At 40.7% G+C, this 144,179-nt stretch overlaps 2 protein-coding genes and 1 long non-coding RNA gene across 3 annotated transcripts in view; all 3 read right to left on the bottom strand.

The window, feature by feature from the left end:
- Positions 1 to 2,989: 2,989 nt before the first annotated feature.
- Positions 2,990 to 100,503, bottom strand: FREM3 (FRAS1 related extracellular matrix 3). Its single transcript, XM_043900744.1, has 8 exons — positions 95,322 to 100,503; positions 93,620 to 93,709; positions 41,064 to 41,210; positions 33,584 to 33,814; positions 30,386 to 30,511; positions 16,278 to 16,529; positions 7,500 to 7,649; positions 2,990 to 3,231 (listed from the first exon to the last, which is right to left on the bottom strand). Exons 1-8 carry the CDS (start codon positions 100,501 to 100,503, stop codon positions 2,990 to 2,992), a joined length of 6,420 nt encoding a protein of 2,139 aa, XP_043756679.1.
- On the bottom strand, positions 62,223 to 62,937 carry LOC122693325 (malignant T-cell-amplified sequence 1-like). The gene has a single exon (XM_043900844.1). It carries the CDS (start codon positions 62,814 to 62,816, stop codon positions 62,310 to 62,312), a length of 507 nt encoding a protein of 168 aa, XP_043756779.1. The 5' UTR covers positions 62,817 to 62,937; the 3' UTR covers positions 62,223 to 62,309.
- A 30,234-nt stretch (positions 100,504 to 130,737) lies between the features above and the next one.
- LOC122693326 overlaps positions 130,738 to 144,179 on the bottom strand; it is a 16,954-nt gene continuing 3,512 nt past the window's right edge. Inside the window, exon 2 of the long non-coding RNA XR_006340871.1 lies at positions 130,738 to 131,201. This is a non-coding gene — a long non-coding RNA (uncharacterized LOC122693326). The remainder of the gene's footprint in view (positions 131,202 to 144,179) is intronic.

Genomic DNA, 144,179 nt, shown 5'->3' on the forward strand with positions numbered 1-144,179 from the left:
TTGGAGGAAAAAATGGAAAATTTTCCAGTAGCAAACTTTTTTCTAATCTAGGGTATTTCAAATTCATATAGTAGACTTAAAGTATGTGCTTTAATTTTATTGCAGGGCTTACATATCCTCATTATAATGTGTTAATCTGAACTCAATACCCTAATTTAGGGTAAGTGGCATTTATGGATACCTAAATGTTGGTCTTTGTAGAACATTCAGTATCAAGTGTGACAGATACATGATAGACAGTAAAAAGGGTCAATATGTTAATATTAAACCAGCTAATACCAATTTGTTGGTTTTAAGTAATTATTTCAAATGTGATTACACTTTATAATATTTGACTCTGTGAACATGTGATTTTAAAAAATGGTTAAAGACGTCTTAGTGTTGTGGATAAGTTCAGTTGTAGTGACATTTTAAGGAACATACATAAAACTCATTTCTGAGAAACCACCAGTCCTTAACACTGGACACTGTTCCTGTCAGTTTCTCTGGGGGAATTAACTCTGGACAGGCAGGTTCAAATTGGGAAAAGTAGGAAGAGACAATCAAGTCCAAGATAATGCACTTGTTTCAGGCATAGAACAGTTATCCTGGTTCCTGTAGCCATTTTAAAGGCAGGGACAGCTCTTCGTAAAAATAATAGCATAACCTATCTCTGTCTGTCTGAAGCCAGAATACAGCATAGCCCTCACACGTGGATTTGTGCGCGTTTAACGTTACTGCGTGTGTTTAGGCAGTCACTCACTGAACATTGGCAGAACTCGACAGCAGAAGCCATCAGGGTAGGTTTCTGCTATCCTCACCATGTATACCTCTCTCTGAAGCCACTTTTCTGCTTGTGTCTCAGGTGTCACTCAGTACTGCAAGTTTCACTTGGAAAAATGTATCACCCTGAATCTGATGTATTTTGAAAACGAAGAACATGGTCATCTTTGTACTTGCAGTGATAGACTAAAACCTTCACATGGGAGCTTGTTAGAAATGTAGAATCTAAGGCCTCCTGTCAGACCTGCTGCACTAGAATCTGCATTTTAATAAGATGCTCAAAGGTGACTCATGCACAGGAAAATTTGAAAAGTACTGCTTTAAACTCACTTTACCAAAGCAAAATAATGAAACCTTAATAGTTGTTTAATCCAAGTGTCTTCATATTAATGTGAAGATTAACATATAACAACAGGGTAACATTTTTTAGTTTAGGTGAGGAAGATCCAGTATTTCAGAGTGAAAGACTTGACTTCAGTCATGTTCAACCCTGCCACCCTCTGAACTGTAGCTTGCCAGGCTCCTCTGTCTGGGATTCTCTAGGCATGAATACTGGAGTGGGTTGCCATGCCCTTCTTCAGGGGATCTTCCTGACCCAGGGATAGAACCCACATCTCACGTCTCCTGCAACGGCAGGGTGGGTTCTTTAGCACCACCTGGGAAACCCGAAAATGCTTTGATGTTGAATTTTGGATCTGCAGATAATTTTAGATAATTTTAGAAGAGATTTTTCTGGTGAGTTGTAATGGTACTAGCATCAAAGTCATTACCTCTCAGTTACCTTGGGACAGTTATGTGGTTGGAGGAACAGCAGCAGTGGCAACACCTGGGAGCTTGTTAAAATTACAGATGCTCACTCAGATCGTCCTCCATTTTGCTGAACTGAAATCTGGTGGAGAGGCTTTGCATTTCTGTCTCAAGCCCTCCCGGTGATGCTTACTGAAGTTGGAGATACACCGAGTTAGCACCTCTCACTACACTTGTTGGTTTCCCTTTCCTTTACGTGGGACAAATGTTACATAACTTTGGATTGTGACTTGCTTTTTTCTACTCAATTTTGTAAATCCAGTTATGAAACTATAAAAGGCAGCATGCTGAGTCTGTGGGTCATTAAATAAATGATAGCTGAGTCATCTCATTTTTATAGCGAAGATGAGATGTTCATTGGCAGAGCGATAAGAACCTCTCCTTATAGGGATGATGTGATGGATAGACAGTGGTCAACTGGACTTGGTGACAGAATGCTTTTGGTTGATTGTGTCATCTTTCACAGAAAGGACTTTTTTTTTTTTTTTTTTTTTACCATTTTTACCATTCTCAGCACGTTTTCCCTGTGTATTGTCACTTTGGAGACATGATTGATCTGGTCTGAAGTCAGAAACATGTCTCCGTGTTGATGCACAGACAACAATATCTCCTTCTAGGGATGGCCAAGGTCAACTTGGAGAGAAGACCTTTCACCCTGCAGCGCAGAGTGTGCGCTGACTTCTCGGGAGTAACTCCAAGCGGAGTTACTGTCTGGTTGCTGTTAAAGCAGCTTACAGATAGGTCATTTTCCTCATCTGTGGCATCAGCCTAGCCTTAGGTCTGAGGAGAAGGGAGGCTGGTGACACGAGGCAGCTCAAGAGCAGGAGCCCAGATGCACCCCACAAATGGACATGGTGCTGCCTGAAGGGTCCCAACCGACAGCTTCCATTCCTGTTTGCTGATGAGCCGCGCCACCTGGGAACCAGTCTGGAAGGAAGTCTGGCTTTTTTAGAATGGTTCAGGGTGATATGCTGAGTATAGTGCCCTTGTTTTTATCAGCTCCTGTATCTGGAGAGTCAGGAACGAGTGCTAAAGGCACTCTCAGCACTATAACCTGAAAAGCTGGAAGAGGCTGAGGGCATCACTGTAGTTGAAATGTGCTTTTTGTCCAGCATCAGTGGACAAAGAAAGGTTCAGCCTTTTGTTCTTAACTGTTGATTTAATTGATGACAATGGGTTTCACTGGCCTTGGTGACAAAAGAAAAAAGGAAAAAACAGAGCCCAGTCTAATAATGCTTTGTAGGCTTATTCTTCCTCTTTATGTTTTCATATAGTCACATAAACTACACTTGCACACATCACCAGAATATATGTAACACCAAGGACAGTACAATACCAATGATATCCCAATGATATTCCAATGATCTGGAAACTGTTGTTTGGAGAACTGTTCTGGCTGCTTCCTCTCGTTTGAAGTCTTTCAACCAAAAGGAGGACAAGCACTCTGCTTACAGTCAGCGATGGTGTCATTGATGAAAATGGTGGTTTTACTGGGTTCTCCAAGTGCTGCACCCAGCGGCATCTGAAGAAGTAATTCAAACCGCTCTGAACCCTCAAAGATGGGCTGTCCCAGGTCAGCAAGGATTGTCACTCGGAACATCTGAACACGCACTCCTGGAGCGAAGTTCAGTTTTTGGCTGACGCCAATATAATCTAATCCAGCTAGTGGGAAAGGAAAAGCCAAGAGTAAGATGCAGGAGTCACCACCCGAAGTTTTCCTTCAGAGAAAGATGGGTGGTCCTTAGCATTGTCCTATGTATATGGCACCGTCAAACTCATATTTTTTGGCTTGATCCTCAGAAAGGGGCAATTTCCACATTCTACAAAATGCCACAACAACCACACATCCGTCACCACGTGCGATCCCCACCAATGCTCTCCATCAGCTTCCAAGCACTTCCACAAAAATCCCACTGATACACTGAAGGCTCTCAAGGCAACTTCAGTTTTAATGAAGGCATTTCCCTTTTCTATTTGGAACCCTTAAGATAACGATTGTGACTTTCGTTTTGACCAGGTTTCACTCATTCACCTTTCCCAGACATCTAGTTTAAACTTAACAATATTCTGCTCAGTTTTATTGGGCCATGAAGTTCCTGCCATTTTCTCAATTATTAATCATTTTGTAAGCTGGCTCACCTCATTGTATCACTTATTTGCTATTTATTTAAAAAGTCATCCAATGTCATGACAAATTATAGTCAAAGAGAATAGAATAAGAAACCCTGAGTAATATACATGGATAAATGGAAGAATAGAATATTTACATTGTCTCAAATTATCTCCCATAAAAGACTTCTTGGGGGCTACCCTTGTGGCCCAGATGGTAAAGAATCTGCCTGCAATGTGGGAGACCTGGGTTTGACCCCTGGGTTGGGAAGATCCCCTGGAGAAGGGGATGGCAACCCACTCCAGTATTCTTGCCCAGAGAATCCCCATGGACAGAGGAGCCTGGCAGGTCCATGGGGCTGCAAAGAGTCGGATGTGACTGAGCGACTAACACAAAAAGACTTCTCAATTACAAAGGAAGAAAAGTAACTTCATAGTAAAGAAACCTGGCACATACCACCTTAACCACCTTAGCCAAGTGATCAAAGTTAATATCACCAATGGCGGGATAAATGGCAATTGTGTCCCACTGGCTAGAAGGCAGTGAAAAGGCAGTACCATTTCTGTGATATTCCTTCTGAAGATGCAGAGCCTGAATCTAATGATGAGGAAAATCAGACACGCCCAACCTGCTGGGTATTTTACAAAACGAATTTGTAATATTTCTTTTAGATTTTTATTTTATATTAGAGTATGGTATAGTTGTGTCTGACTCTGTGACCCCATGCACAGAGGAGCCGGGTGGGTTACAGCAGCCCACCCGACTCCTCTGTCCATGGGATTCCCAGGCAAGAATACTGGAGTGGTCGCCATTCCTTACGCCAGGGGATCTTCCTGACCCAAGCCTCGAACCCAGGTCTCCCACAATGCAGGCAGACTCCTTACTGTCTGAGCCCCCAGGGAAGCCCCGTAGTTGGTTCACAATGCTGTTAGTTTCAGGTGTATAGCAGGACATTTCAGTTACACATACATGCGTATCTATTCTCTCCCAAAGTCTTTTCCCACTTAGGTCATTACAAGACTATTAAATACAATTCTTTGTGCTATACAGTAGGTCCTTGTCGATCATCTATTTTTATATATAGTAGTGTCCATCTGTTAATGCCAAACTCCTAATTTATCCCTCCCGCTGGTTTATAATCTTGAAACATATAAAAGTCGTGAAAGTCAAAGAAAGGCAAGAAACTGTCCAGATGGTATACAAAACTAAACGACATGGTACTAAATACAATGTGATTTTGAACTGAACTTTTTTGCTTTACGGATGATTTGGGGGACAACTGGTACAATTTGAATGAGGTCTGAAGATGAGGGTGTAGTCATGTATCAATATCCTGATTTTAAGCTTGTATTGTGGGTACACAGGAGAATGTCTCTATAGGAGTTGACCTCCACATTTTTGAAGAGATGGTTCCAGATTTATTGGCAACCTGCTCTCAATGGTTCAAGAAAAATAAAGTTTTTTTTTTTTTTTTTTTTTACTGTACTTATTTCTTTTCTGTAAGTTTGAGATAAGAAAAGAATAAGACAAGATGATGGTGAAAAGCACCAAGGCAGGAGAGTAAAGGAAAGGGGATTTGGGATCTTATGAGTTTTGGTTCACATGTTAATTCTGCTGTTTACTTGTATAAGCTATTTCATTGTTTGAGTCTCAATTTCTTCAACATCAAAATGGGGAAGATTATTGCTATTTTCTAAAGTTGTTGTGAAGACTAGAGATAATACAGCAAGGATGCTAGCACAGAGTCTGTCAAATAGCAAGCATTCAGTACATAGAAATTATAATTATTATTTATGTCATAAATAATAATGATATATGTATGCATCATTATTATTGCTAATTCACCAGCCTGAGCAGATGTCATTTTCTAGACTCTAGAGATTATCAAGTCTAAACTGTTACCTTTGCATAGCTCCGGTTCAAACCCATGAGTCATGATCTCAAGCATAGATCACTTCTGTCTGTCCATCCCTCTCTGAGGGCTAGCAGAGAGTCATTACTGGTATAAAAAGGAATTCACCTAAATAAATTTTTAATTTTTTTTCCAACCATAAAAACAGTCCAAGGAGCCCACTGGTCTATTCACTTTTGGTTTCACAAATATATATAGAGTGAGAAAGAGCCTGGCCTGAAAATTAAGCAAAGAAGGAAGGAAGAAAGAAAAGCCAAAAAAAAAAAAAAAAAAGCAAGACAACAACAAAAGAACTCAACAGAAGCCCCATCACTGGCGTCATGTACAGTATGATGTGATATATTCACTGGCGTGTTATAATATGGTAATTCCCCAAGAGCAAGTTGTCTTCCACTCCCTTAACAGTTTCTTGGGTACATGTTGAAACCGGGCGGACATTTTCATAGGCACATTTTCTCTTCATGTCCTGTTCCTGCAGGTTTTTAGATTGCTGGGTTTTATTTGCAAGATTTGTGCGTTGACTTAGTTTTTATCTTAACGTATCCTCATGTGTCTTGGATTGTATGATACTAATCCTATGCTGCCTGTCACATCCCAGGAGATTAAGGTCCCTGGTAGCAATGAAAAAAATGTGGATTTCAACGCAGATGGAAATTTCCCTTTCTCTTCCTGAATCCCACTGTGTGTGTTTTTTTTTTGTCTTTGTTTATTTGTTTTGGTTGGTAAAGCAGCTGACAGCCTCAACACAGGGAAAGTGATGTTCAGAACCATTTAACTCTACTGCCAGCCAGGCTTTGATTGTCCACATCAGGAAAGGCAAAGGGGAGTGGGGTGTGAGAACATGCTGTTTGAAGCCAAGGAAAATGCTGGAGAGTCAGACGTGAGAGCCTCCTACCCTCCCGGGGGGCCAATAGGTGCCTGGAGGCTCCCAGGAGCTGGCATACCTGCTCAGTCATCACAGGGACACCTTGGTATGACATAGTGTTTCTGAGCAGCTTCTAGTATCTACAGGTACTCTTTTTTAAATTAGTTAATTTTGGGCTGTGCTGGTCCTTGTTCCTCCGCGCGTGCATTCCCTAGTTGCGGAGAACGGGCTCCTCGCTGTGTGGCTTCTCTCGCTGGGGGTACAGGCTCCAGGGCACGTGGTCTCAGCCGTCTTGGTGCGCGGGCTTAGCTGCCCCGCGGTGCATGCAATCCCCCCGGCCCAGCGAGGGACCCATGTCCCCTGCTTTGGCAGGTGCAGTCTTACCTGCTGGGTCACCAGGGAAATCCTACAAATATTCCTTTTTCAAAAATTTATTTATTTTTAATTGGAGCATAATTGCTTCACAATATTGTGCTGTTTTATGCGAATAAATCAACAAGGATATACTTATGTCCCCTCCCTCTTGAGTCTCCCTCCACTTCCCACCCCATTCTACCTACGCCTCTAGGTTGTCACAGCAAATAGTTCCGGAAGTCCCAAGCAAGTAGTTAATGGGACTTCCCTCGTGGCTCAGACGGTAAAGCGTCTGCCTACAATGCAGGAGACCTGGGTTCAATCCCTGGGTGGGAAAGATCTCCTGGAGAAAGAAGTGGCAACCCACTCCAGTATTCTTGTCTGGAAAATTCCAAACTCCCACGGACGGAGGAGCCTGGTGGGCTACAGTCCATGGGGTCGTAGAGTCAGACACGACTGAGCTACTTCACTTTTCTAAGTAGTTAATGAATGAATCAGCAAGTCATAAGGCTGCTACTTGAATATTCTGTTTCTTCCGTAAACAACAGAAGTCATTCTATATGCCCAGGGAAGAGAAAATTTAAATCAGAGCCTCTCCACAAAGACTTGGCATGCTACACTTGAACAGACTAGACCTCACCCTATATGAATGTCGGGATGATGACACATTTTAAAAATGGGCTGCTCACCTTCTGCTGAGGCCGGCTCTGTTCTCTTGGAACGCACGGTGACAGAGGACGCTTGGGAAAGGTCCGTGCCTGTCCTCCGGACGCAAACCTCCACGGAGCCAGCACTTTCATCAACGTGATATTCAGCGTCCCCAAAGTGCAAGGCAGGCTCTGGGGAGACATGAAGGGACGAGTAAGAATGCTGCAGCCTCCCAGGACCCTCGTCTCCTCTGGCCCTGCGTGAGCCTGGGCGTTTCTCACAATCACCAGACTTGACAGGTCCCACAGGCTTGAGAGGAAACAGGCAAAGCACACAAAAGACCACATCAAGGAGTCTCATGCCATGATGGCTTAGATTCCAGGAAGTGCAGTGAGAGAAAATCACAATTCTATTCATTTTCCTCCTTTAAGAGAGATCTGTCGTGCAAAGAAGTTTCCCAGTTGGGGGAAACTGGTCAACTAGCTGTTAACTCCAGCAAGCCAGCTATCATTTGGGAAGAGATGGTGGGGAATTAGGGAGGCTTTTTTTCTCAAGGGAGAAGGGCCCTTCATGTTGAGGCACAGTCCAGCCAGGGGTCTGAACTCGGAGTCTGCTGCTGCACCTTATCCCATATGTTTGTTTATCACAAAGACAGACAGAAATTCTATTCCTGAACTGCTACCCGCAGAGGCAGGGAAGGGGTCCCCGAGGGCAGCCAGGGTGGGCATCATGCTCTGAGAGCAGGTGAAAGTGAATGTGTTAGTTGCTGAGTCATGTCCGGCTCTGTGTGACCCATGGTCTGTAGTCCACCAGGCTTCTCTGTCCCTGGAAATTCTCCAGGCAAGAATACTGGAGTGGGTAGCCATTGCTGTCTCCAGGGGATCTTCCCCACCCAGGGATCGAACCCGGGTCTCCTGCATTGCAGGCAGCCGCTTTACCGTCTGAGGCATCAGGGAAGCCCAAGAGTAGGTGGAAGAGAGGAAAGCATCTAATGGGGGGAAAAGTTTGACAAGCCAAGACTTGGCCAAGCAGATGTACTCATCCACTGCCAGCTCTCTCGGTTCTAAAACGCAGCCTATGAGCTTAGCTGACTCTTCAAAGCTTACACAAGGTCCAGCTGTTACATTTGACATGATAAAGGTCAGAAACGAATGCTTTTCCTCAGACTGTGAAATTCAGAGGCAAAAAGATATCAACACCAGGCAGCAGCTTCACCACAGAGGCATGACCACTGAGATGATAAATGGAAAATCAACACGACAGAGACGAAACCTCAGCAAGCATGATACAACACAGAAGCATGTCAGAATGGAATTTGGATTTTGGAAGGTAGAAATCCACTGTAACAAGCAGTATTTGCCCAAGATATATTTTAGCAGATCTCTTCGTGCTGCAGAGAGTTTTACCAAACGTCTGATGGTAGTACGCAAGATCTCTCATAATCTGACTAGCGTCTGTTCTTTCTGGAGTCTTCATGTAACATTCCTGACCCTGTTACACAGAATAGCTCTCCAGGCAGCCAGCACCGCATGTGGTCAGGGCCTCCACCTTCACTGGTGATGTCCTCTGAGCTGAAATTCCCTTCTCAACATGTTAATTTCACACACTCCTTTTGTAAGACTTTGAATGAGTAACCTGCTCTGGGAGGTCATGTGCGTGCGTGCGTGTGTGCGTGCATGCTAAGTCGTTCAGTTGTGTCCGACTCTTTGCGATCCTATGGACTGTGTAGCCTGCCAGGCTCCTCAATCCATGGGATTCTCCAGGCAAGACTACTGGATTGGGTTGCCATGCTCTCTTCCTGACCCAAGGATCGAACCCATGTCTCTTGTGTCTCCTGCATTGGCAATCAGGTTCTTTACCCCTGGTGTCACCTGGGAAGCCCCTGGGAGGCCGTATATGCCCTTAACGGGGGAGTTGTTCCTTATCCCGTGCTCCCCTGACACTCTGCACAGCTCACTAGTTGCAGTGATGGGTCACTCTGGCTATTTGCTGTCCTCAGCTGCATCGCAGGTGGGGGTCTGCACTCAGAAAAGGGTGTGGGGGAGGTAATTCTCTCTTAAGACTTTTTGTTTCTTTTTTTGGCTGCACCGGGTCTTGGTTGCGGCATGCAGGATCTTCAGTTGCTGCAGGTGGGGTCTAGTTCCCTGACCACGGATGGAAGCCAGACCCCCAGCATTGGAAACACGCCAAGTCTTAGCTTCTGGATCACCAGCAAAGTCCCCATCCTCTCTTTTTGACTCAGAAGTTTCATCCACCTCCCCATTGTTGCTGGCGGATGTTTTGGAGACCTCTAAGCTTGGACAGGAAACAGGGTGGAGAAGCAAGAGAAGCAGACAAGATCTTGATGGGTTTTATTATGGTGACCACACTCTTGGGTATTAGAAGATGGAAGAAAGCAGATTCTGTTTTTCATGGGCACTTTGGTGTGTTCTTTGGAGATCTCTCATTCCCATGGTTGAGTACTTCTCATCTGCCATCCCCTTGATAAGGATGTGTGCGTGCTAAGCCCCTTCAGTCTGCATCCCTATCCTGGCTGATCACTAAACCTTCCTCATATATTAGGATTTGGCGGTGCTTCTGTGGGGATTGTTCATCCCTCTAGATGGCGCTGTTGGACAAGGCCTAAGACGGGTCCATTCTGGATCTCGGCTGCGAGCGTGGCTCACAGCTGGTCCAGGACAAGCTTCCTGCATCCTTTGCTTGATACACCCTAGGGATGCTGCCTTATCTTAATGCATCTCTTGTTTGCTCATCTATCAGAGCAGCTAATCAGCATATCTCCTACACTGAGATTTTCCAGATAGAGCCAGTTTCCTCCACACTGCAGGTGACACACATCACCCTTATCACCGTCTCGTGACTCAGCACCTCTTTAAAAAGTTAAAATGTTAAAGCCGCCATTCTCACACACTGTTCTGGGTTATCAGAGCCTTACCAATACCTCAAGACCAGGGACCACATTCCACATCCCCTTAGAAACAGTTCGGTTGCTGTGTTATAAGTATTAAAGAATTTGTCGAGTGGCTAATTTTAACTCAGTTCTGATATACTTTGAACTTACTACAAATAATATTTTTTAAAGTTGAGACTAATGGATCTGCTTATTTAGCAGAGAATTTACTGTGTGTGGTACTAGGGAAGGAAGAAAGGTAAGAAAGATAAAAAAAATTGAGTTATGTCACTGTTCAGAAAAAAAAAGTAAGAATCAAGCCTCTCTGAATACCTTAAGATACAGAATGTAAGAGGAGGACAGCGTGACTTAGAAGAGAAATCACGAAATTCTTCTGAGATGCTCTGTATACTGAGCATAAGGAGATTTGTTCAAACAGAGGAAAGAGATGCCCTGTGCAGCCCGCAGCATCTCTAAGTAGTTATCACTCAAGGTCTGTTTAAAAATCTGAGATGCTGGCAATGATTCTTACGGGTGGGCAGTTATGAGAGTAGAATGTGTTGACCACTTATGTTAAGTGGATTCCACAGCCATAGCGGTGTTTTTCTCTCCTTTAAAAGAAAATGTCCCTTAAATGGAAATAAGTAAAAGAAATTTTGACCAAGTGGAAAGGGAAACTTTCAAAAGAGATATGACCATCATTTTAAAATGAGCTCACTGTGCAGATTCAGAGAAATTTCATACCAAGATCCAAAGAGGACTTACAGGTGAAGGCACAGACATGCTGCTATTAAACTTTGACAAACCACCCTGAACAGAATAGATGCCGAGAGATGAAAGATTGCAAAACGTTTTTTAAGGTACCTTGGAAGACAAAATAGATTCTGGAAACAAGAAGGTAAGCTTACTCACTAGAAAAATTCTGGAAGTTTATTTCAACAGTTTCCGGATCTTTAGAAATGGAAGAGGCAATGCCGATGAGTCAGTATCGATTTTTTAACATCTGGTTTCAAGAAGTTAAGTTTAGTGTTTTTTAGTTCAGCTAAACAGACACCTTTTGAGCATCCTGTATGTGTTCTAACTATGGGGATGTAAAGAGATGTGTGTTCTTCCTGTTAAAGTGTTTCTGGTATAACAGGGCAGCCACACTGATGCCCATCAGCTAACCCTGAGTGCTCTGACAAAAGAAGCAACCACCTCAAGGCTCAGAAGGAGGAGTCTTGGAAGAAAATAACTGTGCTAGACTCAAAAAATGAATGAGAATTGATCCAGGAGAAAGGTGGGAAGAATGTCCCCGACAGAGTGGCTCATATGAAAAAGAAAAGCCCAGAAGCACGACAAAGCCTAGTGTTTGGGAAGGAATAGAAGAGGGCGTTTCTTGGAAATGTTTAAGGTGACAGTGGATGAATGAGGGGATGAGTTTTGAGAGGAAGGGAGAAATCAGATCCTACAGAAACTTGGATCCACTTTAAGTAGATAGGACTTCACTTTCTAGACTCTCCTTAGAATATAGGGGCCAATTTGAAGTAGTGGAAAGGTGGTTGGTTTTTTTGTTTTCTGTAAATCTGTCCAACTTTGGTTTGGGTCACAGATTTAAGGAAGAGCTAGGGCTACTGATTAGGAAGCTATTGCAATTATCCAGGTGAGACATGAGGATGGTTTGAAGTGTTCACTGGTGTGTATACTAGTGATGGAGTGGGAGAGATGGATGTAGTTAGTGTCCTGAGCAGCATCCAGTGATTGGATGTAGGTGGCTTCTAGGATGCCCTGCCAGTGTGCGGATGGGATCATCATAAACTCAGTTGGGAAGATAGGCGGGGAAACAGTCTTGGCTAGGGGTGGAAAGGCTTTAATGTGTGAATCTGGAGTTCGAGAATCAAGTCAGGCTGGAGATTTAGGAGTCGCTAGTGTACAAGTTGTGGACAATCTTGTACTGTTTTAGAGGGTATGATCATCCAATGTGAATGAGTAAAGAGAACAGTTGTAGGGGTGTCAACCACTGGGGAGACTGGCAGAGGGGAAGGAACTCAAAAAAAGAGACAGAGGAAGAGTGATGGAGACAAGAGTGGATCCAGGAAAATCGAGAGAGTAGGAAAAATTGAGAAATATAAGTGACCACAATGTTAAATTCAGCAAGTATAGGCAGAAAGATGTGTGTAAACCAACAGCGGTAATCATTGGCACAACAACCAAAATACACCTTATTAAACTTAAAACTGTGTCAACTGAACTATAATGCCTAAATTTAAAAATTAGAAACGAAGTAAAATTTTTTCTGCATTTAAAACCTTTAACAACTGTATTATAATATGACTAACCTTCTAAAGCATAGTGTTACTCTTTCTTCCAAACAGTTTTCTGGGTTTTACAGTACAGCAATCTGTCTTTCTAGTTTTAAAAACATTTTGTGTTGAAGTTTATCTTGGCCCATAGCAAAAGTATTAACCACACCGAAAAAAAAACTGGATGTAATTTCACCAAAATAGCACTTTGTTTCTGTGCAAGTTTTCCTTGCAGCGTTTTCTTAAATCTGTCATTATTCTGTTAAATGCCCATTACTGACAAAGACACTAATCTAGCTGGCAATCTTTACAGGCAAATTTAAACTTATTTTTTTTTGTATTGGGGTATAGCCAATTAACAGCGTTGTGATAGTTTCAGGTGAAGAGCAGAGGAACTCAGCCATATATATGCATGTATCTATTCTTCGCCAAACTCCCCTCCCATATAGGCAAATTTTATGCATGTTTATACAAATCTTATTACCTCAGGACAAAACTAAGAGCCATCTGAAATTGGACATCAATTCTTTTTTGTGGCAGATACAAGAATTTTCAAATTGCATGTTAAAAGTACAATGTCTTCAGCAGTTAGGTGGAGACCTGCTATAACGTGTTTACAAACAGAACAGACACATTGTGCTAATTAACCAGGGTCTTTAGTTTCATCTTGACCTTGTGAAGTGCAAGTGGAAGCTAAGGTCTTTAGTAGGTGAATGCACAGGAAGCTCACTATGCATTGGTTCAGTTAACACTTACTGGCCATATTCTGTGGCCTCTGTCTGCATGGAGCTGACGTATCATGACTTTCCTGTCAGTGCAGGGCCATGGTCTTGAGCTGTTAGATCATCTCTGCTCCTGTGCAGTTTCTTTGCTTAGCATCACTCCACAGTAGTTGCCTTTACAAATACATTCCTGCAGGTGACCCATTTGACGAGGGGATAGTTGATCTCTGTTTAAGGAAGCTAAACATTTCCCAGAGTCTAGCTAAAGAGAATAAAAACATTTCATCCCAGTTCTAACTCTTGAGCTGCTTGGCTGCATCTTTATGTTGCTAGATAGCATGTCATCACTTGGCCTAAAGGAAAACAAGCTTTTGCTATAACTGATGGACTTAATACTTCTGAATAAAGGAAGCATTGCTGGTATTTAACATGTGCTCAGACTGACCTTCTAGACACAAATACTTAGTCAGAAAATGAGTGTGGACTTTTCCCAATTTCCTTCAAGTAGTCGGTTTTGTAGAACACATGTTTTCATTCCTGGCTGAAAGGGCAATGGAACTACTTCCTGAGCTATGATAGAATTTGATGAATGTTTTTGCTTAAACGCTGAATTAGGGGACTTGTCATTTCACAAAAGTCGTCCAAAAGATGATAATCATGTAGTAGGTGTGCTAGTAACCACTGTGGTTGTTTCCTCAAGGCCAAAATACAATGGCACCATTCAAAGGAACCATTAGTGTCATGAATAGCAAAATTTGTTCTTAGTAGTCAGCCCCTAATATCTCTTTGGTTTCACAGAGAATATAATAGAAATTCTAAATTTCTGTTGAGTATACTGAAAATTGAGTACACTGAGCAATATTCCGTGGTATGTGTATACACACCACATCTTTATCCATTCATTGGCTGATGGACGTTCAGGTTGCTTCCATGTCTTGCCTATTGTAATCAGTGCTGCGTTCAACACTGGGAAGCATGTATCTTTTCAAATTACAATTTTCTCCGGATACGCAGCCAGAAATAGGAATGCAGGATCCTATGACAACTGTGTTTTTTATTTCTTCAGGGACCGCCATACTGTTCTCCGTAGCGGCTACACCAATTTACATTCCCACCAACAGTGTAGGGGGGCTTTTTCTCCACACCCTCTCCAGCATTTGTTAGTTGTAGGCTTTTTGATGGTGGTCATTCTGACTGGAGTGAGGTGATGTCTCATTGCAGTTTTGACTTGCCATTTCTAATAGTTAGCGACATTGAGCAATTTTTCATGTATTTATTGGCCATCTGTATGTCTTCTTTGGCTACTGCTGCTAGGTCACTTCAGTCATGTCTGACTCTGTGCGACCCAACGGACAGCAGCCCACCAGGCTCCTCTGTCCACAGGATTCTCTAGGCAAGAATACTGGAGTGAGTTGCTACTTCCTTCTCCATGTCTTCTTCGGAGAAATGTCTATTTAGATCTTCTGCTTATTTTTTGATTGAGTTGTTAGCATCTTTTATATTGAACTGTCATATGTGTTATTTTAAGAAAAACGACAGTTATCTTAATTCTAAGGGGGCAACTTTTAAAAAGAAATTACACAATGAAGAATGCATAGACATGAGAGTCTATACTTACTCTTAGCTCTTGAGACTTGTGAAAATATATTTGGGAATTGAACTTAGTCCCTGGCAATTTTTTTTTAAGTAGAGCAAAATTGGCCTTTCACAGCATTCTGAGATCTTGTCCACAGGATGTAATATCAACAAACAAAATTTAGGAGACCAAACAAACAAAAACCAAACCAATTTTAATCTCACTCATATTTTCCTTTGTCCTAGAACAACAGAACCCTTGGATTGTAGTGCTCCAGGCTCCACTGTCTGTGGGATTTCCCAAGCAAAAATACTGTAGTGGGCTGCCATTTCCTTTTCCAGGGGATCTTCCTGACCCAGGGATCAAACCTGGGTCTCCTGCTTTGCAGGCAGATTCTTTACCATCTGAGCCACCAGGGAAGCCCCAGAATGATATAATACATGATAAATTTTCATCCTCAACTAAAGAGCACATATGCTTTTCAACCTCTGCTCCATCTGGTTTATCTCTTGACATGGCTCTCAGTTTCATGGAAGCTCTGCACTGTATCTACACATTCACACAAATTTCGGGTCTGTGATAGCTGCCCAGTCTGATCCTATCTAGATCTGAACACAGCAACTCACAGCCACTCAAATCCTGACAGAAGTATATTTGAGAGATGAAGTGGTCAATCGAATTTGAGACTCATAATAAAATAGTCAGATCCTGGCCTTGTCTTTATCAATATTTTCTCTTAAAAGTGCCTCTTATAGAAAGGGCAATTAATAAGAAAGTAATACTGGGCTTAGTATTGGGAGCCAGGGGTTGGGAGGGGTTGGTTTCGAGGCGTGAAGAGCATCCTATTCTTTTCTGGTTCTGTGCTTCAGCTGGGACTAAAGTCAAACTCCCAGCCGGGTAGGACTAGGAAAAGAGATCTGGATGCCTGCACACGGGAGCTTCATGGTACCCTGTACCACTTGTAGACTCCTGTTGCTGTTGTTGGAGGGAGGGTCCTTGGATGGCTAGGATGAGTGTCCTGTGGGGCAGTCCTGGTTGGGTGATCAGACATTTAACCTAGGTCCTCTTCTTGGCTTCCTTAAAGGCTTAGGTCACTTCCTTGGGATGTTCTTTTTAAAAATAATTTAACACACTCACACACAAATATTTAATCTTTCTTCATCGCTACATTGTCCTCGGTATTGGTGAAAACTATGTATCTGACAAGCCACTCAGAGATGTTAGAGAAGGAGCAACATCCACAATTCCTTTCATAGGTCATTTAAGCTTGATTTATCTTTCAACTGTTGAGGGAATGGATGAGAAGAAAGCAGCTATTACCAAGAGTGGAAAACAGGAAATAGGCTTACCATCATCACGATCAGCCAGGATAATCACCTTGGCGGTGGGGAATTGGGCCCCCAGTTGCCCTCCCATTGGCAGGCTCAGTGAAACGCTGAAGGATTCCTCCTCTTCATAAAGAGAGTCATTGATGATCAGGACCCGGCAGGTGTTCTCAGCCTCATCCTTGTCAAAGCGGAGGATGCTGGTGTGGTCTTTCGGACGTGAGATGTAGTCAGAGAAAGATAACCCTGCAGAAGAAATGGTGCCTATGGCAGAACCTATGGAGACAGGAGATAGAACAGAGGAAGTAAGAAGAAACAATTCTGAACAGGAAACCTGTTCCTCATGGGGTTTTCAAACTATTTTTAGATAATAGAGAATGAGAATAGTTGCTCAACCGTGTTTGACTTGTGTTCAACTGTAGCTGCCAGACTCCTTCGTCCATGGAATTCTCTAGGCGAGAATACTGGGGTGGGTTGCCACTCCCTTCTCCAGGGGATCTTCCTGACCCAGGGATTGAATCCAGCACTCCTGCATTGCATGCAGATTCTTTATTGTCTGAACCAGCAGGAAATGGCATTTTTAAAATAACAGTTCTCTGAATTATAAGGCACACTTATCCCTTACAGTCATGAATATTAATATGGTAATTAGAAGACTTTTACAACAGACCCAGGTATTTTGGCATGATTCACAGTGGTCTTTGAACTGTTGTTATTCAATCGCTCAGTCTTGTCTGACTCTGTGCGACCCCATGGACTGCAGCACGTCAGGCCTCCCTGTCCTTCACCATCTCCCGGAGTTTGCTCAAACTCATGTCCATTGAGTCGGTGATCCCATCCAACCATCTCATCCTTTGTCTCTCCTTTCTCCTCCTGCCCTCAGCCTTTCCCAGCATCAGGATCTTTGAATAGGGTATATACTGAATAAGCGTTGTTTAGATTAGGGGCTAAGTAAACTGAAGGATCAGAGGGTGGTTTAGCTTAATTTGTTCATATTATAGACTGGAAAACTGAAGTACAGATAAATTATGACCAGAGAATCTATACCATGATAATGTGTAGATTTGCTCCCGCCCCTGCCCTTCCCACGGCAGCAGAGCTGTAAGTTGTCATTCTTGTTCAGTCTCTAAGTTGTGTCTGACTTTGCGACTCCATGAACTGTAGCATGCCAGGCTACCCTGTCCTTCACTATCTCCCTGAGTTTGCTCAAACTCATATCCATTGAGTCAGTGATGCCATCCAACCATCTCGTTCTCTGTTGCCTCCCTCTTCTCTTGCCCTCAATTTTTCCCAGGATCAGGGTCTTTTCCAATGTATTGCATCTCAGTAATCTGACTCTCACACCCTGATGGAGTTCTTTGTGTGATACTAGAAGATAGTATCACACTATAATAATTATATAATAATTCCATGGAACTATTTGTTATTTTATAAAGAATACAAGATTGACTGACTTTCAGTTTAGAGACAGTGCATTGAAAATTTTACTATAGTAATTTACATACATCAGGATTCCCTAATTTAAATGCACTATTTGATGAGTTTTAACAAATACATATAATCATGCACCCATTACCACAAGCATAGTATAGAATATTTTTTATCCACCAACACATGTACCCCTTGTAATCCATCTTCTTCCCTGTCTCCAAGCCCTGGAAACCACTCATCCATCTTCTTTCTCTCTAACCCTAACCCCAACCTTAACCCTAATTTTTTCTGGCGCTATAGATTTTTTCTGTCACTATAGATTTATTGGCTTGATGAGAATTCCGTGTAAATAAAATCATGCATTTTTTAGTCTTTTGATTCTGATTTGTTTCATTCAGCATAATGCATTTAAGATTCATCAATGTGTCAGGATTTTATTCCTTCTTACTCTTGAATAGGGTTCTCCATTGTGTGGTTATATCACAATTTGTTTTTCCATTTACCAGTTGATAATTCAGGTTGTTCCCAGTTTTTTTAGCTATTCTGAATAATAGCTAAGACATAATGCCACAGATATTCAAGTTCAGGTCTTTGAGGCAGTATATCATCTTTATTTCTCTTGAGTAAATACTTAGGAGTGGGATTTCTGGGATCTAGTGCATTATTTTCCTTGTGATAAAATAAACATACCCTAAATGTACCATCTTAGCTATTTTTAAGCGTATAGTTCGGTAGGGTTGTCTGTTCATGTTATTTAACAGATCTTCATATCTTTTTTCATCTTACAAAAATACTGAAAGTACATGCCCATTAAACACCTTGCCACTCCCTCCTGCCGCCATCTCTGGCAGCCATCTTTCTACTTTTGTGTCTATGAATTTGTCTACTCCGGGTACTTCAGTTAAGTGGAATCTTACAGTCCTTGTCTTTGTGTTACTGGCTTATTTCACTTAGTGTAATGTCCTCAAGTTTCACCTATGTTGCAAGAATTTTCCTTCTTTCTTAAGGTTGAACAATGTTTCATTGTATGGATATACCACATTTTGTTTATCTATTCATCCGGTCATGGATACTTGGGTGGTTTCACCTCTTGGTTATTACGAATAATGTTGCTACAAACACAGGTGTGCAAATATATTGAGACCTTGCTTTTATTTTTCTGGATATATACCTAGATGTATAGGTATATGTATTGGGCTTCCCTGGTGGCTCAGCTGGTAAAGAATCCTCCTGCAGTGTGGGAGACCTGGGTTCAATCCCTGGGTTGGGAAGATCCCCTGGAGAAGGGAATAGCTATTGCCTCCAGTATTCTGGCCTGAAGAACTCCATGGACTGTATAGTATAGTCCATGGGGTTGCAAAGAGTCAGACATGACTGAGCAATTTTCACTCACCTAGATGTAGAATTGCTGGACCATGAAAGTGAAAGTCGCTCAATCGTGTCTGACTCTTTGGGACCCCATGGATTATACAGCCCACGGATTCTCCAGGCCAGAATACTGGAGTGGGTAGCCTTTCCCTTCTCCAGGGTATCTCCCGAACCCAGGGATCAAACCTCAGTCTCCTGCATTGCAGGTGGATTTCTTTACCAGCTGAGCCACAAGGGAAGCCCAGGAATACTGGAGTGGGTAGCCTGTCCCTTCTCCAGCAGATCTTCCTGACCCAGGAATCGAACTGGGGTCTCCTGAATTGCAGGCAGATTTTTTTACCTACTGAGTTATCAGGGAAGCCATATGGTAGGTCTATGTTTAATTTTTTGAGGTCCCTTTGTACTGTTTTCCATAGCAATTAGATACCATGTTACAATCCCACCAACAGTGCAATTTAATGCATTTTTTTCGGTATTAAAAACATAGTAACACACAAGTATAGAGCTAAAAGACTAGAGAGTAGTCACAGTAATTGAAATGTTTTACAACAGTTTTAGGAGACAAAGACTGTTTAAAATAATTCCACAGGGACTTCTTTGGTGGTCCAGTGGTTAAGACTCCATACTTCCACTGCAGGGGACACAGTTTTGAATTCTTGCTGGGAAATTAAGATCCCACATGCTGTGTGTGGGGAGCGGGGTGAGGGGGGAGACTCTGACTCCAGAATATACAATGAACTCCTACAAATCCAATATCAAAACTGGAAACACCCATTTAAGAAAAAAATAACTCAATATATCAAATAAGCGATTTTTGTAAAGCACAGTTATTTCCCACCACACTTCTTAACAAGAAGCAATGGGGATATGACAGTGAGCTTCTAGATGGGACATTCTAGGTCCTGCAAGGGTCTGTCTTGCTTATAGTTAAGGTAAGTGCATATATGCATGCTGACACCAATATCCACCTTCTTCTTGCTAATATGAATCAACACACGTGCAAGTTGACGTCTATGAGTGTGCACTACACATATCAATATGGCTTGCTAAAAAATAAGAATTGTTTCCAAATTGACTTCAGAGGACGTGCCCAGAAGGGCACTGACTCACAGAGCGTCTCAGGATGATTTTTCGATGGAACAAGTTTTGGAATTAACAGGAAACAACAAATTAACTGTTTTGTCATCCCAGGAACCTAGAAAAGACTAGCGCTGGAAAAATCAATGAGCGTAAAACACATTGGCTAGGGCAGAGAGAGAAACTGTTTGAAATGGACGGCTTACAAGGGGGATTATCACGTGGTGAGGAAATCAGCCACATTCCAGGGCCAGCCTGTACTTTGAAATTTTATTCCTGTATGACATTTCCACCCTGCTCAGTCCTGGGATATCTACTTATGAAAGCGCTCTCTAAGCTCAAGTAAGGAAGGAAAAGCTGGTTCTTAGGATGTCAGAGGCAAGAGCTATCGAGTACTAGAGACAGGCAGCCCCCAAGTAAATAAGAAAGTAAGTGGCTGCCAATCTAGAAAGCCCATAGGAAGTGATGAGAGGCTCTATCAAGGAGACTTTTTATGTTCCAAGGTATACACACAAAAAGGAAAAAAGTCATAACTTTTTATAACAATCTGATTAAGTGACAAGCAATAGTTGATATGTTTTTTACAAGCCTGAAATTTAAAAAGACACATACATTGGAGAGTATACTTTTTTATTTTCCCCTAGTCATCTAGAATGCAGAATGTTGGTAAGAAAGGCGGTGTAAAAAAAATCCCTGTCAGAAACTACACATTTAGCCATTTTGAATAAATATTAAAAGCAGATACACACTAGACTTGCAGAGTAAGTACCCAATACTATTTCTATAAATCTTTATTAAATATATTTCTCAATATATTTCACCTAATGAATAGTCAAATATTGATTTATCACAATTCATGAAACAAAAGTGATTGGTATTTTTCCCATTCCTGTTTAACTTTCTTTCAGCTGACAGCTCCACTGGTTGAAATACAGATGCATTTAAGTAGGTAGATTTCTGGGTTAAATAATAAGACTGAAATATAACTCTTATTGAAAATCATTTGACTTGAGGAATTCTGCTAAAACAGAAAGCAAAACAATCCATACAGGCTTTTAACAACGAGAGTTGACAGGGGAAAAAAGATAGTTTAATTATGTCTCGTGTAATCAAAATATTCAGTTTGCCTAAATGGCCCATTCTTCCTAGGATTCTGGAAATTTTACTTTGGGAAACCATTTGATCAGTTATATGGAACAGTCAAGAACATGGAATACTGGTATTTATTTTAGTTATAAAAAAGGCTCTATTTTATGGATAGCAAGTTAAGAATCCCCAAGAGCTAGAGGAGAAAGTTTTGTTCCCAAAATATCAAATGTAACTTGAGATATAAACTGAGGTCTCTGGTTATGATCTGGACAAATCCCTTATTTAACAGAGTCTCCAAGGAGTGCTGCTGTGTCATTTCCAGGCTGTTTTCATAAAGACACGTTAGCAGCTGGGTCTCAAGCTGTGAGGGAAGCTTCTCAGGTGGCGCTGTTGGTAAAGAATCCACCTGCCAATGCAGGACATGCAGGAGACACGGGTTCGGTCCCTGGGTCAGGAAGATCCCCTGGAGGAGGAAATGGCAACCCACTCCAGTATTCTTGCCTGGAGAATCTCACGGACAGGGAAGCCTGGTGGGCTACAGTCTGAAGGGTCCTAAAGAGTTGGACATGACTGAGCGACTAAGCATGCAGGGTATTTTATCAGTGAAGAAACTGAGGCAGAGAACACCCCAGTGTCTTGTCCAGGAGTCAAAGCTTCATCTTTTGATTAGAGTATTTTTTAACTTCCCCACTTTGTCTTACTATATTACTTGATTATACAATCTTGATTATACATTATACATTCTTTTAAGCACACAAAATTCCTTTAATATGTATTTTTAATAGAGCAGTGAGACAAGAAATCACCTTTCTTTTAAAGCACAGCATCTAATTCCTGATTAAATCAGACAGTGTTAGAAGCCCCCGGCACAGTTCATTTCATGTCTAGAAAAGTCCATGACTTGGGGGAGACAGGGGACAGGGTTGGAGCAGCATGGGACTGTCTGTCTGGAGGAGTCTTTGAGACTTCTGTTCCCAGCAATTTGGCTTGGCTAGGTATGCTGAGATGCTCTTCCACTACAAAATATCTAGAAGAACTAATTATTCCACCTTTTCTGTGCTCATAGGAAGTAAGAGAAATTATCAAGGGGGCAAAACAAAACAAAAACAATACCCTAAAACCACAGAGCCCTAACCCCTCTATAGCTAGAGAAGCAAACCCCACTCTAGCTGGAATTCAGAGTTGACACTGAAGGGAGATTGTGCTGTGGCCCATCAGGGAGCTGAGCCTGAAACTCTGGGATCTGGTCCGGGATGCAGGGGAGCAGGAGTGTTTCTGGGTCAGCATTGTTCTCAGATGCCAGATGAAGCAATGCAAATCCTCCTTGGAGAAAAACTTTCTCAAGGAAAGCCCCCAGATCTTTCATAGATTCAGATCAAATCATGTGAGAAATATCTTAAATGCATAAAAAAGACAATTCATTACAAGGATGACTTTTAGACTAAAAGCAGACTTCTTGACAAGACAGTGGAAGCTGGAAGACAATGGAATAATAACTTCAAAGTGGTTTGAGATAGTAACTGTCAATCTAGAGTTTCAAGAATGAGGTTGAAATAAAGACATGTTTTGATATCCAAGAGCATTTACCCTCAGTAGACCTAGAGTCAAGGAGCTTTTAAATCATCCAAAGAACTCCTCTGAGGTGCAAGGTATAACTTCTATAACTTAACATACACAACTATGACTAAATAAATAAACAGATTTTTTTTAAAGGAAAGAAAACAGAAAGTCTTTTGCTGAATGTGCTTGGAAACTGCTGTTCACTTCCTCCTTAACTTTACCCAGAGACACAGCCAACATCAGAGAAGTGGGGTGACACAAGACTGTGGCTGACCACACCACCCCTTCCCGCTGGATAAAGCTGATTATCTAAAAGCCTCAGCATGTTTGCCTTGGGGCTGACCAAAACCACAGGATGATTCAACACTGTTCCTGTTCTCTCGGTTTTACATCCTGTGGTTTGCTCTTCACTGGCTGTCTTTCCAATAAGAGCAATCTCCTAATGAGAAAGTGACTAATGAGAAGAAACAGACAGATGACATTTATCTTGAGAATAAGACAGGGCTAAGAAGTGTCTAATTTGCATGTCCTTTTCCAACATAGCCAATGAGGGGGAATTTATTCCTCTAGCTCTTTTCCTCTCCCAAACAGATTTTTTTTTTTTTTTTTTAACAATACCTCTACATCATTGTCTGAGAACACTGACAACATTTTGGGACCTTGAGGTTCCCATGAAATCACAGCATAAAACTAGTTACTTCTTTCACCTCTTGTAAGTATAATACATGTTTAGCATCTGTAAATTATTATTAATGTACAAAGAATAAGTCTGTTTTCCATTCAACTGTTTATACATCAGCTCATGCTTATTTTAGTCATGAAAATAAGTAATTGGTAAGGATTTATTTTAGCAAGACTTTCAGAAAGGTTTAAATCGCCAAATTAAACTTTTATGTATTGAGATACTTAAGTATCTATGGAGAGTAGGTGACGATGACTACCACAATGCTACTTGAATGTGCATGCAAACTGTACAAGTCTTGCTGTCTTATAATCTCACAGAGGGGTAGAAGAATCAGGATGCGACTATGCATGTCCTGATTTCACACTCTAGGTGAGGACCCTGGCTCTGTTATACTGTCTCTCTTTGAACTTCTTGCTGCAAGCATGAGAACAGTCCTTAGTGTGAGGAGTCAAAGGGTAAAGCTCCGGTGCCAAGCGGTCTGAGTTATGTGTCAGCTATGCAGGGAGTTTTCTGGGAACACCAGCTCTTTTGAACCTAATGCCCTTGCAGGGAGGTGAGTTTGTGTGTAACTTTTCCCACTTGAGGTGGAGACATCTCCATATCACACTGTCAGGCCCTCTGAGCTCTCTATTTCCTCTGCTTGTCATCCCACAGGGTAGCTCTTTCCAGAGGCAGAGGGGTGGCCTCTCCCATTTTAGCAATTATATACAATCTTCCAAATTGGATTGTTTATCACTTTATTTCTCCCATGCATAGAATCATTGTCCTCCAGACACTCTGCTTGTGGACTCAAAATATGCCGCTGGTACCGGAAGTAGCCCAGCGGGAATCCTGAGCAGAGGATGAGGGCTCTTCCTCCATCAGCGGCTCCGCCCACCTGCAGCCACTGTCCCAAAGACCCAGGCTCTTGTTCCTCTGCAAAGACTCCGACTGAAGCTCTGTGTGGACTTGGGAGAGAGGGCTGGCACATCCTTCTGAGGATCAACTAGCCAAGAAGTCCTCAAGGACTACCTCACCTTGTTTTTCTTGCTGCCTTTCCCACATGGGGTAATATCAGGGAAAAAGTTGAGTCATCCTGGAGTGTGAAGTCAAGTGGGCCTTAGGAAGCATTACTACAAACAAAGCTAGTGGAAGTAATGGAATTCCAGCTGAGCTATTTAAAATCCTAAACGATGATGCTGTTAAAGTGCTGCATTCAATACATCAGCAAATTTGGAAAACTCAGCAGTAGCTACAGGACTGGAAAAGGTCAGTTTTCATTCAAGTCTCAAAGGAATGCCAAGGAACATGCCAAGCAATGTTCAAACTACTGCACAATTGCACTCATTTCACATGCTAGCAAGGTTATGCTCAAAATTCTTCAGGATAGGCTTTAACAGTGCATTACTGAGAACTTCCAGATGTACAAGCTGGGTTTCAAAGAGGCAGAGGAACCAGAGATGAAATTGCCAGCATTCGTTGGATCATGGGGAAAGCAAGGGAGTTGCAGAAAAACACCTACTTCTGCTTCATTGATTACACTAAAGCTTTGACAGTGTGGATCACAACAAACTGGAAAATTCTTACAGAGATAGGAGTACCAGACCACCTTACTATCTCTTGAGAAACCTGTATGGAGGCCAAGAAAGAACAGTTAGAACAGGACATGGAACAATTGACTGGTTCCAAATTGGGAAAGTAGTATGACAAGGCTGTATAGTGTCAACCTGTTTTTTTAACTTCTGTGCAGAGTACATCATGAGAAATGCCAGGCTGCATGATTCACAAGCTGGAATCAAGACTGCTGGGAGATTTATCAACAATCTCAGATATGCAGATGATAACACTTTAATGGCAGAAAGTGAAGAAGAACTAAAGAGTCTCTTGATAAGGGTGAAAGAGAAGAATGTAAAAGCTGCCTAAAAACTCAACTTAAGAAAACTAAGATCCTGGCATCCAATCCCATCAATTCATAGGGGCAAATAGATGGGGAAACAATGGTAACAGTGACAGATTTCATTTTCTTGGGCTCCAAAATCACTATGGATTGTGATTGCAGCCATAAAATTAAAAGACACTTGCTTTTTGCAAGGAAAGCTATGACAAACCTAAACAGCATATTAAAAAGTAGAGACATTACTTGGCCAATAAAGATCCGTACAGTCAAGCTATGGGTTTTCCAGTAGTCATGTATGGACGTGAGAGTTGAACCATAAAAAAAGCTGAGCACCAAAGAATTGATGCTTTTGAACTGTGGTGCTAGAGAAGACTCTTGAGAGTCCCTTGGATAGCAAGGAGATCAAACCAGTAAATCCTAAAATAAAGCAACCCTGTATATTCATTGGAAGGACTGATGCTAAAGCTTCAATACTTTAGCCACCTGATGTGAAGAGCCAACTCATTGAAAAAGACTCTGGATGCTGGGAAAGATTGAGGACAAGAGGAAAATCGGTGGCAGAGGATGAGATGCTTGGATGGCATCACTGACTCAATGGACATGCATTTGAGCAAACTCTGGGAGATAGTGAAGGACAGGGAAGCCTGGCACACTGCAGTCCATGGGGTTGCAGAGAGTTGGACACAACTTAGCAACTGAACAACAGCAGCAAAACTTGAGTTGCTGAAGTTACAGGTAGTTGGCATATCTGGTGCATTTGTGAGGGGAGCAGACTATAGGGTTACCCCTCTAAACATAGCCAAACACAAACATGAAGATCCTGAAGATCTTGTCCTTGTCCTTGTATTTGGTTATGTCCTATGTAATAAGGTAGTAGTCATGAAACAGTGCAGGACCCTATGGTCCTTACCTCCCCACTGTGTCCTTTACCTGCTTTTTGTCTGTGAAAACCTTTAGTCAAAAATAATAAATTTAATCAGAGAAGTGAAAAATGCAGAAACAAAGGAAAACAGTCAAAGGAGACAAAATAAGAATAATGTAGTCATGAAGCAAAGTCAGGGACCTTTGGTTCTTTCTCAAGGGCTATAGATAATACTTTGAGCCATATCCTATCAATGGTCTTATGCATATTAGAACACCAGGGTGAAGAAGCTAATACATGATGACCAGACCATACCCACGGCATAAGCTGCCACAATTCTGAGAACTGGCCTCAAAGTAATGGGAACAAACAGATCCTGGAACTGAAGATTAACTGTGCCTCAAACAATCAAGATGATGCTGGTCAGACCACCGACAACCAATTTGAAGATGACTGTCAGAGCTAACTGTGCTATTTCTGCAGGTAGCCCCCTCCCTCTGTCTATAAAAGCTCTTGCCACTCTGGATGCCAGTTGGGGGGAGAGTAGGCCTTTGGACAGATGCCTGCCATCCACCCACCCCAGTTGCCGGCGTCTGAAATAAAGTAAACTTTCTTTTCTACCAACCTGACTTGTCTCGTGGCTTTTGAGTGGCAAGCAGCTGGACCCTACCTCACTCTTTCAGTAATAGCTGATATTTCAAAATAAATTCCTGACTTACTGCCAAATCCCCTGCCCCCTGGGGCAGAGGAGAATTTATTCCTATTTCTCTGCTCAACTTGGGCACTACTGATATTTTAGACAGTAGTCGTGTTAGTTTCTCAGTTGTGTCTGACTCTTTGTGACCCCATGGACTGTAGCCCATCAGGCTCCTCTGTCCATGGGATTCTCCAGGCCAGAATACTGGAGTGGGTAGCCTTTCCCTTCTCCAGGGGGTCTTCCCAACCCAGGGATTGAACCCGGGTCTCCTGCATTGCAGGCAGATTCTTTACAGTATGAGCTACCAGGAAGTCCCTGTATTTTAGATAGATAATTGTTTATTGCTGTGGCTATGCTGTGTGTTGTCAAATGTTTAGCAAGCGTAAGCATAGATTCTGGCAGAATGGACACATGGAAGGTCGGATCATGTATAAAAATAGAACTCTGACACACAATCTGCAGCAGCTAGCATAGGACGTCAAACCACAGCCTCTATTAATCATCTGCCCCGAGCTGTCAGAACCTAATCAATAACCCCAGCTTTCCTGATTCACGCCTGGCTTCCAATTTGGGAGCAACCAGAGAAAGCCAAATGTGCTCCCCTGTCCATCCACAGGCTGCCTCCAGTTTACCCACGATGACAGCATCTAATCAGGGCATACCCTTTCTTCACTACGAAGCTTCCCACTCCTCTGCCTACCTTTGTCATTATTGTCATTCAACCACTAAGACTCCTCTGTCCTTCACCATCTCCCGGAACTTGTTCAAACTCATGTCCATTGAGTCGGTGATTCCATCCCACCATCTCATCCTCTGTCACCCGCTTCTCCTCCTGCCCTCAGTCTTTCCCAGCATTAGGATCTTTTCCAATGAGTCAGCTCTTCCCAATAGGTGGTCAAAGTATTTGAGCTTCAGCTTCAGCATCAGTCCTTCCAATGAATATTCAGAGTTGATTTCCTTTAGGATTCTCTGATTTGATCTCCTTGCTGTCCAGGAGATTATCAAGAGTCTTCTCTAGCACCACAATTCAAAAGCATCAGTTCTTCAGCACTCAGTCTTCTTTATGGTCCAACTCACATCCGTGCATGACTACTGGAAAAACTGTAGCTTTCACTTATATGGACTTTGTTGGCAAAGTGATGTCTCTGCTTTTTAATACATTGTCTAGGCTTGTCATAGCTTTTCTTGCAAGGAACAAGTGTCTTTTAATTTGATGGCTATGGTCACTGTCCGCATTGATTTTGAAATTCAAGAAAATGAAATCTGTCACTGTTTCTACTTTTCCCAGTCTATTTGCCTGAAGTGATGCCTGTCTTTGAGTCTCTGCCAAGTGCAGTGATGGTGTTTGATCCTCTTGCTATAGTGAACTCTGAATAAATTAGCCTGTGATGTAATAAAGTTTTGGTTTTTGTCCCCATTTCCTGACACACAGTTCATAAGTCTTTGAAGCCAGGTACCTTTTGTATTCTAATGAAATGATGGGCTTACCTTGTGGCTTAGGAGTAAAGAATCTGCCTGCCAATGAAGGAGACATTGGTTCAGTCCCTGGGTCAGGAAGATCCCCTGGAGAAGGAAATAGCAACTCGCTCCAGCGTATTCTGGCCTAGGAAATCCCGTGGACAGAGGAGCCTAGCAGGCTACAGTCCATGGAGTGGCAAAAGAGTCACGACTTAGCGACTGAAAACAATGAAATGACTGGTAGCTGGCGCTCTCAGGGAGCCACTGGATGGGGACTGGTTGCCAGGGAAACCAACCAGGTGATCATTGTAGCTTTCAGTCCCGCTCCCTGACCTCCAGGGAGAGGAAGGGCTGGAGGTTGAGTTAATCACCAACCATGCCTAAGTAACGAAGCCTCCATAAAATAGTCCTAGTGAACGAGTTCAGAGAGCTTCTAGGTTGCTGGGAGGGTGACTTACTCAGAGGGCATGAAAGTTCTGTGTCCCTTCCACCCACCTTATGTATCTCTTCCTTCTGCCAATACTGAGGCTCCTCTGTTCATGGGATTCTCCAGGCAAGAATACTGGAGTGGATAGCCATTCCCTTCTCCAGGGCATCTTCCTGACCCAGGAACCGAACCCAGGTCTCCTGAACTGTCGGCAGATTCTTTACCGTCTGAGCCACCAGGGAAGCCCAACCTTTCTATAAACCTGTAATCTAATAAGTGATCTGTTTTCCCAGGTTATGTTAGCTGTTCTAGAAAATCACTGGACCCAAAGAAGAGGTGGTGGGAACCTCCAATTTATACCCCATCAATTAGAACACAGGTGAGAACTTGGACTTGCTTTTGGCATCTGAAGTGGGAGCAGTCTTGTGGGACTGAGTCTTTAAACTGTGGGTTCTCTCTTGTCTCTGGGGAGATAGTGTCAGAATTGAATAGAATTTTAAGATACTCACTTGGAGTCTGCATAAACTGGAGAATTACTTGGTGTGGGAAAAACCTGCACACATCTGGTGTCAGAAGTGAAATGAGTACAGGAAAGTGTAGCTAACTTTTACAGAATTTGCATGTGGTTCCATCATTTTTACCCATCACATAATTCTAATGAGCTAGAAAACATGACCTTTAGGGAGTGGACACAGAATAGCTAAATTTTGACTGTACAGTAGTGGTGAGGTCAGAAAGAACAGGGCGTTGTGGCCTATAATTGGGGGGCATTTTTAGTTGTTGGGGGGCTGGAGGGAGGAGAAGAAAGAGAATGAGTATATAGAGACTATTTCACATTGTTTCCAAGATGCAAACATGACTATTAAAAACAAGAATCCTTATTATATTTTCCACCAGCATATATAAACTAGTTTACATAAAATGTCTCATTTGACCCTCACAAAATTTTGTGGGTAGTCACAATTGAAGTTTTTTTTATTACTGTTATTATTACTGGCTGCACTGGGTCTTTGCTGTGATAAGCGGGCTTCTATACTTGTGGCCCATGGGCTTAGTTGCTCTACAGCACGTGGGATCTTATTAATAGTTTCCTGACCAGGAATCGAACCTGCATCCCTGGCATTACAAGCTCAGAGTCTTAATGACTAGACCACCATGGAAATCTCACAACAGAGGTGCTTATATTTTAAATTATTTTGCTTTGCAATATTGTGATGGTTTTTGCCATACATCAATATGGATTGACCATAGGTACACATGTGTCCCCCACATCCTGAATCCCTCCCTTCCCATCTCCCTCTTCACCCAATCCCTCCAGGTTGTCACAGAGCACCTGCTTTGGGTGCCCTGCATCCTACATCTCACTTCCACTGGCTATCTATCTCACCTATGGTAATGTAATGTAATTCTGATTTTGAATACAGTTTTATCCCTGATCTCGGAGACCAGGTATCTTAGGATACCTTCACGGGCTTGCATGGGAGTCACCGTGAATGGCCCAGGCTTCCCTGTCCTCCCCAGCATCTGACTCACCACCCAGCCACCCCCAGCATCACCGCCGGGACCCTATTCCTGGATATCAGTACCAGCAAAGTCTCATACCTTGATGTGTAGCGCAAATGACCGTGAGTTCCTGGCTTATGTCTCCAGACCGTCTTACAGGAATCAAAAGCTCCCCAGCATCCTCCTCTATTTTGTATTCTGCCTCTGGAATATAAACTGTTGATTCTAGAAAAGAGGATAGATAGCTTTTTAGCAAGACTTAAGTTTGACTGGTGATATTGGTGATATTTCAACCTGAGTGGAAATGTACATGATCTTGACCTCTATATATTCCAACTCTATGGAATATAGTAAGAATAGGAAATATCTGTCATTAAGTGGAGCTGGAGAGGTAGTGAAATTAAGTTTAGGAAGTTCCCTTTGAAATGTTAAAAGGGTTATTGAGCACTGAAATGGGAAGGAATATCAGCAATTTGGTTTCTTTTTTGGAGGTCACATTTTAGGTTTTCTAAATAAAGATCACAGATTTCCGTGTTTTACTTTTAATGTTTATTTTTTTAAGTGCTTTTGAACAATCAGGTCATCTATTCATGAGTATAAAGAAATGTTTTCTGCTTTATTCAACAAACATTTGATTCAACACTTATCAAGCAGACACCATGGGTAAGACACAAGGCTGAGAAAAATAAGCTACTCATTCTGCTCTTAATTCTTAAGATAATATTCCCATTGAAATTTTCTGAGCTGGATGTGTGTGTGTGAACACCTGTTACATTACTGTTCTCTGTCATTCAGTTTGGGATGTAAAAACATACACATAGGCATCATTAGAACAGTTGCTGCAATATGAGTATGAATACTGGTCATTTCTTGATGCGTACTATTTTTCTTGGGGTTTTTCAATGTTTTCCAAGGCTTTACATTAAGAATGCAATGCATAGTTAAAATACCTGTGTTTGTTTTTTAAAAAAAAATAAAAATTTGAAGTGGATTGTTTCTACTCATAGAATCAAGTGGCAAACTGAAGTGACTTTCTGAGTCAAACCACATTTAATAGACTGAAATATCTCCTCTGTATATATACATATATTTATTTATATTATATATATACATATACACAAACAGTGCCCAGTCTGCTCAGTCATCTCTGACTCTTAGCGACCCGAGGCTCCTCTGTCCATAGGATTCTCCAGGCAAGAATACTGGAGAGGGTTGCCATGACCTCCTCCAGGGGATCTTCCTGACTCAGGGATAGAACCTGCGTCTCTTGGCAGGCAGATTCTTTACCACTGCACCATATGCACATACACAAATTCTTCCTCTTGACAATGGAAGCATGAAGGAAAAATACTGTAGTACACCATCTGTTCTTCTTTTGGAACTGAGTTTGGGCTTCCCTGTGGCTCAGTTGGTAAAGAATCTGCCTGCAATGCAGGAGACCTGAGTTCAGTCCCTGGGTTGGGAAGACCCCTTGGAGAAGGGAAAGGCTACCCACTCGAGTATTCTGGCCTGGAGAATTCCATGCACTGTATAGTCCTGGGGTTGCAAAGAGTCAGATAGGACTGAGTGACTTTCATTTTGCTTCACTACAAGTTTACCCAGAATTCAATGTTGAATTATCTAGTTATCATATGTTACTTTTTTTCTCCTTTATTTTCCTGCCTAAAATGATCTCAACAGACGCTGGTATCAGTTTTTAGAAAACACTGGTCCTGATTACAGAGGGAAAAGACCGGTGATCATTTTCATTCTGCCATTTTACCCCCCTGTGGTATTCTACTGTCTGGACATCTCTTGATTCAAAAGATTGTCACCATGGAAGAAGCTAAAAGTAATGTTATTAATGTTAAGTGAAAAAAACCGATACGTTGGGACTCAGTTATCCAGCCACGTTCTCTATTTTCCCATTGTGAAAAGCTGCTCTTATCCATCTATGAATCCAAATCCCTTTTTATTCTTCAAGATTCAGCTGGAATCCTGCCTACTACAAAAAGCTTAATAGTTTGAAATGATGGTGATCTTTCCAGTTTCTTAGCTCAGAACACTGTTTTTGCCATGTTCCCTCACACGCAGCTTTCTTAATTGATTAATGTGTTTAAGCATTGTTATCAATAAAACTCATGAAATACCTTCATTGGGTGGTGAGGGCCGTGATTTCTATTTTTGTCTACTGGAGTGCCAAGCATGTGAAAAACAGTGTTTCTCAAATTGTGTTTCAAGAAAACTAGAACTTAAAGATTTTAAAAGATATTCCTTGGGTACAACAAATTAAAAAAAAATCTATATTCTAATTTGAGAAAACTGGTTAAACAAAGTCAAACAGATTTCTTTTTTTTTTTAAATTGAGATATAATTGATTTACAATGTTGCCTTAGTTTAAACAGGTTTCTTTGTAGAAGAGTTTTCTCAGGAATCTAATAACCTAGTGTGAATTATGATGCTTCAAAGGAGATATTTGAAAAGTTTCCTAGACTTCTTTGGTCCATGGAAAGTTTACTGACCATACTGTATAAATTGTATTATATTTTCTGCTCTGCAGTTTGGGACATGCTGATACAGGGGATTCTTCAACGATTCTTACGGCATTTAACTAAGACTTCCTTTCTGATAGTTAAGTCACCCACTTCTGGGGGGGTATGCAAATTCTTTTAGTTCTCATGATAATCGATATATCTAACATTCAGATGTGAATACTGAAATCCTCTTTTAGGACCTATTCTTCTACTTTCACAAAAAGGAGCAGGAAAAAAAGTCACAATCACTGGCTAATTACTTTTCTTTTTTAATTTCTCTGGGGAGATATTTGCTGAATGAATGAACCGATAATGAACTGATGAATTCAAGAGTGTTATGCAGAGCTATAACAGAACTTTGTGGAGCGCATGCTAAAGTGAATCAGTTGGCTGGTTCCCAGCAGCCGCATCTAGGGTGAGGGATATGTGAGGTCCCCACCTGATCTGGTGGGGAGCTCCCAGAAAATTGTGAGAAGATGGAGCAAGCCCTGATGCTTAGCCATCTGGGGTCAAAGCTCTGCCATACTGAGTGTGCGGATACTGGGAGGGAGGATTGGGCATTTGCTAGAGTAAGCTTGGCAAAGTCTTGTCTGTTTCACTCTCCTACATCCCTATTCAAAGATCCTAAAAACAAAGAAAAATGACTGCGTTGAGGTGCTTTACTTAATTTGAAATCCTAAGTGATATGAATGTGTCCAGTGGCTTATGGAGCTTGGTGGAGATACAAATACCTGAAATGAACCCAAGAACCCATTAATAGATTGTACCAATAGGAATCACATACCGTCTTCAGGGTCCACAATTTCAACAATTGCCATTTCTGGAAACTCCAGTACAGCCCTGACAGGGTTTGTCAGAATGATCTGGAAGGTCTCTGAAGCCTCGTATTCATTGTCTGATAGAATTCTCACTTTCCACGTGGCTGTAGTCTGTCCGGGATTGAACTGGACTTCTTTCTGGGCCTTTCCTTTAAAATCTTTATCTTTTTTTGCAGTTTCATCTTTTGTTACAATGCCTGAACAAAAATCAGGAAACTATGAATATAAAGCCAAGTAACTGAAGGGAGGTTTTCACAGTGGGTTCTACTGTTGATGAAATGCTAACAGCACAGAAATTGCTTCTTTTAATGTTCTCAGCAAACACTTATAAGCTAAATATATATTTTGGCTGTGTGGCATGTGAAATCCCAGATCTCTAACCAGGGACCGAACCCAGGTCACAGCAGTGAAAGTCTGGAATCCTAACCACAAAGCCACCAGAAGCTACCATTTTTGTGATTTTCTTGGATTGAAATATAGTTGATTTACAATATTGTGTTAGTTTCCCATGTATAGCAAAATGGTTCAGTTATATATATATATATATATTTCAGATTATTTCTGATTATATGTTATCATGAGATATGGAATATAGTTTCCTGTGATATACAGTAACTCCTTGTTGCTAATCTAGTTTATGTATAGTTGTTTGTTAATCCCATACTCCTAACTTATCCCTCCTCATTCCCTTTCTCCTTTGCTAACTATAAAGTTACTTTCTGTGTCTGTGAGCCTGCTTCTATTTTATATATAGTTTCATTATTTTTTAGATTTAGTATTTACTATTTATATATATATTTCATTATTTTTTAGATTCTATACATAAATGATATAACACAGTATTTGTCTTTCTCTGTCTGATTTACTCAACCAAGTACAATATTCTCTAGGTTCATTCACGTGGCTGAAAATGGCATTGTTTCATTCTTTTTTAGTGGCTGAGTAATATTGTATATACATGTACTCACATATATATACATATGTACTACATCCTCTTAATCCAATTGTCTTTTGATAGGCACTTGGGATGTTTCCACATCTTGGCTATTGTAAATGGTGCTGCTAGGAACACTGGGATACCTGTATCTTTTCGAATTAGAGTTATAAACTACTTTTGGCTAAGAGAGTGTGTCTAAGCAGAGATGGAGACAAAAAGAGGAGTGACAGAAAAAGGGAACAGGCATTCACTTCCTTATTTTATCAAATGTCTACTGAGAGCATCTGATGTGCTACACTCTGCTGGGTGCTTGGGATTTAGAAATGAGTATGAAAATGCCCCAGCTCCAGAAAGCTCAGAGTCTCTGTGAGCGAGGAGAGGAACAGGCTCAGCTCACTCCATCTTGAAAGAGAAGGAAACTCGATCTTGCCCTTTCAGTGAGCTTTGGACTATGTGCCTGGTAGCCATGGGGATAACATACGTACAGCCGAACTGGCCTCCCAGACTGATAAACACCAGATTCCATACCCAGGTTTCCCGTTGCCAAAAAGAATGTAATAACCCCCTGTGCAGTCAGTCAGCTTTGTAATCTTCAGGGTGTAGGCTACAATGCATAACCAGCTGACCCTTCTGATTGTGAATCACGGCTATAACCTGACTGTGTCTCCCTTTAACTCTTTCCAGGCTAGGTTTAAGGAATCTGGGGATGTGGGCTTGAGCAGTACACTTAAGGTATATAAGGTTTTCACAAAAGTCGGTCGGGGTCCTTGGCTAAGAGGAGACTCTGCCTTGGGCCCACCGGTGTAATTAACTGCACTCCACTATCTGCATTGTCCTTCTGAGTGAGTTGTTTCCCGGAACGCGTGGCTACAACATCTGGACTCTAGAATGTGAGCCCCATGGAGGTAGAGACCTTGGGCTGTTTGTTTCAGTGGAGGACTCCTGGTGACTACAACAGTGCTGGGCATTTTCGAGTTAATATTTTGTATCCGATCATTTCTGCAATCCCTGAGAGTATTTATTGTTTAGTCTCTAAGTCAAGTCTAACTGTGACTCCATGGACCATATCCCGCCAGACACCTCAGTCCATGGGATTTCCCAGGCAAGAATACTGGAGTGGGTTGCCATTTCCTTCTGTAGGGGATCTTCTGACCCAGGGATTGAATGCACATCTCCTGCATTGCAGGCAAATTCTTTACCACTGAGCCACTTGGGAAGCCCTTCTGGGAGGATAACTATAGGTTATTTTCTCAGACAGACATTTAGTCATGGTGGCTTAATTTTTCATGCATTTACTGATTTTTTTTGTCTTAATCTACTGATGTGTTTCTTTTGTGTGTGATTTAAAAAAAAAAAACCTTTGTAGTCATATTTTTTTAAAGAAAAACTTTATTTTTACTTATTTATTTATTTGGGATCTTAGTTCCCTGACCAGGGATCGAACTCCTATCCCTGCAGAGGAAGAGCAGAGCCCCTATCACACTCACTAGACTGCCAAAGATTTCCCCTATGTGTGATTTTTTTAACCATTTAAAAAATTGAAGCATAGTTACTTTACAGTGTTGTGTGCTTACTGATTTTTGATGGTGAGAAAATTGTTAGTAATTTTCCAGACAATTAGGGCACCGTTGGTGGAGATGGAGAGTTGGGAATAGATTTCAGCAGTGTTAGGAAATAGGAACTAACAAATTACTGAAGCAAATGAACAACAACACAGTAGTGTTAAAATGACCACTGTGAGTGGTTAAGACTCCACCTTTCAATGCAGGGAACATGGGTTCTATCCTTGTTTAGGGAATTAAGATCCAACATGCGGCACAAGGCAGCCAAAAATAAATAAATACATTAAAAAAAAATCAAGGGGCTTCCCTGGTGGCTCAGTGGTAAAGAATCTGCGTGCGGATGCAGGAGACGTGGGTTCGATCCCTGGTCCGGGAAGATGCCCCATGACGCAGAGCAGCCAGGGTAGTTAGTACACCACAACTATTGAGCCTGTGGTCTAGAGCCTAGCACACCCAAATACTGAGGCCATGTGCTGTATCTACAGAAGCCCAGCACCCTTGAGCCTGTGCCCCACAAAAAGAGAAGCTGTGCTCCCCGCAATGAGAAGCTGGCATACAGCAGCTAGAAAGTAGCCCTCCCTCGCCACAGCTAAAGAAAGGCCTGAGCAGCAATGAAGACCCAACACAGCCAAAAATAAGTAGTTTTTTAAAAATCAAGAAAAATACTCAGTGTGAGATACAAGGGTGGCAGGTGGTAGCCCCTCAAGCCTGAATTGATCCTCCCCTCTCCACAGAATGTTCAAGAAGTATTCTAGTATCATTTGGCTTTGATTTGACACCCCAGTGAATGCCCAGTGGAGCACAAACACCCATGTCTCATCACTTCAGACCTCATTATAAGGTTTAGATTCTGCAGTTGTTTGGATGTGTGAAATCAGATATCATGACCTGACACCAGTTATCATGAGAAAAGCTTTACATAAAATGAGCCTCATAACCCCTTTGCCATTCACTCTGTCTCATTCTCAGAGAATCTGATCTCATGTAAAAGATACCCAAAGCTCTAATGTGTGAAAATAATTTCCAGGATAGAAGAGCTGGTGATGACTTTTCAAAAGTGTTGAAGAAAGTCTGCATTAATCCTGGTTTGGTAACTGAGAATGGATGTCCAGTTTTGAAGCGCCTCCTTTGGTCCCATGTTGAGGTGAAGAAGATATGGAAGAGGGGTGTATCCTCAGCTATACTTTATTTTACTCATTTTTAAAAATTGGAGGACAGTTGTTGTACAATATTATATAGGTTACAGATGTACAGTGAGGTACATGTACAAAATAGTCACAATTTTTAAAGGTAATTCTCCATTTATAGTTGTTATGAAATATTTGCTATATTCCTCATGTTGTACAGTATAACCTTTTAGCTATTTTACATGTAATAGTTTATATCTCTTACTCCTCTATCCCTATACTGCTCCAACCCCTACAGATAACCTACTAATTTGTTCTCTGTATCTGAATGGTTTCTCTTTTGTTATATTCACTAGCTTGTCTATATATATAGTGTCTATATATATATCAGTTCAGTTCAGTAACTCAGTCGTGTCCAACTCTTTGCGACCCCATGAATCGCAGCACGCCAGGCCTCCCTGTCCATCACAAACTCCTGGAGTTTACTCAAACTCATGTCCATTGAGTCGGTGATGCCATCCAGCCATCTCATCCTCTGTTGTCCCCTTCTCCTCCTGCCCCCAATCCCTCCCAGCATCAGCGTCTTTTCAAATGAGTCAACTCTTAGAATCAGGCGGCCAAAGTATTGGAGTTTCAGCTTCAGCATCAGTCCTTCCAATGAACACCCAGGACTGATCTCCTTTATATATATCTATACACACACACACATATGTACACACAACACATCTTTATCCATTCATCTTTTGATGGACACTTTGCTTGTTTCCATGACTGGCAATTGTAAATAATGCTGCTAAGAACATTGGGGTGCATGTATCTTTTTGAATTAGAGTTTTTGTTTTTTCTAGGTACATACTCAAAAGTGGAATTGCTAGGTCATATGATAGCTGTATTTTTAGCTTCCTGAGAAACTTCCATACTGTTTTCTTCAGTGTCCAGCCAGAGTTTAAACAGAGCTAGTGAGCACTGCTATATAAATTGTGTGGACAGGTGGCTGCTTACTTAATTTTTGGTGGGTACTGGCTACCAGGTGCTAAGGATGTAACATTGAATCAGGTCCGGCCACCACTACCACTGAGGGGTTTGCAAGTCTGTGGGGGAGATAAAGAGGTGATATCAATCTGATGTATGACCATGAAAGAATAACGCAAGGTAACATTACTGAGTATTCCATGTGTGCCAGGGACCATGCAAAGTCAAGGACCTTTAGTTCCTTCTCAAGGGCTATAGATAATATTCTAAGCCATATCCTGGGAGCTGCCTTATAGATGCTGCCAGATGGAAGAAGTTAACTACAAGATGACCAGACAGTAGCCATGGCGTAAGCTGCCACAATTCTGAGAACTGGCCTCAAGAAATGGGAACAAAGCCACTCTGGAACTGACGATTAACTGTACCTAAAACAATCAAGATGATGCTGGTCAGACCACTGATGGCCAATTTCAAGAAGACTATCAGAGCCGACTGGGCTGTTCCCTCCCTCTATCTATAAAAGCTCTTGTCCCCAGATTGTCAGGGGGCAGTTGGCCTTCGGACAGGCATCAGCACCTCCTCCTACCTCCTCTATTGCTGGCATCGAAAAGAAAGCGAACCTTCCTTTTCACCCACCTGGCTTCTTTATTGACTTTTGAGTGGTAAGCAGCCAGACCCTGTGTTCAGTAACAGATTTTGGCACTCTGCTAACATTTAGACTACTAACCCCAGCATCAGGTACGGTGAGGGGATTAGGAGGGCTTCCTAGAGCCCTGAGTAAGGTATTTTATAGATTCTCTTATGTGGTTTGACATGTTTGTTTGTTTTTTTAATATTTATTTACATACTTTTTTGGCTGCATCAGGTCTTAGATACATGTGGACTCTAGTTACTTGACCAGGCATCAAACCCAGGTCCCCTACGTTGGGAGTGTGAAATCTAAGCCACTGGAGCACCAGGGAAGTCCCTGATGCCATTTTAAGTGGCATTTTAGAGAACAAAAGAGCTGACTGTAGTTCGCATAGCAACAAATACTGGGTGACTACCATATGTCCCAGGCTGTTTTGAGGGTTGGCCATCACCCAAGATGTAGTTCCTGCCCTTTTGGAGCTGGAAATCTGCTGAGGGAAACAGTGGACAGTTGGACCTGAGATGCCTGTCAGGGATGGTTAGTGCTCTGAAGAAGCAATGAAGCAGGGCACGGAGATAGTGTATAAGGAGATGCTGAATCAGATAGGAAGACCTTTGCACCCCTCTGAAGAGTTTAGTGAAAGTTGGACAGTGAAGAAAGCTGAGCATCAAAGAATTGATGCTTTTGAACTGTGGTGTTGGAGAAGACTCTTGAGAGTCCCTCGGACTGCAAGGAGATCCAACCAGTCCATCCTAAAGGAGATCAGTCCTGGGTGTTCATTGGAGGGACTCATGCTGAAACTGAAACTCCAATGTTTTGGTGACCTCATGCAAAGAGTTGACTCATTGGAAAAGACCCTGAGGCTGGGAAAGATTGAGGGCAGGAGGAGAAGGGGACGACAGAGGATGAGATGGTTGGATGGCATCACTGACTTGATGGACATGGGTTTGGGTGAACTCTGGGTGTTGGTGACGGACAGGGAGGCCTGGTGTGCTGCGATTCATGGGGTCACAAAGAGTCGGACACAACTGAACAACTGAACTGAACTGAACTGAGGAGTTTAGTTCCTCTACAAATATTCAAATGACTCTGGGAAGATGGACAGTTTTTCCCCCTGAGTCAGACAGGATATAAAGATTCCTCTTGACATAAAAACCCAAATCTTTGCCTATGAGACATCCCCAAAATAAAGAACTGTGGAGACAGAACCCTACAAGAGAAGGGATGTGTGTTTCAGCTGAAGTTCTTGGCAGAAAGTTCCCCTGTGTGTTGATGAAGTAACCTCTGGGAAGTAACTGAGACCAAGGGCCATGCAGACATCATGGTGCTCTCTGGCTGACCTTGTCTCCTAGGAGAACGGTCCTAACTCAGACACCCTGAGCCTGGAGAATAGATCTGGGAAAAGCTTGCCTTTCCTTGATTGCCTGTTCCCAGCCGTCTCCCTCTTGGCTTCTCTCCAGTGGTTTTGGCAGGACTCTAATTAGACTCCAAAGGTCTCGGAAATTCACAACGCACACTTGTGAAATGAAGGCATTTTATTGTCTTCTATTTGTCTTCACAACAGATTGTGAAAAAGATAAAATGATCTCTGAAATTTCTGGCAGATAGAGATGGTATAAAAACGTAATGCATCTTTAGCACAATTACTGCTGATTATTAGTGATGATAATGGGAGGTATTATGTAGGCATTATACATCCATTTACCCCAAAGAGGCATAGATCTTTATAGAACACAGAAAAATTTCACACTGTACACATATTGGAGGAATTTATAACCTGATAGCAGGGTGGAAACAATTATACATAATCAAAAGAAATAGCTACAACTAAACACAATAATGTGTAATGTACCCATAAATAATTTTTTAAAAGAAATAGCTAGAATTGAGCATAATAATGTATTCTATGCTTAAAAAGAATTTTGAAATAAACAGTGATTTGAGGATTGTGGTATACGGTTATGAAATGTCTTAATTTTCCTAGAGTCCTTCAACTTGAAAGAGAAAGGGGGAAAATAGAAGAAGAAAAAATTGCCATATATAAACCTGTAACTCACATGGAGTGAAAACCATGGCATAATTTCACACATTAATTTTTTAGAGGTTCCCCCAGATCTGTTACTGATTCTCTTCCAATATATTCTCTTATACTTAGTTTTAAGCCTTAGTTTCATGTTTCTGTTACCTTTGGCCAATAAGCAACTCAAAGTTACTTACTGATAAAGGATGTTTCTTCAAGGGATCCTCTGCGTGTCAGGGTCACTTCTAAGAACATGGAGTCTTCATCCACAATGTAATACTCTTTCTCTAACGCAATGCAAGCCCAGGAGAGGTGGAAAGGCTGATTTGTTAGCTTATTTCCTCCTGTAATTGACAGGGGTCAAAGAGATGTTAGATGAGCTATTGGATGAAAAAATATGAATGACCGAAGTTTGCATTTTGCTTCTGAAGTCGAGTTTTTAAAAATAAGTGCTCACTTTTATATAGAGAGGAAAAGGGCTTTGCTTTTTTTAGAGTGCTATGAGCATCATTTAGAGCCCTGTTTACCCTGCTTGATGTGGGATTATTACTGTGGGTCTGTTCCTGAAAGGCCTAAGGCACCAGAATTCTAAAGGGCTTCCCTGTTGGCTCAATTTGTAAAGAATCTGCCTGCAGTGCAGGAGACCTGGGTTCAATCCCTGGGTTGGGAAGATCCCCTGGAGAAGGGAATGGCAACCCACTCCAGTACTCTTGCCTGGAGAATCCCAAGGACAGAGGATCCTGGCAGGCTACACAGTCTATGTGGTCACCGGAGTCTGACACGACTTAGCGACTAAACTACTACTAAAACTAGGCAGCTTAATTTTATTTTTTAAAATATTTTTTTGGTGTGGACCATTTTTAAAGTCTTCATTGAATTTGTTACAATATTGCCTCTGTTTTATGTCTTGGCATTTTGGCTGTGAGGCATGTGGGATTGACCTGTGCCTCCTGCATTGGACTGACCAAGGATTGAACCTGTGCCTCCTGCATTGGAAGGTAAGGTCTAAACCACTGGACCGCCAGGGAAGTCCCAAGCTTGGTTGTTTAAATTCAGTTCATTTAACGTCTCCATCCTTCCCTTGGTCTCCATCCTTCCCTTGCTGCCTCCCTTGTTTGCTTCCTTTCTCCATGCCTCTTTGCTTGGCTTTCTTCCTCTGCCCTCTGATTTAATACTTTGTATTATTTGTGTATCCATTTGCTCCCGCATTGGTCTAGAGGTTCCCTGAAGACAGTGCCCACTATATATTTTCTTATTTTATCACTATAGAATCCTAGTACTGTGTCTTGAACTCGGATGTGTAAAAGTCTAAAACTTATGCAAGTAGAGGGCAGCAGACAAGGCTATAAGGTCTCTACCTGATTTTGTCTCACCCACACTAGGTCACAGGTTTCTGTTGATGGTCAGCCTTATTGGCGATGTGCAATGTGTACATTATACAACATTCAAAAAAACTAAGATCATGGCCTCCGGTCCCATCACTTCATGGCAAATAGATGGGAAAACAATGGAAACAGTTACTTTATTTTCTTGGGCTCCAAAATCACTGCAGATGGTGGCTGCAGCCATGAAATAAGAAGATACTTGCCCCTTGGAAGAAAAGTTATGACAAACCTAGACAGCATTTTAAAAAGTAGAGACATCACTTTGCCGACAAAGGCCCATATTAGTCAAAGTTATGGTTTTTCCAGTAGTCATGTATGGATGTGAGAGTTGGGCCATAAAGAAGGTTGAGTGACAAAAAATTAATGCTTTTGAATTGTGGTGTTGGAGAAGACTCTTGAGAGTCCCTCGGACCTCAAGGAGATTCAACCAGTCCATCCTAAAGGAAATCAGTTCTGAATATTCATTGGAAGGACTGATGCTGAAGCTGAAAGTTCAATACTTTGGCCACCTGATGCGAAGAACTGACTCATTTGAAAAGACCCTGATGCTGGGACAGATTGAAGGCGGGAGGAGAAGGGGACAACAGAGGATGAGACTGTTGGATGGCAACGCTGACTCGATGGACATGAGTTTGAGCAACCTCCGGGAATTGGTGATGGACAGGGAAGCCTGGTGTGCTGCAGTCCATGGGGTTGCAGAGTTGAACATGACTGAGCGACTGAACTGAACTGAACTGAACTGAATGTTCTAAAAAGAGAATGTAAAAAAATAAAAATAAAAAGAGAATGTAAGCTCATAATAGGCGATGGATGTAAACAGGGAGCAACATGCACCCTCCATGTGCCAGGCACTGAGCTAGGCAGTATAGTTTGCAAGCAAAAAAGAAAAGGTGGAGGCAAACAAGATGAAGGAGACAGGAGTCAGTGAGCAGGCCCTGACCAGACCCACTAGGACAAGGAAAGCGCCTGAGTGAACAAAAGGTGAACTTTGGAAAAGGAATGATTTAAAAAGCAATAATTAAAATAATAATGGAGAAAAACAACCAAATGTGGAATTTATAGTTTGCTGAGTTTGAAAGGCATAATGCATTTATGTTTCACAGTTATATCCTATTAGGTTAAAAAAAAGGAATCATATAAAAAGTATTTTATTTAAATACTGTATTCAGGAATATTTCATTTTGATATAAATGATTTACTAATTCTTTCAAAAATGCAATGATTTAAAAATTAAAACTAAGTTTTAAAACCCAAAAGAAGAGATTATACATGCCTGAAGACAACTGTGAAAATGAATTTAATGAATGCAGATGCTCAAATAGGCAAAATCAAATCCTGAAGGATAAAGTAGCAGCCATTGTCAAATGTTAGTGGTTTATGACCCTGAACTTGGAAAAAGACTTAACTGAATAGGATATTTGATCTTAAATATTTAATAATTACCCAATAAAAATGTAATGTTGTGTATACTTTTGTTTCTACTACTCCATGCCATTTTCAAATAGCTTCATTGTCATAAGCATTTAGCTTCTATGGCTACCTGCATAATATAACTTGATAATGTATTTGAACTCCATAAGCACCTATTCGTCATGTATTTGGAAATAATACCTATAACTAACGATTGTCGCAAAGTGTCAGTTTATGTCATTAGTCATTTGGAAAATGCTTTGTGGTGCCTCCTTGGGGGAAAACATGCTCCCGTGGATTGTGACTTGATATATACAACTCCATATATGCATGTCCACAGATTATAAATAGAGTGGGTTTTAAAAATAGACGTATACATTCAGGGAAAAGTGAGTAACTTGAGATAAAAGAATTAGAAAATTGGGTAAGAGAAAAAGTCAAATTGCATATCAGACAGATCACCATTTTCAACCCCCGTCTGTCTCCCTTTGATCTTGGAGCTGTAGGTGGTAATTTAAGAAATGTGCTTTGTTAGCTGAAATATGCCACGTCCCCTTCCTGCACAAGAATATTGATTATTCCATTCCTATTTCTTTTGTGTAATTCACTTCTATTCGGTGATTCCTTGGCCTGCCTGCTTTTCTTCCTTTAGTGGGTGCAAATACTCATGTTCTGGGACTGGGAAGGATAACTGTCTCCTCTTGAAATTTCCAGCTGCAAAGGGTCATGCCCATTCTCTTTTTGAGAAATGACTGGCTGTTTTGTGTATGCTCACATCAGGTTTTTCAGGAAAGAGTTGGCAGGGGTAATCCAGAGCAGACAGATAAGCTACCAGCCGCCATGGCTCTCGCTGGGTTCTCCTAAGGTACAGCAAGCTTCCTTCCATGCAGTGCTTCTAAATCCCCTCCTTCAGTCTTTGGAAATCTGGGGGCAGGTGGTGGAGGGAGAGATCTTTGTGGTCACCTACTGGGCAGGTGTGAGCCACAGAGGGTGGCAGGTTTAATGTGTTTTAAAAAGAGGTATTTGGTATATTCTTTTTGGAGATATCCCCAAACTGTTTTGATGATATATTTGGCTCTCCATTTCAAAGACTATGAACTCAACATGTTACTGCTATGGATAACAATACAAGTTTTCTGTGCCCTTTGAGTCCTTCTTAGAGTTTTTCAATATAAACTCAGTGGAAGCAGGGTAAAAAAATAGGCCACGAGCTTTTCTTAGATTCTTTTGTATGCCTCAGTAGGGGCATCACCATATGTTGCTTTTGGCACAAAATAAAATCACCCCCCAAATTCTCACAGCAAGACTTTAGATAATAATAGTAGTAAAGTTTAAAAAGTTTCTGTTTGTTAATTATATGATTACACAAATCTACATTTGTGATAAAAAGATACAGACCCAATATATCAATGTCAATTTCCTATTTTCCAACTATTAATAGTAGGAAAGTAGAAATACACTGATTGCATGACCAGTTGCAAGCCATTTCTGTCTGGGATTTGGGGTTCCATATGGCTTAACTGGAAGACAGAAAACATTGTGCCTTCCTTCTCTAGAGTGTACAGGATTCAAGGAAGATAGGAAACATATTGTTCATTCCAGAGAATGTAATGTAATGTAGTATAGTATAGTATAGTACAGTAGTGTAGTGTAATGTAATATAATACAATGTAATGTAATATAGCAACTTCCTATTTGGTGATCAGAGTAATCATTCTTATATTTGGATACAATCTAGATAGATCCATACAAAGTGTCAGGCTAACCTCCTGTATTGAACTAAAAAATCTTTTCTTCTAAATTAATCTCACGCTATTTTCTTTTCCCTCCCCGTTGGAGGTGAACACTATATTTGATTACTATGCTTTAAGTCAGGGATGTTAGGGGTCTTTGTTCCCTCAACAATCTAGCAATTTAAATAAGTTGCCCTCGCCAGAGTTCTGATTTATCATTATCAAGGAGACACATGTGACAAATTCCAGTTCCACCCACCAGACTAATGGGGGTGTGGAGGCAGCAAGAGGGGTCATGGCCCTCAGTATCCTGGAGAGCCAGTTGGTGCCTGACTAGGTAAGTACCACATCCAGGCACATCATCTGTGTATCACACTTCATTTTCATGTTTCTGATTACTGAAACATTGTGTGAAACAAGCAATTTACTCTTATTTCTAAAATGTTTATTTGGCAATATCTTAACACAACTTTTCTTTCAGAGATTCTTCCCTCTGTGTTGAGATTGTTATGAAGATCAAGTGTAATAATGGATGCGGAAGCTTTGGAAAAGTTTGAATTTCCCTCAACACAGCCTGGCAGGAGTCTGAGTGGGCAGAGAGCCTCCTCCATGGGCAGAGGTCACGGAGGAAGAGGAATTCGTAGGCAGGTGGTCCTATTAGATCAAACCACAGGAAATGCTTGTTTTCTTCAGATCAAAAATGTTAGCAATTTTGTGTAGCTCAACTTGACACGTAGCGAGGTGTCAGGATGTAGTAAGAAGACAGATGGACTCAGGAGAAGGAGACAGAGGCTGTGGTTTTAGGGGCACCACAAACTAGAGGTGTAGCCCTGGAGGAGATGCTTCCTTCTCAAGACCTCATTTTTCCTTCTCTCAAATGAGCATGTGGAATTAGAACCTTTCCTGTCCAGTTTTAATGTTTCATGATTTTTCTGCTTTAACTTGTTAGCTGGTACCATCACGGCTATAGAGAAAACATATTAACTTATTCTGTCCCAGTTTGGACGAACAATAATATTACTAGTCTAAGCTGGTGTACGGAGAAGGCAATGGCACCCCACTCCAGTACTCTTGCCTGGAAAATCCCATGGATGGAGGAGCCTGGTGGGCTGCAGTCCATGGGGTCGCTAAGAGTCAGACACGACTGAGCTACTTCACTTTCACTTTTCACTTTCCTGCATTGGAGAGGGAAATGGCAACCCACTCCAGTGTTCTTGCCTGGAGAACCCCAGGGACGGGGGAGCCTGGTGGGCTGCCGTCTATGGGGTCGCACAGAGTTGGACACGACTGAAGTGACTTAGCAGCAGCAGCAGCAAGCTGGTGTAACTTGATACACTAAATGTGAGTGGTGAGCTCTCCTGAGCCCTAAGACAGGCAAGGAGAAGGAAATCTCTGAAGGCACACAAACTATCTGGACACAGAAGTGCACTGGCTTATCTAGAGGCATGATCATCACCCCAGCTGCATATTATAACCTGGTCCTTTCACATCCATTACCTCACATGAAAATCCAATTAGCACAGCAACCTTGAGGAGCAAGCCCACTTGACATTATACAAATGATATCACCTGCTTGACAAATGAAGTACTTATGGTTCAGTAACTATACCTCACTCGAGGTAACAGAGCAAGTCAATAAACTAAAAAATCTGAAAAGTTCTCTGCAATCTGGATCCTCTCCACCTCTCCATTATCTCCTACTCTCTTGCTGCCTTGGAATGTATAAGCTAACTATACTAAGCTATGTGCAGTTTGCCAAACTCATGGTGCTGTTCTGAGTTCAGCTCTGAAAACTCTTATTCACCCTTCAAAGCCCAGATTGGGCATTACTTCTTGATGAAACTTCCCTGGGCGATCTCTCATCTCTGCCCCTTATATACATACTTCCTTGGTAGTGCCTCTCGTGGTACTGCAGTTAATTGTCTCCATGTCTGATTCTCTTTCTATTGTATATTTGGAGTTGACAGCTTGTGGCTTTTCATAATGCAGTCCCTACCACATAGCATGGTGGTTTGAAGGTTTAGTCACTAAGTTGTGTCCGACTCTTGTGACCCCATGAACTGTAGCCTGCCAGGCTCCTCTGTCCATGGGATTCTCTAGGCGAGAATACTGGGGTGGGTTGCCATTTCCTTCTCCAAGTACATAGTACATAGCATAGTTCCCAGCAATTAATTGGGACTTAATAAATACTTATTGAATGACTAAATGACCAAACTAATCAAAAGGATCACATGGGCCACAGCCTTGTCTAACTCAATGAAACTATGAGCCATGCCGTGTAGGGCCACCCAAGACGGAAGGGTCATGGTGAAGAGTTCTGACAAAACGAGGTCCACTGGAGAAGGGACTGACAAACCACTTCAGTATTCCTGCCTTGAAAACCCCATGAACAGTATGAAAAGGCAAAAAGACAGGACACTGAAAGATGAACTCCCCAGGTCGGCAGGTGCCCAATATGCTACTGGAGAAGAGTGGAGAAATAACTCCAGAAAGAATGAAGACATGGAGCCAAAGTGAAAACAATGCCCAGTTGTGGATGTGACTGGTATAGAAATAAAGTCTGATGCTGTAAAGAACAATAGTGCATAGGAACCTGGAATGTTAGGTACATGAATCAAGGTAAATTGGAAGTGGTCAAACAGGAGATGGCAAGAGTGAACATCGACATTTTAGAAATCAGTGAACTAAAATGGACTGGAATGGGCAAATTTAATTCAGGTGACCATTATATCTACTGCTGTGGGCAAAGAAACCCTGAGAAGAAATGGAGTAGCCATCATAGTTGGCAAAAGAGTTTGAAATGCAGTACTTGGGAGCAACCTCAAAAATGACAGAATGATCTTCGTTCATTTCCAAAGCAAACCATTCAATATCACAGTAATCCAAGTCTATGCCCCAACCAGTAATGCTGAAGAAGCTGAAGTTGAACGGTTCTATGAAGACCTACAAGACCTTCTACAACTAACACCCCAAAAAGATGTCCTTTTCATTATAGGGGACTGGAATGCAAAATTAGGAAGTCAAGAGATACCCAGAGTAACAGGCAAATTTGGCCTTGGAATACCAAACGAAGCAGGGCAAATGCTAACAGAGTTTTGCCAAGAGAACGCACTGGGCATAGCAAACACCCTCTTCTAACAACACAAGAGAAGACTCTACACATGGATATCACCAGACGGTCAATACTGAAATCAGAATGATTATATTCTTTGCAGCTGAAGATGGAGAAGCTCTATACAGTAGCAAAAACAAGACTGGGAGCTGACTGTGGCTCAGACCATGAACTCCTTATTGGAAAATTCAGACTTAAATTGAAGAAAGTAGGGGAAACCGCTAGACCATTCAGGTATGACCTAAGTCAAATCTCTTACAATTATACAGTGGAAGTGACATAAAGATTCAAGAGATTAGATCTGATAGACAGAGTGCCTGAAGAACTATGGATGGAGGTTTATGACATCATATAGGAGGCAGTGATCAAGACCATCCCCAAGAAAAAGAGATGCAAAAAGGCAAAATGGTTGTCTGAGGAGGTTTTACAAATAGCTGAGAGACGAAGAGAAGTGAAAGGCAAAGGAGAAAAGGAAATATATAACCACTTGAATGCAGAGTTCCAAAGAATAGCAAGGAGAGATGAGAAAGCCTTCCTGAGTGATAAATGCAAAGAGACAGAGGAAAACAATAGAATAGGAAAGACTAGAGATCTTGTCAAGGAAATTAGTGATACCAAGGGAACATTTCATGCAAAGATGGGACAATAAAGGACAGAAATGGTATGGACCTAACAACAGAAGCAGAAGATATTAAGAGGTGGCAAGGATACACAGAAGAACTGTACAAAAAACCTCTTCATGACCCAGATAATCATGATGGTGTGATCACTCACCTAGAGCCAGACATCCTGGAATGCAAAGTCAAGAGGGTGATAGGAAGCATCACTATGAACAAAGCTACTGGAGGTGATGGAATTCCAGCTGAACTATTTCAAATCCTAAAAGATGATGCTGTGAAAGTGCTGCACTCAATATGCCAGCAAATTTGGAAAATTCAGCAGTGCCCACAGGACTGGAATTCCAATCCCAAAGAAAGGCAATGCCAAAGAATGTTCAAACTACTGCACATTTGCACTCATCTCACACAGTAGCAAAGTATTGCTCAAAATTCTCCAAGCTAGGCTTCAACATATGAACTGAGAGCTTCCAGATGTTCAAGATGGATTTAGAAAAGGCAGAGGAACCAGAGATCAAATTGCCAACTTCTGCTGGATCATAGAAAAAGCAAGAGTTAAAAAAAACAAAAAAACAAAAAACTACTTCTGCTTTATTGACTGCACCAAAACCCTTGACTGTGTAGATCACAACAAACTGGAAAATTCTTTGAGAGATGGGAATATCAGATCACTTTACCAGCCTCTTGAGATATCTGTATGTAGGTCAAGAAGCAACAGTTAGAACTGGACATGGAACATCAGACTGTTTCCAAATAGGGAAAGGAGGATGTGAAGGTTATATATTGTCACCCTGCTTATTTAACTTGTATGCAGAGTATATTATGTGAAATACTGGACTGAATGAAGCACAGTTGGAATCAAGATTGCCAGGAGAAATATCAATAACTTCAGATACACAGATGACAGCACCCTTATGGCAGAAAGTAAAGAAGAACTAAAGAGCCTCCTGATGAAAGTGAGAGGAGAGTGAAAAAGCTAGCTTAAAACTCAACATTCAAAAAATGAAGATCCAGTCCCAGCCCTTCATTGGAAATAGATGGGGAAACAGTGACAGACTTTATTTTGGGGGGCTCCAAAATTACTGTAGATGGTGACTGCAGCCATGAAATTAAAAGACACTTGCTCTTTGAGGGAAAAGCTATGTCCAACCTAGTCAGCATATTAAAAAGCAGAGACATTACTTTGCCCACAAGGGTCCATCTAATCAAAGCTATGGTTTTTCCAGTGGTCATGTATGGATGTGAGAGTTGGACTATAAAGAAAGCTGAGCCCCGAAGAATTGATGCTTTTGAACTGTGGTGTTGGAGAAGCCTCTTGAGAGTCCTTTAGACTGCAAGGAGATCAAACCCCAGTCAATGCTGAAGGAAATCAGTCCTGAATATTCGTCGGAAGGATTGATGCTGAAGTTGAAACGTCAATACTTCGGCCACTTGATGTGAAGAACTGACTCATTGGAAAAGACCCTGATCCTTGGTGAGATTGTAGGCAGGAGAAGAAGGGGCCGACAGAGGATGAGGTGATTGGATGGCATCACTGACTCAATGGACATGAGTTTGAGCAAGTTTTGTGAGTTGGTGATGGACAATGAAGCCTGGCGTGCTGGAGTCCACGGGGTCACAAAGTGTCAGACATGACTGAGCAATTGAACTGAGCTGAACTGGAATGCCTCCTGGAGGAAAACTGACATAAATGTAGATTTGAAGAATAGGATGAGAACTGCTAATAATTTAACCTGTGTACAATCTGTGAATGTATTACTCTATTGCCTTTCTTTGTGAGAATGTAGATAATGATTTAAAAAATCTATTACTATCATAGTATAAAGCTGTAGTTTTATTCTGCATGCCTGCATGCCAGGCTTTTAGATTCTTAACTTTGAGCTTTTTTTTCTACAAAATACTATGGACATAGAGTATGAAATAATCTTTAAGTTTGATTGTTCTGTAAGTTTGATTGTTCTACAGAAATCTTTAAAATGATTTAAAAAAATGCTTTACATTTCCAGAGTACCTATTATTTAAACTTCTCATAGTCAGAATTCTTCTCATGTTCTAGAAATTGATCCCATGACACTGGTCACATAAATTTGTCCTTGACTGGCATTAGAAATGAGATAGCATAAGGAAAGAAGGAGGGAAGGAAGGAAGGGAGGAATGAAGAAAAGAAAGAAAAAGACCATTTTCTGAGAAGCCCTAATGCACTATATGCTTTAGGAAGATGTAATCCCTTACTAAACCAAGTCGCTCAGCTCCTTATAAGTGTCCAATGACACACACAGGCACCAGTGTGACTATGCTAAGGTCAGTGACAAGTGACTCAAATAGTGGACATGGCACCCAGAATCACCTATTCTCCTAAGAAGAAAGAGATCATTTTCACATCCCAACCCAGTTTATGAACATTTTATGCTCCAAAGAGATACAAGACTGTTCCAAGAGCAATTTGATTCATACATATTATCACAGGAAAGGAGAAACCACATGAAGTTTCACATGAAGAAAAAGGAGATCAAAAGGAAGCCTCACGGAGGTGTAAAAATAAACTTCTACTGTTCACAGACCAGACTTTAGAGCCAAGTGCATGGACATGCTATGGTAAGTGGGTTTGGTCAAAACTTAGAACCCTCCAACAAATCTCTAAATGAATGGAGGATGACCTCTGGATGAGAGCTCTTCTTGAGGTTTGACAAAACAATAATTAGGGAGGAAAGATTGAGAGTTAAAGTAAACCACAGATACAACTCTGTAGCAGTCACCTCCATTGTTAGTCAGCTTTTTACAGAAGTGGTCAAGCCAGAGAGCCAACAGATGTCATTAGCCTCTTTCTTGGCAAACACTTATCAGGCGAAGCATATAAGCTGAACTTTTCCTTCCAAGGGAAGTCTTCCATTTGTCAGCAAATCTTTTTTGCCAGACCACCAATCAACAATTGCTAGATAAATGAAAAGCTTCCACTCAACTTACAAACTCTTGGGTAGAATATTCATTTTCTAGAAAGTAAAAGTCCTTTTTAAAATAGCACAAGCTATAAACAATCCCAGTGGTTTCCACTAAAGCGATCAAATGTCAAATCCATAAATCTTGTGGGCCCTTAAGGAAAATAGGAAGGAAATGACTAGCAAGAATAAAAGATAGCAGAGTGGGTCATAGCTCATAGGTCTGTGACAATCCAGACTGAATCCCTGATACTTGTCTATATTAATGGTAAAGGAAAATTCAGTTTAAAAAATCATTTACAGCATATTCTGAAACTGGAAGTGTTAATTGCTCAATTGTGTCTGACTCCTTGCCACCCCATGGGCTGTAGCCCACCAGGCTCCTCTGTCCATGTGATTCTCCAGGCAAGAATACTGGAGTGGGTTGCCATTCCCTTCTCCAGGTGCTTTTCCTGACCCAGGGAAAGAGCCCAGGTCTTTCACATGGCAAGAGGATTCTTTACCATCCGAGCCACCAGGGAAAAATTATTTTGATGACTGTGGATTATATGTATTATTGTTTGAATTATGTTGCTGTGTAATTGGATATGGGGATACTATTATATAATGATCAGGGGACACTTAAAATGGAAAGAAATGTTGTAACTGGGGCCAAACACGCACAGAATAGTCTAGGCTTTCTGTCTTCTGTGTCTTTCTTTCTCTTTTATTCCCTTTCTGATTGTGTGTGGTTGTGACTGTGTGTGTGTGACATGTATTTTTTTTTTAAATTTTTTTGCCAAAGCCCCTTCTCCTGTCTCTTTTATTTCACCCTGCTCGCATGTATCTGCCTCTCCTTCTATAGTTCTATTTCTTTGTATAAACATGAACTCTTCCCAACTCTAGAACACTGGTTAGTATTTCTATACACTCTCTTTTTAAAATTTAAAACATAAGAAATTATTTAATAAGCAGCGTCTGCAAAGAAGTCTCTTACTTTATTCTTTGCCTTTATCCTACCACTGGAATCAAACTTAGTATTTCCCTTGAAGTTTGTGATAAGATATCAAGGTAAATCTCCCTTATCTTTCGTTGAACAAAGAAACAGAAATGGGTATAATCTGTGATGTCATTTCCAGTCTTTAGGTCTATGATTTTAAGTGAACATAATAATAACAATAATAGTTTCTATAATTTTGCTCTTTTTTAAATAAAAAATGAAAGAAAAGCACATGATTTCTTTGGAAAAGTATGTCTTGGAGTCTGTAAGGAAAAGAAACATTTTTCCACTAAAAGTGTATTACTTTTTTATCATATGACTGCCCCTTAAGCCAAGGTCATTTCTTTGCCCAGCATGGAGCTTCCATTGTTATAGTAGAGTAGTTCTATGGTTATACACAGTAGGTGGATTTTGGGTTTCTCCAGGCAAGCCCATGAAGAACTCATGAATCAAGAATTAAAATATAATGGGGACTTCCCTGGTGGTCCAGTGGTTAAGACTTCACCTTCCAATACTTGTCTATATTTATCCCTGGTTGAGGAGCCACATGCCTTGCCACCAGAAAAAAAAAAAAAAAAAAAACACCAAAAAAAAAAAGTTGAGACAGAAACAATATTGTGACAAATTGAATAAAGAACTTTAAAAATGTTCCACATTAAAAAATCTTAAAAATAAGAACTAAAATATGCTATTTCTGTCAAGACTACCCTTCCTACAATGATTATTTTCATCATTGCCCAGAGACTAGCCCACTCCCTTCATATCAGTAATGGGTGACATGACAAGCTGGGAATAAGTATCACTGGGGAAAAGAGGAGAAATACTTCTTTTATTTTTCAGTTTTGTTTATTTATTTACTTTACAATATTGTATTTGTTTTGCCATACATTGACATGAATCCGCCATGGGTGTATGAGCCATGTGCATGGGTGCTAAGTCGCTCAGTTGTGTCTGACTCTTTGCGACCCCATGGACCTTAGCCCACCAGACTCCTCTGTCCATATGAGGCTGCTTTTCTCAAGCAGCCTGTGTGCATGGGATCGCAGCTGGGCTGACATTTGACGTGTCACCTGACTTGAGATCAGGGAAACACCGCTTTGGGTGGATGGTGAGATGATCAGGGAAAGCACTGGGATTTTGCTGGGGTGAGTGAAGAGTTCAGCGGTTTCTGAACTTGCTTATCAGTTCTTTTGAACTCCCCTAGCAGTGAAGCTTGAGAAAAAGAGACACTGATTGGCCCTGATTGTCTTTTCATCAAGTGAAGGTACTTCTATTTGCTTCAGAAACGGTTAGAACTTTTTGACAGAATTTGTCACTGTGATGGTTAATTTCGTGTTAACCTGGTGAGGCTATTGTGCCCAGGTGTTTGGTTAAGCAATAGTCTAGACGTTACTGTGATTTTGTAGATGTGATTAACACAGAAGTTGACTTTAAAAAAAAATTATTTAGTTATTGATTGAAGTATAGTTGATTTAAAATGTAGTGCTAGTTTCTAATGAATAGCAAAGTGATTCAGTTATAAATATACATATACATACATATATATATCCTTTTCAAGTTCTTTTCCATTATGGGCTATTACAAGATATTGAATATAGTTCCCTGTGCTATACAGTGGGTCCTTGTTGGCAATCTATTTTATATATAGTAGTATGTATCTGTTAATCCCAAACTCCTTATTTATCCCTCCCCCCTTCCCATTCAGTAACCATAAGTTTATTTCCTATGTCTGTGAGTCTGTTTCTGTTTTGTAAAGAAGTTCATTTGTATCATTTTTTTAGATTCCACATAAAAATGATATGATATTTGTCTTTGTCTGACTTACTTAATACAATCATTTCTAGCTCCAAACATGTTGCTGGAAAAGATATTATTTTGTTCTATTTTATGACTGGGTAATATTCCTCTGTGTGTGTGTGTGTGTGTATACACACACACGTGTATATATATCACTCAGTCATGTCTAACTCTTTGCGACCCATGGACTGTAGTCCACCAGGCTCCTCTGTCCATGGGAGAATTCTCCAGGCAAGAATACTGGAGTGGGTAGCCATTTCCTTCTCCTATATATAGATAAGTGCCTATCAACAGATGAGTGATAAAGAAGGTATAAGAGATATAATAAACTGATAGACACTTGAGTTGCTTCCATGTCTTGGTCATTATAAATAGTGCTGCTATTGAGTTGACCTTAAGTAAAGCGCAGTGTGGGTGGATTTCATCCAACTAGTTGACGGCCAAAAAAGGACGGACTGAGGTTTCCTCAAGAAGCAATTCTGGAAGAGTTTGAGTAGGATAGGTGTTAACTCTTCTCTAAATTTTTGGTTGAATTCAGATGTGAAGCCATCTTGTCCTGGGGTTTTGTTTGCTGGAAGATTTCTGATTACAGTTTCAATCTCCATGCTTGTGATGGGTCTGTTAAGATTTTCTGTTTCTTCCTGGTTCAGTTTTGGAATGTTATACTTTTCTAAGAATTCATCCATTTCTTCCAAGTTGTCCATTTTATTGGCATATAGTTGCTGATAGCAGTCTCTTATGACCCTTTGTATTTCTGTGTTGTCTGTTGTTGATTTCTCCATTTTCATTTCTAATTTTGCTGATTTGATTCTTCTCCCTTTTTTTCCTGATGAGTCTGGCTAATGGTTTGTCTCTTTTATTTATCTTCTCAAAAAACCAGCTTTTAGCTTTGTTGATTTTTGCTATGGTCTCCTTTGTTTCTTTTCCATTTATTTCTGCTCTAATTTTTATGATTTCTTTCCTTCTGCTAACCCTGGAGTTCTTCATTTCTTCCTTTTCTAGTTGCTTTAGGTATAGAGTTAGGTTATGTATTTGATTTTTCTCTTGTTTCTTGAGGTAAGCTTGTATTGCTATGAACCTTCCCCTTAGCACTGCTTTTACTGAGTCCCATAGGTTTGGGGTTGTTGTGTTTTCATTTTCATTTGTTTCTATGCATATTTGATTTCTTTTTTGATTTCTTCAGTGATTTGTTGGTTATTCAGAAGTGTGTTGTTTAGCCTCCATATGTCTATATTTTTAATAATTTTTTTTTTCCTGTTCAGTTCAGTTCAGTTCAGTCGCTCAGTCGTGTCCGACTCTTTGCGACCCCATGAATCGCAGCACACCAGGCCTCCCTGTCCATCACAAGCTCCCGGAGTTTACACAAACTCATGCCCATTGAGTCGGTGATGCCATCCAACCATCTCATCCTCTGTCATCCCCTTCTCCTCCTGCCCTCAATCCCTCCAAGCATCAGGGTCTTTTCCAATGAGTCAACTCTTCGCATGAGGTGGCCAAAGTATTGGAGTTTCAGCTTCAGCATCAGTCCTTCCAATGAACACCCAGGACGGATCTTCTTCAGGATGAACTGGTTGGATCTCCTTGCAGTCCAGGGGACTCTCAAGAGTCTTCTCCAACACCACAGTTCAAAAGCATCAATTTTTTGGCACTCAGCTTTCTTCAGAGTCCAACTCTCACATCCATACATGACCACTGGAAAAACCATAGCCTTGATCAGATGGACCTTTGTTGAAAAAGTAATGTCTCTGCTTTTTAATATGCTATCTAGGTTGGTCATAACTTTCCTTCCAAGGAGTGAGTGTCTTTTAATTTCATGGCTGCAATCACCATCTGCAGTGATTTTGGAGTCCAAAAAAATAAAGTCTGACACTGTTTCCACTCTCTCCCCATCTATTTCCCATGAGGTGATGGGACCAGATGCCATGATCTTAGTTTTCTGAATGTTGAACTTTAAGCCAACTTTTTCACTCTCCTCTTTCACTTTCATCAAGAGGCTTTTTAGTTCCTCTTCACTTTCTGCCATAAGGGTGGTGTCATCTGCATATCTGAGGTTATTGATATTTCTCCCGGCAATCTTAATTTCAGCTTGTGCTTCTTCCAGCCCAGCGTTTCTCATGATGTACTCTGCATATACATTACATAAGCAGGGTGTCAGTATACAGTCTTGATGTACTCCTTTTCCTATTTGGAACCAGTCTGTTGTTCCATGTCCAGTTCTAACTGTTGCTTCCTGACCTGCATACAGGTTTCTCAAGAGGCAGGTCAGGTAGTCTGGTATTCCCATCTCCTTCAGAATTTTCCACAGTTTATTGTGATCAGAATTTTCCACAGTTTATTGTGATCCACACAGTCAAAGACTTTGGCATACTCAATAAAGCAGAAATAGATGTTTTTCTGGAACTCTCTTGCTTTTTTGATGATCCAGTGGATATTGGCAATTTGATCTCTGGTTCCTCTGCCTTTTCTAAAACCAGCTTGAACATCTGGAAGTTCTCGGTTCACGTATTGCTGAAGCCTGGCTTGGAGAATTTTGAGCATTACTTTACTAGCGTGTGAGATGAGTGCAACTGTGCAGTAGTTTGAGCATTCTTTGGGATTGCCTTTCTTAGGGATTGGAATGAAAACGGACCTGTAGTTGACATCTAATCTTACTGCATTGTGGTCAGAAAAGATGTTTGGAATGATTTCATTTTTTTTAAATTTTACCAAAACTAGATTTATGGCCCAGGATATGATCTATCCTGGAGAAGGTTCCGTGTGCAGTTGAGAAAAAGGTGAAATTCATTGTTTTGGGGTGAAATGTCCTATAGATATCAATTAGGTCTAATTGGTCCATTGTATCATTTAAAGTTTGTGTTTCTTTGCTAATTTTCTGTATAGTTGATCTATCCATAGGTGTGAGTGGGGTATTAACGTCTCCCACTATTATTGCGTTACTGTTAATTTCCCTTTTCATACTTGTTAGCATTTGCCTTACATATTGCCACCACACCCTGTGTTGGGTGCATATATATTTATAATTGTTATATCTTCTTATTGGATTGATCCTTTGATCGTTATATAGTGTCCTTCTTTGTCTCTTTTCACAGCCTTTATTTCAAAGTCTATTTTATCTGATATGAGTATTGCTAATCCTGCTTTCTTTTGGTCTCCATTTGCATGAAATATCTTTTTCCATTCCTTCACTTTCATTCTGTATGTGTCCCTTGTTTTGAGGTGGGTCTCCTGTAGACAGCATATATGGGAGCCTATTTTACAGAGTGAAGTAAGTCAGAAAGAAAAACACCAATACAGTATACTAATGCATATGTATGGAACTTAGAAAGACGGTAACAATGACCCTATATGTGAGACAGCAAAAGAGATAGAGATGTATAGAACAGTCTTTTGGACTCTGCAGGAGAAGGTGAGGGTGGGATGATTTGAGAGAACAGCATTGAAACCTATATATTATCATATGTGAAATAGATCACCAGTCCATGTTCGATGCATGAGACAGGATGCTTGGGGCTGGTGCACTGGGATGACCCTGAGGGATGGGATGGGGAGGGAGGTAGGAAGGGGGTTCAGGATGGGGGACACATGTACACCTATGGCGGATTCATGTCAATGTATGGCAAAACCAATACAATATTGTAAAGTAATCAGCCTCCGATTAAAATAAATAAATAAATTAAAAAAGAAAAAAAGAAGCAATTCTGCTTCAAGACTGCAACACAGAAAGCCTGCCGGAGTTTCTTGCCTGCTGGAAATGTCAGATTCACCAGTCCTGCAGCTATGTGAGTCAATAAACCTATGTCTCTGTCACACACACACCCCTCTTACCATTCTGTTTCTCTGTAGAACCCTGACTAATACAGTCACCACAATATTCTCTTCCAGCTCTTTTTTTCTGATACATTACACTTTTCTGGAACTTTTCTAGATGCAAGCGCCTCCCGACATGTCTTGCCCTAGTTAATTTTCATCATATTTACATGTTCAGATTCTGTCTTCTTGTTCTATTTGCTTATTTTAATCCAGTCAGAAGTATTTAGCATATAGGCTTTGTAGCAGAAACTCTCTGTAGGGAGAATTCTTGCCCTTCCCCAATGAGAGAGAGAAAACACTTTAATGCTACTCAGTTAGCCGTGAGCTATCAAGATGCTTTAAACCCAGATCAATCATAAAAGAAAACATAATGGGTGGAAAGAAAAAGAAATCTATATTTCTAAAACCAATGAACATTTAGTATGGCTTGAAAATACTATGAAAGATTAAAAATATAACACAAAGGCTTGAGTGTTTTTATATAAAATATACCTAATATATATAAAATACATCTAATATCCCTTCAAAGATCCTACAGAGGAAAACTTGAGTTGTGAAAGTGATGCATTAACAAGTTTATTTAAACTGTTGTGTGGGATGTGTCCCAGTGTATTTTCTGGAGCTAAGGGTTGGTTTTTTATAAACTTAAATTCTGGGGCTTATGATCTTAATAAGGATAGTTCAGTTAGGTTCCTGGCTGCAATTGTAACACATGTGTGGGAGGACTTTCCACAAAACATCAAGGTGTGCAAAAGTCCAACTCAGTTCTGACACTGTCTACCCAGAGACGGCACCGGGTTTCAAACAGCTATCAACTCCTCATGGTAACTAGATTCTCTCTAGTCACCCCATGTTTCACATCCTATGATCCTCTGCTCATCTTGTCCCTCAGGCAACCTTCTGATCAGCACTTCAGTTTTCTGGAAACCTCTGCCTTTCTCCTGACACCATACATGGCTGTATAGACTCTTGTTTATTTTTCCTTGTAAAATTAAATACAGTTGACCCTTGATATGGAGGTTAGGAGTGCTGACCCTTGTTCAGTCAAAAACCCATGTATAACTTTTGACTCCCTCAGAATATAATCATTAATAGCCTATTGTTGACTGAAGACTTCCCTGGTGGCTCAGATGGTAAAGAATCTGCAGACCCAGGTTCGATCCCTGGGTTGGGAAGATCCCCTGGAGAAGGGAATGGCTACCCACTCCAGTATTCTTGCCTTGACAATTCCACGAGAGAGACGAGTCTGGTGGGCTACAGTCCATGGGGTTGCAAAGAATCAGACGCGGCTGATTGACTAAGCCTACACTGTTGACTGAAAGCCTTATCAATAACATAGTCAATCAACACACATTTTATACATTATATGTATTATATACTGTATTCTTACAATAAAATAAAGAAAAATGTTACTAAGAAAATCATAAGGAAGAGAAAGTACATTTATATACTGTACTATATCAATATCATAAGTTAAAAAATTTTTTTTAATTATTTATTTCTTTGGCTGCACCAGGTCTTAGTTGTGGCATGAGGGATCTTTAGTTGAGACATGTAAAATCTGAGGGCATGTGGGATCTAGTTCCCTGACCAGGGATCAAATACAGGCCCGCTGCACTGGGAGTATGGGGTCTTAACTGCTGGACTACCAGGAAGTCTCAGTATCACAAGTTTGTCATCCATTTACAAGATGAATTGTCTTTTGGGATCTACATCAATATTATACAAAACACTGTAGATGTTATATGTATTTTTAACATCAGATACGAAAATAAAAAGATAATGTGAAAAAGAAGTTCACATTTATTTACAGGTATAACAGTTCATGCATTGATAACAAAGAAGCAGCAAAATGATAGCTTTATGGAAGTTGAGTGTAATCAATACAAGTGGAACTGCATAATTCAAACCAATGTTGTTCAAAGGTCAGCTGTGTATTCATGCCAACCCAGAAATAAGGAATGTCAGCCTGGAAATGTTAATAAGCCCTTTCACAAGATTTAAATTTCCCATTGCCCTGAGGTACCAATAATTCATGCTGATCACAATTTAGTCACTTTACTTTAACCCTTCCTGGAAGAGTTTGACATTCGACACTTGGAATGAAGCTTTCTTCCTTGGCTTTGGGTAGTTGAGTTAGAAAGCTGTGTACACACCATTCTCTCACCTTGCCTGTCAAACGGAACTCTATTTGCAGTCCAGGCATGACCAAGGCGCCTCCATACTCTTGCTATAATGTACTAGACAAGAGAATTGCTCCACACAACTTACTGGCAAATCAAGGCTTGCTTCCACACTGGTTAATAGCTTCTGTTGCTTCTGGATGAGTGTTTCAGGACCAGTTGAGGGGAATTTGCATAAAATTTAAAATTTAAGAACAAACCAATTGGTTGTTCAAATTGAGCGAATTATCAATGAAAAAATGTTGTCTGCCATATTAGTAAATAAAGGCTGTTGCAGCCATCAGTTCATCACACTGCAGACACCCTCAGTGATGTACCCTGAGGAGAGTCTGGATGAGAAGGCAGAGGATATTTGCCTCACGTAGCTGAGGTGCATATCAAAGGAATAATTTCAGTAAGCCCAGACTCTTGCATCTTCCCATGCATGGAAAAGCACTAAATTCTTTAACTTGAGATGCCTGGTTTTCTTTAATTAAAAGTACTCTTTGATGTTCTGACAATCTGGTCTTTGCTGCAAAAACTTCTTTATATATACTCTGGCTCCTCCCTTACTTCTTTGGTGCAGTCCCTTAGAGGTATATGAAAGGCTACGTGTTAGACTTAAGCGGCCAGTTTTGTCCACTGAATAAAACATGACTCTCAACTTTTAGGTTGTGATTATTATTTTTTTTAAGTTGACAAAACCAAACCATGACATCTACATTCATGGCTTGGACTTGGCACATCAGAAGTTAATTGGGAGTATTCTATCCAGATGAATTATACAGCTTCTATTCCTGTTCCTCATTATTGTTATGGTCAGGTTAGGTCAGTTCAGTTCAATCGCTCAGTCATGTTCAACTCTTTGCCACCCTATGGACAACAGGCTTCCCTGTCCATCACCAACTCCCAGAGCTTATTCAGATTCATGTCTATCAAGTTGGTGATGCCATCTAACCATCTCACCCTCTGTTGTCCCCTTCTCCTCCTGCCTTCAATCTTTCCCAACATCAGGGTCTTTTCCAATGAGTCAGTTCTTCACAGCAGGTGGCCAAAGTATTGGAACTTCAGCTTTAGCATCAGTCTTTCCAGTGAATATTCAGGACTGAAAATATTCAGGACTGATATCCTTTAGGATTGACTGGTTTGATCGCCTTGCAGTCTCTCAAGACTCTCAAGAGTCTTCTCCAACACCACAGTTCAAAAGCATCAATTCTTCAGCACTCAGCCTTTTTTGTTGTCCAACTCTCACATCCATATATGACTACTGGAAAAACCATAGCTTTGACTAGATGGACCTTTGTGGGCAAAGTATTGTCTCTGCTTTTTATTTTTTTTTTTAATTTTAGCATCTGTTGAATTTATTCAGCATAACCACAGAGGTATTGTATTCATGCCGTCACACATAACACAAACACAGATACAGCACAATATCCATTTTTAGCCCAAGTGCATTTCTTCTGAGGCTCATTTATATGTCTTCATATGCCACAGCCCATCATTTAATAATGGATGTTTTCAATGCCAATTCCTTTGTTGACTTTCTCAATATCTTCTGCAGACATCTTCATGACTCCAACACATACAGCATGCTGTTTTCCTTCTGCCATGATTGCAAAAATCGTATCTACTGCAGCAGGGTAAAGTTTAGCTCCAGAAGAAGTTAAGCCTGGACACATATTTGCTCCACTGAGTACAAATTTGATGGCTCCTTTGTCAACCTGCTGATGTGGCAGGATAAAAGGATATTTGTGAAGTAATCTCAGGGTTGGATAAAAAGGCCCTTCTCTTTGTCTAAAAAATAATAACTCTCCATTTACTGTAAGGATTTCTGTATGTTCATGGCATCGCACTATTTTGATAGGATCTTTCTTAGGCATGATTTGATTAAGCCATGGTTCAATACCTGGAAATTGTTCTATCAATTGATTCTTAATACCCTTTATAATTGAGGTTTTCAACTGGATGCAATTGGACACATTTTCTTTTTCATCAAATTTCTTGAACATGATCCAAGGTGAAGGGGGCGACGATAGGGAAGGGCCAGGAATGGGGAAGAAAAACTGAATTAGCAAGGGTCCGGCAGATCCCCTTACAGGAGGAAGGCCGGCACTGACAGTCGGAGCTGCTGTCTTTATCTGGAAAGGGAGACAGCCAGCTGCACTTTACGGTGTTCAGAGACATTTGACTACTTCCGATCCTCTAAACACGTCAAAGCTTTTGCTGGCCCTTTCTGGGTTACCGATCCCCATCCAGAGCCGGTAGCTGAAAGGGCGGGATTAGAGAAGGAAGACAGATAGAGCCATCATTCTAGTAGCAGAAAGAGGAGAACGGAGCACACCCGGCAATCAATCAAAGCCCTTGTCTCTGCTTTTTAATATGCTGTCTAATTTGTCATAACTTTTCTTTCAAGGAGCAAGCATCTTTTAATTTCATGGCTGCAGTCACCATTTGCAGTGATTTTGGAGCCCCCCAAAATAAAGTCTGTCACTGTTTCCATTGTTTCCCTATTTTCCATGAAGCGATGGGACCAGGTGCCATGATCTTAGTTTTTTGAATGTTGAATGTTAAGCCAGCTTTTCACTTTCCTCTTTCACTTTCAAGAGGCTCTTTAGTTCTTTTTTGCTTTCTGCCACAAGGGTGGTGTCACCTGCGTATCTGAGGTTATTGATATTTCTCCCAGAAATCTTGATTCTGACTTGTGCTTCATCCAGCCTGGCATTTCGCATGATATACTCTGCATATACATTAAACAAACAGGGTGACAATATACAGCCTTGATGTACTTCTTCCCCAATTTGGAACCAGTCCATTGTTCCATGTCCGGCTCTAACTGTTGCTTCTTGACCTGTATACAGATTTCTCAGGAGGCAAGTAAGGTGGTCTGGTATTTCCATCTCTTGAAGAATTTTCCACAGTTCATTGTGATCCACACAGTCTTCCCCACCAGGACTTCCCTGGTGGCTCAGACGGTAAAGTGTTTGCCTACAATGTGGGAGACCTGGGTTCAATCCCTGGGTCAGGAAGATCCTCTGGAGAAGGAAATGGCAATTCACTCCAGTACTCTTGCCTGGAAAATCCTGTGGACTGAGGAGCCTGGTAGGCTATAGTCCATGGTGTGGAAAAGAGTCGGACATGACTGAGTGACTAAACTTTCACTTTCACACAGTCAAAGGCTTTGGTGTAGTCAATAAAGCAGAAATTGATGTTTTTCTGGAATTCTCTTGCTTTTCCTATGATACAATGGATGTTGGCAATTTGATCTCTGGTTCCTCTGCCTTTTCTAAATCCATCTTGAACATCTGCAAGTTCTCAGTTCATGTACTGTTGAAGCCTAACTTGGAGAATTTTGAGCATTAATTTATTAGCATGTGAGATGAGTGCAATTGTGCAGGAGTTTGAGCATTCCTTGGCATTGCCTTTCTTTGGGATTGGAATGAAAACTGACCTTTTCCAGTCCTGTGGGCACTGCTGAATTTTCCAAATTTGCTGGCATATTAAGTGCAACACTTTCACAGCATCATCTATTAGGATTTGAAATAGTTCAGCTGGAATTCCATCATCTCCACTAGCTTTGTTCATAGTGATGCTTCCTAAGGTCCACTTGCCTTCACTTTCCAGGATATCTGACTCTAGGTGAGTGATCACACCATCATGGTTATCTGGGTCATTAAGATTATTTTTTTGTATAGCTCTTTTGTGTATTCTTGCCACCTCTTCTTAATATCTTCTGCTTCTGTTGTTAGGTCCATACCATTTCTGTCCTTTTTTGTGCTCATGTTTGCATGAAATGTTCCCTTGGTATCACTAATTTCCTTGACGAGATCTCTAGTCTTTTCCATTCTATTGTTATCCTCCATCTCTTTGCATTGATCACTGAGGAAGGCTTTCTTATCTCTCCTTGCTATTCTTTGGAACTCTGTGTTCAAATGGTTATATCTTTCCTTTTCTCCTTTGCTTTTCACTTCTTTTCTTCCCTCAGCTATTTGTAAGGCCTCCTACGACAATCATTTTGCCTTTGTGCATTTCTTTTCTTGGGGATGGTCTTGATCACTGCTTCCTGTATGATGTCATAAACCTCCATCTATAGTTATTCAGGCACTCTATCTGATCTAATCTCTTGAATCTATATGTCACTTCCACTTTTTAATCATAAGGGATTTGATTTAGGTCATACCTGAATGGTCTAGTGGTTTTCCCTACTTTCTTCAATTTAAGTCTGAATTTGGCAATAAGGAGTTCATGATCTGAGCCAAAGTCAGCTCCTGGTCTTGTTTTTGCTGACTGTATAGAGCTTCTCCATCTTCAGCTGCAAGGAATATAATCAATCTGATTTCGGTATTGACCATCTGGTGATGTCCATGTGTAGCGTCTTCTCTTGTGTTGTTGGAAGAGGGTGTTTGCTATGACCAGTGTGTTCTCTTGGCAAAACTCTGTTAGCCTTTGTTCTGTTTTGTTTTGTACTCCAAGGCCAAATTTGCCTGTTACTCCACGTATCTCTTGACTTCCTACTTTTGCATTCCAGTTCCCTATAATGAAACGGACATCTTTTTTGGGTGTTAGTTCTAGAAGGTCTTGTAGGTCTTCATAGAACCGTTCAACTTCAGCTCCTTTGGCATTAATGGTTTGGGCATAGACTTCAATTACTGTGATACTGAATGATTTGCCTTGGAAATGAACAGAGATCCTTCTCTCATTTCTGAGATTGCTCCCAAGTAGTGCATTTCGAACTCTTCTGCTGACTATGATGGCTGCTCCATTTCTTCCAAGGGATTCTTGCCCACCGTATTAGATATAATGGTCATCTGAATTAAATTTGCCCATTCCGGTCCATTTTAGTTCACTGATTCTTAAAATGTCGATGTTTACTCTTGCTATTTCCTGTTTGATTACTTCCAATTTACCTTGATTCTTGGATCTAACATTCCAGGTTCCTATGCAATATTGTTCTTTACAGCATCAGACTTTACTCCATCGCCAGTCACAATCACAACTGAGAGTTGTTTTTGGTTTGGCTCCATGTCTTCATTCTTTCTGGAGTTATTTCTCCACTCTTCTCCAATAGCATGTTGGGCACCTACCGACCTGGGGAGTTCATCTTTCAGTGTCTTATCTTTTTGCCTTTTCATGCTGTTCATGGGGTTCTCAAGGCAAGAATACTGAAGTGGTTTGCCATTGCCATCTCCAGTGGACTATGTTTTGTCAGACCTCTACACCATGACTCCTCCGTCTTGGGTGGTCCTACATGGCATGGCTCATAGTTTCATTGGTCAGGTCAATTGCTAACAAAGTCACAAATGCTATAGCGCAGTCACTATTCCATCCATTAATACAACTAATGAATCTACAATAAAGGAAATCTGGAGTTATGCTGATAAAGACAATTATATTGCATGAATTTAGCCCCTACCCCCCATCAGAATCCCTGGAGAAGGAAATGACTGCCAACTCTAGTATTCTTTCCTGGAGAATACCATTGAGAGGGTAACAGGCAGGAAGGCCAGGGGTCTCCAAACAGAGGAAATAGGCTGCAAGTGCCAGACATTTTTATCTCTCTTAAGCGGCAGGAGGAAACAAACCAGCGATATTTTTTCTTCTCTATACAAATTTAAAAGGAGGTTTCTCTTAAAATGCTGTGTTGCCATGACACCTGGTTTCACCTGAAGCTAACTACTCTCAAACCTTGAGTTAATCAATACATTTCTTTTTGTTATGGAAATGTTGTCTTAAGCTATGACTCTATCTTCAAGTTGGTTCTGCCAAATGGCCCAACCTACTTACTCAGGTATTGTTCCCCTAATCTATGTAAATGAAACTATTTGTTGGTAATCTGCCCTTCTACAAGATTCAAGTCAATTGTTTTATGGCCAGGGAGGAATTATCTGGTGCCTTTTTAAGTTTTATGACATTCCTTTCTTTTCATTAGCAGATTGTGAGTGACTATATAACAATAATGTATCCTGCCTGAGGACAGTCTTTGGATTAAACCCTCTGGCTAATTCTGTTATTTTAAAACATAAATTATGGGAGTAGGTCTGGTCTTTACAAGGATGTATCCTGCCTGAGGACAATCTTTGGATTAAACCTTCTGGCCAACTTTGTTATCTTAAAATGTAAATTATGGGAGTAGGTCTGGTGAGGTCTTTACAACCTCCAGACATTCTTTGGATTCACTGGAGAGTATATAACTCCATTGCTAATACTAGCAAAGGGGTACTCTTTTGCCCCCTTTTGATGCCTATGTCAGAAGCTTTCTCTATCTCCTTTATACTTTAATAAAACTTTATTACACAAAAGCTCTGAGTGATCCAGCCTTGTCTCTGGCCCCAGATTGAATTCGTCTCCTCTGGAGGCCAAGAATCCTGGCATCTTATCATTCAGCAACAACCTTTCACCATGGACAGAAGAGCCTTGTGGGGTATAGTCTATGCAGTTGCAAGATTCAGCCACGACTTAGCAATTAAACCACCAGCATCCCATCAGAATAGTGTTGTAGAGTTAAAAATTTGATGATTTTCCTATCCTGTAGTCACTTGGTTTTGTCAGGGATGAAAATCAGGAGAAGGGCCTGCAGAAGAATTTCCCAGTTGCAGCAGCTCTTGCCTAAGAAATATCAGAATTGGATACTGTACCACTCACAGTTTTTTCTAGCCAGCCAGAGAAAATAAATGACTATGAACTTAAACCTCCCAGCAGCTGAAGACCACCGATGACTTTGGTATGCTAGACCCTCACCAGACCCAGCTGAAGAGTCTTTCTGGTTGTTGAACAATGGTATTTGTTTCATCTATGATATCCATGCTATGGAATCATTGCACCGGCTCCTGTGTCCCATCCTTAAATAGCACCATCACAATGAGCTGCCTCATTCTGGGGTACATGGGCCCCGTCATCTCTTCTCAGTGAACCTCTCTGAACCTCTTCATTTCCTTTCTTGGCAAGTCAGTGAACTCAGTGCTCACTGTTGTGCTGTTGTCTTGATTTCTGCTGTGGTCTGAATACTTCTTTTACTAATATTTGTATGCTTTCCTGTTACTCACTATTAAACAGGAGATAATGCTCTCTGGTTTTTGCCAGAAGCACTAATAAGGTAAGTCCACACTGGTAAACCTGGACTGGAGAAACAACGGAGGCTTGAGGGGTTTAAAACTCATCCCATTTCCCTATTCTGAACTGTCACTTGTTTTACTCTAAATCGTCACAGACTCCACGACCCAATAGTAAATGCTCACCGAGTAGACGGCTTCTGTAGTTACTGCTTTGCTACATCTCTTTAAGCATTTGGCTTACATGAATCAAGCAAGACATAGACCTTTGATTTCCAATGCATTCAATGGGCGCTCAGAGGATGGGTGGAAGTACCTGACAAGAGACCAACATTTCAGTTCTCAAATACTCAGTGACGATGGGCGAACAATCCCATCGCCCTTGATGGGGATGTGGAGGCACACAGTAGCACAGAACTGGATGCTCTAGGGGGTGGGAAAGGGCTTGGAATTCATTTGCCGCCAGAGGGTAATTTGGCTTTCATTTCAGGGGTTACTGGTTAGTAAAGTGGTCAAATAAGATGCTATAAATCTGTTTCTTTATTAACAAGTTGGTCAGACCCTACAAAAGATCTAGTTTCTACATAATTAGAACTATGCGCGCTCAAGGAGAATATCAGAAAGTATTCTGACCCGTGAGAAAGCAGTTTCTCTTTGTACCTCTTGGAGGATGAGGGGAACCAGGGAGGTAAAGACAGCATACATTTGCTTTTATACAGAAGAATCAATTGAGGGCCGAATGAAACTGTATTTTAATTTAATAGTATTAATATTTTCATTTCAATGATCCAATTCTTGGAGCTACATTTTTTCAGTCTCTGAGAAACAAACAATTTACATTTTTTCCATGTTTTATATTTCTGTGTAAGTCTACAGCTGTGCATAGCATCTCACCATTTTGTGCTTAATTTTAACTGTTGCCAATTTCTTCCTTGTTTATTCTTTTTTTTTTTCCTGGTGTTACGTAAAGACATGATTTTAAAAATAATTAAGCGATTCATTCAAAAGTGCTTTTATCTGCCTTGAAGAGAAAATAGTAAAACATGAGAGTTCTAAAAGCCATGATGAACAATAGAAAATGAAGCTGGCAGATGAAATGGAATATAGAAAAAAAGCCCATTCAGCCCCTCAGTCCCTTCGGATATTGGATCTTGTGAGGTGGGTAGACTGAGGCAAAGACCATGCTTGTTATGATTCTGACACCAACTCCAGTGTGTGTTCCTCCCAACACCATCCAACAGTTCCTCGACGCTAGCTGGGTGTCCAACCGTTTAACACAGCTCTGATAACTGCTGGGCTGTGTGCTAAGTCACTTCAGCCGTGCCTGACTCTTTGCGACCCTGTGGGCTCGAGCCCGACGGGCTCCTCTGTCCATGGGATTCTCCAGGTGAGGATACTGGAGCAGGCGGCTGTGCCTTCCTCCAGGGGATCTTCTTGACCTAGGATCGATCCCGTGTCTCTTACGTCTCCTGCACTGGCAGGTGGGTTCTTGGCCACTCGCCCTACCTGGGAGGCCCAGTTCTGACACTGTCTACCTGGAAATAGCACCAGAGCGCTCAGGTTAAGGACTCAGTCCTACAACACTGCACCCCCCTCCCCACCTATGCCATCTTTAGAAGTTAGTCACTGTTGTCACCTCTGCATCTGATCAGTGACTACAGATTGACGGTCCCGATGAACCCCTTCCTCGTCTTCAATTAACTTGATGGAGAGGCCCGCAGAACTCAGAGAAACATTTTCCTAGATCATCAGTTTGTAACAAGAGAAGGTGACCCAGGACAATCAGATGGAAGAGATGTGTGGGCAACGTATATGAGAAAGGGCAGGAGCTCATGATCTCTGGATGTGCCATTCTCCCCGAATCTCTGTGTTCACCAACCTGGAAACTCTTCAAACCCTGTCCTTAGGGCTTTACGGAAGCTTCATTCCACAGGCACGGATGGCCCAGTCACTGACCATTGCTGATGGACCCAGTCACTCTCCCTTCTGTGGAAGTTAGGAGGGTGGTTCTGAAGGTTCCAGCCCTGTAATCACATGGTTGGCTCTCTATGTGTGTTAGTCACTCGGTCATGTCCGACTCTTTGCGACCCCGTGGACACAAGCTCCACTGTCTGTGGGGTTTCCCAGGCAAGAATACTGGAGTGGGTAGCCATTCCCTTCTCCAGGGCATCTTCCCAACCAGGGATCGAGCCCACATCGCCTGCACTGCAGGCAGATTCTTTACCGTCTGAGCCACCAGGGAAGCCCAGTTGGCCCTCTACTGCCATGTAAAAATTGCCACAAACTAAGGAGTTGAATCAAACACATATTCATTATCTCATAGCTTCTGTGGTTCAGGAGTCCAGACTAGGCTTCGATGAGTCCTCTGCTCAGGGTCTCACAAAATAGCAATCAGAATGTTAGCAGCAGTACTGCATTCTCATCCAAATTCCTGACTAGGAAGAATCTGCTTCCAAGCTCTCTCTAGTTCCTGGCAGAATTCATCTTCTTCTGGCTGTAGGACTGAGAGTCCCAGCTTCTTACTGTTTATTGGTTGGAGGCTGCTCTTACTTCCTAGAGGCCTCCAAAAGTCCCCTGTCATATGGATCTTTTAGCAGGTAGCTTACTTGTAACATGGCAGTTTGTTTTTTCAAGGCCAATGGAGAATCTCTCCAGCATGTGCTAGTAAGGTGGAGATTTCATATATATGTATATATACATACACACACATATATATAAATATATAGGCTTCCCAGGTGGCTCAGTGGTAAAGAATCTGTCTGTCAATGCAGGAGATCCAGGATACATGGGGTTGATCCCTGGATCAGGAAGATCCCCTGGAGGGGGAAATGGAAACCCATTCCAGTATTCTTGCCTGGAGAATTCCTTGGACAGAGGAGCCTGGCGGGCTGCAGTCCACGGGGTCGCAAAGAGTCAGACACAACTGAGTGACTGAGTACATGAGTGCACACACACACACACACACACTTCAAGAAACAAATGGATCCCACCTACACTCAAGGGAGAAAAGTTATATAGGAAGTGCACACTTGGGTTATTTCAAAATTTTGCCTACCACAGTTTCCAACTTGACTACACATCACATTTGCCTATGGAGTTGCTAACAAACATTGATGTGTAGGATTTACTTCAGACAAATTAGTGTATTTGGAGGGCTGGGAACAGACTTCAGTTTCTATAAAACTTTCCAGGTAATTTAATTAGACAAACAAATATTGTCACAAGGATAATGTATGTCTATTAAGTAATTCTGGAAGTAGGGACCCTCCTCTTTTGCTTGCCAGAATGATTGAAACATCAAAAATTTTTTAAAAAAGCTCTTTTCAGTAGGTGGTACATACAGTAGGAATTTTTATACAAGCTAAACAATGGCTAGCAGTGCGCTAATATCCTTAGGAGGACTACTGGTTTAAATATATTTAGTATGACACATTTTTGTCTACAAATTAACATTAGCAACTTGGAGTGCAATGGAAAAATAATAAAATGATTGTTGGTAGATGTAAAAGGAAGAGATAATCAGAGTGAACCCAATTCTTTCCAGTCTTCTAGCTTTACTTGCTTCCCATCAAATGTGGCTTATAGATTTTGGCATGTGATGTATATACCATGTTCTTCCTAAACAACTATGACTAAGGTAGTGCCAACCACTAATCTGGACTGGCCTCATTTTCCTTGACATTTGGAATTCCTCCTTAAAGAAAAGGAAGACTCATCCATCCTGAACTTGCCCAATGGTAACTTGTGAAACAGTTTTTCCAAACCTGTGTTTTTTCCATTATGCCATGCTACTTTGCAATAAACTGTGCAGAGTACGTTGGGCCAGGTCAGGAACTGGGTTGGAATTAAAGAGAGAATACAAGGAGCAAATGGCTGGTGGCAATGGTCGTAGTAGAGCTGTTCTCTTCACTCCCACATCAGGTGGTTCTTTCAGGTCAGTGAGTCCTAGAACTGTGAGGCTGTGGCTAGGACCTTCAGTCTCTGTAGAAATGTCACAGATCCCCTCCAGATAACCCTATCATTCACACACCAGCAATCCCCTACTTGGGACTCTTTTTCCTAACAAATGAATTCATGGGAGAGAAAAATCAAAGCTACAAAGGAAAATCAATTTAAAGCAAGAAAGATGAAATTATGTAGAAAAATATCACCCCTTCATGCTTAATGAATCAAAGAAAATGTGTTTGCCAGCATGAAGCAATTTTATCAGAAAATAGCCCAGGTGAAACAGTGAGAGGAAAGGGCATTACCAAGTCCAACTCTGTCACATGTGACAAGTTGACAGAAGAGAAACATTGCAGACAAACTAAACTGTGTTCAGAGCTTCGTAAAGTTGGAGGGTTTTACATATAGAGAGTACTTTTTCATGAATCTCTTCTCAGTGCACCAAAATTAACATTTGGATGATTTCTAATTAACTGTTCCAGTCAACTTAATTTTTGAAATGAAGAGCAAGGGTGTAAACTCAGAAAACAACCCCATTTACAATGGCAAAAAAGAAGAAAGAAGAAAATACCTAGGAATAAATTTAACCAAGAAGGTGAAAGGCCTGTACACTGGAAACTGCAAGACACTGTTGAAAGAAACTGAAGATGACACAAAGAAATGGGAAGATATTCTGTGCTTGTAAGAATGAATGGAAGAACTGACATTGTTAAAATGGCTAGAGCAATCTACATTACCCACAGCAATCTACAGATTCAACATAAGCTCCATCAACATCTCAATGACATTATTCACAGAAATAGAACCAAAAAAAAAAAAAAAAAAACCCACCCTAATTTACATGGAACCACAGAAGACCCTGAGCCAAAACAATCCTGAGAAAAAAGAACAAAGAGGTTTCACAATGTTATATATTTACATTATATTAGAAAGCTATGGTAATCAAAGCAGCATGGTATTTGGCCAAAAAAAAAAAAAAACAAGAAAAACAAAACAGACACACAGACAAATGGACCAGAACTGACAGCCCTAAAATAAATCCAGATGTACCTGGACAATTAATTTACAACAAAAGGGAAAAGAACATGCAATGGAGAAAGGATAGTCTCTTCAATAAAGGGTGTTGGGAAGATTGGACAGCCACACGTAAAAAAGTGAAACTAGACCACTGTCTCATACCATACACAGAATTCAACTCAAAAAGATTAAAGACTTGAATGTAAGACCTGAAAGCATAAAACTCCGAAAGGAAACATAGGCAGTATGTTTGTTTCTGTCTTTCTGGATGTCTCCTCAGGCAGGGGAACAAAAGCAAAAACAAACAAATGGAACTACATCTTAAACTAAAAAGCTTCTGTAGAGCAAATTATCAATAAATTAAAAAAAACTTAATGGGAGAAGAGATTTGCAAATCATCTATCTGATAAGGTGTTAATATCCAAAATATATTTAAAAACTCATACAACTTAACAAGAGTAAGAGAAACAATCTAATTAATAAAAAAAAAACTGGGAAAAGGAGCTGGAATCTGGTTCCATCACTTCATGGCAAATAGATGGGGGAAAAATGGAAACAGTGACAGACTTTATTTTCATATGCTCCAAAATCACTGCAGATAGTGACTGCCATGAAATTAAAAGATGCTTGCTCCTTGGAAGAAAAGTTATGACAAATCTAGACAGCGTATTAAAAAGGAGAGACAATACTTTGCCCACAAAGGTCCATCTAGTCAAAGTTATGGTTTTTCCAGTAGTCATGTATGGATGTGAGAGTGGGACAACAAAAAAGGCTGAGGGCTGAAGAATGGATGCCTTTGAACTGTGGTGTTGGAGAAGACTCTTAGTATTCCCTTGGACTGCAAGGGGATCTAATCAGTCAACCTAAAGGAAATCAATCCTGAATATTCATTGGAAGGGCTGATGCTGAAGCTGAAGCTCCAGTACTCTGGCCACCTGATGTGATGAGCTGACTCATTGGAAAAGACCCTGATGCTGGGAAAGATTGAGGGCAAGAGGAGAAGCGAGTGATGCAGTGGATGAGATGGTTGGGTGGCATCACTGACTCAGTGGACATGAGTCTGAGCAAGCTCCAGGAGATGGTGAAGGACAGGGAAGCCTGGCGTGCTGTGGTCCATGGGGTTGCAGAGAGTCAGACACGACTTAGTGACTGAACAACAACAAGGACGAGGACTTTCCTGGTGGTCCGATGGCTAATACTCAGTGCTTCTACTACGAGGGGTAGGGGTGTGATCGCTGGTCAGGAACTAAATCCCACATGCCACACAGTGCAAACAAAAAAAAAAAAAAGAAAAAGAGAAGATTACAAATACTATATGATTTCATTCATATGTGAAATATAAGAAAATAAATTCTTAAAAAAATGAACAAACCAAACAACAGCAAAGATATAAATACAGAGAACAGAGCAGTGATTACCAGAGGAGTGACTGGAGTGGGATGGCAGGTGAGGGTGAAACAGGTAAAGGGGATCAACTATATGGTGATGGATGGAAAATAAGCTTTTAGTGGTGAGCACCCTGTAGTGTATACAGAAGCAGAAACATAATATTGCACACACAAAACTTACATAATGTTAATCCTCACCCCCCCAAAAGGCAAAGTGGTAATTTTGGCAAAATATCTACAGGTTTGTGGGCCACTGACAGTGGTCACAGTTTAAAGATCATACCAGGTGGTTCTAGACTTTCATTTTGATCAAGAGCTAAGAGAACTCTCTCCACCATCTGAGGAGTTTTAAATTAAAGAAAAAACAAACAAACACCTATTTGATAAACCCATTATTTCTTAAATAAACTTAAACACAGGATTTTTTTTTTCCTTTAATGCAAACTCCTTTTAACAACTAGTTCTACAGGACTCCATTCAGTAAATAACATTTAAATTATTTTGAAGTCTTTGAAGTTTTAACTACCTGAAGAAAATAGATTCATTCCATCAGGGTTTCTCAAAACCAGAATAACTCTTGGGGCATAAGAAAGTGAACCAGTTCTGAGGAGGGGAAGGGAGAAGGACCTGGGGCATAGCTACAGGCTGTGAGTTTTGAAGTCTCAGAGATACTTTTAAAAATTCCCTATGAATTTTGTACTCTGCTTCAGAAGGAAATGGCAACCCACTCCAGTATTCTTGCCTGGAAAATCCCATGGACTGAGGATCCTGGTAGGCTACAGTCCATGGGGTCACAAAGAGTCAGACACAGCTGAGCGACTTCACTTCATTTCACTTCATGACATGTGAAAGTGAAAGTCACTCAGTCGTGTCCAACTCTTTGCAAACCCATGGACTATACAGTCCATGGAATTCTCCAGACCAGAATACTGGAGTCGGTAGCCTATCCCTTCTCCAGCAGATCTTCCTGACCCAGGAATCGAACAGGGCCTCCTGCATTGCAGGCAGCTTCTTTACCAACTGAGCTATCAGGAAATATAAGCACTTGTATTCAAAGAAAAGTAAAATTCTGCTTGCTGGATTTGTGCCAAATTTACTGAGTCTTCCCACACCCTCTTGCTCATGGACACAACTTTTATTAAAGACCAATAAAGGGCTTCCCTCGTGGCTCATCCTCTGTCATCCCCATTTCCTCCTGCCGTCAACCTTTCCCAGCATCAGGGTCTTTTTCAATGAGTTTGTTCTTTGCATCAGGTGGCCAAAGTATTGGAGTTTCAGCTTCAGCATCAGTCCTTCCAATGAATATTCAGGACTGATTTCCTTGAGGATTGACTGGTTGGATCTCCTTGCAGTCCAAGGGACTCTCAAGAGTCTTCTCCAACACCACAGTTCAAAAGCATCAATTCTTTGGTGCTTAACTTTATAGTCCAACTCTCACATCCATACATGACTACTGGAAAAACCATAGCTTTGACTAGATGGACTTTTCTGAGCAAAGTAATGTCTCTGCTTTTAAATATGCTGTCTAGGTTGGTCATAGCTTTTCTTCCAAGGAGCAGGATGAGAAGGTTGGATGTCATCACTGACTCGATGGACATGAATTTGAGCAAGCTCCAGGAGCTGGTGATGGACAGGAAAGCCTGGCGTGCTGCAGTCCATGGGGTTGCAAAGAGTCGGACATGACTTAGTAACTAAACAACAACATCAATCACTTGCAACAAGTATTGTTGAAGCTTTGAAGTCTCTTAAGAAAAAAAGATCACTATATATATATATGTATATGTATCAGTTCAGTTCAGTTCAGTTCAGTCACTCAGTCATGTCAGAATCTTTGTGACCCCATGAATCGCAGCACTCCAGGCCTCCCTGTCCATCACCAACTCCTGGAGTTTACTCAAACTTATGCCCATCGAGTTGGTGATGCCAACCAGCCATCTCATCCTCTGTCGTCCCCTTCTCTTCCTATCCCCAATCCCTCCCAGCATCAGGGTCTTTTCCAGTGAGTCAACTCTTTGCATGAGGTGGCCAAAGTATTGGAGTTTCAGCTTCAGCATCAGTCCTTCCAATGAATATTCAGGACTGATATATATATAAATACACACAGACACAGACACAGACATAGACACAGACACAGACACACACACACACACACACACACACATATATAATGTATGTGTGTTTATGTATAATGAGTAATATTCCTATACAAACACACTCTCTCTCTCATACACACACACATCACATCTTGTTAAACCAATCATTTGTTGATGGGCATGTGGGTTTTTTCCCATGTCTAGGTTATTATAAACAGTCCAAGCTCACTCTTATTCAATAATATAGCATTTCCACAGCCTTTTAACTTATCCCCAGTTAAACTGCAAGTTCCTTGAAAGCAGAGGAAACTGTCTTTTCTTATTTCCTGTCATATCCCATGTGTCTGGAGTAGGACAGGCACTCAATAAATATTTGTTAATTGGATGAATGATGCTACAGTCAAGTCAGAACAGGACCATGCCTATTCTAAAATTCGAGCTGTGTGTCTCTTTCTACACTTGATGATAATCATATTCTGAATCCTGGGCAGTGAAATTAAGTGGTTAAAGAAGTTTTCTCATTTAAAACAGAAGTTAGAGGAAGCCCATAGCGATGGCAGAGTAAGATACTATGTAATGGTTACAGGGTGTTGGTTGCACATTGTGAATGAACGTGCTTCATGATGTTTTACACTGACTACAGCTCTACACAAGAGATGCAAATTGTTGAAACACTGTATTTTTCACTTTTTTTGTTATTCATTCACTAAGTTGTGTCCAACTCTCTGTGACCCATGGACTGCAGTATGCCAGTCTTTCCTGTCCTCCACTATCTCCCAGAGTTTGTTCAAACTAATGTCCCTTGAGTCACATGCCATCCAACCATTTCATCCTCTCTTTTGAGAACTCCAGTAGAATGATTAAATAGATGATTAAATGATTAAATCAATGATTAAATAGATGATTAAATCAACCACATTTTAGGAACTGTCTCACTTCTCAAAGTGTATTCACCTAACTGGCCCTTAGGTTCTGGTATATTTAAAGGCCTGAACTTCTACTTATTCATTGAATTGCATGTTTTGTTTTCTCAGAATATGTTTATTGGTAAAGATGTTTATTATGTTACCAATCAGGAAAACTTGGCTCTGAAAGCATTTTTAAAATGTTATTAGTATAGCCCACTTGTACTGTACTTCTAAGATAATGCAACATCATTATTTTTGTAATGACTATACATTTTAGTTCCTGAGACCAAACACCTGACAGGATTTTACAGATTTAAATTATTTTGCCTTAGATGAAAGAGAAGGCAATGTGCAGAGGTTCTGGACATTTTTGGGCCACGGAAGCCCTTTTGCAGTCTCCATTCTTAGAACAACATCTCTAAACGCATAGGATCATGTAAATGCATAGATTATAGAAAATGCATAGGATTATGTAAAAACCAATTATATTGTAACACAATTATCAGAACATTAAAAGAGAAATTTCTACAGCTGCTGTGGGAAGCAGTTTGACAGTTGTTTAAAAAAAGGAAATATAAAATAAGCATGAGACCCAGCAATTCCACTTTAAGGTGTATACCCAAAGGAACAGAAAGCAGGGACTTGAATAGACATTTGTACATCAGTGTTTATTACAGCATTATTCACAACAGCTAAAAGGAAGAAACAGCCGAAATATCCATCAACAGGATGGATAAATAAAACATGGCATATGCAGGTACAGTGGAATACTAATGGCAATCTATTACAAGTCTTTCCCCAAATAGTCATTGAATTCCAATAGTTATATCCAGTCACTTAAAAAAAAAAAAAAAAAGACAAAACTAGACTGCCATTGTCTCAAGAAACCCATTTTCTTTTCTCCTAATTCCTTGCCAACTAGTGCATATTCCACATTTCTTTCATCACAGGAAGCAGAGATCAAAGGCCATTTTCAGTCTACCTAAACTTTTTCAACTGAGTCACTGCCAGCCAGAGACTCTTCCAGATGCAACACTGCCAGTCTCCAGAGGCTCCGCCCTAAGGATGGCTTAGTGCCTTCCCTGGTTGCTAAACAGAAGATGGGAGCTCCTTGAAGCTCACTGAACAAGTGAAACGTCTTATGTACCAATCTCAAAGCGAATTCAGCTTCCCTCTCTTCCCTAGGACTTTATTTTCTAGTAGAGTTTTCTAATGTTCTTGGCTTTTTTAAACACCATCACAACACATTCTGTTTCAGAGAATGTTTACTTCTAAAAATAGTAAATTAGGGACTTCCTGGGTGGTCTGGTGGTTAAGAATCCACTTTGATTTGTAGGGGACTCGAGTTCAGTCCCTGGCTGGGGAACTAAGATCCACATGCCACGAAGAAATGAAGCCCATGCCCGGCAACTAGAGAGTCTGCATGCCGCAGGAGAGATCCCACAAGATGCAAAGAGGATCCTGCATGCTTCGTCTAGCACCTCAGAGCCAAATAAATGAATAGTAAAAAAAATACCCTGCACACCTTCCTCAGCACATTTATTAGATATGACTGAGGTCAGAGAGTTGTTATGTCAGGATTATTTTAATAGCAGAATTGTTAGCTTTCTGCACTCTTTAATAAATTAATCAGAGGATGCTATAGCTCCTGAAAACTATTTTGCCAAATGAAAAATTGGGTGTAAGTAGGATTGAGTAATGTGAACAAAACCACAGGTGAAGCATAGGCGGGGCTGGAAAGGGAACCAAGAACAGCGGAATAAGAGAAACACAATGTACATCCAGAGCTCATTCCACACACTGGGCTGAAGAAATGAAAAATGAGGGAGAAAATGAGAATAGAGAATAGCAGGAGAGTCAGGAAAACCATGACAGTAAGGGCCAAGAATTGGAACACTGATGATGTCACTAACCACGATCTGGACCCCTAACGCTCCCTCTGCTATGCCACGCCGTGTGCCAATAACTTCTGTATTCACCGTCTCAAAAGACTGGCAAGAAACATAAGCAAAAACAGAACATTCGACTTGCATGCCAATGACAAAATACTGTGATGCTTGATCACCTAATCAGTTATTCCTTACCTCTAATGTTGGCTTGAGATTTTATCAGGGGGCTGATACATATTGCTACTGACCTTCTAGTTTTGTGCTATTTCTAGGAAATTCAACTGGGTTAAAATATCAGCCCTATTTTACATGTTTTACTATATGTTAAATGTTTTACTACATGTACAGGGTTTGATATCCATTCTGCACTTCTTACATATATTTTGTTTCTCTGCCAGCGTCTCATCAATTTAGGCTGAGATAAACTGTATAGATGGATACACACATATTCATTCCTATTTTTTTTATAAATCACTTTAGAAGAGCCTGAGTCATTGTCATACAGGGAGACAACCCAGTGTGTCTGGGTCCTGGTGAAGAAAGACAAGCAAAATGCCCAGCAGCTTGATTAATTTTAAGGTTAGTCAGAATGCAATCTGCAGATAATTTTTCTTTTAAAAATATTGTCTTCAATGGCTCCAGTCATTCAAAACTATGGATGGGTCATCCAACCCGCTGTGATTTCTGATTCCTGAAAGTGGAAATGGCATCATTCAGGCATTCATGCCCCTTGTCACCCCCTTACAAAGGATCTGTTTTATGTCTGTGTTGTATATAAACATCTGCCTCCAGATGTTAGCCTGTAATTTTTCTTATAAATTAAATGTCTTCTGCCTTCCAGAGAAACATGTAATTTTTGAACAAAAACCAGATCAGTGCATTAAGGATAATTTTTATAGTGACTTAGTTTTAGAAGGATTAAGATTTTGTGATTTTCTTATCTTTCCATATGACTCCCTTAGAATGTTCAAGTGCTAATAACTTTAGTAATAATAATCATTTTACTCAATGCCATCAAGGTTTACCTTCTTTATGCATAAAATGGGGAAAAATATCTATCTCATGATTTTTGGAGATGAAATGAGAAGGCTTCCCTGGTGGCTCAGATGGTAAAGAATCCTCCTGCAATGTAGGTGATCCAAGTTCAATCCCTGGGTCAGGAAGATTCCCTGAAGAAGGGAATGGAAACCCAATCCAACATTCTCGCCTGGGAAATCCTATGGACAGAGGAGCCTGACAGGCTACAGTCCATGGGGTTGCAAAGAGTGGGACACAGCTGAGCGACTAACACTTCCTTCCTTCCTTACTAAGGTATTTAAATGTCTAGCATGATACCTGGGACAAGAGTTGTTTAATTGCTACATCATGTTCTGCTCTTTGTGACCCCCCTGGACTATAGCCTGCCAGGCTCCTCTGTCCATGGGATTCTCCAGTCAAGAATATTGGAGTGGGTTGCCACTTCCTCATTCCTTCTCTAGCAGATCTTCCCGACCCAGGGACTGGGCCGGTGTCTCTTGTGTCTCCTGCCTTGGCAGGTGGACTCTTTACCAGTAGTGCCACCTGGGAAGCTACATATGTATGCAGGTGGAATTTAAGACTTAATCTTGAGGTTGTAAACTTTTATTTTAAATTTATTCCTAAAGTGACTACTCAAGGGCCCAGATAATGCAAGACAAGACCAGTCGTGATTCTTTCAAGCAATAAATTCTCTTTTCAAGCAATAGAATGTTTCTTAAATCAATCTGAGTGCAGATCAGGATATTTAGCAACTGAAAAAGGAAGAGCAAGAGGGATGCAACAGTGTGATCAAAATTACACACTATAGATACCTGAGGATAGCAAGCATTGCTTTACTGGTAGAGAATACTAAAAGACCCATCATTCATAGCACTTCTTTTCCTTCACAAATGGCTTCTCCTTTCATTAATCATTTTTGAAAAGTGTGATGATTTTCTTGTGCTGAAACTTTCTTAGGTTATTGCATGCTCAAACTGCCTTTCTATTTATGTGTGTGCAATTGCATCATTTAAAAAAAATAAACTGATGAAAAATAAACTCGTGTTTTATATTATAGGGAAAAACATTGAACAAAAATGCTTTCATGCAATACTCAAAGAGACCAAAGCTATTTTTCTTTGAGGCTCCTTATTGTTGATCAGACAATACACGTTTATTTATTTATAAAAAGTCTCCTTACAAATAATCCACAATTATGATCAATGTTATTTAATTTTTTAAAATTAAAAATATTTAACTGAGGTATGGTTGATATACAATATTATATGTTCCAGGTGTATGACACAGTGATTCACAATTTTTAAAAGAGCACTCTTCTCTTTTAAATCACAGCTGCAATTAAACATTCAACCTCTATCAGTCATAAAATGAATTTATCTTTGGAATTTTTTGCATGAATTTGTGTTTATTCATCTATCAACCAACATGTTTGCACATCAATTATATGTCAGGCACTGTCAGGGAGGCATTTCAATTCTAACACAGATTAGTATTATATTATTTCACTGTTTGAATCAATTAGCCTGATTATCTTCTCTTCCTCTTTTCCAAGTATACATAGGCCAAGGTACGATTCTAAATAGTTTCCTCTTACAGGAAGATTAAAACTTCACCAATAAGTAAAGTCTAAGTTTATCTACTATCTTCCAGGCTTCCAGGACTTTAAAAATTAATGGAAGACTAAGTTACAGCTAGAGCTATGAATGTCTGCGTGCATGCGTGCACACCCACACACCCACACACACAGAGAGTTTTTGGCTTCCCATGGAATAGGAGCACAAATGGGAACAGGAAAGAAAACTTTTGCGTTTCATCTTATACTCTTCTGCATTATTTGAATTTGTTTGATTTGAGCACATACTTTTATTTTTTTAAAATACCGCAACACCCAGAGGGTTTAGCACTAGCAGCATCAAATAGAGAACCGAGAAAGTTCTCTGGAAATCACTTCACATTTGCCTAAATGAACGAAGAGCTTTTAACTCGAATCCCCACTTAATTTTCTACGTGGAAATGAAGTCTAAAGAACTCTAATTGTTATAAGGACATGGGAAAAGCAGCTATTTTTTTTTCGAGTGCTGGCAAGCTACATCATATAAAATAAAGCACAGGCATTGACCCAAATTAGAAGGCTTAAGAACCATTTGTTCTTACATCATGAATAAGGTACAAGAGTCAAGCACCCAGGACAGGCGTGTAATATTTTATAGAGGGTGGGGATTACACCCAACTCTGCTATGTGACATGTAAATGGACGAGGTCTCCTGTCTCTCTCATTGTACCTGCACATTGGTGTCCACGACCCCACTGACTAGAAATTAATTACCAAAACTTGTTTTGATCTGTACTCAGACAAGAGGTCTGTCTTGGGGCACACTGTAACTGCAGACTTAATTCTAAATTGCAGACTCAAATCCTTGCATGTTCAACACGACATACCTTGAAAACATTGGAGGTAGAGACTCTTCCAGGGCCAGCCCTGGCAGAGCCAGGTAAGCAAGAACTACCACCTGTCTACAATTCCAGAGGTTTCTTGGTGCCTCTAACAGCAAAAATGCCTTTGTTTATTTTTTTTCCTTGCTCATACTTTTTTTTTAACTTCTAAAGATTAGAAGTAAATTTAACTATTAATTTTGGAATAAACTGCTCTCGTATTTTCTGCCCCAGTTTCACGTGTGTTTGGGCATGTTTGTAAAAAAGTTTCTAATGTCTGAAGCAAGTATGACGTTTAAGTAAACGTGAGAATATTTTAGACATTCAAATAGCCAGGTTAAAAACAGCATTTTTACTGCTAAGTAAAAGTATACATTTGTATTTGAATGTAAGTTAACAAAAAGTTCATAGTAGCATTGAATCTGAAAAAGAAAAAAATGCCTTTTAGTCGATAACCAGTTAATTAAGCAAAATACAGCCATAAAATGAAATATTATATAACTGTTTAAAAAGAATAAGGCTGTTAAGGTATATCTATTTGTTCTAGTTCATAATTGATATGTACATATATCGTATATAATATACATACATTTTAAGTTAAAGCAGGCCAGGCTTAGAACTGAGAATAGGAAATAATCTCTTCTGTGTAAATAAAAAGGATATTCTGCTATGAATAATTTTCTTTTTGTAAGGAAATATAAGGAACAGTTCCTCTTTGGGGAAAGGGACTAGGTATCAATACAGTTTAATTATTATTATTCTTTTTAAAAATTTTATTAAAATTAAAAATTATTTTTGGCTGTGGGAGATCTTAGTTCTGTGAGTGGGGATTGAACTCATGCCCTTGGCAGTGAAAGCTTGGAGTCCTAACCATTGGACTACCAGGGAATTCCCTATTAATTATTATTCTTTAACCAGGTACATGCATTTATTTAAAAAAAATATTGATAAGACATCTGGAGAATTATAAGCACTTACATATTTTTAGATTAGGTATACTACAAATGCTTATGCATTCATGTATTTTAATGCAAAATTTTAGACTTAAAGCTTTCAGTTGTATGCATAATTAACAACACTGAAAGCAAGGCTGTGGTAGTGTGCCATTAAGGTTGTTAACAATATGTTCTTTTATCATTCTCCCATTCATTGAATGGGTTCCCCAATATGACTCAATCCTGGGACTTGTAAAAAAGGTGTTGCCACTTCTAAAATGATTAATTTGTAGTAGAAACAAACCAAAAAAATACCAGCAGTAACCGTCAGACTCCAGCCCTGGCCTCCATAACAGAAAAAGGAAGGCAGGCTGAGGGGGGACTCTGAATAGCTTTTGAGGTGATCTAAAGATAAATAGGAAGTACCTTTTCTATCTTTCTATAGAGAATCAATGGTTTCTAACCTATAAGGGAAAAGAATCTAAAACATATACATATACATAAAATATATATATAAATGAATTATTTTCCTATACACCTAAAATTAATACATTGTAAATAAACTACAATAAAAAAAACAATGGTTTCAGTATAAAACAAAAATGGACAAAATCTAATTGAATCATGAATGACACAAACAGACATTATCTAGCATATAGATAGTGTGATAGCTGATACAAAATTATATTTACACCAAATCAGCAAACTTGGCCCTGTGTGGCTGTATATTTCACAGCTCTGAACAAATTCTTCCAGAGACTGGCTCTACTGAACGTGGAAACCCTGGTGTCAGCTCCCTCTGCCCCTCCAGCTGTTTTCTCTATTCCTCCTGCGCCTACCTTGCTTGTAGATCACCCAAGCGCCGGCAACTCATTTTTGGCCACCTTTTGTGAAGGAATTAAAGAAACAGCCAGGAAGGACTCATGAAGGAAAGAGTCAGCAAGCCTAACTGTTGATTACTTTCTGCCTGAGAAGCATCTGCCCTGATTTTTTTTATTTGAATTTTTGAATTCTTTGCATTATTAAGTGGGACATTTTTGAGTTTATAAGCCAATATCACATGGTTAGCCACTTAAATCAATATTATTGAACCAGATGGTTCTGATGTATTCAAGAGTACATTTTTCTTAAATGGAAACTGAAATTTTCAGATAGTAATCGTGGTCATTGAAAAAGCATTTACCCAAGCAAATGTAAGGAAAAATCAAAAGGAAATAAAAACAACTTACAATCCATCATTGCCGTTGTAAATCATTTTAACACCTTTCTATCTATGTTTTAGACATTTTCATGTTTATGTAGTATATAAATGTATTTTATATGAAAATGTAACATCCTTTATGACTTTACACTATATCCCACTGGGCTTTCTTCATTTAATGATAAATATAGATTTATTATGACATCATCTTGAAGGCCTGCAAAATGTTTTTTAGTCTTACTGCAGTTCTGACTTCTGCTATGTGTATTACAAGTAGCTGTAGACATACATTGCGATATATCCCGTTGTTACACTGCCTTTTGAATTCTCATGGATTTGAGTTCTTTATCTGCTTATTTTAACCTATGTCTTCTGCATTCTGTGACTTTTTCTGTTTTTAACTCCTACTCACTTTTTCCTGCTGCTTTTATTTAAAATAAAATTACACTTGTTTGGGAAATAAGAGTAAGCAGACTCTAAGTAAAGGCTTCTTTGAGTCAGGTGTGAAAATTTCAGGCCACAGATTTTGATAATTTGACTACTCAGTGACATTTCTGCCTTGCTTTCGAATTTTTCAGTGGATTTTAGAGAGGTTAAAGTTCTAAATACATGTGATATTACCTTAATTGCATGTTAGACAAACACACTGGATTTATGATTAGTTCTATTATTGTTCCCCAAAACTCTTTTGATTTGTTATTATGTATTTTATTTTCACACTTGCTTGAAAAAGTCAGCTCATTGAAACAAAAAATTAGTACTCACATGGACCATGAGACAAGTATCAGGTCAAATTCAAATACTAAAATGCATAGTGTTGATCAAATTGGCTTTAAATACTGAATAATTTAAATTAAGAGAAAAATGAAACAATCTGTTTTTGGTCTTATGAACACGATTAAATATCCACAGTACATCCTCAAACTAAAATTGCCTCACTGCCATTTAGCTATTAAGTTTGACTTATTAGAAAGAATTGACTTGGTTCCTCTGATGGTTTCCTTCTCTGAATCCTTTAACTCCTCAAGCTCATTTCCTCATCTTAAAATCTGAAATAATTCCCATCTCACAGGTTATGGTGAGGATCAAATGGAATAACATTTGTGAAACACTCTGTAGAAATATTATTGTTGTGGTTTAGCAACTAAGTCGTGTCCAACTCTTTTGTGACCCCTTGGACTATAGACTACTAGCTCCTCTGTCCATGGGATTCTTCAGGCAAGCATACTGGAGTGGGTTGCCATTTCCTTTTCCAGGGGATCTTCCTGACTCATGGATCAAACCTGCATCTCCTGCTTGGAAGACAAATTCTTTACCACTGAGCCACCTGGTAAGTGTAGAAATATTAAGTCATATATAAATTTAAGGTAATATTATTCTATGGTAAGTAGAAAAGACTATTCATCATTATGTATAGCAGAGTTATGCAAAACTTCAACATAAATCTGTGAGTATAATAACTTCGGGAGAGGATGATAAATGAACTTGACACTTTGCTTAATTGGCACAGTTCAGAGCTTTAGAAATCTAAAATGTATTTCCCGTCTACCAGTGGCTTTCATGATAACCTTGAACATAATGAAATTTCCCATCAATGTTACAAAGTAGATGGTGATTTTGTACTGAAATAATCTTAGGCTGGATAATTCAAAACTTCAGAAATTGATGGAATCTACAAATTAGGTACATTGTAAAAATTTTTTGTTTGACTTCCCAGTTTATCTGTATACACAAGTATAGTTATGTTCATAAGTACGTGAAAGGAAAGAAAAAAAAGAAAATTCAAATTTATTAGGGAATAATAATGCTAGGCCTTATATTATATTTTTGGTATGTGTTACCTCATGTGACTATAGCCGAGCAGAAGGGAAAAAGCACAACTGAAAGGGAAACAAGGTGAGAACAGGCGTGACATCCCGTGTAAAGCAGCCTAGTGTGTAGTGGAAAAGACAAGAACAGTGGATTTACGTTACTTCCTCTCTTTCCTTGGCCCCTTGGTGAACTTGCAAATATGAAATCAGTTTATAAGTGGGCAGAGAAAAAGAGATAAAAAATCAAGTTTTCCAGGCAGCACCTCAATAAAGAAACTTACCCTAATAGTATGAAATTTGACCTTTTATAATCAAGTGATCTAATTATAGATTTCTAGGAATAAATGATTAAAATTCTCTTTATCTAGAAGAGAAATACAAAATTTCGTAGGCCAAGTGATAATTCTAAAGATAATAATATTTATTGAGTGCTTGCTATGTGCCAGGAGTTTTTAAGTGCCTGATGTGTGTTGATTCCCTGAATGCTTGCGGTAGGCAGAATAATGGTCCTCTAAAGACCACTAGACCATTCGGGTATGACCTAAGCCAAATCCCTTATGACTATACAGTGGAAGTGAGAAATAGATTTAAGGGACTAGATCTGATAGAGTGCCTGATGAACTATGGATGGAGGTTCGTGACATTGTACAGGAGACAGGGATTAAAACCATCTCCATGGAAAAGAAATGCAAAAAAGCAAAATGGCTGTCTGAGGAGGCCTTACAAATAGCTGTGAAAAGAAGAGAAGTGAAAAGCAAAGGAGAAAAGAAAAGATATTCCCGTTTGAATGAAGAGTTCCAAAGAATAGCCAGGAGAGATTAGAAAGCCTTCCTCAGTGATCAATGCAAAGACATAGAGGAAAACAACAGAATGGGAAAGACTAGAGATCTCTTCAAGAAAATCAGAGATACCAAGGGAACATTTCATGCAAAGATGGGTTTGTTAAAGGACAGAAATGGTATGGACCTAACAGAAGTAGAAGATATTAAGAAGAGGTGGCAAGAATACACTGAAGAACTGTACAAAAAAGATCTTAATGACCCAGATAACCATGATGGTGTGATCACTCACCTAGAGCCAGACATCCTGGAATGTGAAGTCAAGTGGGCCTTAGGAAGCATCACTACAAACAAAGCTAGTGGAGGTGATGGAATTCCAGCTGAGCTATTTCAAATCCTGAGAGATGATGCTGTGACAGTGCTGCACTCCGTATGCCAGCAAATTTGGAAAACTCCGCAGGGGCCACAGGACTGGAAAAGGTCAGTTTTCATTCCAATCCCAAAGAAGTGAAGTGAAGTGAATCCCAAAGAAAGGCAATGCCAAAGAATGCTCAAACTATTTCACAGTTACACTCATCTCACACGCTAGTAAAGTAATGATCAAAATTCTCCAAGCCAGGCTTCAGCAATACGTGAACTGTGAACTTCCAGATGTTCAAGCTGGTTTTAGAAAAGGCGGAGGAATCAGAGGTCAAATTACCAACATCCACTGGATCATCGAAAAAGCAAGAGAGTTCCAGAAAAACATCCATTTCTGCTTTATTGATTATGCCAAAGCCTTTGACTGTGTGGATCACAATAAACTGTGTAAAATTCTGAAAGAGATGGGAATACCAGACCACCTGACCTGCCTCTTGAGAAACCTGTATGCAGGTCAGGAAGCAACAGCTAGAACTGGACATGGAACAACAGACTGGTTCTAAATAGGAAAAGGAGTATGTCAAGGCTGTATATTATCGCCCTGCTTATTTAACTTCTATGCAGAGTACATCATGAGAAATGCTGGGCTGGAAGAAGCACAAGTTGGAATCAAGATTGCTGGGAGAAATATCAGTAACCTCAGATATGCAGATGACACCACCCTTATGGCAGAAAGTGAAGAGGAACTAAAAAGCCTCTTGATGAAAGTGAAAGAGGAGAGTGAAAAAGTTGGCTTAAAGCTCAACATTCAGAAAACTAAGATCATGGCATCTTGTTCCATCACTTCATGGGAAATAGATGGGGAAACAGCGCAAACAGTCGCTGACTTAATTTTTGGGCTCCAAAAATCACTGCAGATGGTGACTGCAGCCATGAAATTAAAAGACACTTACTCCTTGGAAGGAAAGTTATGACCAACCTAGATAGCATATTAAAAAGCAGAGACATTGCTTTGCCAACAAAGGTCCATCTAGTCAAGGCTATGGTTTTTCCAGTGGTCACGTATGGATGTGAGAGTTGGACTGTGAAGAAAGCTGAGCACCAAAGAATTGATGCTTTTGAACTGTGGTGTTGGAGAAGACTCTTGAGAGTCCCTTGGACTGCAAGGAGATCCAACCAGTCCATCTAAAGGAGATCCGTCCTGGGTGTTCATTGGAAGGACTGATGCTGAAGCTGAAACTCCAATACTTTGGCCACCTCATTCGAAGAGTTGACTCTTTGGAAAAGACCCTGATGCTGGGAGGGATTGGGGGCAGGAGGAGAAAGGGGCAACAGACGATGAGATGTCTGGATGGCATCACCGACTCAATGGACATGAGTTTGAGTAAACTCCGGGAGTTGGTGATGGACACTGGGGGCCTGGCGTGCTGTGATTCATGGGGTCACAAAGAGTAGCACACAACTGAGCGACTGAACTATCTGAACTAAAGATGCCTGGGCTTCCCAGGTGGCGCTAGTGGCAAAGAACCCAGCTGCCAATGTAGGAGACACTAGATATGGGTTCCATCCCTGGGTTGGAAAGATTCCCTGGAGGAGGGCATGGCAATGCACTCCAGTATTCTTGCCTGGAGAATCACATGGACAGAGGAGCCTGGCGTGCTACAATCCATAGGGTCAAAAAACGTCAGACACGACTGAAGCAACTTAGCACAAAAATGTCCATATCTTAATCTCTGGACTTTGTCAGTAAGTTATACTACATGGTAACAAGAACTTTGAGGATATGATTAAATTCAGAATTTTGAGATGAGGGAAATTCGGCTGAATTACACAAGTGAAACCAATGTAAATCACAAGCGTTCTTACAAGTGAAGGAGGGAGACAGAAACATGTCATCGTGAAGCTCCTTGAGAAAGAGCCAGCTGCTTCCAGCTTCAAAGCTGGAGGAAGAGAACAGCCTTTAGCAGCTAGAAAGGGCAAGGAAATGGGTTCCCCCCTAGAGTTTCCATAAAGAAATACATCTTTGTCCAAACCTTGATTTTAGCCCAATAAAAGCCATATTGGACTTCTGACCTGCTGAACTATATGATGATAAATTTGCATTGCTTTAAGCCGCTAAGTTTGTGATACTTTGTTATAGGAGCAATAGGAAACAAATAATATCCTTGTAGTTATCCTATGAGGCAATTGCTATAATTACCTCTGGTTCACAGATGAGGAAAAACCAAAGCAGAGTTTCTCAAAGATACACAGCTACTGAGCAGTGAAGCTGGGATTTGAATCCAGGTAGCCTGGTTTCAGAGCCTATGAGCTGGAAGTCATCTGCTTTCAGTCTTGGGGTTTCAATAAGTTGCCACTCTAGAGTCATCTTACCAGTACTTCCACGTGTAAGACTCTGGTGCAAGGCCTTACACGGACAGGCCTACTGCACAGTCCTGGAGGCAAGGCACAGCCTTCTAAGGGCTCCAACACTGGTACCGCAAATAACAACAACAAAGTCTGTTTCCAACCCAGTGGTGAAAAATACATCCCTGGAAGTGTGTCCATCCCAAATTCCTTGTATAACTGGAAGCAATACTTCCTGCCAGTGCTATATGTTATTAGGAAAGAGAGTTATTAATAGATCACATTGTGTTCATTGTAGCACTATTTACAATAGCCAAGAAATGGAAGCAACCTAAATGTCCATCAACATAGGAATGGATAAAGAAGATATAGTGTATATAAATACAATGGAATACTACTCAGCTATAAAAATGAATTAAATAATGCCATTTGCAGCAACATAGACTTAGAGTTTGTCATACTAAGTGAAGTAAGTCATAAAGAGAAGGACAAATACCACATGATATCCTTTTTAGGTGGAATCTAAAATATGACACAAATGAACCTATCTACAAAGCAGAAACAGACTCACAGACATAGAAAACAAACTTACCAAAGGGGAAGCAGGGGAGGAATAAAAGAGGAGCTTGGGATTAACAACTGTACAGCACTACATATAAAAAAGATAGACAAGAGCCTTCTGTATAGCACATGGAACTATACTCAATATCCTGGGAGAAACCATAATGGAAAAGAATATAACAAAGAATATACATATGTATATGTATGTATATATATATATGTGCGTGTGTGTGTGTGTGTATATATAAAACTGGATCACTTTGCTGTACAGTAGAAATTAATACAACCTTATAAATCAATTACACTTCAATAAAATAGAACAAACAAACAAAAAATAGATCACAGTGCAAGTTTCATTAAACATTCCATTTGGGAAATACCTTAAAAAGTGGGGATATTTAAAAAAAAAAGATTAAGTTGGCTATTGTGAAAATAGACATTCATAAAATTTGACAATAGCAAATACAAAAATGTTTAAAGGGAGTCTTTCATCAGAATTTGTAAGCTATTCCAAGAATGCTCCACATAGGTAGACATGGATTTTAGCTCTGTGTATAGTACTTAGAAAACAATTAAAAGCATCCACTGAATTAAATGAATGCTAAAGAAATAAATATTAAAAAATATTTAATTAGCTTATGGATATGCATACTTTTCAAGATCCAACTGTGAGCAAGCATGTCCTCAAATGTTCTGGAATCTGTTTGGCCATTCTGACCACTTGAATTTACAAGGTGCTTCTTTGCCAGGTTAGGCAGTGCTGTCTGCCCTGTTCTCTGACTTCTGCTCATGATTTCAGTTTCCCAAAACAAAAGCAGCCTACTATTAGTGGTTAAAAGCCCTGGCTTTGAAATCTGTGAGATCTGGGTTTAATTCCAGTTCACTTGCTTATTACGCATATGACTTCAGGCAAGTTATTCAGCCTCAGTGTCTTCATTTAAAAATGGGCCTAGTAACATTTGCTTTTTATTTTGCAGTGACTGGCCCACAAAAGCACTCAACAATGGTAGGTATATAAAATTCACATTATTACCATCACTGATTGACCCTTGTCTCTGATGTTGCCCAGAAAGCACAGTGTTCAAGTTAGATGTACATCTTTTTATATCATCCTCAAAAACAGAAAAAAAATTCATTATAAACCATCTGAATCTTACAAATGTTTTACTTTAGTGAATCAGTTGAGAAGGCTTAAATTCATCTTCATCTTTGTAGTAATTTTGATTTTTGAGAACTTAGGGAAAGAAGCAAAGATCTGTAAACCCTAAGTGAAAAGATGGAGAGGAGGGATCAGTGGTTGCCACTGTAGTCAGTCTCATCAGAAACAGAGAAGGTAACCAACTCTTATTACGCATCTGCTGTGAGCCAAGTATGGCCTTCCCAGGTGGCCAGTGCTAAAGAATCTGCCGGACAAGAAGGAGATATAAGCTCAATCCCTGGGTTGGGAAGATTCTTTGGAGAAGGAAATGGCAACCCACTCCATTATCTTTGCCTGGGAACTCCCATGGACAGAGGAGTCTGGTGGACTACAGTCCATGGGGTTGCAAAGAGTCGGACATGGCTTAGTGACTAAACAATGTGAGTCAAGTGCTTTACATACATTATCTCATTTATTTCTCTTAGTGACCCTTTGGAAGAGGTATGAAGACCCATCATTTAATAGATGAGGGAAATGAATCACCAAAAGGACAAGGTAACCTGTTCAAGGTCACATGGGGCCAACTGGGATTCAAACTCGGTATACCATATTGCCACTCATTGAAGACTGTTTTTCAGTAAATATAGTTCTGACTGATTGCACATGATTTAGACAGAAAATTCATGTTATTTACTGAGAATGAGTAACGATTTATACTGAAAGAGGTTATAGAGTGGCAAGCGGTACATGGACATAATTTCTGCAATTATCCTGTCTTACTGCAAAATGATTGTTCTTGACCACATAATCAGTACATCCCTGACTGAGTAAAGAAAGTGCCTTATGTTAACTAGTTGCTGCCCAGTATGCTACTTTGAAGACACAGTGCATGCACAGAGGCGCAGCATAAATAAGCATGTTTTCAAATGAAGGTTTTCCTGTGTGCCAGTCATTCACCCCACCCAGGAATATTACACTTCTAAGATCAAGGAGAAGCAATGGCACCCCACTCCAGTACTCTTGCCTGGAGGATCCCATGGATGGAGGAGCCTGGTAGGCTGTGGTCCATGGGGCTGCTAAGAGTCGGACATGACTGAGCGACTTCACTTTCACTTTTCACTTTCATGAACTGGAGAAGGAAATGGCAACCCACTCCAGTGTTCTTGCCTGGAGAATCCCAGGGACGGGGGAGCCTGGTGGGCTGCCATCTATGGGGTCGCACAGAGTTGGACACGACTGAAGTGACTTAGCAGCAGCAAGATCAAGGAGTCACTAAGATTCAGTACTGGGGCTAAAATGCCTAACAACATCTAATGATCAATTTTAGATTTATTTACTTTCATGTTTTCTTTTATTTAGTGTATAGTTGCTTTACAATATTGTGTTAGTTTGTGCGGTACAGCAAAGTGAATCAGCTGCACATATACATATATCCGCTCCCTCTTGAACCTCCTTCTCAACCCCCACCCCCATCCCACCCATCTGGGTCATCACAGAACGTGTAGCTGAGCTCCCCGTGCTACACAGAAGCTTCCTACCAGCTATCTATTTTACACATGGTTGTGTATATATGTCAGTGCTAGTCTTTCAATTCATCCCATCCTCCCCTTCTATAGATTTGTTTTAGTTTTAGAGTAAGACACACTACCAGCTACATTCTCAGATCCTCTTGAAGAGGAAATTTACTTGCCTATAGGATGTCACGCATCACCTTGGTCAGGTAAAATACTCCATATTGATTACTGAAATTTTTCATTGCTTTGCACTAAAAAGTGATTTGTCAAGGATGCTTTGGCAGAAGACTACAAATAAAACCAAAAGAATTCATTTGGTGATATTATGGCATTACTGATTGTGATTACTATGTACATGATTTAATTTTTTTCCATCTCATATTGACTTTAGTTAACCAAGACTGCTGGGTATGGTCTCAGTACTGACTTACCATTGTCTTCAGCAGAGAAGTAGAAGATGTCTTTAGTTGCCTTGCTGCCTTCATTCAAGATGTAGTAGATCCTCATGTCATCAATGTCAGCTAGTAAAAGAGCAAGCATCATACATACACCATGTCGGCACACAGAAAATGAATATGATAAGAACTTCATTGTTTTTTATAGGGCATGAAAATACTATAATTAGTAAATTTAAAAATGATTAAATGAACACGAATCTAACTTTTAAAAAAATAATGAGGTTAATAAGAATTTAACTTTTTCTTAAAGTTGCAATAGCAAAAAATGGAACCTTATAATTTTAAATTCTGTAACTGCGCTACTCTGTCTATGATCTCTGGGATGACAAGATGGGCATCCAAGAAGGATGCCCAGGTTCTACCTATGCACACTTCACAATATCCCAGTCCTCTATAGACAGCTTAATCCAGCTGGTGTTAGGTCTTCTATCCAAGGTTGAAATACTCAGATACTCATGAACTATTTGTTGAAATGAATTTAAACAAGAATAACTATTGCATCCTCAGTAAAAAGGAAATAAGAATAAAATCATGATGTTTTTCTATTTCCCATTCTCTTGGATATTTGAGAATGTGTCAGTTGGGTCTATAATTGTGTTTTTGTATTGCTAAAACTAGTATTTTCAAGACAATTTGCATTTTGGGGTATTCATTTGCAAAAACAATTTTTATAGAACCTCATATGATTTCACTTGGTTTGGAAGCAATTCTGAAAATGTAAAGAAACTGTTTTTTAAACAACCTTCTTTAGTTTTACTCTAAAATTGCATCCAGCTTTATGTGTATTGGATGTGTAAAATTCCATGTATCTCTTCACATCTCATGCACAGAGCTACATGAAAAAGTTTTATGACTATGTGAAGAGCAGCCCAAGGTATCAGTGTCTTATCACCTGGGAAGCCAGAGGGACCTGCCTTTAGTTCACCATTGTGGTAACAACAAACATAAAAGAAAAATGATCATGAAAACATATACTCCCCTAGTTTGGCAAACTTGTGTGCATGCGTGTGTCTTAAGTCGCTCAGTCCTGTCAGACTCTTTGCTATGGACTATAGTCTGCCAAGCCTCTCTGCCCATGGGATTTCCCAGGCAAGAATACTGGGTTGCCATTTCCTTCTCCAGGGGATTTTCATTATTCAGGGATCAAACCTGTGTCTCCTGCATTGCAAGTGGCCCTTGGCAAACTTAGTTCTATGCATTTTCTAGATACAGAAATTGAATTTGAACAGTACAATAAAATATGCAGTATAATTTTTATATCTGAAATCAAGACACCAAACCACTATCTTCAGAAATCCAGACTTACTGGTAAACTATGCAAGTGATTCCTAGGTATGTCATTCTTTACCAAAAATTCAAATTTTAACTGATCTTTTCAAAATCATTGTAATCTTATAATATTTCAGAAGCAGAAGCTGTCCACCTATATTTGGCAGTTTTAATGTGTAACTACAAAACTGATTGAATGCCTGAGAGTTCCAGTGTAAAGAGCATGCTGATGAAAGAGCTGATAATGGGTTTGTTGCCTTTCATTGTTAATTTCTCATGCCATTGTATTTCATTAGAATTAGAATCTTTCTGCTAAAGCTGAGGTCAGGGCAATTTCATGCAGAGCTGGGAGATCTGATCTACTTAAGGAGCAGGACAAAGGCATCAGGGGACACGGTGTACTAACCTTGTGTAAAAACTCGCGTGCTCTCATTTCCAAGGCCAGTGTTGATAATGAAGCCGTGCACCGGTCTTCTGGTCACTTCATACTTTTGGAGCCTGTGGGAACTGTCCCAATCCTCTGTCTTCAGAGACCTGCTGGTGATCAGGAAGGCCACATGCCCAGGGGGAAGGTGTTTCAAGGCCAGGGCATCTCTGTTGAAGGCAGTCTGGGAGAACCTGTTGTCGAGGGAGTTTCTTACGTGAATCCACATTACCTGAGGTCTGTGTGTCTCCACAGCAGTGTTTGGGAAGACATAGAAATCAGCATGAGTGCCGTCCGTCACAGTCAAGAAGAATCTGTCTTCAGTGGCCTCACTGCCATCATGCCAGTAGCAAACCAAGTTCTCGTTCAGGTCCCGTTGGGTGAAGGTGGTCACAGGATGACTGCCATTATACAAAATCCTGCCATGGATGGGGACCTCGGTGATGGTAAAGAGGAGGAGGTCATCTGGGGTGTCCTTGTCTTTCGCTGTCAACTCGAAGGGAGTAATGCATTTTCTTTCCCCTTCTTGCAATATCAGTTTGTGGATGGTCATGATAGGTTTCTTATTATTCACATCCATGATGAAGATCCTGAAGGTTTGAAACACGGGATTATGTTCATCAGCCTCTTGAAACTCAAAGCTGTCCATCTTTATCTCATCATTCGAAGTGCAAACATAGACTATCTTGTTGCCAGCCAACTGCCGCTGAGTGAAAGAGGTAATGGGCTCCCCAGGGTGGTCAGAGACTTCCAAGTGCCCCAGGCTAGGAGCCCGTGTGATGCTAAAGTGCAGCTGTTCATCAAAGCTGTTGATGTCATTGGTGCTAAGCAGGTCTGTGGTGAGGGTCACTCTGCCACCTTCTGTCAAGGTGACCCCTTTGCTAACCACCTCAGGGAAGAAGACCCTGTCTAAGCTGCCAATGGTGATGTTGAAAGAGCGGTCTAGCAAAGGGTTAATCCCATCAGTCACATCAAACTTGATAAGGTCACGAAGCCCTTCGCCTGTGTGGGTGTAACAAATGAGGCCTCGGTCAATCTCACCCTGGGTGAAGTTCATTCCCAGGGTGAGGTTGTTCCTCACCTCCCCTCTGGGTTTTCTCAGTCGCTGTAGAAGCCCTTGTTGAGGCCCAGAGCGGAGGATAAAACGGAGGCTCTCATCATCTGAGTCGAGATCTGTGGCTTTGAGGACCTGACTGGTGATGACCCCAGTGTGGCCAGTCTCGACTTCCAGCCCGTTGTTGGTGGTCAGCCGAGGGGTTTCATCGTCCACCAGGACCACCACAACGAGCACCGTCCTGTGGGTGGCGTGCTTGCCGTCACTCAGCCAGACCTCAAAACTGTCCTCTGCGCTCTCAGAGTCATCGTGCTCATACACAATGGTGGAGGCCTCCTGAATCTCCTGTAAGGTGAAGCTACGGACGGGCTGGCTCTCTGTGGCCAGCTGCTGTATAATTCGCCCATGCCGAGGGAGGGCTGTGAGCTGAAAGTGAAGCTCGTTTGGTGGCAGGTCAGCATCGGCTCCATTGAGCAGTGGGGTATCTATGACAATGCTCATTCCCTCTAATACCACAAACTCACGGGCAAAAAGTTCAGGCTGCTCATCATTGGTGGGTAAGATCATTATAGGAAAGAGGACCTTTGGGGAGAAGTTGATGCCATCAGAGCAATAAAAGGTGAACTGATCTTTTTGTGGTTCTACCCCCTTGTGGATACTCTGCACATAGTTGATATGGCTTAGCTGGACATCTCTGATGGAGAAAGCACTGATGGGATAACCAGCTCGGGTCTCTACTGATCCGGGAGCTGGTGTCACATTTTCCAGGTAGCCAGAGACTGGCTGACCAGTTACTGTGCAGAGAATTTCATCTTGGGGAGTGTCTGCATCTTCGATGCTGAGATGTTGTAAGGTCAAGGCACCCTTCCCACCTTCATGGACAACATAAGGCTCCCTGATCAAGACCTTGGGGGCCACATTGTTGACGGGCAGCACAACCACTTGAACCTGCACTTCTTCCACTGTGCTGTCTCCCATCATCCGCTGATCAGAATCCTTGGAGAGGGCAAGCCTGAAGGCATCATGCTGCTTCTGGAATCCAACTTCCCCTCCTGTGTGGACATAGACTACTGTCTCACTGATGAGGTCCTCTTGGGTGAACCGTTCTGTGGGTAAACCATTCACCAGAATAGTGCCCAATTTGGGGCTGTCTTCCACAGTGAAAGAGAGCATCAAGTCACCTGTGTCCTTTTGACCATGGATGATGTCCATGGTGATCTCAGTGGCTGTATTTTCTAGTACATCTATGGACACATCTAATAATGAGTTACCTATAATAGAGATCCTGGGACTTTTGTCAGCTGCTGTGGGGTGCACAGAAATCTGGACAGTGATAGGTATGTGATGTACCTTGTCACTTACCTCCAGATGGAAGGTATCACTGGTGGCCTGGTTTCTGTGGTTCTGATAAGAGACACTCCCGTTAACAATATCAGCTTGCATGAAATATTCCCCTGGGACCATACCTTTTTTTAAGTACTGCAAATGTCCATGTTGGGGACCCCAAACTAATATGAAGACAATCTGGTCGATGTCTGTGTCAGGGTCTGAAACATCCAGCTCATTACTGCTGAGGATGAAACTCTCTCCTTCTAAGACAGTAAAGCCTCTGTTGGTGACTTGGGGAGGCTGGTTGTCCACAGGCTTCAGGAATAATGTGAATGTGCCAGGTACACTATTTCCTGCAGCATCCTCCACCTGGTAGGTGAACTGCACAATCCGTGGTACAATACCCAGCTTCTTCCGGGGGGGCTGGTAGGCAACTTCATGGTGATTTACCTGGGCCTGGGTGAAGCGCACAATGGGTGTGTCTGGTGAAGCGGTGAGCACAATTTCTCCAGCCCCGACTTGGTGGTTGCCATCTGTGTCAGTAGGGGGCATCAGTAGGGAGTACCACAGGTGCTGGTCATCTGAGTCCCGGTCAATATATTGGAGGAATTTCTTCTGGAAGTGAGTGAGTTGGTATTGCTGCACGGTCATTTCTAGGGTAGTTCCTGGAAACAGCTCTGGACTCTGCAGATCCACTGGTTGGACTCTGATGGTGAAGAAATGTTGCTTGGATAGATTGGGTGGGTCATGGTCATCCTGCACGTGGAAAGTTATCCGGGCCATTATGGATTGAGGACCAAAGGGTCCAAGATGGCGGTAGAAGAGTCTCCCTTCCACTATGTCTTGTTGAAGCCATTCAGTCACCACCTTCTCATAAAGTCCTTCCTTTCCCACGTAATACCAGCCTTCATCTTCAGGAGCCCGAGGTGGTTCCGACTGCCGCAGCAGCATCTCCCCCAGGTGCTGCCTTGAGCTGGAGGAACCGGGAGTCAGATCCCTGCCTCTTTCTTCCTCTTCTCCTTCCAGAGGCTGGTCCTCTAGCACAAAGTGGATGGTCGAGTCCTCAGAGTCAACATCTGTCGCACTCAGGACAAAGGGGGAGATCTGGACCACCTGCCCTTCGGTCACTGAGAGCCCGATGTTGGCAGTGACCATTGGCGGTTCATCATCAACAGCGATGATGGTGAGAGGGAAGAGGAATTCCACCTGGTGGTGCCCACTCTCCATCCGGAAGACGATGTTGTCACTGTAGGTGTCGCTGCCATCATGCTGGTACACCACTCGCCCTGCTGCCAGGTCTGTTGGCGTGAAATGCTTGCACCCTGCTGGCGCCCCAAGCACGACCAGCTCCCCATGTCTCAAGCCCCTGATGGCAGACACTTTCACCTCTCCCAGGTGATCACTATCACTGATCTGAAGGCTGTGGGCGCTGGAGAGGGGCCTTGACTGACCTTCAAAAAGTAGTAGTCCCCGGTCATAGTTAGCCACCGGGGCCAGGCTGTTCAGGGGTTTTACGACCACCATAAAGGTAAAGGGGTCCGAGATGGCACCATCTGCATCCACCACCTCCATCTCCAGTTGGAAGAGGTGCTCCGCATCCGATTTCTCTGTAGGAGGCTGATAAGCAATTTTCAGTTCCCGCAGCTCCTGCTGGCTGAAGAACGACACTGGAAGTCCTAGGGGGTCGTCAGTGCTGACCACGTAGCCCTGGTGCTCCGGCCGGGTGATGGGAGCATTGAGAATGTTGAAGACCAGGTCATCGGCATTAGACTCCTTGTCCTCTGCAGCCAGGGCGTCGGGCGTCAGGGAGGTCAGCAGGAACTGATGGACCTCCAGCATCATCGGAGCTGCGAGGCTGGGCCTGGGCGCCGTGTTCTCGGATCCCTCGCGGATCCTCACCAGTAGCTGGAAATGCTCTCGGAGCAGCAACTCCCCTGACTCAGCTCCTGGGTCCCCTGGCCCTAGCAGCTCCGCCACCATGGGCACATAGTCCCGGTTGGGCGAGGGGGTGGTGGAGGTGTGCTGGTAGCGCACCCCAGCCCGGATAAAAGCCTCGCAGTCTATGGCCTTGGCCCTGGGGAGAGGGGCCCCCGTGGCATCCACCAAAAGCCCATACTTGGGCAGCGGGCCACCCTCGGGGGGAACAGGGGTGAGCCGGCACCTGCGGGTGGCCGCGGTCCCGGGCTCCGGGGAGGCAAAGGCCAGCACTCTCCTGTCAATGGCGTGGCTCCAGCCGCGCAGCTTCTCCACCGCCAAAGGCCGGTTGCGCGTCACCAGCGTCAGCCGGTGGAAGACCACGTCCACCGCGAGCATGAAGGGCAGCGCGAGCGTGGAAGTCCCGGCGTCGTAGCGCAGCTGCAGCCTCACCCGCGCGCGTCCGGGGTTGCGGGCGCCCCAGTGAGTGTACCGGACCTGACGGGGCCCGAAGGCGCAGGGGAAGCGGCGCGGGGAGAGCGCGCCGTGGCGCGGCGGCAGGGCGTCCAGCACCGTCACCTCGCAGCGGTCCCCCGGCTGCACTCGAATCACCAGGTCCCGGAGCGGGTCGAGCCAAAGCGAGCGGCCCACGGGTACCCGGAGCCCGGGGTTGGCGATCAGGATGCTGGGGCCGTCGGGGCTACTGCGACCGAGGGCGCCCCAGGTGGGCAGGTAGGGCGCCCGAGGGGGCTCAGCCTCCGGCGAGGGTGTCTGTCCCTGCAGGGCAGGGCAGCTCAGGAGCAGGTAGGCGAGCGCGGCGGCGAGCTGCCGGGGCGTCCCAGCGGGGCGCGGAGAAGTGCCAGCCATGGGACCTTGGCGCTGGGCTGCCTGGAGGGTATCCTGTCTTCAGAGTGGCCCGTTCAGCAGCAGGTGCAGGCGGTGGAGACGGTGGCTGCTGTCCACTCTGGAGCGGGTGAGCGGACTCAACAAGAGCCTTCAAGGGGCTGCGCTTCAGCTGCAGCAGGTAAAAGCAGCGGGGGGTGGATGGGGAGTGCCGGTGGGAGGGTGGGGGGAAGGGGCGCAGCCTTCTCTGCTCCTCCCCCTCTCCAGTCTGTCCATTGCAGGCACCAGGCGTTGTCCAGATGTGCCCCAGCGCTCGGAGACCTAGGAGCGTAGGAGCACTCCCCTCTGCCCCTTGGTACCTTTACCCAGGGTATCTTACCGACCCTCGAGCCTGGAGGGAGGGGTGGCCGGCCACCGTGCAACCCTGGGCTGCCAGCCTCCGACCAGTCGGTCCGGATACTCTCCTTCCCGGGCGGCTCAACGGGATTGTCCTCCAGGGCCGGAGACGGTGAACATCGCCGGGTCAGTTCTGCTGGTGTGAGACACTGCGCTCCCGCGGTCCATTCATCCAGGCAACGGTCTTTCTGAGAGTGGGAAGAAACCCCATTCCTCTTCCTTACCGCTGACAAGAGTGCATTTTCCAGCCAAACCTGAGTCTCACTTCGGACATAAAAGATGCTAGTGGGAGCTATTTTGCAAATAGGATTTTCTAGCTGTCTGCCTGATAAAGCAGCTTATTTCGGATCCTGTGATTCCTTGCTTACAAAATAACCCCGACATTTCTCCTTCTCAGTTTTGGGGGGAAGAGCACCAGCATCTGACTGGTGAACAGATTTTAATTTGTTTCTAGTCAATGGGTCTCATGTACCACACAACTGGATGGACCGGATGGCTTTTATTTTCTTAGAGCGTGATTTCCATATCTGATCAACAGTGACTGCCTGTGAGTTTATTAGATGTGCTATTTCCTAATTACTTTCTTTGTAGAAAAATATATCGTAGCCGGAGGGGAGGATGTCAAGAGAAACAGTAACAGAAAATACTTAACACTTGGATCAATTTCTGTGAATTAACCTATTCAACATCTGTAATGGAATTTGGCTTTCAGATGAGGGATGCCTGCCCTCCCTGGTGTGGGGTTAGGTTCTTAGCCTCATAATCATGTTTTAAGTATCAGAGGTGTCCATTTAGCCACAGTGTGGAGTAATTTCTTCCTATAAATAAAATGTGATTTTTAGAAAGCAATTAATGTAAATGTGAGAGAGACCTATTGATGATGGAGAAATAGATGCATCTAAAACTGTACTAATAAAAATGGCTTTAAGGGGAATATAAATCTGTAGAATGTCATCCTTAAATTATTCTTTTGATTTTTTTTTACAATTTTTTTTTTTAACAGCCTGTTTTATTCACTTGAGCAGCAGCAACAACAACTGACTGACTCCCAGATCGGGAATAAACTGCTAGTGGATTGAAATAGTTAATTTTCTCCCTAAATATTTAATTTAACCAACCAGTGACATGCTATGGGTCTATATAATCCACCAAAGTAGAATACTACTTAACACATAGATTTGTTCATATAACAGAACTTTAAGAGATGGTAAATTTGAAACAATATATGTTAGCCTAATTATGCAGAGCTACTCTGGTGTGTCTGGAAAGTATTATTAAGAATATTTTAAATTGAAACACGGGTCAAATTTCACTGTAAATGAAAGAGGCATTATATTTTATAAAGCTCCTACCTTGTCCAAATTTTTTAAAAATAATAAAACTCTCATTTTGTCTCCATATATTAAACTTTACCAAGTGAATATTCTTGTGTGAGTGTAATTTCGATTCCCATTCAAGCATCACTCAATCTGGGCAACTATCTTGTTCATGTGCTATTATCATTATAGGCAGAGATGGGGTGGTCAGTTGAGCTGACAGTTAAACTATGTTGATGTTTTTGTCCTTGGATCTGCCCCCTCCAGCTAACATTCCTTTTCTTCTTCTTCACTATGAAGCTTCTTGAAGGTGGTACTTTTTCTTCTTGTGTTTTGTTTGTTTTTGCTTACTATCTCCATTTCATAACCTCCTACCAACTCCCTCTTAGCATGCTTCCATTTCAACAAAACTCCTGCTAAGGTCATTAGTAATCTAGATGGAGAAATCCAATAGCCATGGTTGGTATTGTCCATTTGCCATACCCTTCTGGTTTTCCTCTTCCTTTCCACTCAAATCCTAATTTTTCAAAAGTCTTTTTTCTATGCTCCCCAAGCCATATTAAATCTCTGCAATTATACATTTACAGACCATTTGATTAAGATCTGTCTTCTCCACTAGACTTCATGCTCCATGAGAGTGGGGAGTGTGCTCTGTTCACACCTGATACCTAATGCTATGCCCCCCATCCCATAGAAGGTACATGATAACCGTTTGTTGACTGAATGAATGAATAAAAGAAGGAAAGTCTCAGAATTAGTAACTGACATACTATAAAGCCAAGGTGTTAGGTAGAAAAAACCCACTGCAAATGTAGGATCACTTCTTTCTTTCTGTTTCATACTATGACAGTTTATTAGAGGCTGGTGATTGTTCTGTTCAGGGGACATAAATTTGATTTCTAACCAACTATTTATTTTATTAGAGTTTTCTTTCCACAGGGCAATTTCAGTTATCCATATTGTATTTCTTTTATCTCTTACCTTCCCAAATTTCTCTTTTAAACCTGAGCTGCATTTCAAGTCTATATTAAGTGGGAAAGAAAAGAACTACAGCATATATATGTATATATATATAGAGAGAGAATCTAGAAGAATGGTACTGATGAACCTATTTGCGGGGCAGGAAGAGACGCTGACCTAGAGAATAGACTTGTGGACATGAGGCAGGGTTGGGGGTTAAGGAGAGATTGGGACAAACGGAGAGCGTAGCACTGACATATAGACACTACCGTATGTACAATAGCTAGTGGGAGGCTGCCGTATAACACAGGGATCTCAGCTCAGTGCTCAGTGATGGCCTGAGAAGACTGGGATCGGGGAGTGGAGGGAGGCTCAAAAGGGAGGGGATACATTTATTCATACAGCTGAATTATTTTATTGTACTGCAGAAACGAGCACAACACAACATTGTAGAGCAATTATAAAGAAACAGAAAAGAAAAGAACTACAGACTGTGTGCTATGCTGGTGGCTTTCATATGCCCTATGTCATTGGATTCTTTTGGAACCCTGCAAGGTGGCTATGTGTCTCATTTTTAATTTATATGTAATGATAGACCCCATCTCATACAGCTATTATAAACATTAAATAGGTTACTGCACATAAAAAGCTTTGAACAGTACCTGGCACACAGTGTTCAATAATGAAGTTACTATTACAATTACAGATGAGAAATGGAGATTTGCAGGAGTTAAGTAGGAAAATTTTACCTTGTAAATTAATTCAACTATCACTAAAAGTCGTCCTACTTTTAGTGGGACATGTGAGAGGATGTGAGAGGAGCCCTCACATGCCCCTGTCACCCCAGGGTGCTTTCTGCCATGCCCGCTCCATTAATAATTGGCTCTGCCTGAAGTTCGTAAATGGTATTTAATAGGTCACAGAAAAGAGACTATATATGCAAATATTGTACTTGTGCTTTGGCAGGGAGACAATCCATTTTCAGTAAAGTCACATCCAACTTCAGGAGAAATGACTGAGACCCCGTGGAAGGCTGTGCCTCACGAACTAGGAAGTTCCACACCGGCATCTCTGCTCCCCATTCAAGGCTAACGGAGCCCAGTTATTCAATCTGATCTTTGCTGAAGCTGCTTTTTCTCTACTAACTGGAGAAATAAAAGGGCCTAAACCCTAAATTTTGCAAGATGAATGCCTCACCACAGTAAAACCTAGCCAGAGGCTTTCCTCTAGTCGACCTTGGGGCCAACAATGGATTCTTGGACATTAAAGAACATGTTCCAGTAAGGCAACAGGTTAAAAAAAAATAACCCCCTCCTCCCCAAAACTTTAAAATGACCTCCATTGGCTGTGTAGGTCCTATGTCATCTGCCAAGACAATAGCTTCAAGAGGGGTTAAGTACACAGTCTGGCATTGGCCAAGCCAACTTTGCCCCCTATTACATATGGAGTTAATTGGCATCTATGTTCCTATTGGTCCCTCCCAACCTGAAGAATGCAGCAGCCACGGCTCCACCTCAATGGCTGTATCCCAGGACCATGTCTTCCTTTGCATGATGGACAAGGGTCTCCCTGCCTTGCAGGACGGCACTGTTTTCTGTGCCTCTGTATACTACAGGGTGTTCTTAAAGGCAGGCTCCACCCAGTTGGGCTACCCAACAGCAGTAGCCACACAGCTTGTATCAGAGATGTGATGCAGCACTTATTCACTTAAACTCACCCAATAAATACTGCCGCTGTTGTTGTTTAGTCGCTCAGTCGTGTCCGACTCTTTGTGACCCCATGAACTGCAGCACACCAGGCTTCCCTGTCCATCACCATCTCCCTGGAGCTTGTTCAAACTCATGTCTATTGAGTCAGTGATGCCATCCAACCATCTCATCCTCTGTTGCCCCCTTCTCCTCCTGCCTTCAATCTTTCCCAGCATCAGGGTCTTTTCCAATGAGTCAGCATCAGGTGGCCAAAGTATTGGAGCTTCAGCTTCAGCATCAGTCCTTCCAATGAATATTCAGGACTGATTTCCTTTAGGATGGACTGGTTGGATCTCCTTGCAGTCCAAGGGACTCTTAAGAGTCTTTTCCAACACCACAGTTCAAAAACATCAATTCTTTGGTGCTCAGCTTTCTTTATAGTCCAACTCTCACATCCATACATGACTACTGGAAAAACCATAGCTTTGACTCGATGGACCTTTGTTGACAAAGTAATGTCTCTGCTTTTTAATATGCTGTCTAGTGTTTGTCGTAGCTTTTCTTTCAAGGAGCAATCGCCTTCTAATTTTGCAGCTGTAGTCAGCATCTACAGTGATTTTGGAGACCAAGAAAATAAAGTCTGTCACTGTTTCCATTGTTTCCTCACCTATGGGCCACGAAGTGATGGGACCAGATGCCATGATCTTTGTTTTTTGAATGTTGAGTTTTAAGCCAGCTTTTTTACTCTCCTCTTTCACCATCATCAAGAGACTCTTTAGTTCCTCTTTGCTTTCTGGTATAAGGGTGGTATCCTCTGCATATCTGAGGTTATCAATATTTCTCCCAGTTATTGATATTGATAGTGCTAGTTATGCTATTAATGTGAAGTCAGCACATTTGGGAACTGGATGGTATGGGGAAGGAGAGAGAAGATGTGATTCAGAATATATTTTCCTGCTCTTCTGAGATTCAAGCTAATGTCTGGAAGAGAGCAGATGGTTCTGGCTCTCTCATGCCAGAGAGAGCTGCCCTTCAGGCTGTTGGGTTCATGATCTCCCAAAGAAAGGGCTCCTATGCAGATTGTAGCTGTTCAGGGAAAATGCTTGAAGGCTAAGGGTTAAGGGCAGGGGAGCTTATGGAGGTGAGTGAGGAAAAGACTCTTCTATTTTGCATCAGGACAAAGAACTGATTCAAAAGCTTTCATTCCTGTTTGAAAATAAGATCCTGGAAGACCAGAAGGGTTCTTCTAACCTGCCACATGATAATTGATTATCTTTATTTATTTTTTATTATTATCTTACTTTAAATCATACAACACTTAAGGAAGTAACTAAATTTCACTTCAAAGGAAGGCGTTAAAAATATATGTTAAAAAATAATCAGAGCTAAATAATTGATTCTAATCTAACTGATATTCTTTGTTCCTTGATTGTATATTTCGATATCATGTCTATTTAGCAGTGATTTCCTTTAAAGTAGTTTCAAAGATTTAGGAGCCAAAGCTCACATGATGAGGAAGAGTGATACTATTTAATTAGCTGTGTGTTTTTTTTTTTTTTTTAAAGAAACCTTAGTAGAATCTGATGTCGGAATAATTTAAAGAGGGCAACATTTTGTTCTTTATCCTGGCTTTCCGTTAATAGAATTTGAATGATTTAATAGAAAGTCTGGCTTTTAAGCAGTTCTGTTTATTTGTCTTCAAGTTTTATGTGATGGGGAATTATTTATTTTTAGTGTCAGCATTTCTCTCTGTTAAGAGTTGATCTGTTGCATTTTGTAATCATGGTTTCCACTCCAAAATTTACAGCTCAGCCAAATTCTAAAAATGATTCGTTACGGTATTTATCAGTTACATATAGTTACAATTGTTGCTGTGCTTCAGTTGCTAAGCCACGCTGCCTCTCAGCATTTTTTCTTTTGCTCATGCTTTCAGAGTGTTATATTCTGACTTTTTTTCTTTTAATCAATAAGATAAGTACGGAATATGCATAGGAAATACAGAACTAGTAAGGTATGATTCTACCTTTATTAAATATATTTTATAAGGAGATTAAAAGTAGCACTAACTTACTGCAAGAAATTATCAATTGTTGTTAAACACGTTCAAATGTCACATAAACTCTATGATTTTAATATCAATATGTTTTCTATGTTAAATTGTTATAATTAAATGGTGTTGTGTGTATTTTTTGGGCTGCTGTAACACAGTGCCACAGACTGGGTGATTTAAACAACAGAGCTTATAATCTCACAACTCTGGAGGTGCATGGTTGGAAACCAAGCTTGATTCCTTCCAAGGGCTGTGAGGGAAGGCTCTGTTGCAGGCCTCTCTCTGTGACTTGTAGATGGCCATCCCATCCCTGTGAATCTTTTTTTTTTTTTTTAGTTTATTTGACTGTGCCAGGTGGTAGTTGAGGCATGCAGGAGCCTCAGTTGTGGCATGCAGATCTAGTTCCATGACCAGGGATCAAGGCCAAGACCCCTGCATTGGGAACATGGAGTCTCAACCCCTGGACCACCAGGGAAGTCCCTTTCCTGTGTTTCTTTATATCATCTTCCCTCTGTGCACGTCTCTGTGCCCAGATTCCACTTTTCTTGGGACACCAGTCATGTTGGATTGAGGGCCACTCTAATGACCTCACTTTAACTTGATTCCCTGGGTAAAAATCTCATCTCTAAAGAGGATCTCATTCTGAGGTACTATGGTTATCTGGCACAATTTAACCCAGACCATTCATGCTCCGGTCCCTCTAAATTCATACCCTTTTCATATGCAAAATACAGTCACCCCATTTCACCATCTCTGAAAGTCTTTAACCCAACCCATCATCAGCTCTAAGTCCAAAATATCCAAATATCATTTAAATCAGTTATGGGTGAGGCTTGGGGTCTGATTTATCCTGGGAAAAAATCCTCTCCATCTGTGAACTTGTAAATCTGAAACTGAGCAGAACCCTGACTTTCCAGGGAGCAGACATCTCTTGTTTATAGAAAAACTTTGGCCTCCTAAATTTCCCCCGGGTTCCAAAGAACAAATTTAATCAAAGAAGTGAGAAACTGTAAACAAAGGGAAAAAAATCAAGAAAGACAAAATAATAGTTTAGCCAGAAAACAAACTCAAGGACCTTTAGCTCTTTCTCAATGTCTGCAGATAATATCCTGAGCCATATGCCTGAGTAGTTTTGCAGATACTAAAATCCCTGACAGGTGGAGGAGGTCAACTGTGGGCTGAGCATCAGCATGTTGACTGGTTGGGACTAGAAGGTTGATGAATAAGATTCTTGAAACATAGCCTGTTACCTCACCATCAACAGAGAGTTGAGCACCAGCTGATCTTGCACCCTGTGACCCTCTCTCTCATACTGTCTTTAAAACACTTCCCTGAAAGCCGCTGAAGAGTTTGGGTCTTTTGGCCCTGAGCTGCCCATTCTCATGTTTGGTTCCTTCCCATAAACACAGTACTTTCTATCTGTGTTTCTCTCACTAAAATCTGGTGTTAGTGGATTGGCTTTGAAGTATTGTTGAAGTATAGGACAATGTTAAAGAAGTTATAGGTGTACAACATACTGATTTCAATATGAGTTTTAAAAGTTGAATTATTCCAAAATTTATGTTCAACTGTCATGGGTCACATGATTATACAATATCTTATAAGTGGATTTTTCCAGGCTTGGCATTATTCTCTGTATAATACACAGAAGAATAAATATGGTTTCTATTTTGAAGATTATTTCTATTTTTCTATTTTCCTCCTCAGAACTTTTTGAAACAGAAATCTTATAAACAGATGAAATATATAGTATACGAATTGCATTAAGTTTCAACCACATCCATTTAATATATTTGAACATGTAGACACTGTAATATGAACACTGCAACAGAACAATTAAAATTTATGTTTTCAAGTTTAAAAAGTTACATTTTTGAGTTCTAAAAGAAAATTGTTAAAGTAGTGCAAATGAATATCACATTTTGAAAAGTCTAGATTGCTCTGGTGTCAGTTGCAAAATGTAAAATTTTAATAATATAAAGCAGCTGCAGTGGAAGAGAAGCACACCGTACCAGCTGCTTCTTTTGTTATTGTTGTTGAATGGGTTTATTTTTAGTAATGTGACATGTTGATTATTCTTTTAAAGTGACTGTAAAAGCAAATGTTGAATAGATGCTCTAAGCATATGCATAAATTCTCTATGAGTTTTCTTACTGAACACATTATCTTGAATAATGTTTTTATTGGTTTACTTGCTCTCAAAACACTTATGGTGTTCGATACATTACTTTCACTTGTGTGCCTTATAATGTCAGATGCTCTAAATTAAAGATGTGGTTGGTAGTTACACAGCTATTTGCATTTGTGAGCTAAGTTTGCAAACTGTGGGCTTTATGAGAAAGAGTTGGATAACATTTCCAGACTTGGTAGAAATAGAGAATTTCCTTTTATATAAAAAGGCCCACAAGAGCATTAATAGAAAATGATGAACAACTGAGAGAATGCTTCCAACTAAACAATCTGTTTTCTGGAATAAAAAATCTTGTTTCCGTTTTAAAATAGCTAAATTCATGGGTAGTTTAATTCAGTAACAGTTTAACTATTTCTCTGTACCAGTGATGCAGTCCAAGATGTGCTAGATACATTTCATGTTTGGCATAATTACAGGTCCTTGAAATCCGAGGTCTGTAAAGCCATTGCCAGGGTTATCTTTTATTTCCAATGTTTAGCAGACATTGGACCAGACGGCACTCCCACCTATTGGGCCTTTTTGGGTGCTGTAGTTTTAGGCAAAGCATGATCAATACATTTTTCCCTTTCTCTCCTTAATTCTTCATAGAGTCACAGAAGTTTTTAAAGGGTGCTAGGAAATTAGGAAAGAAGACAGTGATCGCGAAGAAAGTACTGACTCATATTATTGCAGATATGATAGCAGGACCCAAGAATACTTCCGTAGCTCAATTACAGATCACGTGTGTTTAAGAGGAACGCGTGCTAAGTCACCTCAGTTGTGTCTGACTCTGCGATCCCCTGCACTGCAGCCGGCCAGGCTCCTAAGTCCGTGGGATTGTCCAGGCAAGAAAATTGGAGAGGGTTGCCATTTCCTTCTCCAGGGGATAACACACATCTCTTATGTCACCTGACTAGCGCCACCTGGGAAGCCTATTAAAGGGAATCGGACAGCAGAACTATTCCAAGTTTACATCATCATGGAATTTCATTATAGTTTTTCAACCAGAATTCTCTCACCACTGGTTTTTCCCATTTTAACGAATAGTGACATTGTTCTTCTAAGTGGCTCACATTCAAAAGTGAGTAAAATCTTTCCCCTCCCTTGCCTTCTGGACTTACTGGAGAATTCCATGGACAGAGGAGCCTGTCAGGCCACAGTCCACAGTGTCAAAGAGTTGGACACAACTGAAGCAACTAAGCATGCGTGCGTGCATCTGGCCTGCAGGGGGCATAGAGTCTACTCAGACTTATGGCTAGTTATTACTTCATTTTCTCATATCGTTACCTGCCTTTCCCTTTCCCTTGTAACTACCCTCCTTCAGATATTGTCACTTTATGCCTGGAGTATGATATTATTTTCCAAGTCTCTAACATCTTGCACGACTACTGCTCTGATCATGCGTCTCTCTTATTTGCCATGAAGTGGTATAGGCTTCGCATGATACCTTGTTTTCCAAATACTTGATTCTAATTTTGTCACTGTGTGTATATGTAGCTTGGGCTTCACTGGTGACACAGTGGTAAAGAATCCACCTGCCAAAGCAGAAGATGCAGGAGACAAGGGTTCGATCCCTGGGTCTGGAAGATTCCTTGGATAGGGAAATGGTGACCCATTCCGGTATTCTTGCCTGTAGAATCCCATGGGTAGAGGAGACTGGCTGGCCACAGGTTATAAGGTCACAGAGTTGGATACAACTAAAGGACTGAGCACTCACACACACATACACATCTCTATACGCATCTCTGTATATGCATATATACCTATATGTATGTATGTACACACAGACACTATTTAAACTGTGTTACAAAAGCAACAGGCACTTTAAATTCTGTACCTTTGCTGTTGGAGACGATCAAGGCTACAATATGTGCAGTTAGCTTATCTCAATTTTGTGCAGTTGTTGGAAAAATGCCTTTCCTGTGATCTTTGTTTATTGGAATTTTCCTGAAAGTGCAATGGGAGCTCTTCAAAACCTGTTATTTACGACTGTGTATCTGTTTGAAACAGATTTCTTTCCACGCATAAAAAGAAACAAACAGGATCCCAAGCCCATGAAACATCTAGAATTTTCATGGTAAGTAAGAGAAGCTGCGACAGTTACCAACAGAAAGTGTAGTGCCGTGGGTTATGACAGTTGGGTCCAAATCTGAGCTACTGGAAAGAGGCCTGGACTTGTGGTGGGAAGATCTGGGCCCTGCTTATTAGGGATGTTCCTGTAGGCAAGTGCCACAGATCACTGTCCGCTTCTGGGTCTCTGTCCTCCTGATGGCAGTCTGTAGTTAATAATGCCTGAAAGTGAAAGTGGTAGTCGCTCAGTTGTGTCTGACTCTCTGTAGCCCTGTTGACTCTAGCCCGCCAGGCTCCTCTGTCCACGGGATTCTCCAGGCAAGAATACTGGTGTGGGTTGCCATTTCCTCCTCTAGGGGATCTTCCCGACCCAGGGATTGAACCTGGGTGTCCTACACTGTAGGTGGATTGTTTACCATCTGAGCCACCAGCGAAGCCCTTAATAATGCCTACCTTGACACAATGAAGTCTGGATAAAGTCATCTATGCAAAAGCTCTTCTGTGGTATAAATGACAACCAGATCCAGAACCCCTTTTTCTGTATCCTTACCCATGTTCTCCATTGCACAGTGACCTCTGTCCTCTGAGACTGTTTTCTGACCTCTGACCTGACCTGGCAGTTGGGAATTGCTTTGTTACCCTTGGTGCTCTTGGCTTCCCTCAACAAACTGACTCTTCCCTAAGCCTCCCCTTCCCCGACAGATAGACAACATCTGTGGTGGGTTTTTTAACATTGAATGTTGGACTGTGGATTTGAGGCATGAGATATGTTGTATTCCTGGGATGAGACATTTGGTAAAGGGCTATGAAATGCTGCCCTTACCATATTTCATCTTTGTCCTTTCAGAGATAACAAAAGATACAGCTTACACATTGGCATTAGATGATGAATTATACGGAGAATTTGTTTGTCTCTGGGTCACTCATGTCTGGCACTGAAATTTTACCCAGATTTAGAAAGTCTCCTGGTAATAGTCCAAACTTTATGATTTTTAAATTCAGAAATACATTTTTGAAGGACAATTAAAAATTTCTGAGTCTTCAGTGGAGATAAAGAATTTCAGTTCCTCCAAAGGAAGAAATATTATAATGATAGTGCTAATAGTTAAGAATTGATGCTTTCAAGTTGCGGTGTTGGAGAAGACTCTTGAGAGTCCCTCGGACTGCAAGGAGATCTAACCAGTCAATCCTAAAGGAAATCAACTCTGAGTATTCATCTGAAGGACTGATGCTGAAGCTGAAGCTCCAATACTTTGGCCACCTGATAGGAAGAGCCAACTCCTTGGAAAAGACCCTGATGCTGGGAAGGATTGAAGGCAAATGGAGAAGAGGTTGGCAGAGGATGAGATGGTTAGGTAACATCACTGACTCAATAGACATGAATTTGAGCAAACTCCAGGAGAGAGTAAAGGGCAGGGAAGCCTGGCGTGCTGCAGTCATGGAGTTACAAAGAGGTGGACTTGACTTAGTGACTGAATAATAACAATAACAGCAATACTTTAGAAGGTAATGGGATCTTTGTCTCAGTCTCTATATTTGAAAAAATAGAAATGAGTCAGAATTTTCACTGTATGTTGGGAGAAAGAACGAAAACTAAGCTTTCTACAATCTGGAGCAAGTGAGAGAGATTATATATCAAGTGTGTGCTAAAGGAGCAATTATTTCATAATTATATCCTCAGTGTGCTATGGAAAAATAATTTAAATCTTTGCGAACAGAGAGAAAGAGCATGTTTAATCTTTCTGCCAGAAGAGTAGGAACTATGGAATAAAATCAAGTATTTGTAGTTGAGAGTAGACCTTTTATTTGATAATTTGTGTTACATTTGTGAGTAATGTAATCTTCAATGAGTTTGTGAAGCATTATTTCATGTGATGTCAGTTTATTGATAAAAATGGAATAATTTCACTGGGATAGCACCAGTTAATTTGGCAAACATCACAAATAAAATGTGTTGGAGAAAATATTTTAAAAGTCTACAAACAGTAAATGCTGGAGAGGATGTGGAGAAAAGGAACCCTCTTGCAGTGTTGGTGGGAATGTAAATTGACACAGCTGCTATGAAGAACAGTATGGAGATTTCTTTAAAAACTAGGAATAAAGTTACCATATGACCTAGCAATCCCACTACTGGGCATGTACCCTGAGAAAACCAAACCACAATTCTGAAAGACACATATACCCCAGTGTTCATTGCAGTATATTTACAACAGCCAGGGCATGGAGGCACTCTGGATGTCCATCAGCAGATGAACAGATAAAGGAGTTGTGGTGCATATATACAATGGGATATTACTCAGCCATCAAAAGCAAAGGATTTGAGTCAGTTCTAGTGAGGTGGATGAACCTAGAGCCTGTTATCCAGACTGAAGTGAGTAAACAAATATTGAATATTAACATGTGTATGGAATCTAGAAAGACGGTACTGACGAACCTATTTGTAGGGCAGCAGTAGAGATGCAGACACAGAGAATGGACTTGTGGACACAGTCGGGGGAAGGGGAGGGTGGGAGGAATTGAGACAGTAGCATTAAAATATATACATTTTTACATGTAAAATACACAGCAGTAGGAATTTGCTGTGTGAAGCAGGAAGCTGAACCTGGTGCTGTGTGACAACCTAGAGGGATGGGTAGGAGTGGGAGGGAGGTTCAAGAGAGAGGGAACATACACATACCTAATACTGATTCATGATGATGTGTGGCAGAAACCAACACAACAGTGTAGAACAATTATACTCCAATTAAAAGTAAAAAATGAACATCAAATCAAAACAAAGCAAAATGTCTACCTTTTACCATCTGTTGCATGCCATATTAGCTAAACTTCCATTTGGCCACTGGTAGAAAGGATTTTATGGTTTCTTTATCTTTTAAAGAATTTCCCCTCAGCTTTAATATTCTATAGCTTCCCTGGTGGAAAAGGCAATGGCACCCCACTCCAGTACTCTTGCCTGGAAAATCCCATGGATGGAGGAACCTGGGAGGCTGCAGTCCAGGGGTTGACTAAGAGTTGGACACGACTGAGCGACTTCACTTTCATTTTTCACTTTCATGCATTGGAGAAGGAAATGGCAGCCCACTCCAGTGTTCTTGCCTGGAGAATCCCAGGGACGGGGGAGCCTGGTGGGCTGCCGTCTATGGGGTCGCACAGAGTCAGACACAGCTGAAGTGACTTAACAGCAGCTTCCCTGGTGACTCAGATAGTCAAGAATCTGCTTGCAAAGAGGGAGACACCAATTTCAATTCCTGGGTCAGGAAGATTTCCTGGAAGAGGAAATGGCTGCCCACTCCAGTATTCTTGCCTAGGAAATCCCAGGGACAGAGGAGCCTGGCATGTGACGGTTCATGGGGTCTCAACCAGTCAGACACGACTGAGCAACTAACACTTTCACTTTCTTTAACACTCTACATTTTGCCAAAAATACGCAATTTTCTTTTTCTTCCCAGCCATGTTTGACTCCCTGGTCATTCACCTTTAAGATGCCACAAAGATCCTGTTACCTTCATATTTTACAATCCAAGAAGTTCCCTTTTTCTTGTTCTTCTCGTTTAAAGCATGTTGCAACACTTTGTAATGATTTAGTTAATTAAATTAATTAATTAATTAATTAATTATTTGCAAGTCTGGTTGATCTTTATCTTCTCTGCAGGACAGTGAGCTTCCTGAGGGCAGGGACCTGCTGTGCCTAACGTGCATGTCGTTCTGATGTCTGGTCCAGGGTCTGGCTGGACATTGCACACTGTGTGTGCACCACAGAATTTTATTCACCCACTTAAATGGTGGAGAAAACTCAGGCTCTGACACTTCAGTGAGAGAATGAAGGAATAAATCCCACTCCCTCAAGAACTGGCAAGTGTGCTTAAATGGGCTTATTCTCTGTGAGATGAAAAATGATTGAGAGTATAGAATATTCACAGGGATGCTTAAATTGTTGTTGTTGTTCATTTGCTAAGTCACATCCAACTTTTTGGGAACCCATGGACTGCCGCCTGCCAGACTTCCCTGTCCTTCATTATCTCCCAGAGTTTGCTCAAAGTCATGTCCACTGAATCAGCGATGGCATCCAACCATCTCATCCTCTGATGCCCTCTTCTCCTTTTGCCTTCAGTTTTTCCCAGCACCAGGGTCTTTTTCCAGTGTGTTGGCTTAAACTGTTACAAGATGAAGATACTAAGTAATACAGACAGACTACCACTCAATATTTTAGGAATTCTGTGGTTTTCTGATCTAAGCCCCTAGAAATTCATTTATGGTAATTAAGGTGCAGTTAGAAGGAGAATCTGAGTCTCAAAAATTCTCAAGTTCGAATAAAGAGGTAATTTGTGGAAGGAAAAATAATTTACCTGATTGATTTAATCTGACTAAGAAATTGTGTTCCTTTTCCTCACCCCCTTCAGCTCTATTAAGATATAATTGACAAATTAAATGGTAATATATTTAAAGTACACAATCTGATGATTTGATGTAAGTATACACTGTGAAAGGTTTTTCATCAAGTTAATAAACACATCCATCACCTTACATATTTACCTTTGTGTGTGTGTGTGTGTGAGGAACATCTAAATTCTACTCTTTTAGCAAATTTCAATTACACAATACAGTGTTGTCAACTATAACCACCATGTTGCATGTTAGATCTTCAAACCTTATTCATGTTTAACCTGAAAGTTTGTACCCTTTTATCAAGTTTTCCCTATTTTTCCCCCACCCCCAAGCTCCTGAAAACCACCCTTCTACTCTCTGGTTCTATGAATTCGATTTTTTTTTCTTTTCTCTTTTCTTTTTTTAGATTCCACACATAAGTGATGGGCTTCACTGGTGGCTTTAATAGTAATGAGTGGTGTAGTTGCTAAGTCGTGTCTGACTCTTGCAACCCCATGGACTATAGCCTGCCAGGCTCCTCTGTCCATGGGATTCTCCAGGCAAGAATACTGGAGTGGGTTGCCATTTCCTTCTCCAGGGTGACGGTAAAGAATCTGCCTGCAATGCAGGAGACAAATGGGTTTGATCCCTGGGTCAGGAAGATTCCCAGGAAAAGGGAATGGCTACCCACTCCAGTATTGCCTGGAGAATTCCAAGGACAGAGAAGCCTGGTGGGCTACAGTTCATGGGGTCACAAAGCATTGGCCATGACTGAGCAACTAACCCTTTCCCCTTTCATAAGTGATAATGCACAGTGTTTATCTTTCTTTGTCTGGCTTATTTCACCTTGTGTAATCCCCTCCAGGTTCTTCCATGCCATCATAGATGTCAGGATTTCCTATTTTTTTTAAAAAACTGAAAAATATTTTATATATATATATACATAAAACACTGTCTATATATTTTATATATGCATAGCATTTTTTTCATTCACTCATCTGTCAATGGATACTTAGACTATTTCCATGTGTTATGAATAATGCTGCAGTGAACACAGGAGTACAGACATCTCTTCATAATAATGACTTTGTTTCCTGTGGGTATATATGCAGATGTATATATCTGGGTATAATGCTGGAACAAATTATGTTTCTTAAGAGCAGTGTGAGCAATACTTTTTCCTCTGTACATCAGAATCTTAGTACTAAAATTGAGTTTAGTATAAAGTGATCCTGTTTTGGACTTCCTTCCAAGGATTAAAGGTGTTCTAAGATCTGAGGAAAAATTATAGAAAGAGTTTATGTGGCGTTTTTGTAGTCTGTAGCCTTAATGGCTCGTTTAAAATGAACTATTTTGGGAGGAGGGGAGAGAGCAAGTGTTCTATTTTAGGAGCAGATATATTATTTAAAATTTTTTCTTGATTTCCTTTTGAAACATGTTTTCAGAGCATTGACTTATGTAGAGTAGGGGATCTTTCCTCCCTCTGCAGACAAGTGGTGTCATCCATTTACAAACTGCCCAGTCTTTCATTCTCCAAGAACCCAACACATAGTTTCAGCATCATTTATCCTCTCTGGAGTACTTCTGGGACCATACTATTCTAAAGGTTTCTTTTGTGGGAGTCCTGGCTGTTTCCTCATCTTGACCCAGCATGCCTGTCTAAACTTTTCCTTCATCTATCGATATTTTTTATTACTTATTATTGTGAAAAATGTCAAACATGCAAAGTAGAAAGAATATCATAAAGAACATCCATATCTACAACCCTCAGATATAACAATTATTAGTGTTCTGCAATCTTGCTTCTTTTTTATCCCCAAAGAAGACTGTGTATACTGCCACACTCTATCTCTAAATATCACAGTGTGAATCTTCAAAAACAAAGACTTCTTTTTACATACTCAGACCACCACTGCCATCACCACCATCACCATACCAAATAACCCCTCCCCCTGTTTAACAAATGGTCCTTGTTTATATTTCTAAATTCATTCCAAAATGTCTTTTACAACTGTATTCTTCAGAATCCAATCAAGAACTACTCATTGCATTTGGTTCTTATGTCTCCTATAAATGTTGATCTAGGACCTGAATATCAGAGAAGAAGAATGGAATTTGTAGCCTTGACAAGTCTTCTAAGCCAAAGCGAGACCCTAATGGAGAAGTAATGGGACTCAGAATTCAGAAAGAAATGTCAGGGTAGATGTGCTGGGGAACAGTAACCCTCAAATGTGTGGAAATGGATGTTGAGGGGGCTGGACTAGGGTGTGGAGACAGAAGGTAAGGCTGGTAAGGATGAATTTATTGATATATGTCATTCTCCAATGGCTTAGATTCAAGTCCTGAAAGATGATGCTGTGAAAGTGCTGCACTCAATATGTCATCAAATTTGGAAAACTCAGCAGTGGCCACAGGAAAAGTTCAATTCCAAAAGTCTGGAAAAGGTCAATTTTCATTCCAATCCCAAAGAAAGGCAATGCCAAAGAATGCTCAAACTACTGCACAATTGCACTCATCTCACACGCTAGTAAAATAATGCTCAAAATTCTCCAAGCCAGGCTTCAGCAATATGTGAACTGTGAACTTCCAGATGTTCAAGCTGGTTTTAGAAAAGGCGGAGGAATCAGAGGTCAAATTGCCAACATCCGCTAGATGATCAAAAAAGCAAGAGAGTTCCAGAAAAACATCTACTTCTGCTTTATTGACTATGCCAAAGCCTTTGACTGTGTGTATCACAATAAACTGTGGAAAATTCTGAAAGAGATGGGAATACCAGACCACCTGACCTGCCTCTTGAGAAACCTGTATGCAGGTCAGGAAGCAACAGCTAGAACTGGACATGGAACAACAGATTGGTTCCAAATAGGAAAAGGAGTATGTCAAGGCTGTATATTGTCACCCTGCTTATTTAACTTCTATGCAGAGTACATCATGAGGAACACTGGGCTGGAAGAAGCACAAGCTGGAGTCAAGATTGCTGGGAGAAATACCAATAACCTCAGATATGCAGATGATACCACCCTTATGGCAGAAAGCGAAGAAGAACTAAAGAGCCTCTTGATGAAAGTGAAAGAGGAGAGTGAAAAAGTTGACTTAAAGCTCAACTTTCAGAAAACTAAGATCATGGAATCCAGTCCCATCACTTCATGGCGAATAGATGGGGAAATAGTGCAAACAGTGGATGACTTTTTTTTCTGGGCTCTAAAATCACTGCAGATGGTAATTGCAGCCATGAAATTAAAAGACTCTTACTCCTTGGAAGGAAAGTTATGACCAACCTAGACAGCATATTAAAAAGCAGAGACATTACTTTGTCAACAAAGGTCCATCCAGTCAAGGCTATGGTTTTTCCAGTGGTCATGTATGGATGTGAGAGTTGGACTATAAAGAAAGCTGAGCGCCAAAGAATTGATGCTTTTGAACTGTGGTGTTGGAAAAGACTCTTGAGAGTCTCTTGGACTGCAAGGAGATCCAACCAGTCCATCCTAAAGGAAATCAGTGCTGAATATTCATTGGAAGGACTGATGCTGAAGCTGAAACTCCAATACTTTGCCCACCTGATGCAAAGAGTTGACTCATTCGAAAAGACCCTGATGCTGGGAAAGATTGAGGGCAGGAGGAGAAGGGGACCACAGAGGATGAGATGGTTGGTTGGTATCACCGACTCAATGGACATGGGTTTGGGTGGACTCCGGGAGTTGATGATGGACAGGGAGGCCTGGTGTGCTGTGGTTCATGGGGTCACAGAGAGTTGGACATGACTGAGTGAATGAGCTGAGCTGAACTGAATGGCTTAGATTATAATGCTCAAGGAGGGGCTCCTGGAGCCATCCTTGTACTGCTAGGATGACGCCTAACTTTGGGATAAAAAATAGCCTACATTAAATGTTGAGGAATGGCTCAGAGAAATATGAATTTTTGAATGAATTTATTCAATAAGATACATCTGAGAATCTCCAGATGATATTCTTTAGGAGGGTCCAGAGGACACTGCCTTCACTAAAGTGGTATCATTATATTACTGGTGTCATTTAGAGCCTTACTAATGGCTGTTGCTATACTAATGGCTTTTTGTAAGATTTTCTGTGATGGCATGTGACTTGCTAGTGTAATGGAAATGACAGGATTTCAGAACAGAATAGGTCAGATGATAGCACTGAATTATCAGAGGCAAAACGGAAATAAATAATTGGAGCAGGGTCAGAATGGCAACCAAGAACATAGAGATGCATGTTGATGACTAATAGATCATTACATTCATAAGGACATCTGAAGAGAGTATGACTTACTATATATAATCAGAAGATATCAGAACAGATGAGCGTCAAGTCAGATGTTGGGCACTCCAGGGGGTTTTCATAAATGAGCCAGTTCTTAGAGACAAAGCTCATGGTGCATGCTCTTGGGAAAGGACTTTGTAATAGCACAGCAAATGTGTACAGTAGCCATCCCCCTGGTGACTCCCCAAAGGGATCTATGGCCACTTAATATAAGTGCACTTAGGTGCACAGTACACTAGCTGTTTTGAGGGTGCTTGGATACAGAGTCTGAGCTAACATTGACACCTAGGGACCCAAACTATCATCATGACCCCTGTGTTCGAGCAGAGGCATGTAGGGGTCAGCTGATAGACACATTCCTGGCTCTGGTGATTAGCCGTGAGACAGACGTACTTAGCAGTTGGAAGAATTCTCATTTTTGATTTATCAACTTACGAAATAAAAACTATCATTATAGGAGAAGGCTGAGTGGAAGCTCTTAAAATGAACCCTTCCCCTCGTGGCCCTGAAACTGCCAAGATAAGAAACAAAATCACCGAGTGGTGGTTGGTATGCAGCTTGGGTGGCCCCGCCAGCCGTCATTCTCTGTGACTCCCTTGGGGTGGGGGGTTGGCTTCTGCTTCTGGTTTGCTTAGGTTCTGTGGGTGGAGAGGTCTGCTTCCCAGAGGGGGGACTCAGTAAAAATGCAACCAAGGCTAAACCCCCAGTGGTGGCCTGGTCATACTTGGGGCCTCTCCACTGTTAGATCAACAGGCAATCGAGATTTAGTCCATCATGAGAAGGTATAATTGCTATTACATGATAAGGGCAGAAAGGATTGATTGTGCTTGGATTTAAGGGATCCATAGTGACATCTCTTGGTACTCCAATGCCTAAATAATTTAACTGTGAATGGACAATTATGCAACCACTTCCCAATAAGATCATGGTCACCAGCAACCCCCCCTAGGGAAGAGGACCATGGGGGCTACATTTAAAGTCCTAAATGTAAATGGCAAAACCATAAAGCTTTTTGAAAAAATTATAAGAATATATCTTTGTGACCTTGCTGTAGGTAAGGTTTCCTCAGACATGATATAAAAATCATTACCCACAAAGGAAATTATTGATATATTCTAGTAAGCAATATTCGGAGAAGGCAATGGCACCCCACTCCAGTACTCTTGCCTGGAAAATCCCATGGATGGAGGAGTCTGGGAGGCTGCAGTCCATGGGATGACTAAGAGTCGGACACGACTGAGCGACTTCACTTTCACTTTTCACTTTCATGCATTGGAGAAGGAAATGGCAACCCACTCCAGTGTTCTTGCCTGGAGAATCCCAGGGACAGGGGAGCCTGGTGGGCTTCTGTCTATGGGGTCGCACAGAGTTGGACACGACTGAAGCAACTTAGCAGCAGCAGCAGCAGCAGCAGTAAGCAATATTAAGAACTTCTATACACATAAGAAATCTCTATAAAAAGAAAAACCAAGCTGTAGAATAGATTAAGCTAAATACAACACATATAGCTGACAAAGAACTAGTATCCAGAATAAATAGAAAGTACTCATAAGTTGATAAGATAAAAAGATATCCTGGTAGAGAAGTTGGCAAAGGACTTGAGTAGCCCTTTTATGAGAACCTAACTCCAAATAAGCAGTAACATATAAAAAGACTTTCCAACTTTTTCACTAGTAATAAGGAAATTGAAAAATCATGTGTATTTTGATATTTTAAGGATCTACCAGGTTAACAATGAAAAAGTCTGACAACCAGAGGTATTGAGGAAGGTTTGGAGCTACAGGATTTCTTAAAACATTGCATCTGGGAGCATAAATTGGTAAAACCCGTTTAGAAAATCATACTTCATAATCTGCTGAAATTCATATATCCTACAACATTTCAATTCCTCTCCTAGTTATGTATCCTAGAAAAATAATGCACAAATGATTGTGCTTGATGATTGCAGTGCAAATGCTTTATACTAGAGAATAAAAGATCTAGATTCCAGGATACAAGTCTATTGGGTTTTAATAAAGTTTCTTTATTCCATGCTCAATTTGTAGAAGAGGCTGCCAAGCTTGTCCGCTCCCACCCAGGCATTTTGAATGGCCATTTCCCCAGCTTTCCTTGCAGTTGTGTGGCCCCATGACTCAATTCTGTCAATGGAAAGTGAACAGAAGCTAGATGTGCTGAGTCCTGGCTGAGACCCTGAAATTTCTGAAACACAACCTTCTTTCAGGTTGTGTTGAACACAACCTGGAAGCTCTTTCCACTTCCAGGTGGCAGGAATGGAAATGACCCCCACGGTGACCTTGGAAACCTAGTGTTGAAGAAGAGAACATAAGATGAAAAGGACTCATTGTCCCTGACACTGCAGGGGGGAAATCTACCTGACTAGAAATACCCAGAGATCAGATTGTTAGGGGAACAGGAAATAAACTCTTATTGTGTAAAATGCTGAATATCAGGATCTGTTTGTTACAGCAGTTAAGTCTAACCCTAACCTACACAAAAATATCTTCTTTTTCAGCTATTTGTTCATGAGATCTTTTCCTTTGAGCTTTAAAAAATGTCCAAGTAGAACTGACCCATGTCTTCCATCTGTATCCATCTTAGTAAGAAAAACAGAAGAGATCCATTCACAGCCAAGCTCTTTAGAAACATTCTCTCAGCTTATTGCCATCCACTATAGCTTAGCCTTTGTTGTTCAGTCGCTAAGTTGCATCCAAATCTTTGCTACCCCAGGAACTACAGCACACCAGGCTTCCCTGTCATTCACTATCTCCTGGAGTTTACTCAAGCTCATGTCCATTGAGTCAGTGATGCCACCCAACCATCTTATCCTTGTCCAAGTATTTTAGGCTGATTTACCTCTCTGTACATCCTTCTGACCTCAGGAAGGGGAAAAAGAGGGTTCAAAGCAAGAAGTTTTTAAATTAAGGTTGCACACAGCACTTCCTCCCCTATCTCATCAATTTGAACCTGGTTATGTGGAAAATGAACAGTGAGAAGTATCTTAAGATGGTATACCTATGACCACCTCCTATTACTAAAAGGAAGAAAAAGAAAATAGATACAAGTAGCTCTTCTGACTACCTAAGTATTAATCCACACAACTATTTTCACTGTAGAATACCAACACCCTCCTGCTAAGTGCAATAATCCAAGTTTCCATCAGGTTTCCTCTTCCAGCTCAGAGTCTAGGAACTCTAAGTGGTACATAGTAGTTTCCATTAGTTTCAAATGTGGGTCTTTGTGCTCTGGTGATCTAAAGAGTAAATACATGAGTTATTCATATCCAGCCTCCCATCTGTAACCATCATCTATTACTACATACAAATTGCTTGAAAATGTAGCAGTTTAAAGCACCAAACATCTATTATCTCACAATTTTTGTGGTCCAAGAATTCAGGAGGGGCTTTGATGGAAGGTTCTGGGTCAGAGTCTCTCATGAGTTGTCAAGACCTTGGCCAGGGTTGCACTGATGTGAAGGCCTGATTGAGGAATTGACTTCCAAGATGACTCGCTCATTTGGCTCTTGGTAGGTCTAACATTTTTTGCCACATGGGCATCCCCACAAGGCTGTCTGAGTGTCTTTATGACCTGGCAGCTGCTCCCCCTGCGTGAGTGATCCAAGAGATAACAAGGAGGAAGTTCAACACCTTTAGTGACCTAGCCTTGAATGTCACACACCATCATGTCCACCATGTTATGTTCATTAAAACAAGTTACTAAGTCCAGCCCACACTAAAAGGAAGGGGAATCTGGCTTTCCCTTTGGAAGTGAAAATGGTCAATAAATGTATAATCATATTTTTAAAACTACTATACTCTGCTCTTTGGCTGTGTTTGTGTGTGTGTGTTTATTGTAGTAAAATAAAACATAAAATTTACCATTTTAAGTATTTTTGAGTGTCCAGTTCAGTGACATTAAGTACATTCACATTTTTGTGTGGTCATTTATATTACACATTCTGCCCACATTCAAACTACACACACTTCTTTCCATATCCCATTAAGATCTCACCACATAGCTGTCAGCTCTGGGGTTTGGTTTGACCCTCCTGAAGACACTTCAGTCAGCCTGTTGCTGTTTCATGGATGCTGGGTGTGAAATAAAGAATTTTATAACTCATAGAAGAGCAGGAGCAGCAAGTTTACATTGGTTCCCTGGCTCTCTAAGTCCTAGAGAGTGACTCAGAAGGGTCCAGGTGGGCCCCAGGGTGCCAGAAGGCAAATGCAATGGGTTTCTGTCGCAGTTGAGGAACCCTGAGTTTGGGGAATCCACCCTTTTTACAGCTAGCCGCTCCTCCTCTGGAGGGAGAGATTACTTCATCCCTTCAGGTTGCTTGCTGAAAATACAACCCCAGGTATGGGAAGGACTGACCACGATGTGGCTTTCCTGGTATATCTGGCAGAACAGGACAAGCGCCTTGGGTTTTCTCCCCAGCATCCTTCTTTCCTCATTTAGAGAAAAACTATGGTAAAAAACAACCATTTAGAAAAGCAAGAAGAGGAAACACATGGTAATTAACGATCCACAGTAAGAGGAAATCATGATGAAGAGGGCTTGACCTGGCTGTGGAGTTAATTCTCGGGTTAGACTGACTGGTTCTTCTCTCTGGATGGACACCAATATCTATTTCCCCCATTCCCCAGCTCTCCACTCTGCATGTTTCTTCATTTTCTATCGTCCCTCGCACACATATCTGATGAAGATGCTGGAGAATATGCCCTATAAAAGAGATACAGAACTTCTGTAGCCTGTTCATTTCTTTCCCTGGTGCAGATTTAGGGATGTGTGTAGCTTTACTATTTGAAGGCCAAATAGTTTCAGGTTTTTCTTTAGCCAAGCTTGCTGTTTTCTTGACAATACAATTGCAGTAAGATTTAATAATCTTATGGGCTATTTGCTTCCAGTCATTTTCATGTCAAAGGAACAGCATATAAAATTCCCTTCTATTCATAGATTTTACATATTCTAAATCTCATCTTTCTAAAAAATTTACTGGCTTCTGTTCAGATAATTTCCATTTCCCCCAAATAAATGGAGACCACCTTGAGGGTGGGCTTTTCTGGTGGCTTAGATGGTAGAGAATCTTCCTGCATTGCAGGAGACACGGGTTCAGTCCCTGGGCTGGGGGGATCCCCTGGAGAAGGGAATGGCTACCCACTCCAGTATTTTTGCCTGGAGAATTCCATGCACAGAGGAGCCTGGAGGGCTATAGTCCCAAAGAGTCAGACACTACTGAGCGACTAACACACACACACACACAGCCCTTGAGGGCATCTGAACCAATAAGCTTGTGTGCAAAGACAATAATCTGGTCTTCCTTTTTCTTTTCTAAGCATTTTGGCTGCACTGGACCTTCACTGTGGTGCTTGGACTTCTCTTGTTTCAGAGCTCGGGCTCTAGATTGCCCAATCTCAGTAGCTGTGGTATGCAGGCTTCTCTAGTTGTGCTCTGTGGGTTTAGCTGCCCAGCAGCATGCGGGATCTTAGTTCCCCAACCAGGGATCGAACCTGAGTCCTTTGCATTGGAGGGCAAGTTCTTAACCACTGGATCACCAAAGAAGTCCTATAGCAATCTGATCTTCATAGCAAAATCAGCTCCCCTTGACCATGTGGTGATCTTATCTCCTGTTATTTGGGGACCAGATACAGATGGATTTCCCAACCCTGCAAGACACTAAACTGACTATATTATCAGGTCACCTATCAAGAGCAGTCCTTAGGATAGCTGTGTTTCCTTCTACATCTGCTCATAAACTGGTTAATTCTTGCCAGAGGTCTTCTCCCTTTCACAGTGTCTTTCTAGAAACAACAAACCACACACTGGCCTCCCGGCTTTTCCTAACCTCTTCTCATAGAACACACAGTTTGCATGGGTATGAGGGGCATGCTGTCTAAAACACTGTAGGTGACAGTTTCACCAGTTGCTTGCACAGAATAACAAGTGTCACCAACTTTGCAGCCTGCAATGCTTTTTAACCTGATCAGCTGTGGTCTGATATTAATGGCTCTGAAATTCTGTTTCCTCTTTTATAAAATGGGAATAATAACTTACCTATCTCATTAGTGTTGTTATAAGGATTAAATGAGCTAATACACTATATAAAAATCTCTAAGTGTGTAGTAGGTACACAGTAGACATTGATTTGTTTTTTCTTCTTAGTAGGGTAATATTTGGATATTTTATTATTGGTGGTGTTGGAGTAACTTTTAAAATATAAATATAGCAATATAAATAAATAGATAAAAGTTACTCCAACACCACCAATAATAAAATATCCAGATATTACCCTACTAGGAGGAAAAAAAACAAATTATTGCCTACTGTGTACCTACTATATACACTTAGAGGTTTTTAGATATTATACTATCTCACTTAATTCTTATAACAGCACTAATGAGACAGGTACTAAATTATTATTCCCATTTTACAAAAGAGGAAACAGAATCTCAGTATGTGGGGTTCCCTGGTTGCTCAGTCAATGAAGAGTCTGCCTGCAGCACAGGAGACCTGCATGCGATCCCTGGGTCGGGAAGATCTCCGGAGAAGGAAATGGCAACCCATTCCAGTATTCTTGTCTGGAGAATCCCATGGACAGAGGAGGCTGGCAGTCTATAGTCCATGGGGTTGCAAGAATCAGACTTGACTTAGTGACTAAACCACCATATTAACATAGTATGCAGTGGATTAATCTATTTTTAAATTAATTTTTATTGGCGCATATTTGCTTTGCAGTGCTCCGTTAGTTTCTACTGTAGAGCAAAGTGAAACAGCTGTACATATACACACATGCCCTCTTCTTTGGATTTCCTTCCTATTTAGGTTACCACAGAGCCCTGAGTTTGATTCCCTGAGCCCCACAGTAGGTTCTCATTGGTTTTTATTGGGTAGCTTTTAAAACTACTTGCTCTCAAATTCTCTCATATTTTTTATGAAAAATAAATTCAATAAAGGCATAGATGGCTGATTCATGTCAATGTATGGCAAAAACCACTACAATATTGTAAAGTAATTAGCCTCCAACTAATAAAAATAAATGGAAAAAAAAAAGGTATAGAGGTCAACTTCGATGACCTCTTTGATTCTACAGAGAGCTGTCATTACCAACTTTAACCTCTCTTTTCAGCTTTCCAATCCCTGTTCCTTCTACTCTCAACAGAGAAAACTAAGGCCATCAAGCTAGAACTCTCCCAGTCAACTTTTCTCCCTATTATAAATCAGAAACCTTCACTTAAAACTCCCTTACCCCTCTCCTCTCCTCTCCTCTTATCTCACAGGATGTGATGATTCTCCTGTATATCGTCTAAAATCTAAACTCTCTCTTCTCTGAATCTTTCCTCTCCAAACCATCACTTTTCTCTTCTATCGCCTGCATCACTGAAGCTCCATCAGTAATGTTCCCTCCTTCCTCCTAGCAGGGATTCTGCAGTCTCTTATGTGTTAAAAATGTACATCAATCCTGCATCTCTCTTGAGCTCAGCTCCATCTGTAGCCTTCTTTTCCCTGCCAAGTTTTTTAAATGAATTAGTGCATTTCATTTCTCCTCCCTATTCTTTCCTTAATCCACTGAAATCTTAGCCTCCACTATGCCTCTCTCTGGCAGTTTGACTGTTTTAGTGACTTTGCCGATCTTGATCTAACTTATTTGATGCTGTGAATCATTATGGAAATGCTCCTTTGTTTTCTAGGACATCACTTTCTAATCTATTCTCCCCTTACCCTGTGACTATCCACTATTAGTTCTTTTTCACAGGTTCATCTTTATTTGATTGCCATTAAAATTTTGTGTTTTCTGTGTCTATTCTTGGTCTTCTTTTCTTCTCATTTTTTAAAAAAGAAGCCTTTATTGAATTTGTTATAATATTGCTTCTGTTTTATGTATTATTTTTTTTTCTTTTTGGCCACAAGGTATATGGGATATTGCATCCCTGACCAGGCATTGAACCCACACTCCCTGCGTTGAAAGGCCAAGTCTTAACCACTGCACTGCCAGGGATATTCCTATCTTTTCTACTGATTTTATGTCTTCTTTCTAGTCTACTTTATCCTATTCCATAGCATCAATTCTCAGCTATAGACTAGTGAATCCCAAGTCTGCACGTCCAACCTAACCCTCTTTCCGGAGCCCAGTTTGGCTAACAGACTTGTGGACGCCTCAAAGGCAGTAGGACACCATCCTGCCCCTCTTGTGTTCTTTCTCAGTGAATGCACTACCACCTACTGTCTTAGCGGAAAGTTTGGACTCATCAGTAAGTGCTCTTCCCTTTTCTTCATTTACATGTCTGGTTAATCCTCAACTTCTACTGACTCAGTTCTCTAAATGCGCCTTAATTCTCTAAACTTGTCCATTTATTTCCATCTTATACCTACCATTCCCTTTGTCTGAAGTGTCCCCCCCTCCTCGTCTTTCCTAATAGATTCTTACTCATCCTTCAGATTTTAGCTTAAATACAAATTCTTTGCAAATTTTGCCTGAATTTCAGATTGGATTCACTCCCACTGCTCTATGATCAGTTTCCTAGAGCTGCCATAAAAAATGTACCACAAATTGGGTGACTTAAAACAACAGAAATTTGTTTTCTTTTCAGTTCTGGAGGCTAGAGGTATAAATTCAAGATGTCAGCAGGGCCACGCTCTCTCTAGACTAGATAGAATCCTTTCTGTTTCTTTCTGGCTTCTGGAAGTGGCCGGCATAGTTGGCATTCCTTGGCTTATAACTGCATCACTCTAATCTCTGCCTCTGTCATCACATGGCTTCCCCTCCGTGTCTCTGCATTCAAACAGTGTTTCTTATAAGGATACCTATTGTATTAGATTAGGGCCCACCTGAATGACTTCAACTTAATTTGATTACATCTGCAAAGACCCTATTTCCAAATACAGTGGCATTCACGAGACTAGGGGTTAGAACTTCAATATATCTTTTTAGGGGGCATAGTTCAATTCAGAAGACCCTTATAATTTTCTTTCAACAAAACTCATCACCCTGTATTGTAATTATTCAATGTTCACCTTCCGGGGTAGGCCATTCTTCCCTACTTCAGTGTAGTCTCATTGCTTGAGATAATAGAGCTCAGAGGCAAAGTTATGGGCTGAAGACTGGAGAAGCAGGTCAACCAAGAAATTGATGCTGGAAATTTCCAAGCTGAAATAAACAGCAGGATTCAATCACAAATTGGAGTTAGACACAGAGTGGGCAGAGATGTGGGGGAGGTATGGAACAGGGTCAACTTGAGAACAAATTTTATAAAAGCAATTACTTCTTGCAATTTGCTACCTCTTTTTTTTTTTTTTCTGGAGGTTTGCCAGCCTCCTGGGTGGGGGGCAGAACCCTAAATTTTTGGATTTTTTTCTCCAGAGTTGCTGAAATATTTTTTCTATGTCCTTACCCATCTCTTAGTCTAAAGGGTGTGATTATGTTCACACAATCTGGGTTCCTGAAAACAACTTTTACGATTCATGGGGAAGAGAACAGAACTCAGAGAACATGCACAATATTTATGAAGGCATTGTTTTGTTCCTTTAGCTTTTATTTATTGCCTTTTCCTGGAAAGAGAAGCTTGTATGTATGATTCAGCAGCGGATTAATCATGCCCTTGGCTCCCCATGTCCCAGCTCACAAATACTTTAGCTTTCAATTCACTACCTGAAACAATTACAATCAAAGTTTCATAGTACATGATGTGAAATCTTTCAACTTTTAGTAACTTTTAAAACACTTTTACCAAGGTACTGGTAAAAAACTGATGCTTTGACTAAAACCAGTTAAAATATTTTGTCTGTTTATGTGTAATTTACTTTCATATTAGAATTGATCTAGACAAGGTGAGAATTCAGCTGTTTATTGATTGTAATAGAATTTCTTTTTGTGATTTTCTATAGGACACGGGATTTGGGTATCTAATTATAGAAGGGAGAGATGCCAATAAATAATAAGCAAACAAACAAGTAAATAAAATATAATTTGAGGGAAAATTTTGACAACTGCTCGTTTAGTTAATTAAGATCTACTGGCCTAATGTTCTCTGCGATAAATCTAATACATATATGCATGTTTACATGTGTACATATATATGATTACATTTAAATAGGGTAACTTTGGGGCTTCCCTAGTGGCTCAGCTGATAAAGAGTCTACCTGCAGTGCAGGAGACCCAGGTTCGATCCCTGGATCGGGAAGTTCCCCTGGCAAAGGGAATGGCTACCCACTCTAGTATTCTTGCCTGGAGAATTCCATGGACAGAGGAGCCTGGTGGACTACAGTCCATGCAGTCACAAAGAGTCAGACATGACTGAGGGACTAAGGCTTGAACAAACCCCATATGCAATCTTACGTATGTACATATATATGATTATATTTAAATTATTTATAATTTACTTAAAAGTGCTATTAGGGTAACTTTAGAGCAGTGGTTCTCAAGCAGGGGCATTTTTCCTCCAATGGGACACTTGGTAGTGTCTTGAGATATTTTTGGTTATCACGTGGATGGGGAGGAATGGGTGAGTGAGGATACTGCTGGCATCTACTGTAAAGTCCCAGGATGTAAGATGTTATGAAGCATCTTACGATGTACAGAACAACCCCTACAACACAGGATTGCTGAACTCAAAATGACAGTGTTGCTGAGGTTGAGAAATCCTGGTTTAGAGGATAAACATTTAGTTGGCATAAAAAGGAATTTTCTATTTATTTTTCACAATCTTCCCCCAACCCCATTTTCCCTTTTATTTCTACCACCCTGGAGAAGGGAAAGGCTACCCACTCCAGCATTCTGGCCTGGAGAATTCCATGGACTGTATAGTCCATGGGGTCTCAAAGAGTCAGACACGACTGAGTGACTTTCGGTCACTTTCTTCACTCACAGAAGAGAAGGTGCAGATAATCTTATTTATTGACTTTCAGTCCCTAGTTCCAGTTCTTTTTTGAGATTTGACTGTTGAAATTTACCCTTGAATTTTACAAGACATTCTTTTTTAAAAAAAAATTTATTTATTTATTTTATTATTTATTTTTTTGGCTGTGTTGGGTCTTCGTTGCTGTGAGGGCTTTTTCTTTAGTTGTGGCGAGTGGGGCTACTCTCCAGGTGCAGTGCACAGGCTCCTCCTCGTGGCCTCTCTTGGTGCAGAGCCGGGGTCCAGGGTGTGCAGCTTTCAGCAGCCCCGGCGCTTGGGCTCAGTCGGTATGGTTCACAGCCTCTAGGGCACAGGCTCAATAGTTGTGGTTCAGGGCTCCTTGGTGCGTGGGATCTTCTTGGACCAGGGATTGAACCTGTGTCTCCTACATTGGCAGGCAGATTCTTTTTTTTTTTTTAATTGTTTTGGCAGGCAGATTCTTTATAACTGAGCCACTGGGGAAGCCCAAGAGACATTCTTACATTTCTTCTTTTGCTTAAACTTTATTCACTGAGTTTTGTTGATAGTAACCAAACAGTCCCTAAGTTAGAAAAAGAAGTAATGTTAACACCAAAGAATTTAAAAGTAGAGAAATAAAATGCAATTCATATATATATATGTATACTTATAAATAGCATATTAAAATTTGTCCTACATTCTATGGTACACTTTGAAATATGTTTATTCATGATTGGAATTGAAAGAGGTGATAATGTAGGCTTAATTAAAATGATGAGTATTATGTATTCATAAAACTTTGAGACTAAAAAGACAACTGAGATCATCAGGTCATCTTATGTTCCCAACCTATTTCTTGTTGAGGAGGCATTATAGACATTGTAATGGACAAGAAATATTATTAAATATTAAACATTTAAAATTTAATACAAGAGTTAATTTCTTCTTGGCTTTTACGAGGTTCCTTTTAAAACAGTTATTTCTCAAGGGTTAGAATCTCAGGTGTTCAATACAGTATACTAACACATATATATGGAATTTAGAAAGATGGTAACGATAACCCTATATGCAAGACAGAAAAAGAGACACAGATGTACAGAACAGACTTTTGGACTCTATGGGAGAAGGCGAGGGTGGGATGACCTGAGAGAACAGCATCGAAACATGTATATTATCAAGTGTGAAACAGATCGCCAGCCCAGGCTGGATGCATGAGACAAGTGCTCGGGGCTGGTGCACTGGGATGACCCAGAGGGATGGGATGGGGAGGGAGGTGGGAGGGGGGTTCAGGATGGGGAACACATGTAAATCCATGGCTGATTCATGTCAATGTATGGCAAAAACCACTACAATATTGTAAAGTAATTAGCCTCCAACTAATAAAAATAATTGGGAAAAAAAAAAGAATCTCAGGTGTTATTTCTCAAGCAGGTATTTGTCAAGAGTTAGAATTTCCATTGGTATAAGAAGTTGGAATCTCCAGAATCATTTGTTGAATAGGCTGTATTCTATAAACACTTACTAAATGCCTCTGAGCATAGTCATAAGCCCATTTGGTGTTTAATAGCTTAGGCCCCAGGAAGTTGTTTTTAGATAAATGGAAAACTCAGGAGAAAGCAAAGTTGGGGGGACAAACATAAACTGCCAGCCTGTGAGGATCAAATTCAGGTCAGATCCTATCTGGGTCAATTCTGTCTCCTCACTTCCTGTTCAGTTTAGCCAGGGGTAAATCTCTGACCTTTAAATCCAAGGCTCCCAGAAGAGCTAAGACTTCCATGAGCTCTTGAAAAGAACAGCAATTTGCAGGATGAGAAAATGGAAAAAAGTGGTTCAGAAAACTCCAAAGGGTAGCTGTGGTTCCTCTCAATAAGAAATCAGTTGGACCCCCCCCCAAAAAAAAAAGAAAGAAATCAGTTGGAAATGTGCCTCACCTAAATAGGGCCAAAATACAGAGTACAAAATACAACACCATGACCAGTAAAATAGAACCATGTGATGCGTGTGGGTAAGATAGATGTAAATGTGCTATTAAGAATACTAAGGTAAATTATGAAGTGCAACTTATTAAGATCTGTAGTGTAAGATATCTTATCTCTTGGAGAATAGAATTCTATTTCCTGCTTTGTTATAATTGTATAGAAGTAAGAATTGGGAATAGATATCATAGGCTTCTTAAAGTATACTTTTAAAACTCTAAAGAAGAAAAAATATTGTAAATATTTCTGAGAGGTGGTGTCTGATTACATCTCTGCAAGAAACAATTGCAATCTGGACCCAGCAGCCTTATCTCTCTCAGTTTTTCTTGCCTCTCCATTTATTTTAAAACTCAAGCCTAACTGGTAATGGATTATTGTTTATATATGAATAATTGTTCATATGTGAAATGATGTGAATATGAATATAATAACCACCCAATAATAAGTCTTGGGGCTTGATAACAGTTTCTTCAATGTAAAATTGATACCACTTTATGCAGAAACAGGACATTTTTGATGACTTTTGTAAATTAACCTGTATCTTGTGCTGTGTTAGGACATTAATTCTAGTAGTTATTTTTTATATTCTTTATAATCTTTTATGCAAGCTATAAACAATTTTATTGTTTATAAAACAGTTTTATTTCCTCTTTTCTTGAATTTATGTCTTTTTCTTGCCTTACTGGAAGGGTTATGTCAACCAGCATAATGTTGAGTGGAGGTAGAAAGAGTCGACATTCTTGTCATGTTTCTATCTTAGGGAGAAATTACTCAGTATTTCACTGTTAAGTATGATACTAACTTTAGGTTTTCTATATGAAAAGCTTTCACATAAAAAAAAAATCTGTTCAGAAAAATCTAATTCATCTTATATGTTATTAATTTCAGTTTTCAAGTATTTAAGTGATGAAAAACAAGTAATTTCTGTTTTAATAACACATTTATAGACTGAGCTTCAAAGACAAGGAAAAATTAATTTAAAATAATGTGTATTTATTTCTCTGTCCAAAGATATCAAAAGCAAGAAATAACGCTACAATCACAGAAGTGGTATGTAACAGAAGAGAAAACAAATCGTTCAATGTAATGACTGTCTTCTTAAAAAAAACAAACAAACAGCAAAACATATTGTTTTATATTATGTCTCTAACCAAAGAATATTCTAAAAGCTAATGGGCTAAAGAAGAAAAATCAGAGCAAATCTATTGGAAATAAAGATAAGGCTGCTTTGCCAAATATTTTAAATTCTTTTTTCTCTGCACAAAATAATTACTAGCACTTGCCTCCTTTTTTGTACAGTGGTACAAGTGGTGTACCACCCGGAAGCCAGCCACAATATGGATGGAGGGAAAGGGAGCTGGAGAGGGCATGTGTGTGGAGTCAGCTGCTTCTCTGCTGACAAGGCTGTGGGTAGAGGGGCACAGCAAACCCACTAACCCTGGGGGTCTAAAAAGCAGAGAGTCTCAGTAGAAAAGATCCCACTTTTACTCTTTTCCCAGATCCTGATTATTCCCCTGCCTGCGTCTGCCATTGGCCAGATCTAACTGAAGGCCAAAGCAAAAGGAATCTTTTGATGCAATCTAAACAGCTCAGCCTCTCATTATATAAAGCAGGCTGGAAAGAAAGGGGCAAATTCTTGTGGGTCAAATGAGAATATCTAGCATATTTGTGTTTCTGAAAATTTTTACAATTTTTTTATGCCAAAAATTTATTTTTGGTATTTCAGATTAATTCCTCTTGGATATATTTCCAACAGTGGTATTACTGGCCCAAAGAGGATGAAAATTTTGAAGGCTGCTGATGGACTTGTAAATGCCACATAAGTAATATTTAAAGTTTTGCCTATCATGGTTCTAAAAGCCTATGATTTCTCTGTTTCACCATCACTGTTGACATATATATATATATATATATATATATAGCTTCCCTGGTGACTTAGTCGGTAAAGCATCTGTATGCAATGAAGGAGACAACCTGCAATGCAGGAGACCCAGGTTCAATTTCTGGGTCAAGAAGATTCCATGGAGAAGGAAATGGCAACTCATTCCAGTATATTTGCCTTTAAAAACCCCATGGACAGAGGGGCCTGGTAGGCTACAGTCCATGGGGTCTTAAGAGTTAGACAAGACTTAGCGACTAAATCACCATATATATACAAAATATATAACTCCAACACAATTAATTTTATATATTTCCATAGATATCATCATGTTTTTCTTTCATCAGTGGTTAATATTATTGACACATGGAAATTTTAATTTAAATTGGGGACAAAACTGTATATGACAGGGGTCCCCAACTTCTGAGATCTAATGCCTGATGATCTGAGGTGGATCTGATGTAATAATAATAGAAATAAAGTGCACAATAAATGTGATGCACTTGGATCATTCCCAAACCATCCCCTCACTCCTTGCTTCGTGGAAAAATTGTCTTCCATGAAATCCATTCCTGGTGCCCAAAAGGTTGGGGACTGCTGTTATATGACGCAAGGGGCCAGGGACACATTAAAAACAATAATTAATAAATTTTTTTCTTTTAAAGAAGGAGTAAATTAAACATATCTATCTGTGTATCTACTGGCACACATAGAGTTGTTTTTTTAGAAGATAGTGGATAAAATGTTTTCATAAATGTATGGTAATTTGTCTCACTTTCAAGACATGACTATGGGTTTAAATGTGTGTTCAAATTGCTTATCTGTGTCTTTAACACTTGCTGGTTCCTTATGATAAGTGCATTGCTCATGAAAACTAAGTTTGTAGACTGTTTTTGTGTCTATTCATTTCAGGTTTTTTCCAGTAATGGTGATTTCCCTGGTATTGCCATGGGCTTCCTGCTCCTCTTGTTCTTGTCCAAGTCTTCACTCCAACTAGAGAATATGAACAGCTCCAACGGTTACTGAAGGACGTCAATGAAGAGGCCACATGATTTTTAAAAATCCTTTGTTGTTTCTCATTTCACAGAAATAGACATCTTTTCAGGCCACTGAACGTGTTCTTGCCAAGGTCACTGATGACTCATTTTTTGCTAAGTCCAGTGAACACTTTTGAGTTTTTATTTAATTATTTGACCTTTCAGAAGCATTTGGCACTACTGATGATAACCCTTTTCTGGAAGCAGTGTCATCCCTTGGCATTGGAGACTGTTGTCTGTGTGTTTCAGGTTTCTGAAGACAGGCTGTCTGGTCTCAGTTCTGACACTGATTAGCTGCATGACCTTGGGAAGCCACTCAACATCTTTGGGATTCAGTTTCCTCATGACCCTTAGTTGCTCAGTCATGTCCAACTCCTTCCCACGCCATGGACTGCAATCCACCAGGCTCTTCTGTCCACGGAATTCTCCAGGCAAGAATACTAGTGTGGGTAGCCATTCCCTTCTCCAGGGGATCTTTCCAACCCAGGGATTGAACCCACGTCTCCTGCAATGCAGGCAGATTCTTTACTGTCTGAGCCACCTGGAAAGCCCCAGTTTTCTCATAGTTAAGAATAATAACAGGACCCAGCTCTTAGGGTAGGTGTGAGGACTCATGTAAAAGCATGTGTAAAATGATTTGAAATTATACTTGGTACTTCAGCACCCTTAAGTGACAGCATATGGTGTGCTGATAAACCGACTTTGTTTGAAAAAGAAAGCCCTGATTTGTAGTGTTGAGCTTCTTTGGTGTAAATACTTCCACCGTGGCCTTAAATACGCCTACCTTTCTTTAGCGTTTAGCAATTGGCTTTCCCAGGAGTGGCTGACATGGTAAGAATCTGCCTGCCATGTGGGAGACCCAGGTTCAATCCCTGGGTTGGAAAGATCTCCTGGAGGAGGGAATGGCAGCCCACTTCAGTATTCTTGCCTGGAAAATTCCACAGACAGAGGCACATGGTGGGCTACAGTCCATGGGGTCACAAAGAGTACAGCATGATTCAGTGACTATCACACTCCCAGGAGTTGATTTCGGCACACCCCTGACAGCAACCTTCCCCCTTGACATTTCAATTTCCTCTGCCTGGTTTCCACTTTGGGCTCCTCTTCTTCCATTTCTGACACATCTTTGCTCTTCAGGGGTCTGTCTAGGCTTTCCTGTTGTTTTCCTTCATACATTTTTCTATGATCAATCTCATCCACTTAAAAAATTGATATATAATTCACAGATTATAGAATTCATCCACTGAAAGTGTAGAGCTCACTGGTTTTTAGTATATTCATAGCATGGTGTAGCCATCACCATCTTTAATTTCAAACAATTTTATCATTTTCCAAAGAAACTCAGTACCCATAGACAGTTGGTCACTCCTCATTTCCCCCACTCCTCCCCATATCCAACTATTAAGCTACTTTCTGCTTCTAAAAATTTGCAAATTCTGGGCATTCCATGTAAATGGAGCCATATAATATATGGTCCTTTGTATCTCCTTTCACTCAGCATAGTGTTTTCAACATTCAACTATCTGTAGCATGTGTCAGTACTTTATTCCTTTTTATGCTGAATAACATTTCATTGTCTTGCGATGCCACGTCTGATTTATTCATCAACTGATGGATATTAGGCTTTTTCTCCTTTTTGGCTGTTATGAATAATGCTGCTATGAACCTTTGTGTGTAAGTTTTTGTGTGGACATATATTTTTTTCCTCTTGGATATATATCTAGGAGTGGAATCACTAGACCATATAGTAAATCTGTGTTTGACTTTTTGAGAAATTGCCAAACGGTTTTCCAAAGAGGTTACATGACCTCACCTGCAGTGTACAAGAGATTCGATGCCTCCATATTCTTGCCAACATTTGTTATTTTTTTTTTTTTACTATAACCATGCTGTGCGGTGTGTTCAGTTACTCAGTTGTGTCTGACTCTTTGCGACCCCAGGGACTGTAGTCCCCAGGCTCATTTGTCCATGAAATTTCCAGGCAAAGATACTGGAGTGGGTTGCCATTTCCTACTCCAGGAGATCTTCTCGATCCAGAGATAGAATCCAAATCTCTGAGTCTCCTGTGTATTCTTTACCACTGCACCACCTAGGAAGCGCTATAGCCATGCTAGTAAGTGTGAAATGGTATCTCTTTGTCATTTTAATATGTTTTTCTCTGATGGCAAATGATATTGGACATCTTTTCACATGCTTATTGGTTGTTTGTATTTCATCTTTCATCTTTGGGGTTTCCTAGTGACTCAGTCGGAGAAGGCAATGGCACCCCACTCCAGTACTCTTGCCTGGAAAATCCCACGGACAGAGGAACCTGGTGGGCTGTGGTCCATGGGGTTGCTAAGAGTCAGACACGACTGAGCGACTTCACTTTGACTTTTCACTTTCATGCATTGGAGAAGGAAATGGCAGCCCACTCCAGTGTTCTTGCCTGGAGAATCCCAGGGACGGGGGAGCCTGGTGGGCTGCCATCTATGGGGTCGCACAGAGTCGGCCACGACTGAAGCGACAGCAGCAGCAGTGGCAGTGACTCAGTGGTTAAGAATTCACCTGTCAGTGCAGAAGACGCGTGAGTTTGATTCCTGGGTTGGGAAGATCTCCTGGAGAAGGAAATGGAAACCCACCCTAGTATTCTTGTCTGGGAAATCCCATTGACAGAGGAGCCTGGTGGGCTGCAGTCCATGGGGTTGCAAAAGAGTTGCACGTGACTTGGCGACTAAACAACAAATTTCACCTTTGGAGAAATGTCTGTTCACATTTTTGGCTCTTTTAGGAGCTAGGTTGTTTCTTCTTTTATTATTGAATTGCAATCTCATCCACTTTTATGACTTCATTTACATTTTTACTCTTAAGATTCTGAAAATGTATGTTTTGAGTCTGGGTTTCTTATAGCTTCATAGTGCTGTAGAGCCACAATAAAGTCAACATTATTTTCAAAACTGCTCATCTTTTTGAGATTTTATTTCTTTAAAATTATCACTCTCCATTTAGAAACCTGTCATTCTTTCAACTCTCTTTCCCTCTAAATGCAAACAAGTACTAAATATTGTTTTTTTAATCACCTAAAAAATTGTAAATTTTTTATTTCTATGCTAGCCTTTTCTAGATCACCATCAAAAAATTATACCTGAGTATCTGTAACAGTCTCTTAGCTGATTTTTTTTTAAAAAGCTCTACTTTATTCTTTGCACTTTAGTGCATACTTTAAAGTATAAATCCTTTTAGTGGTTTCCTTTCAGTCTTAGGATGAAATTCAGATTCCTTAATGTGTATTCATAGCTTCCTAATAACTAGAGTTATCAAAAATGAATTGGATCAGCTTATCATGTAGAGAGTTTCTTGTCACTAGAAATATCTAGATAGAGGCTGAAAACTGATCATCTTTTAAGGGTGATATGAACAATATTCATCCTTTGCCTGGAAGATAAAAACCAATATCTATTAAACTTCTTACCTTTGTAAAATGCTATGATTCTAATTCATATGTATTGAAGATGGTAATAACCAAAAGTCTTGATTAATTAGAAACTCTCATGTAAATACAGATAAATATAAGTAAACAATTTTACATTCATAAAGAAAGAGTTGTAAAAACATGAAGTCATCTTATCTGAAAGACTATCATATGTGATAGGAAGCTACTGAGTACACAAAAGTCTGGTTACACAATTTGTCCTTGAATAAGAATTATAGTAAAATTATAAAATTGTCAAATTTATAATTCTGGGGAGTCAGAGAAATGTCACTATAGAACAAATAAAAATAAAGCCCTCTCCTTTGACCCCAAAATTGTTACCTTCACATTTCTAGTTCTCTGATATTTTTTGAACTGATGAAAAATTAGGGACTCTTTTGTTGAAAAATGTGCTTACTGCTCCAAATATTCAGAGTGATCATGACCTTCTGAGGTTTGACCATGAATTCACATTAAGAGATCCTATATTTACAGAGTGACAAGATAAGATTTGAAGGGAAATACTATAAAATATATATGTAAGGTTTTTTTTTTTTATGGTTAGCTTTACTACCATTAGTGTTTGAAAATTTTAAATAAATCATAAACATATAAAAAGACTTTAATTAAATATATCCAAATCTTGTATAAATCTGTATTCGTCTCAGAAAGAAAGTGGTCCTGTGTTAGAAGTTAGCATATAGCTCAATTATCTAAATGGTAATCATGTGACTTACAGAGAGGATTTGAAATGAAAGAATAGGAAAAAAATTCCATTAAGGACTTTTTCATGGAAGATTTTAAATATTAAAAAAAAATTGATGCAGAGACATGCATATCCATGCCGTGAAACCTGATCTCCAGTTTTTAGAGTAATAACACATAAGTTGGTCATTTAATTTGTTTGTTGAATATTGTTTCTAAAATACAGTTGATCAGGGCTTCCCAGGTGGTTCGGTGGTAAAGAATCCACATGTCAGTGCAGGAGACCTGGGTTTGATCCTTGATCTGGAAAGATCCCACATGCCTCGGAGCATCTAAGTCCATGTACCGCAACTACTGAGCCTGTGCCCTAGAGCCCAGGAGCTGCAGCTATTGAGTCCCCGTGCCACAGCTGCTGAAGCCTGAGCGCCCTGGTGCCTGAGCTGGGCAATAAGGGAAGCTACCACACTGAGATGCCTGCGCTCCACAACTGGAGAGACGCCCCCACTCACTGAGATGAGGGAGAAAGCCCTGGCAGCAAGGAAGACCCAGTACAGCCAAAAATAAATAAACGAAATTATTACGAAGATGCCATTGATCACTATTATAGAGATCACTATTACAGTGGCAAGATACACTTTTTGTAGACTTTCTAAGTTGAACAATAGTCTGATTTGCTTTCAAAGGGCAGAATTATAAAAGTCATGGTGTGCCCTGGCCAACTAAGCATCACAGATACAGTTATTGAACTCCAGCAAGGCATCACCCATTAGCCTTGTCACAGTGGGTTGAAATTACATCTTTAGGTACTGCCAACTACTTTAAATTTGATGTCATGGAGGACACATCATTAATTTATTAAACTGCTTTGTCTGAGGAAATGAAAGATGGTTATATTATTTTCCTGAGTCTAAAGGGAGGAAAGAGGGGGTATCAGAATAACAAATGTCTCTTTTACTCACATTAATTCAGATGTCTAAAATGAGGATGAATTCTGAAGAAATGTAGAATAACCTATTGAACTACAGAGGCAAAACTTACTGAACTTAGGATATATTTGGAGCATCTTGCCCCTAAAATCCTTTTAAATTGATTGTATCTTTAAAATATAAGCTGATTAACCTCATTCATCTATGAAGAATTTATATTGTAGTGTTTTGCAATCTTGGGGGAATTTTCTAAAATTACAATAAATTTCAACATATAGGTGAAATTTTAATATTTTTGTACACAGTATTTGTTTTGTCTCAGAAAACTGATAAAACATATGCTTCCAGTAAATACTTCTCTAACTTTTTTGATTCTTAGAATTTACACTTGAGTAAAATATGAAAAATTTGAATTGTGAATATAAACAGAATTGTTCTCACATTTGCACTTCAGGTGAACATTTAATATTTATAATTTTGAAATTATAAAAGAATGCTTTTCATTATAAATATTAAGAATACAGATAAGCAAAAGTTTAAAAAAATCTGTAATTGTACCATCAGAGAAAACTTAAAACTGGCATTTTTATTTAAGATTTTTAATTTTACATGCTCCCCAGATGGCATAGTGGTAAAGAAACGGCCTGGCCGATGCAAGAGACATAAGAGACGCAGTTCAGTCCCTGGGTTGGGAAGATGCCCTGGAGGAGGGCATGGCAATCCACTGCAGTATTCTGGAGAATCCCATGGACAGAGAAGCCTGGCAGGCTACAATCCATAGGATTGTAAAGAGCTAAACATGACTGAAGTGACATCACGCACTCAGTCACACAGATGATTATATCAATTAAATAATGAGAACTCTGTATGTTTCTTTTACCTTTTCATTTCCATTGTACATCAGTTAGAATTTTTAGAACATGTTAAATATTAAGGATGATAATGCATACTGTATCTTGCTTTAATAATATTGCTTCTCACATTTTAGCTTTAAGCACAATGTCAATATTTGAAGTAATACAAAGGTTCTTTAACAAATTAGTGTCTTTTCTTCTCTAAGTTATTAAGATTAATTTTGAAACAGAAGATGTTAGTACTTATTAAGATTAAGTGTATTTTTTGTACTTTATTAAATGAAGATCCCTTGGAGAAGGGAATGGCAACCCATACCAGTTACTGTTGCCTGGAGAATTCCATGGACAGAGGAGCCTGGCAGGCTACAATCCAGGGTGTCACAAAGAGTTGGACACAACTGAGTGACTAATACACACACATTGTTGATATAATTTGTATTTAACTGTATCTTTATCAAAATAATACACAGAAAATAACATATTTTATATAAAAAAGAGTTAATTGCTCAGTTGTGTCCAACTCTTTGTGACCTACCAAGGCTCCTCTGTCCGTGGAATTCTCCAGGCAAGAATACTGGAGTGTGTTGTCATTCCCTTCTCCAGGGGAATCTTCCCAACCAAGAGATTGAACCGAGGTCTCCTGCATTGCAAGTGGTTTCTTTACTGTGTGAGGCATCAGGAAAGGCCCAATATTTAAACTTAAATATGTTTATATATATGTCTCCTACCACATCTCTTTCCCTCTATGAGTTCTCTTCCTTAGAGGTATCCACTTTATACTCCTTTAGCTATGCCAAATGGTATTTATTTCCATATTTTTGTGGTTTGCCTTTTAACTTTCTTAGAGTTCTCTTTAAATGATATTAATTTTTAAATAATTTATTAAGATTTACAATATGGCTTAGCATATACTACATTTTGGCAAATGTTCAATGCACACTTGAATACTTTCTGCAATCACTGTCTCAGGCATGTGTGCTCAGAGGTGTCCAACTCTTTGTGACCCCGTGGACTGTAGCCCACCAGGCTCCTCTGTCCATGGGATTTCCCAGGCAAGAATACTGCAGTGGGTTGCTGTTTCCTCCTCCAGGGGATCTTCCCCACTGAGGGATCGAACCCACGTCTCCTGCATCTCCTGCATTGGCAGGGGAATTCTTTTACCAGTGAGCCACCCGGGAAGCCCAATCACTGTCTAGTATTTTCTAATATCAGTCAGAGCAGATTGATTAATGGTTTTGTTGAAATATTCTGTCTTCACTAGTTTTTGTATGAGTTTTCTGTTAATTCCTGAGACAAGTGTTCTATATTTTCCATCTATGTTTTGCATTCAAAAAATTTCCTTTCAGTTTAGTTCAATTGCTCAGTCGTGTCCAACTTTTTGTGATGCCATGGACTGCAGCATGCTAGGCTTCCCTGTCCATCACCAACTCCCGGAGCTTGCTCAAACTCATGTCCATCAAGTTGGTGATGCCATCCAATCATCTCATCCTCTGTTGTCCCCTTTTCCTCCTGCCTTCAATCTTTCCCAGCATCAAGGTCTTTTCTTTGCATCAGGTGGCCAAAGTATTGGAGTTTCAGCTTCAGCATCAGTCATTCCAATGAATATTCAGGACTGATTTCCTTTAGAATTGACTGATTTGATCTCCTTGCCGTCCAAGGGACTCTCAAGAGTCTCCTCCAACACCACAGTTCAAAAGCATCAAATCTTCGGCACTTAACTTTCTTTATAGTCCAACTCTCCCATTCATACATGACTATTGGAAAAACCATAGCTTTGACTAGACAGACCTTTGTTGGCAAAGTAATGTATCTGCTTTTTCAATATGCTGTCTAAGTTTGTCATAGCTTTTCTTCCAAGGAGTAAGCGTCTTTTCCTTCGTAGTTTTTTTCCTTTATAATTTTCTTTATAGTTTGATAAATTTTCAATTCATATATTAAGAAGCTAAGTTGCTAGGCTCATATGTTATTTCTTTCAGATGATTCTTTTCCTTTTTTCTTTACCCCTGGTTAATACTTAAGTTTCCTCTCTGATATCAGTATAATCATACCAATCTTCCTATGGTTAGTGTTTACATAAAATATCTTTTTATATCCTTTTATTTTCAACCTATCTGTGTCCTTATTTTTACAGTGTATCTCTTTAACTTAACTACCAATCCAGTATATACATGGGTCTGTGTTATGGTTTGTGTTTTCAAACCAAGTCTGACACACTCTAAGATTTATTTCAAGTGTTGACATTTAATATAATTATTGATATGATTGGGTTATTATTATTGTTATTTTTCCTTTGCTTTCCAGAGAGAGAGTCCTGACAGCATCCGAACTCCTCATTTTAGTTTTTCCTGAGGCTCAGTGAACTGCCATCCTTAAGAAGTCTCATGATATAAACTGGTATTATATTAATAAATTCCTCATTTTGCTGAATCATCTAAGAGTTCTGAAAAATATATTTACTACCCCTAGAGATCATTATTAGCAATTGGTGGAAGGATTTATTTTTTATCTTGATTTTTAAAAGTCTAACATTATATTCTGAACATTTAAAGTTAAATATTTCCCACAGCACAGAGTTATTGAAAGAATAATGCTTTATTATATAGCTATGCCACAATTTCTTTGTCCATATTGTATTTAGTTTCTTTTAACCACATTAGTTTCATGTGTTAAGTCTTTATGTCTCAAATACATTTACACACAAATGTATATAAAGGATATTTATTTGAAAAAGAA

Source organism: Cervus elaphus, chromosome 5, assembly GCF_910594005.1.
Source record: "Cervus elaphus chromosome 5, mCerEla1.1, whole genome shotgun sequence".
NCBI lineage: Eukaryota > Metazoa > Chordata > Mammalia > Artiodactyla > Cervidae > Cervus > Cervus elaphus.

Bases quoted from the DNA above. Each gene is read 5' to 3' on its own strand.
- LOC122693325 (XM_043900844.1), bottom strand. From the start codon at position 62,816: ATGTTCAAGAAATTTGATGAAAAAGAAAATGTGTCCAATTGCATCCAG.
- FREM3 (XM_043900744.1), bottom strand. From the start codon at position 100,503: ATGGCTGGCACTTCTCCGCGCCCCGCTGGGACGCCCCGGCAGCTCGCC. The intron at 93,710-95,321 runs GTTAGTACACCG...CTCTTTTACTAG, and splicing joins CACGCGAGTTTTTACACAAG to CTGACATTGATGACATGAGG. The intron at 7,650-16,277 runs GTAAGCCTATTT...ATGTCTCCCCAG, and splicing joins CCTGGCTGATCGTGATGATG to AGCCTGCCTTGCACTTTGGG.